Genomic DNA, 144,179 nt, shown 5'->3' on the forward strand with positions numbered 1-144,179 from the left:
ATATTCCCTAAGAAAAGAGAATATTCTCTTCTCTTTCCTCTTTTACAATGCCTTGAATCCTAAGAAAAAAGAAAAAAAAAGAAAGAAGAAGAAGAGAAGATTGTTTACATAGACCTTCTATTTCTAGAAAAATAAACTTCCAATTCTAACAAGTGCTTCCTTTTCTTTGTAGATATCTTCTCCAAGCAATAAAATCAAAGCATCTTTGATTTCTCAACCTTTCATAGATGAGAAAATATAAATCTATCCCAAGTAGAATTCCAGAAGTGCCCTTGAGAAGTTGGAGGAGAGAGAGAGTAAGGGTGATGACTAGGATTCCTTCAAGAATAAATAAAATATCCATTCTGTCCTTCAGAAAACGTGGAGTATGGGGTGTTTATATAGGCCTCACCATTGTGTTCCTTGTGAAAAATCATCCAAAATAGACCCAAATTTCGTCCAATTTGGAGTTCGGGAGCCCAAGATATCTCAAGTTGAAGTTGGACTGTCCAGAGCCCTCCAAATGGAATCTTTCGAGTACAGTAAAGTAACTTCTGATAATTGTATTAAGGCCCCTGAAATCCGAACTTCCGTGTCACTTTGTCCCCATCCAACTGTCAATAATTATAAATAAACCTCTGTACACCATTTTCACGCGTCGTTACGGACACGGTCATAACTTCTTCGTTTCAGCTCGGAATCAAGTGTCGTTTGAACCGTTGGGAAGCTGACTCGATGGGCTATGCATCCATACTATTAACACCTCTAAAAATCTTAAAAACATCTCCTTAGTATCATTTCCTCCATTTTCACAATAATTCACCTAAACCCTAAAAAGTACAAGAAAGCACCGAGTAACTCTGTCCAATGTGGTAAAATGTATGCTTTATGCCCTAAGATTTCACACATAAATGTGCTCATCAGATTCCCCCACACTTGAACGTTACTTGTCCTCAAGTAAAGCAAAAGATAAACTAACCTAGAATGCAAAAAAAAAAATCCTAACTCATTTTCGTAGGAATCACGGTTGCACTTAGCATGTGCAACAAGCCTTTCAACCCCTAGGTTACCCCTAGTGGATCAGTTGTGTCTCGTGGGTGTTTGCAGTGAATATACACCCAAAATTCAATAAATCAAAAAGAATGATGTAAATTTTTCTCATGGCATAAATAAGATATGGCACACAATCTCAAAGAAATACTCAACTAAAGATTAAGGAGCCAAAGGTTCCCCCATACTTGAATTTTATGACCCCACATCAATTCAAGTAACAAGCATGCATCAAAGTCAAGGGATCTCCTCATATTTCTAAACACTACTCACCTTCAAGTAAACCACTCATAGCACTGATGGAACCAAAGACTTAGGCATTGAGTATTTTTTACCATACTTTCTTTTCCAGGCATTAAGGCAAAAGCTTTTTTTTTTTTTTTTCTTTCTCAACAACAAACTCTTTTTCTACTCTACTATTGTTCTCTGAATGACATGGTGGAGCATACACCAGACACCCAAATACTTGGTAGCTTTGCTTTTTGCATGTATCCATAAGACATTGAGACATTGATGCAAGAGTTTTTTTTTTTTTTTTGAGTTTCCTTCCAAGGAATATCGATCAAGTCACCCTGCTTCATGAGGCACAGTGCCCTGTCTAGTCCCAAGGAATTCCACTTTTCTTTCTGTTTCTCTCTTTTTTTTCTTTTTCTTTTTTTCATTTACTTTCACTTTCATGCCTTGCCACAAACAAATTGGTCTCAACTACTAGCCAAAAGATCAAAGGGGTCCATAAACACATAGAGGAATCTAACCATCACATGAAGTAGCACTCATATTTTTAAACTCAATCTCCATCACCGGATACAAACCAACTATCATCCTTGAAAAGGGATTTTTTTATTATTTCGCATGCTAGGAGGGCACCTAATTCCCTCTCACTCTCATTTTGCAAATCGAAGAGACTTATGCACATAACCAAAAACTATCGCCACAATCAAAATTCACAAAATTCATAATTAAAGTCCAACACACACCCCCACACTTAATTCATGTAGTGTCCTCAATGCATGCAGAAAAGAAAGAATAAGGACAAGGGAGGGGATACATACCAGGATATCAGGGGTCAAGGTAAAGAGGCTCATAGAGATCCATGACCTCTTCTTCAACTGGAGTAGGCATCTCTATGTACGGCTTCAATCTTTGGCCATTGACCTTGAAAGTAGCTCCTGTACTTGGATTGAGGACTTCAACAGCCCCATGAGGATAAACTTTTTGAACAATATAGGGGCCATCCCATCTAGAACGTAGCTTACCTGGAAAGATATGCAAACGAGAATTGTACAACAAAATATTCTGGCCTACCTCAAAAGATTTTCTCAAAATGTGCCTATCATGGAAAGCCTTGGTTTTTTCCTTGTAAATCCGGGCATTCTCATATGCCTCATTCCTAAGCTCTTCCAACTCAGATAGTTGGAGTTTCCTATGAGCACCTGCAGTGCGTAGGTCAAAGTTAAGCTTCTTGATAGCCCAAAAGGCCTTGTGCTCAATCTCTACAGGTAAGTGACATGCCTTTCCATACACCAGACGGTACAGAGATTGACCAAGATCGGTCTTGAAGGCTGTCCTATGGGCCCACAACGCATCTACCAACCGGTTAGACCAATCCTTACGGTTCGGGTTGATGGTTTTCTCAAGAATTTGCTTGATTTGCCTATTTGAAACCTCAACCTGGCCACTGGTCTGGGGATGGTAGAGTGTGGCCAACTTATGGACGACACCATACTTTTTCATGAGGGCCTCAAAAGGCCGATTACAAAAATGCTTGCCCCAATCACTAATGATAGCTCGGGGAGTACCAAAACGGGAGAAGATGTTCTCCTTCAGAATTTTCACAACCACCTTGTGGTCATTGGTCTTACAAGCAACTGCCTCAATCCATTTGGACACATAGTCCACAGCAAGTAATATGTACAGGTTACCAAAAGAGTTAGGGAAAGGCCCCATGAAATCAATACCCCATACATCAAACACCTCAACCACCAGAATTGGGTTAAGGGGCATCATATTTCTCTTAGTAAGACGCCCTAAGAATTGGCATGAAGAACATGCCCTACAATAAGTAAAAGCGTCTTTAAACCGACTAGGCCAATAAAATCCACACTGTAAAACTTTGGCCGCAGTCTTATTAGGCCTAAAATGGCCTCCACAAGCCTGATCATGGCAAAAAGATAAGATAGATTGTTGCTCATGATCAGGGACACATCTCCGGATTACTTGATCCGGGCAGGTCTTAAAAAGATAAGGATCATCCCAAAAGAAATACTTAACTTGTGAAAAGAAACGATTCTTATCTTGGGTGGACCAATGTGTAAGTGTCACACCCGTAACTAGATAATTAACAATGTCAGCAAACCAAGGTCACTAGACACTGCCATCAGATACTCATCAGGAAAATTCTCGTTGAATGGAGAATCAACAGTCAAGGAATTAGGCAGCCAGGATAGATGGTCTGCAACCAAATTTTCACACATTTTCTTATCCCTAATTCAAGATCAAATTCTTGCAACAAAAGGACCCACCTAATGAGGCGAGTCTTGGCATCTTTCTTCTACACAAGATATTTGATAGCTGCATGGTCAGTATAGACAATCACATGTGATCCAACCAAGTAGGGCCTAAACTTTTCTAAAGCAAATACAACAACTAAAAATTCTTTCTCAGTGGTGGTATAATTAAGCTGTGCATCATTAAGAGTTCTACTTGCATAATAAATCACATGGGGCAATTTGTTGATTCTTTGCCCAAGAACAGCCCCTATAGCAAAATCAGAGGCATCACACATAAGCTCAAATGAAACTGTCCAAATTGGAGCTTGAATAATGGGGGCTGAAGTCAACGCTCTTTTCAATTGCTCAAAACTATCATGACACTCAGAAGAGAAATCAAATGGGTAGTCCTTTGCTAAAAGAGAGGTGAGAGGTCTAGCTATCTGGCTAAAATCCTTGATGAATCTTCTATAAAAACCTGTATGGCCAAGAAAAGATCTAATGTCCTTCACACTCTTGGGTGGTGGTAAATTGGCTATAAGGTCCACCTTAGATCTATCAACCTTTATCCCTTCTTTGGACACAATGTGATCAAGAACTATGCCTTGCTTCACCATGAAATGGCACTTCTCCCAATTCAGGACCAAGTTCTTTTCTATGCATCTTTTAAGAACCAAAGAGAGATGATGCAAGCAATGAGAAAAGGTAGAGCCGTGAATAGAGAAATCATCCATAAACACCTCTAGGAAGTACTCTACCATATCAGAAAAGATACTCATCATGCACCTTTGGAATGTAGCAGGGGCATTGCAAAGCCCAAAAGGCATACGCGGGTAAGCAAAGGTTCCATAAGGGCATGTGAAAGTGGTTTTGTGTTGGTCTTCTAGAGCAATAGGGATTTGGTTATAGCATGCATAACCATCAAGAAAACAATAATATTCATGGTCAGCTAGTCTCTCTAACATCTGATCAATAAAAGGCAAGGGGAATAGGTCCTTCCAAGTTGCCACATTCAATTTCCTATAGTCAATGCACACTCTCTATCCCATTTGGATACGGGTTGGAATCAACTCATTATTGGCATTCGCAATTACAGTGACTCCTCCTTTCTTAGACACAACCTGCATAGGACTCATCCATTAGCTATCAGAAATAGGATAAATGATGCTATGATCCAACAATTTTAGTATCTGTTTCTTGCTTCTTTCATCACAGGATTAGCCCTCCTTTGGGGTTCCCTAGAAGGTTTGGAACCCTCCATCAGATGTATATGATGTTGAATAATGGAGGGGCTAATACCTTTGATGTCAGACATAGTTCAACCTATAGTTTCCTTATGGTCCTTTAGAAGCTTAATCAACTCTTCTTCCTGAATAGAAGTCAAATTAGAAGCAATAATAATAGGAAGAGTATGATCATGTCCTAAGAAGGCATACTTGAGGTTGGAGGGCAATGCCTTCAACTCTAATGTGGGGGGCTCAATAATAGAGGATTTGGGAATGGAAATGGATAGGGGTCCAAGGGGCTCCAAAGGTGGTTGGATGCTCCAGACCTCAGATAAGGGGGTATCATCAACACCCTCCAATTCCTGCATACATTCTTGAAATCCCGAATCAAAATCAATCTCAAAGATCGTATCAATATCATCGGAAAATCCTTGAAGCATATGCACCTCGTCATCCATATCAGGCTGCTTGCCCAACCTAAACACATTAAAGTCAACAGAAGTATTGCCAAAAGATAATTTCATGAGACCATTCCTGCAATTGATTAAAGCATTACTGGTAGCTAGGAATGGTCTACCCAATATGATTGGGATTTGGTCCTTGAAGTTGACAGTGGGTTGGGTATCTAAAACAATAAAATCCACAGGAAAAATAAATCCCCCAACCTTCAACAGGACATCCTCAATCATTCCCTTAGAAACTTTAACTGATCGATCTGCAAGTTGAAGAGTAATTTTGGTCGGTTTCAGTTCTCCCAATTCCAGTTGTTGGTAGACATGAAAGGGTAAGAGGTTCTCACTTGCACCAAGGTCCAATAAAGCATGATCAATAGTGGTATGGCCTATAGTGCAAGAGATGGTGGGGCTTCCAGGATCCTTATGCTTGGCTGCTACTGGCTGTGAGATTAGAGAACTACTGTTAGCAGCCAAGAATGCCTTTTTGGGCACATTGGTGGTTCGCTTTTGGGTGCATAAGTCTTTGAGGACTTTAGCATAAGCGGGGATCTGGGCAATAGCATCCAATAAGGGGATATTCATCTGAACCTGTTTGAACACATCCAATACCTTCTCCACAGAAGGAGACTTCTTGCTAACCAACCTATTTGGGAAAGGGGCAGGTGGGGTATAAATTCTTTCAGGGTTGGTCTTTTTAACTTCCTCAACAGAATCCTCTTTGGTTTCCTCAACCAAATCATCTGGTATATATTTAGGTTCATCAGACGAACCTGGAACAGTAGGCACTTCAATGGCCTCTTCAGAAGGGGGAGAATCAACAGGAGTATGAGATGGTAAAGACTGAGGTGCACTAGCCTATTAATACTCACGGCCACTCCTTAAAGCATAAACAACATATACCTATCTGGAGGGCCCTTGGTGCTGTTGGCCTTGTGCAACATTGGTTGGAGGAGCTTGGGTACCTTGCTGAATATAAACCTGATGCCTAGGATTTGGCTCAGGCTAGCTAGGTAACTTTCCTGTTTTCCTCTCATCCAGGATTGTGACAAGTTGGGTGAGTTATTTTTCAATGTTATTGTGGCTTGTCATGAGAAGAGCTATCTTGTTGTCCATCTCATTCAGTCTTGTTGCCTCTCCTATATTGGTAAACCCTGGGGGTTGCTGATAAGGTGTAAGGAGAGGAGGCCTAACAGAATTAATAGAATGTCCTGGATGAGGACGAAGGGGAAAGGGGTTAGGAGACATTCCTTGGCTTTGTGGTGCATAGTTGGGCCTTTGGGCACCAACCTGACTTTGATGGTTAAAGTTGGATGTGTCTGCTTGGTTCCCTTGATTCCATGAGAAATTGGGGTGATTTCTCCATCCTGGATTGTTAGTATTGCTATATGGGTTATTTTGGTAGAGAGCACTTACATTCTCAATGCTGGAATTGCCCACCAAGGTATTGGGGCATTCCTCAGAAAGGTGTCCAGGGGTTTGGCATCAACTGCATACTGACACATGGTTGACCTGGTTGACCAGATTAACTGGTATAGAGTCTTTAAGAACTATGGACTCTAACCGTTTTATGAGGCTGTCAAGTTTGGCCTCCTTGGCTGGCATACCCTCAATGAGATACCCCTTAGTGGTCCTTTCAGTCTCTTGGGAAGATTCTCATTCCCTAGTCTTATCAGCCAAGTTGGTTAAGAATGTCCATGCATCACTCTCCTCAGAAAAAGAAGTAAAGCCTGTTGGACACATAGACTCTACAAGTTGCTTGGTCTGATAATCAATACCCTCATAAATAATTTGGCATAGCTACCACAAGTCAAAACCATGGTGAGGGCATTCTAAGAGGAGGTCCTTGAATCTTTCCATGAATTTAGAAAAGGACTCATGTGGTTTCTGCCTGAACTAGAGGATGTCACTTTTAAGCTTATTGGTCTTATGAAGAGGGAAGAATTTTCTCAAAAAGACAATGGTGAACTCATCCCATGAATTAATGGAGTTTGTTGGCAGTCCATAGAGCCACTTCTTGGCCTGGTCTTTCAGGGCAATGGGTATAAACCTAAGCCTAACTGCATCATCAGTCAAATTCTGGACCTTAATTAGAACACAGACCTCCTCACATTCCCTAAGGAAGAGATATGCATCCTCATTAGCCATCCCATAGAAATAGGGTAGCATGCTGATGAAGTTGGTCTTGAGTTCATAGTTATTCCCTGTAACAACAGGCAGACTAATGCATGAGGGCTGTGCAGCCCTGGTGGGGTAAAACCTATCCTTAAGAGTCTTGGGTTGTTGGTCACCCATGGTCAACGGTGGTAGAGAAGGTGGTCTTCTAATAAGACGATTACTTGAATCACGAGTCCACACCTTAGCCACCTAAACAGATATGAGGTCTCCTTTAGAAAAATTAAAGAAAAATAAAACACTTCAAAAAAAAAAAAATTAGAAACAAGAGGGAGCCCAAGGTAGATAGTGCATCTCTATCCCTCAAAAAACGAAACAATGGTTTAAAAGCTGTAAGGATGCCATATAGGTTGACAGCAAGGGAACCTGTATAGTCTTCTATAGCCACCTACGTGCGACTCCAATATGGATTCTGATGTAGAATGGAGGTCTACTATACGTTTATGTTTCCAACACTCTCACTATGTCGCTTTCCTGTTATCAAGAGTGGTCACCTCCAAAGATAAGTCACATGTCAATCCACCCAACCAAGTCAAGATGTAGCATCATAGGTAACTTAATCCTATGAGGGACACCAAAAGATGGAGGGTTGAAGCATATGAAGGACTTTAGATTTGGCGCCGTTGCCAGAGAGATTATTGTCCATTTTATTTATCTAAAACCGCAAGTGTATGGGTCAATCGTAGCTATGGGTCAAACACGAGGAGATATACGCCACTCTATTTAACTAACTTAAAAGTAATGCAAAGTGAACCAAATTAAAGTGTTAAATTAAACTAATTAAACTAGCGAAAATCAATGTGGGATTAAATCGGCGTCCTAACACATGAGCATCTAACCTATCAAACTAAAGTGAATTGAAAGGAATAAAAATGCAGCCACACATACTAACCACATAAAAAGAAATAAGGGAATAAAAATGCATCCATAAACCACAACCATATAAAATTAAAATAAAAGAAATAGAGGGGGAAGAAGAAGAAGATAGAGAGAGATAGAGGAGACGGAGAATGAAATTGAGAGCTTAGATAGTAAAACCTGGATGTGCTTGCATGAATGTAAATGAAAAGCTTGAATACTTGCATAAACTTACCATGGCCTCCTCTTCTAAATCTTCAAGTCTTGTCATCAACTTAAGAACTTAGACTAGAAGGCTTAAAACCTAAACTAGAATTAAGAAATTACAACCCAATTGAAGACTTAAATTGAAATTAAAGCATAAACTAAACCTATTATAACCATTAACTAAAAATCATAAAAGCAAACTAGAACTTAGAAAAGCCAAAAATCACAAATTAGAAGGAGAAGAAGAGAAAATTTTCACTAAGTGAATGAGCAATTTTTACAAGAGAGGTAGGGGGTATTTATAGGTGGAAGAGAGGAGAAGAGAGAAGATGGAAGTGTAGGAGAAATATTCCCTAAGAAAAGAGAATATTCTCTTCTCTTTCCTCTTTTACAATGCCTTGAATCCTAAGAAAAAAAAAAAAAAAAAAAAAAGAAAGAAGAAGAAGAGAAGATTGTTTACATAGACCTTCTATTTCTAGAAAAATAAACTTTCAATTCTAACAAGTGCTTCCTTTTCTTTGTAGATATCTTCTCCAAGCAATAAACTCAAAGCATCTTTGATTTTTCAACCTTCCATAGATGAGAAAATAAAAATCTATCCCAAGTAGAATTTCAGAAGTGCCCTTGAGAAGTTGGAGGAGAGAGAGAGTAAGGGTGATGACTAGGATTCCTTCAAGAATAAATAAAATACCCATTCTGTCTTTCAGAAAACGTGGAGCATGGGGTGCTTATATAGGCCTCACCATTGTGTTCCTTGCGAAAAATCACCCAAAATAGACCTAAATTTCGTCCAATTTGGAGTTCGGGAGCCCAAGATATCTAAAGTTGAAGTTGGACTGTCCAGAGCCCTCCAAATGGAATCTTTCGGGTACAGTAAAGTAACTTCTGATAATTGTGTTAAGGCCCCTGAAATCCAAACTTCCGCTTCACTTTGTCCCCATCCGACTATCAATAATTATAAATAAACCCCTGTACACCATTTTCGCGCGTCGTTACGGACACGGCCATAACTTCTTCGTTTCAACTCGGAATCAAGTGTCGTTTGAACCATTGCGAAGCTGACTCGATGGGCTATGCATCCATACTATTAACACCTCAAAAAAGCTTAAAAACATCTCCTTAGCATCATCTCCTCCATTTTCACTATAATTCACCTAAACCCTGAAAAGCACAAGAAAGCACCAAGTAACTCTGTCCAATGTGGTAAAATGTATGCTTTATGCCCTAAAATTTCATACATAAATGTGCTCATCAGTAGCCAAGACACCCTTTGAGTTTTGGAAAGGGCGAAAGCCCAGTATTCAACACCTTAGGGTATGGGGTTGCGTAGCACATGTGCGAAAGTAACAGACAGACAAGTTGGAATCCAGGACTTCGAGATGCTATTTCTTAGGCTACCCCAATGGCACGATAGGCTATTATTTCTATGACCCGATTGACCAAAAGGTCATTGTAAGCAAACACGTCACAGTTCTGGAGGAAGAAATGATGACCTAGAGATCCGAACCAGTAGTCATTAAGGAGCTATAAGATGGCTCAAAAACGTCACTTCCTGAAGTGAGTCCAATTGATATACCCACTGAAATACCAACACCTGAAGAACCTCGACGCAGTGGGAGGACTATAAGACCACCCACCAGGCTTACTCTTATAACCAAAGAGGAAACAGTGGAAGAGTTCCACATGGTATCCATTGAATCGGATGATGATCCGATGACATACTCTGAGGCTCTAAAGGATGTTGATGCCACTAGATGGCTGGAAGCAATGCGCTCTGAAATCGATTTGATGCATTCCAACAAGGTCTGGACTCTAGTCGATCCACCACTTGGCGTCAAGCCAATTGAATGTAAATGGATATTCAAGAGGAAGAAGGGCGCAGATGGGAAGGTTGAGAGATTCAAAGCGAGACTGGTGGCAAAGGGTTATACCCAGAAAGAGGGTATAGACTATGAGGAAACCTTTTCACCAGTAGCGATGATGAAATCCATCAGGATTTTATTGGCTATCGCCACACACTTTGATTATGAGATCTGGCAGATGGATGTGCAGACTGCATTTCTAAATGGGTTCCTTCAAAAGAAAATCTACATGGAACAGCCATAGGGGTTTTTTTCCTTAGAGGAAGAAAGAAAGGTGTGCAAATTGCAGAGGTCCATTTATGGGCTGAAGCAGGCTTCCAGGAACTGGAACATCAGGTTTGATCAATCAATCAAATCGTTTGGTTTTTATCAAAACATGGATGAACCATGCGTTTACAAGAAGATCAGTGGGAGGGCAGTATGTTTTCTTGTTTTATACATAGATGACATATTGCTGATTGGTAACAATGTAGGTTTTCATTCATTAGTAAAACAGTGGTTATCCACAACATTTTCAATAAAAGACCTTGGTGAAGCTAGCTATATCCTTGGGATCAAACTCATAAGAGATCGCTAGAAAAGAATGCTAGGCTTGTCACAGGCTACCTATATAGACAAAGTCCTGGCCAGATTTAGTATGGAGAACTCTAAGAGGGGAAGTGTTCCCTTTAGACATAGAGTCAGTCTTTCCAGATCTCAATGTCCTCAGTCTCAGACAGACATTGAAGAGATGAAGAGGATTTTCTCTGCCTCAGCAGTAGGGAGTCTTATGTATACTATGTTGTGTACGAGGCCGAACATTTGCTATGCAGTAGGTATGGTAAGTCGTTATCAATCTAACCCTGGACGCGAGCATTGGAGTGCTGTCAAGAATATCCTCAAGTACCTGAGAAGGACTAAGGAATATTTTTTGGTTTTTGGATCTGATCAGTTGTCAGTATTGGGATACACAGATTCAGATTTCCAAACTAACAAGAATGACAGAAAATCCACATCCGGGATGGTACATCTAATGGGTGGAGGTGCCATTGTGTGGCGGAGTGCGACACAAAAGTCTATAGCCGATTCTACTACCGAAGTAGAATACCTTGCAGCTTGTGATGCAGTAAAAGAAGGTGTTTGGCTGAGGAAATTCCTATCAGATTTGGAGGTAGTCCCTGATCTTGTCAAGGGCCCTATTCCCCTGTTATGTGACAACAGAGGAGCCATTGCACAAACTAAGGAGCCTAGGGCTCATCAGAGGAACAAGCACATGCAGCGGAAGTATCACCTCATCAGAGAGATTATCCAGCAGGGCGACGTGAGTATCTTCAAAGTGGACACAACTGAAAATGTGTCTGATGCCATGACAAAGGGTTTGTCACTAGGTGTGTTTGAGAAACACATGGAGGGCATGGGTTTAAAATGTATGGGGAATTGGCTTTGATGTACAAGTGGGAGATTGTTGGACAAGTGTGTGTCCATCAAACCCGGTTCGGTCCGATTCAACCCGGTTCACCTTAGTATTGAACATCTATATATTTTAGTTTGCTATTGTCACATGCGATATAAAATTTTTGAGCATTATGTGTCCCTAAGTTTTACTTAAAATGGTAGTCACGACTAGGGTTTGGGCTGGGCACCCTTATCATATGGTCGTCGCATTGGGTATGCCTAGACATGTGATGTCAGGGTACGAATGTGAGTGCTCACATGTTTGATGTGTGCATTAGTGAAGAATCTACTTTGTCGATTCCCTCATGTATTACTGTCAGATGTAGGAAGGGATAGACATGTGTCACCGATACCCTATACCGAAGGGAACCTAGTCACTGCAAAGTGTGATCGCATTCTTTGGTTCATCAATGACTGAGACTCAAGCGAGTCAAAGCCGGTGTTCTGGGAATGCGTGAACACTTTGTGAGTGAATGAGTTATCCAACACGGTCACCACTGCCCGATTGGGAAATACCAAGATAGAGACTGTTTGTGCATGGTCAGATCAGAATCTGGATCCAGTGCCGTTTTGGAAATGGTTTTGTAAAAAAAAATCTATTTTACATAAAATGATATATTATTTATAATTATTTGAACAAAGTGTTTTATCTAGTTTTACGGGATCTGATCAGATGCATAGATGCTCATATATGGACATGTACTATGGATTGGGGTTTGGCAGTACATGTGTATATGCCCTAGATTCCATAATGATGGTGTTGATTAGTGGGGGGTTGTATACGATAAATTGTTATCATATAGGGAGTTATTTAGAATTTGCTAATTTAATTGGTTCTTTATTTAATTAATGGATTTGGTGCTAATTGTAATTATCCATTAATAATTAAATAAAGAATCTAATTAATACTTTCCCTATTGGATTCTGCTTCTTCACCTGTGTAGCACTTTGAGTTTAAACAGAACTGCCAAACAAAGAGAGAGAGAGTTAGACTCTCACAGGGGTTCTATTAAATCCTACTAGGATTTAATTAAATCAAAATAATATAAATAGATGACCAAAAAACGTAAAAGGGAGAAGCTCTCCACATTTTTGAGCAGACACTCTCTCTCCTATGTTTTTGATTTCTCTCTCTCCCTCTTGTGATCTCTCTTCCTCTTCTTGCTTCTCTCATCTGTGTTTGAGAGTTAGGGTTTGAGAAACCTTAGATCCGTGCTGAAGAGTTCGAGAGCATCTGGGATTGGCTTGAAGAACCTTGGTTATACCATTGGAGGTTCAGATCTGTTTGCTTGGAGCGCTCACTGGAGGAAGAACCACTGTCTATTGGAAGAGCAACACTTGAGGCTCACCAAGTTAGCAGTTCTTTATTAATTCCTTCAGTTTATTGATTATTAATATTTATGGGATGCGAAAGAAACTCAAATCAATTAATTTCCGCTGCGCATTCGAGTATGGGATGGATCCCTCTTGCCATGTGATGGACTAGAGATGAATTTCTTCGTCCCTATTGTGATAATTAATTTTATGGGACGTAATAGGGAAGGAGAAACCCTAATAGGGATGCACTAGGGTTCCCATGGGCGACCATGGGAAACCCTAAATTTTAATGGGGCACCCGTGGGACAACATGGGATAACCCAGGGCTCAAAAAGTTTATATCACATGTGATAATATTAAACTAAAATGTATAAAAGTTCAATACAAAGTAAAACCAGATTGAACCAGATCAAACCGGGTTTGATGGACACACAAGTCCAACAATCTCCCACTTGTACATCAAAGCCCATTCCCCATACATTTTACGCCCATGCCCTCCATGTGTTTCTCAAACACTCTAGGAGACAAATCCTTTGTCATGGCATCAGACACATTTTCAGTTGTGTCCACTTTGAAGATACTCACGTTGCCCTGCTGGATAATCTCTTTAATGAAGTGATACTTCCACTGCACGTGCTTGTTCCTCTGATGAGCCCTAGGCTCTTAGCTTGTGCAAAGGCCCCTCTGTTGTCACATAACAGGGGAATAGGGCCCTTGACAAGGTCAGGGACAACCTCCAAATCTGATAGAAATTTCCTCAGCCAAACACCTTCTTTTGCTGCATCACAAGCTGCAAGGTATTTTTCTTCAGTAGTGGAATCGGCTGTAGACTTCTGTTTTGCACTCTGCCACATAATGGCACCTCCACGCATTAGGTATACCATCCCAGACATGGATTTTCTGTCATCCTTGTCAGTTTGGAAATCCAAGTGTGTATCCCAAAACTGACAACTGATCAGATCCAAAAACTAAGAAATATTCCTTAGTCCTTCTCAGGTACTTGAGGATATTCTTGACAGCACTCCAATGCTCCCGTCCAGGGTTAGATTGGTAATGACTTACCATACCTACTGCATAGCAAATGTCTGGCCTCGTACACAACATAGCGTACATAAGACTCCCTACTACTGAGGCATAGGGAATCCTCTTCATCTCTTCAATGTCTGTCTGTGACTCAGGACATTGAGATTTGGAAAGACTGACTCCATGTCGGAAAGGAACACTTCCCCGTTTGGAGTTCTCCATGCTAAATTTGGCTAAGACTTTGTCTATATAGGTAGCCTGTGACGAGCCTAGCATCCTTTTCTAGTGATCTCTCATGAGTTTGATCCCAAGGATATAGCTAGATTCATCAAGGTCTTTCATTGAAAACGTTGTGGATAACCACTATTTTACTGATGAAAGAAATCTTACATCGTTACCCATCAGTAATATGTCATCTATGTATAAAATAAGAAAACATACTGCCCTCGCACTGATCTTCTTGTAAACGCATGGTTCATCCATGTTTTGATCAAAACCAAACGATTTGATTGATTGATCAAACCTGATGTTCCAGCTCCTGGAAGCCTGCTTTAGTCCATAAATGGACCTCTGCAATATGCACACTTTTTTTTCTTCCTCCAAGGAAGAGAACCCCTCTGGCTGTTCCATGTACATTTCTTCTTGAAGAAACCTATTCAGAAATGCAATTTGCACATCCATCTGCCAGATCTCATAATCAAATTGTGTAGCGATAGCCAATAAAATCCTGATGGATTTCATCATCGCCACTGGTGAAATGGTTTTCTTATAGTCTATACCCTCTTTCTGGGTATAGCCCTTTGCCACCAGTCTCGCCTTGAATCTTTCGACCTTTCCATCCGTGCCCTTCTTCCTCTTGAAGATCCATGTGCATCCAATCAGCTTAACGCCAAGTGATGGATCGACTAAAGTCCAGACCTTATTAGAATGCATCGAATCGATTTCAGAGCACATTGCCTCCAGCTACTTAGTGGCATCAACATCCTTAAGAGCCTCAGAGTATGTCATCGGATCATCATCCAATTCAACCGATACCAAGTGGAACTCTTCTACTGTTTCCTCTTTGGTTAGAAGAATAAGCCTGGTGGGTGGTCTAATAGTCCTCCCACTGCGTCGAGGTTCTTCAGGTATTGGTATTTCAGTGGAAATGCCAATTGGTCTCACTTCTAGAAGTGAAGTTTCTGAGCTATCCAATAGCTTTTTAATGACTACAGGTTCGGATCTCTTGGTCAACATTTCTTCCTCCAAAAATGTGACGTGTTTACTTACAATGACCTTTTGGTCAACCGGGTCATAAAAATAATAGCCTATCGTGCCTTTGGGGTAGCCTAAGAAATAGCATCTTGAAGTCCTGGATTCCAACTTGTCTGTCTGTTGTTTTCGCACATGTGCTATGCAACCCCATACCCTAAGGTGTTGAATACTGGGCTTGCGCCCTTCCCACAACTCAAAGGGTGTCTTAGCTACGGACTTGGATGGAACCCTATTCAAGATATAAATCGCCATTTCTAGAGCGTACCCCCAGAAAGAGAGAGGTAGCTCAATATAAGTGAGCATCGTTCGGACCATATCCAATAGGGTCTGATTGCGTCGTTCGAATATACCATTTTGTTGTGGTGTTCTTGGATTAATTAGTTGACTAACTATCCCTTGTGATATGAGGTATTCTTTAAATTCATCCAATAGATACTCCCCTCCACGATCTGATCATAAGGACTTGATGCGTTTATCGAGCTGTCTTTCGACCTCGGCTTGGAATTCTTTGAATTTATCAAAGGCTTCCAATTTTCTACGCATCAAGTATATGTAGCCATATCTAGAGTAATGATTGATGAATGTAATAAAATACTCATACCCATACCTTGCTTGTATGTTTATGGATCCACACACGTCAGTGTGTATTAACTCTAATAGATCTTGGCTCTAGTACCTTTATTGCTAAAGGGTTTCTTAGTCATTTTACCCTGAAGGCATGACTCACAGGTGGAGAATGGTTCCACCCTCAGACACTCTAAGGGCCCATCCCTCACCAATCTACTGATTCAGTCCAAATTAATGTGACCTAATTTTAGATGCCACAGATATGTTGAGTTCACTGGAGTTGCTTTCCGTTTCAAATCAACATTTGAAACAACATTCGTTCTAATAGGGCAATCTAGGAAGTACAAACCACTTTGCATATATCTGGATGCCACAAAAGAATTATTAAAACGAATAACTAATTTAGAATTAAAGGAAAAACTATACCTGTCCAAAACAAGTTTTGAAACTGAAATAATCTTCCTCTTAAAAGAGGGTACATAATAGCAATCCTTTAAAATTAAACAAGCAGAACTAAAATTTAAAATAAAAGTTCCCACAGCCATTGCCATGGTCTCAACTCCAGTGCCCATCCAAAGACGCACCTCATTTCTTTTCAGGTTTCTTGTCTCCTTGAACCCCTGCAAATCATTGCAAATGTGAACAATGGAACCACTATCCACCAACCAAGAGTTGGTCGGTTCAAAAGATAAATTAAACTCATAAAGAACGTGAACATCACATGTACCTTCTTTAGTAGCCTCTATTTCATCCGGCTTCTTGTCTTTCAAGTTGCCAGGTATACACAATAGTTCCTTTTCCAGTGACCCTCCTTCTTACAATAGAAGCACTTGTCTTTGCCTTTATTGCCAGACTTCCCACCCTTGGGTTTCAGGATCTTACCCTTACTTCCCTTTTTCTTCTTATTCCCATTTGAAAAAGGCTTCACATCAGTTGCATTGACCTCAGCCTTATCCTTTTTCAAGGAAGCTTCCGCCTCTACCAATGTGTTAGCAAGGTCGGTGTGCTCCATCTCCTTATCTGACATCTTGTAGGACATCTTGAAGGGTGCATAGGTAGAAGTGAGTGACGCCAAGATCTCATCGATCTTGTATCGCAGGTCAAAATCAATCCCATGGATTCCAGTTTTTCAAATAGATTGATCATTGTCATTACGTGATCCATCACTGGAGTCCCTAGGGACATCTTGGAGTTATGAATTTGACTCACCACATCAGAATGGGCGTGTGTCAAGTGTCTGTTGAACAATTCAGGAAGCTTATCCATTTTACCCCCAGCGGTGCGTATATCCTTTACCGAGTCCAGAATTGACTTTTCCAACGATCCTAGGATATAAAGTGATGCCTTGGAATCCCTCATGAGGAAATCCTGCATCTCTTCATTTACCTCAAAATCATTTGGGTCGGGTTGAGGAGGAACTTGTTCATCTGGAACTGTATATAGTCCTTGAGCAGTCAGGAGCAATTTAATGCTCCAGTACCAATCGACATAGTTTGTACCATTTAGTTTGTATTCGGTAATGAGTGTTAATAGGTTGGAATTAACGGCAGCCATTGAATAATAATCTACACATGTACAAGTAAAAACACATGCATATTAACAACCATTGAAAGAAAAATTAAGCACACACACATCAATGGTCTTTCATGATTTAGGTCTCCCTCATGACCTAAAAGATGAATTGGATACCTACAACCCTTGCATGCATAACTTACCCTGTCGGAAGTCATTATACACACCGTGGTAGTGTGGACTAAGCTGTCCGTCTCATGGGCTTCCAATATTTTTGGCCACTTGGGTGTCATGCCCAGATCCTGTCAGTTGACATACACCCAAGTCATGTATTTACCTATTGCATTAGTTAGAATCATGGAATCATGAAAGATGGCCCACTGTCACAGTGCCCTCTCACTATCCATACCCTAACGTATCTAGATAGAGGTAAATATAGATAACCACGTGATAGCGGTCCTGGCAATGTCCTGTCGGCTTATATGGGGTCATATCTCACAATTTCTACATTTATCTTCAATAGGAGGTTATGGTCTACTGACTTAGACTAGTCCATATCATACATGTATTATGATCAAAGAGGGATTAATCAACTCTCACATATCATGGATGGAATTAAACATAATTAATCAACATTAATTAAAAGTGATTATGGGATGGTGGCATTTTTATCAAAAGCAATTAAAGAACCCTCCCAATAAAAATAAAAACTAATAACTTGGGTGCATCAATCATGCCATGGATGCCACGCCTCGATCATCTCCTCCCACTACAAGAAATATGATTTTTCGCGACGGTAATAAACTGTCGGCAAAAATCATTTTTCGTCGTCAAAAATAACGTCGACGGTAAAATCTAACCGTCGCCAGTCCGTCAGCTAAAGCGACGTTGTGAAAAATCGTAACGGTAAAATTGGTACCGTCTAGCAAAATCATCTTTGGTGATGTTTATTACTTCCGTCGCTAAAAATGTATTTATGGCGACGGTTTATTTTTCCGTTGCTAAAAATACCATTTCTGGCGACGTTTATGGGTTCCGTCAGTATAAATATATTTTTGGTGACGGTATTCATTTAACCGTCGGGGAAAATATATATTTGGTGACGGTAAGAGAGTTACCGTCGCCAAAAAGCCTTTTTTTTTTTTAAAAAAAAATTTCATTAATATGCATTACATTCCATTATAATATTCACTTGTAGTTTACATCCATATATAATATTCACTCCATAAAAACAAAAGCTATTAAACATTGCATTAATAATGCATTACATTCCATTAGCACACAAAATTAACTAAAACGGATGCCTTTAAAATTCACTTTCAATCAATTCTCCACCAAAATTATTAACCAAAATATCAAAAAAAAAAATTACACAGAGAAAAAGTTCTAGCACTCCTTGCAATAAAAATACTTCATCACCGTTGCTCTCGACATTGTAGATCAGGAACATCATAATCTAGTACGTCCTCCTTCCAATTTTCGTCCTTTCGAATTTCTAGCTTCTAACTTCATTGCACCTGAAGGAAACATAAATGACCAAATTACATATAAGTTAAAATCCTTTGAAGGACAAAAAAAGAATCATCATCTTAACACTAAGAAGGAAAAGAAGGAATAGCAAATAAAAACTATAATAATATGCAACTTCAACCATCAAAGGAGAAAAGGGTTTTGATACATTTATCTTCACACCCAAACAAGTGCTTCAAATAGAGGCTATCCTCAAGAGACATTTAAGGAGAGGGGGGGGAGAGAAAGGAAACCATCGAATATTAGAAGGGAAACAAACATCTAAACCTCAGTTTAATCTAAGGGTTAGATGCCTCTAGGAGAGGTCTCCTATTTGCAGCAAGAATTCACCCAAAATAGGGGTACTGCCAGGTGTATGAACAACAATCAAACTGAAACAAATTTAACCCATTTTCTTCCCAATGATCACAATTATAAACCTTTAATAATGACAGAAAACAAGAGCAGAAACTAGATTAACAAGAGCTGTACTTATAACTGTAGGTAAGAAGAAGAAGAGGGGATATGATAAAACTGATCTTGATCAGAATCCCTCCAGTCGACTTTAGAGTATCACTGATGGGCTGTTGTTTCTCACAATAGCAAAACCTATCTCTCACAGTTCATATTTCATATAGCCAAAACCAAGAAAATATTTATCTCCAAAATGCATAAAAAGAGCAAGAAAACCAAACTACCATAATAGGAAGTCCGAAAATAGGTCTTCATAAAAGGGAGAAGAATGGCTTAAAAGCATGTTAAGTTCTTCAAATGAGAGATATACCAAGCAACATGCCTTCCTAGTCCATGCGACCACATTTTGTAGCACTTGTCCTTTTTTTTTGGCCCTTCATGACTATGTAATGTCCAAGCAATTTAAACTAGGTGGTCATACCATCAGACCAGTGACCCACAAGTCCAATGCAGTCCCCTATTTTCAATACGTTTGTTTTAAGAACGACCTCCATTTAAAGTCATCACATGAACACAAGAAGGATCATTTCAGAAATAAGTGCATTTTTAGAGAACAAAATTATGAACAGCATAAATTAGAGGAAACTTAAATTACCTCTGACTCCAAAACCTTTAACATAGACGTTAGTGAACAGTACGGAATAAGGATCAAGCATTGGACTTTCCTTGTAAAATGAAATTAGAGTAAGGAACAATGAGAACTCAAAGTTCAGCCACTAAGAGAGCAACCAGAAACAATATAAACTTTAGAGCTAAGAGAGAAACTTAATTGAAAATTTAATTCAAATTATGTAAATACCTCCTCCGCAAGGGAGTGGAGGGAAAAAAATAATGAGGAGATCAATATGAAAACCCGACAGGAAAACGGAAGTTCTTGACAAACAGCCTCTATAGATAACTTTATGGCTCTTAAGTAATTTATTTCGTCTAGTACTTTAGGAAAGATTGAACTTGACAATAAGAACAAAAAAAAAAAAAAAATCCATCAACCAAAGTTCTTGTACATACCTTTCTAGGCATGAGAGTGTTAGGACTAATTTCAAAATCATGTGGAGCTCCTAGAGCCTTAAAACTTGAATCATAATGGCCATAGGATTACCAGAAGATGAAATCATCATCTTCATTAGAAAATCTGAAAAACAAATAAGCTTTCTAATAGATATGGAATGAAGGCATAAGCTACATGTTGAAGTTGACTCGTAGTTATATATTAAAGAAAGTTTTTGTCAAAGTTTTTAGCTGGTTCTTGGATTGACTGATTCACCCTGGGGGAGAAAAAGGGGAAAAAAAGTGATATCCCATTTGTGTTATTTCAGATAGCTGGATATACATGTATTGCACAATTTAGGTTTGGCATTTCGTCAGTAGTTGGAGCTTGGAAACTTGTAGCTTTTTGGATCCATTGAGTGTAAGTGGTCCCTGTTTCTGCATTTCAAGAGGTAACCATGTTCAACACCCTGCCTCGGTTGAAATATGACATTGTCCATGCATCATCGAAGTTTAGTTATTGAGTACCTATGTTTTGTATAATACTTATTAATTGGTCATAGATCAGCTCAAAACCATGATAAAGTGGTCAGTCAATTGATTGTAACTTTTACCCTAGAGGTGATTCGATGCAACTATCTAATCCATGAGAAATAATTCATTATGGGTGAAAGGTTGCATGAATGGTGTCCAAATGTCTTCTCTATACTTTTCTCAAGCTAAAGGTCTTTGGGACTGATAGCATCTCCATTTGTAGGCAAGGCAACATGCAGTCATGTCATTGTTTGGCCCTACATTAAAATCTTTCTTCCCTGCAGATGGTTGGAATTTGGGGAACAAAAACGATGTGAGCCAGTTACATATGGCTTCTATATAGATTTTTCTCAAGCATAGGTATTTGGATTGATATTATCTCCGTTGAAGGCTAGACAGCCTGCACTTGCAGTCATGTCCTTATTTGGCCAACTATCGACACCTGTTTTTCCTACAGATGGCTGGAATTTGTGGCACAAAAAACTATGAGCTAGAGTCAGGGCTGCAAATAGTAGACATCCAAGTTTGGCTCGAACAATGAGCTGGTGCAATGTCCCAGATTTTGGATGTAAACCTCTTCCTGTGTCTGACCTTGTTTTAATCCTGGTTTGCCATCTCCAATCTGGTTTGTCCTATATTAGGAGAATTAATTCTTAATAGTGTTATTATAGTTTAAATTAAGTTAAGCCAAAAAAAGACCTTCCTATGGTGTAAACCAAATAATTACAACTTTCATTTCTAAATCACTACGCTAATGATATGCTTAGTACTCATGAATTAAATCCACCCATTACCATAATCTATTTTTAATATTCTCTGATTCAGAGAAATTGAGTTTTTGTTGGTAAATAATTCAAACAAATAGAGTTGAGTAGCCTTAACGTTCAATCCCCAACCAGTTCTTTAATCCTGGAAAATTTAACCTTTAGGAGTCAGGATATTGGATATGAAGTATGGATAGGACATTCTTATCTGTACGTGGCTAATGTGTTGTTTTAAAATAGTTTGGATGGGTTGGACAGAATGGTGCCACCCCTTGCTAAAGGTGTATAATCGGCCTATTCCTTTGCCAACTTTTATTTTTGGTGAATGGAAAACATATTAAGGAAAAAGAGCAAATAACAATACAAATGCCAAAATGGCAATCCTTGGGGGGGGGTTGGGGGGAGCCTAAACAAAATACTAAAACAACTATTTAAAGGATGATACATCAAAGCCAAAGGGCAAAACAACTAATCAAATGATGACACAACAAGAAAACAAGGGGAGAGGGTTTGGAAACAAATGCAAAGGATGATACATCAAGAAGTTGGGTGTGGATGGGAGAAAGTAGTAGAAGGTCCCAACATAAGGCCATGATTGTCTCAATTATTTCTGTTATAGCTCCTTTGTACCAAAACAGTGACCAATTCTACATTCTAACTTTAACCAATATGATGCTGCTCCCTATGATCTCAGTTCTTTCTTGTTTAATGTTTGTTTTTGTTTAGAATGCATGGTAGAGCATTTCTTGCCTTTCATACCATCCAGAGGAGATTAATACCTTTTCTATCAAACTTATCTTCTGACGTTGTTAGTTTGATACCTTTGCTATCAAACTTATCTGGCTTATCGGAGCTGTTCAAGGACTGTAGTTTTTTTGTTTTTCTTTTGATTTGAATGGGTCTCTTCTACCAAAAATTCAAAAAAAAAAAAAAAAGAAGCAACAATCATCAATACATAAGAATTTTTTACAAGGGCAGAAACATTAAATAAAGAACCATAAACACACAGAATATGAAGGGTTTCCTGGGGGGGGAAAAATCTGTCAACGTCCTTTTAGAGGAAAAGCCATTAGAGGAAATATATGAACAGATCAAGCACAAGAAGAATACTGGAAAAGACATCTGTCAGCTTCCTTTTAGAGGAAAAGCCATTAGAGGAAACATATGAACAGATCGAGCACAAGAAGAATACTGGAAAAGACAGTAAAATAAAGCTAACGCATCTGAAACTTACGGAAAATAATTCGGCTTATCTTCAATAAAATCAAAGCAATAAAAAAAAAACCCTGACTTTTCTCAACAACTTATGAAAACTCATTAACCAACCAAAAAAGTAAAAGAGAAAGAACTTCTAGAAGCTAGCCAATATCAGTTTTAACTCAAGCCAAATGACTCGATACTCCTTCGAAACTTAACAGACACCATTATGCCCAACACCCAATCTGGTCCTAAGTGGGACATATTCCACCTAGGCTACACCACTCAATCAATATGAAGCTTCATTACAATGATTATATAGCTAGAAATGCTAAAAGCTCAATTCTACTTCAGAATCGAAGAGAAATTAAGAATCAGTGAGAGGTTGAAGATATTGCAGGATCTAGTACCCAATGGAGCAAAGGTTTGATTCCTATCTTGTTCTTTACCCAGCTTTTCTTTTTTTTCTTTTTAATTCTGTATTGGGTCTTTGGAGGTGATGAGAATAGTCTCCCCTTTCTTTGATTTTTTTACTTTAGGTTGATTTGGTTACCATGCTAGAGAAGGCCATTAGTTATGTCAATTTTCTTCAATTGCAAGTGAAGGTGATTACTTAACTCAATTATTCAATCAAAAAATTCTCTCTAACCTTAAAGAGTGTACATGAATGTAATAAGAATTATGTTTGGTTCAGGTTTTGGCTATGGATGAATTTTGGCTGGCTCAAGGTGGAAAAGCTCCTGAGGTTTCTCAAGTAAAGGATGCCATTGATGCAATTCTCTCATCAAATAAAGACAGAAATTCAAGCTCAAGCTCAAAATAAGAGATCCATGTTAGAAGATAAACCAAGCAGAAGAAGAAGAAGACAAAGACAAGAAATTAAAAAAAAGGAAGGTTCTAGGGCCAACATCACAGGCAAAAAAAAGCTTATTTGCTTTGGACTTTTAGTAAAAAAAGGGTTCTGAATGGTTGTAATCTTTATTTCTCAGTTATTCAACCTATTTTTCCTCTGCACTCCTATAATTGTGTAGTAGTACATTATGGATCAAGTATAAGGTGATGAAGAAAAGGGAAATGGAAAGAGGGTTACTCAGAAAAGGAAGGGGGGGGGAGATAAAAGGTGATGCAATGGAAAGAGGGTTACTGAGAAAAGGAAGGAGAAGAAAAAGGGATGGAGAAAAGGGAAAAGAATAGGAGGATTGTCTTCAGGTTAGGTGAGTGTCTGGACCCACTTCTCATTAATGGTCGACTACAGAAATTTCTATCTATTCTCAAACACCCACAAGGCCACAACTTGGAATCTTCTCACACCCACAAGGCCACAACTTGGAATCTTCTCTCTCTCCATGAACCAAATATATAAAATCCTTCCTCTTCTAGCTAAAAAAGAGTTGGGGAGGATGACAAAACCATAAAAACAAGTAGAAAGCAATAAATTTTGACAGAGAACAGTTATATACGTCCCATTAAATTTCCTGCATGCTCTTGGTGCCAAATGCTATCTAATTCTCTCAAACACATCCTTAGAAATGCCAAAAGGGATCGACAGCAGGCCCCCCACCAAGAATCGATTTTTTAGAATAGAAACATTGCCATACAGAGCCTTATTGGCTTCGTTTCTAATTCTCTCCAGCTACTTTCTATTTACTATACTAATTTGTTCCTTAATTTCTATTTTAAGGCTTGCTATTTCTTCACTTAAGTTGTTGTTTTCTGCTGATTCGAACCTTATATTTCTAATTTTAGTCATCACAACCTCTTGATTTTTCCCAATCTAACTGTCGGATTCACTTGTAATTTTAGCAACCCATTCCTCACACATAATAGGCGTTGTGATGAGAGTTGCAAACAGATCTTGCTGATATTGCTCTTTTGGAGGGTTATTGAGAGACCTGCTGTTCTAGACCATAGCAGGCTATTGGTTCCCAGCTTTGGGTAATTATTAATTAGCTAGCCATTATAAATGAGTGCATTTCTCAGAATTTATTTGACACGATTCTTATGGACTTCAGTTACAGGTCCTTTCTGGTAATGTTGACTATGCAAATTTCAGGTAACATTGGAAACAAATTATTGGCGACTGTAAGTAAATTGGAAGTCAGATTTTTCCCCCTCTTGTAAGTATTCTTATTCTTCTCTTTCTTTTCTCTTTTTTATTTGTGGCTACTCATTCCTGTACCACCATATCCTAGCTACTGAACCAAACCAACCCTGTCACCACTAAATTACAAACAAAAACTCATCACTGCCCCAATCCATCTCAATATAGGGTGTGGTGAGGCAAAGTGGGATCCAATAAAACCCCAACCATACATGAAGTACTAAATGTTTCTAATTTATATCAATTTTGAAATACTGAAAGAAATAATAGTTACTACATTCAATACGACTACAGGAGTCTAATGAGACAACATGCATAGTTGGTACAACAAGGTAGACAAATTACACTGCCATTTTTGTTAGGAAGCAATTAAGAGGTTCTTCAGAAAACATTCTAAAAGGGAGATATACATGAAATAAACATACATTTCTTATGTTAAATGAAGATCGTTTCAATTTATTTGGTACAACAGAAAAAACAGAGATAAAGTGAGCAAGATAAATGATTCTACTCTATTCACTTGGTACTCTTTAAATTGCTCTAATTCTCCTCAAGCAGGTTCCATGTTAAAGTCAACTTAACTACTTTTCCCTACAAATATTTTTTAATTTCATGGTTATATCCACCTGGGTCATAAGTATATCACCCTGCTTTACTTCAAAGCAGTCAAAGTTACATAGTGGGGCTCCTTTGCAAATTTGCTCAAAATCTGAAGAGGCCAAATCAATAGAACTAGCATTTACAGCACTAAACTAGAAAAATGCATGACGTGGTGAACTGGAACTACTACCCAATCGAGTAAAACATGAAATCTTAAGGTGTACAACCCTGGAATGGAAACATTGCAGTCAACCATAATAGAGAGAGAGAGAGAGAGAGAGAGAGAGAGAGAGAGAGAGTGAAACCTCTGTTTCCACCGTGGCAACTGCTCAAAGGGGGGAGGCAGACACTAGAGAAGGGAGTGGGAGAAGGGTTGCAGAGATGGGGGAGCTGATAGTAGAGAAGGGGGTTGGGGCAGGTTTGAGGCGATAGTAGAGAAGGGTTGCAGAGATGGGGGAGGCGATAGTAAAGAAGGGGGTTGGGGCAGGTTTGAGGCAATAGTAGAGAAGGGTTGTAGAGATGGGGGAGGAGATAGTAGAGAAGAGGGTTGGGGCAGATTTGAGGTGATAGTAGAGAAGGGTTGCAGAGAGAGACAGTAGAGGATTGAGGGTTAGAGTTACACCATGAGAGAGGATTTCAGAGATGAAATCGTTGGTGGCGAGAATGGGGTTGGGGCAGGTTTGAGATGATTCCGCTTTGATCACTGATCTTCTCCGTCGTGCAAGAATGGGGTAAAGATGCTCGGGTAGAGAGGAGAAGAGAGACGTTTCAAGATGGAATCGGAGAGAAGAGAGCGGCGGGAAGCTAGAAACTAATGGAATGCACGAATAATTAAAGGCAATATAGCGACGGTACACGCAAAACCGTCATTACGACGATATTTTCTACGACAGTAATTGCAATACTATCATTAAATATATATTTTTTGCGTCGGTAGTAGTTGTACCGTCGTTAAATATGGATTTATCGCGACGGTAATATTTAACATTGTCGTTAAAATGACATTTTCCGCGACGATAATATTACTACCGTCATTGAAAATCCATTTTTTCACGACGAAAATAGATAAACTGTCGCTGAATTATATTTTTCACGACGGGCACCTAGTAACCATTGCGAAAAATAATTTTTTGCTACGCTACTATGATATCCGTCGTTGAAAATTATATTTGGCTATGGAACATATTTCTTACCGTCGCGCAAAATCATATTTCTTGTAGTGTCCGTTCGATCACGTCTTCAAAGTAGGTGACTTGCATCTCCATAAGCTTTGAGCGCCACATGTGGATCACCATCAACATGCCCTGGGAGTCCTAGCTCCTCTAAAATTACAATAGAAACCTAGGAAAAATATTCTATACATTTCCCTTTCCATAATAAAAAAACCCCGCATGGAGAAACCAACCCACCATTTGGGCTGTCCATGGGGTAGAGTACATTTGTTTATAAAAAAGATAGGGGGAGAGAGAGAAAGAGAGAGAAGCACAACATCCACTCATAATCCCAATGCATCACATACATCAAATTACCATCTATTTTATTAGAATGTCATTCCCATAATCACATTATAACATAATTTCATGCATGAGCATCATTAAAGCAAGTAAACCAAAACATGGATTTCTTCAATTATTGAACCACCATATCACATGTGATAATATGTATCCAAGCCCTTAAAAATTAAAATCATATTTTAATTACAAGTGGGTAGAGAGAGGGATCTCTTCACCCATCTACTTCCTCCAAAAAACAAAACAAAAATAAAATTTTGTTTTGAAACAAACACCTTTTTTTTTAATTAAAACTGGAGGGTAAACAAGCACGGGTGCATGCAGCCTGCATGAGCAGGCCGCGTGCACCTATTGCGCAACCCGTAGGCTACACACCCACGGGCAGCAGCCCACAAGCTGCCACCCGCAGGCCTACAGCCTGTGCACTGGCTGCTGCCAGGGCTGCTCATGGGCAGGGCACAAAGGGCCACAGGCAGGGAGAGGGGGGCGTGCGTAGAGGCTTGGCAGCGTGCGTTCCCCCCCCCCCCCAACATTATCATTATCAAAAAACTTTAAAAAAAAAAAAAACTAATTATCATCATCCCACTTGGATATCATATTTCAACAATTGGAATAATAAATCAAATAAATCTATCATCACATGAGCAAGTTGTCTAACAACCTTGTAACTACCCATGTGCACATGGGAAGATTGTTACAACAACCATATAACCACTCATGTACAAATTCAATCAAGAATTTGAAACTTGCATCCCACTCATGATAATTACATTAAACAATTAATTATTTTATATTCATGGGTGGGAAAGGTGGCTCTGATACCACACTGTAGGTCAAACTATGGTTCATGGGATCAAGTCATGATTCCTTAGGAAAACCAATTATAAACCAATTAGGATATTGCACGCTCTGGGTTAGCCCATGGTCACCCATGGGCGCCCTATTTAAATTTTAGTGTTTCCCATGGTCGTCCATGGGAACCCTAGTGCATCCCAATTAGGGTTTGGTCGGACAAACCAATACCCTGCCCTTGTTTTGTGTCCCATGCAATTATGGAACCCAAAACAGACAGAGAAAATTCATCTCTAATCCATCACATGGAAAGAGGGATCCATCCCATACCCGAATGCGCAGCAAAAATAAAACGATTTGGGTTTATTTTGCATCCCATGAATAATCAATAATTAAAACAAGGGGAATTCATGAAGAATTACTAACCTGGTGAACCTCAAGTGTTGCTCCTCCAATAGACAATGGTTCTTCCTCCAATGAGTGCTCCAAGTAAACAGATCTGAACCTCCAATGGTGCTACGAAGGTTCTTTAAACCAGTCCCAGATGCTCTCCAGTTCTTCAAGCACAGATCTGGGTTTCTAAAACCCTAACTCTCAATTGCAGTAGAGAGAAACAAGAAGAAGAAGAAGACAGATCACAAGAGGGAGAGAGAGAGAAACCAAAACGCAGGCAAGAGGGGGCCAGGCAGAAAACGTGGAGCATACCCCCTCTGCGTTTTCTGATCCCCTTTTATAATGCCAGGGTTTAATTAAAAACCCTGAATGGATTAAGATTAATCCTGGTGAGAGTCTGACTCTCTCTCTCTTACTTTGTCTTGCAATTCTGCTTAAACTTATAGTGCTTCTAAAAGGTGAAGAAGCAGAATCTAATAGGGAATGGTTTAATTAGCTACTTTATTTAAATTTATGGATAATTACAATTAGCACTAAATCCATTAATTAAATAAAGAACCAATTAAATTAGCAATTTCCAAATAACACCCTACATGATAACAAATTATCATGTACAACCCCTCGCCCCACTAATCAACACCATTATTATGGAATCTAGGGCATGTACACTTGTACTGCTAAAACCCCAATCCATAGTACATGTCCATATAAGAGTGTCTGTGCATCTGATCGGGTCCCGCAAAACTCGATAAAATACTTTGTTCAAATAAACATTTATAATCTATTATTTTATGTAAAATAGATTTTGCAAAACCATTTCCAAAACGGCATTGAATCCAGATTCTGATCCGACCATACACAGACAGACTCAATCTTGGTGTTCCCCAATCGGACAGTGATGACCATGTTGAATGACTCCTTCACTCACAAAGTGTTCACGCATTCCTAGAACACCGGCTTTGACTTGCTTGAGTCTTAGTCATTAATGAACCAAAGAATGCGATCACACTTTGCAGTGACAGGGTTCCCTCAGATAAAGGGGGTGTCGGTGACACATGTCTATCCCTTCCTACATCTGGCAGTAATACATGAGGGAATCGACCAAAAGTAGATTCTTCGCCAATACACACATCAAACATGTGAGTACTCGCATTCGTACCCTGACATCACATGTCTAGGCATACCCAATGCGACGACCATATGATAAGGGTGCCCAACTCAAACCCTAGTCGTAACTACCATTTTAAGTAAAACTTACGGACACATAGTGCTCAAAAAGTTTATATCGCATGTGATAATATTAAACTAAAATGTATAAAAGTTCAATACAAAGTAAAACCGGATTGAATCGGACCGAACCGGGTTTGATGAACATACAAGTCTAACACTTCACCTAAGTGGCACAACAGTACAATATTACATTAAGATTTTGGGTGCGGTTGTAACAAGTCAGGATTAGGGTTTTGGCTGGGCACCCTTATCATATGATCGTCGCATTGGGTATACGTAGACATGTTGATGTCAGGGTACGAATATGAGTGCACATTATGATGTGCATTGGCAAAGAATCTACTTTGTCAATTCCCTCATTTATTACTATCAGATGTAGGATGAGATAGACATGTGTCACAGAGACCATGTACTTGAGAGGACCTCGTCACTGCGAAATGTGACCGCATTCTTTGGATCATCAATGACTAAGATTCAAGAGAGTCAAAGCTGATGTTTTGGGAATGCGCAGACATTTTGTGAGTGAGAGAGTTACTCAACATGGTCACCACTGTCCGATTGGGGAACATCAACATAGAAATTATCTGTGGATGGTCAGATCGGAATTTGGATCCAGTACCGTTTTAGAAATGGTTTTTGCAAAACCTATTTTCACATAAAATGATAGATTATATATAATTTTAATTGAAAATATTTTATCGTGTTTTGCTGGACCTGATCACATACATATGGATATGTTCTATGGAATGGGGTTTAGCAGTACATGTGTATATGCCCTAGATTCCATAATGATGATGTTGATTAGTGGTGGGTTAGTAGTTAATAATTGATTATTATGTGAGGGTATAATTGAAATTTGCTAATAATTAATTTATTAGATAAGGTATTATTTTTATTTATCCATTAAATATTATATAAATAATTAATTAAACATTCCTTATTAGATTCTGCTTCATCAATTAGAAGCCCATCAGGTTTAAACAAGTTCAAGTCAAAGAGGAGAGAGAAAAATAGATTTCCACTGGGAATTATCCAATCAAAGTTTCTAAAACCATATCTATATAATCATACCAAGGGGAGGGGGATGCCCATACCAACATTGGACGTTTTCTGCGCCCTCCTCCCTTTGGACGGTTTTTGGCTCTCTCTCTCCCATTCTTCTTGCTCTCTAACTATTGAGAGTCAGGGTTTTGGAAACCCAAGATTGCTCTTAAAGATTTGAAGAAGATCTAGGTTTGACTTGGAGAACCTTGACTGCACCATTGGAGGTTCAAGTCTGTTTACCTGGTGTGCTCATTGGAGGAAGAACCACTGTCTATTGGAGAAACAACACTAAAAGTTAGCAAGTTCTTATTGATCCCTCTGGTGTTTTTAATTATATTATAATCATTGAATGCGAAAGAAACCATAATCGATCCCTTTCCGCTGCCCATTCAGGTATGGGATGGAAAATGAGACCAAAGAGAAGTTGTTTGTTTTTATTTAATTTTTTTTTTTTTATTTTTATTCGGAGGGGTTAGAGAATGGATAACACAAAATGGATTCCCTTTTAACGGCATCTCACCGGTTATCATGGAACTCGAATAAATTTTGATGTTGGATAACACAAAAAAACCTCACAATCGCGCCTTTCTTGTTGACAGATCCACAAGACAGGTAGGAAGTACACGCAGTCAATAAGATACTCTGGATATGGTGCACCACCGGTTAGTAATCGGGATTCCTCACTGCTCATGACAAAGTATACATGAAGATGGCGTCCACACCATGCCATACAAGAGCCAAGTATCTGGCCTTCACGTAACTTAAAGAGGCCTTTTAAAGGAGAGTAAAGCATGGAATGAGTATTGCTTTCTGCATTCATTTAGGTGAGAAGATCTGAAGAGATTGATTTAACAGAGGATTGATGCATACGTGAATTTGAATGATAATTCTAGAGTAACAGCAACTCTCATTCAGACTCATTCATAGGAAAAGCTATAAGGGAATTCAAAAAAATACCCCGTTGCACAGGTGTTTGACCTGTAGACACCTCCAACAAACAAATTTTAATAAATATGGTAGCAAACAAGCTCACTTGCACATGGAAGTGGCGCATCAAAGCAAGTTAGTTACATAGCCTATACAAGAGCTTGGAAGACACTCGCTCTCATTCCTGTCTGATAAATGGTGATGAACTCATATCAGTACTGTAGAAAGAATCGTCCACTGCACCATAGTTATCATCCTTCTCCTCATCCCATTTCAGCACCTCCCTTACATACTTGAATGCCTCGTCAATAGTCATACGATCCCTAGCTTTTGCTTGCCACACAAAAAGCTTCCGATTGGTGAGTGAAAAATATAGGTCCTTGAACTTCATTGCCACATAGTAATAAGCCTGGTGTGCCAGTGATTGGTTATGGTGAGGCCGCATGGGGCAGAAATCATTGAACCACTCACATGCACTCAATGGCACCTGATTAATCTCTTCCTCTAAAAGATCATACTTGTTTAGTATCAACACAAAAGGGGTGTCCCTGAAGCATGGATGCTTGACCATGGTCTCAAAGAGCTCCTTGCTTTGTATCATCTTGTTCTTGAGAAGGATTCCACTACCACTGTTCTCAGGGGCATACCGCACCTGATCATAGTCACTCAGGGCCACACAGAAGATCACTGCACGCACATCCTCGAACATTTCCACCCATTTGCGTCCCTCACTCATCCCCTTGGCGTTTACCCTAATCAGTTGGTATCTGGATACAGAGGATAGAGTTGAAAGACAAAAAACTACAACTGTGAGAACTAGGAAAACTTGCCATAAAAGGGAGGGGGGAAAAAGAATACATAAAATAGAATGACATGCACAAGTATCCAATTAATTGGTCCAATTAATTGGTGCACAAACAGAGTCCACCTTGATCAACTGGGTGAAGACAAGAAGGGAGTGGGGTAGGTTGTTTTTCCCACAATTATACAACAGGACAATTAGAAAATGCCACGGGAAGTCTGGCCACTTCATTTTTTGCATTGTTTATGACCTCTGTCCTCCAGGCTGGAGTGTCTGTGTGTATGCTCTAACTGTTTACCTCTTCACATGTGACAAGTCCCAGGTCACCAGCAGGTTTGCAACATGGATGATTGGATGGAATTGACAGGAATTACAATTTGCAAGCGGTCCTTAGTAGCAAAATAATTCCATGAATTACAGTAACTTTGTTTTATTTTACTTTTTTCAGGGGACATTAACTTGTTAAGGAGTGCAGGAAAGAAGCATTACTTGGTCAGAGGTGGTGGTGGAGCTTCCAGATTGTCTATATAGATCTCAGACATTGGACTGCGATCATCAAGGGAAAATTCAATGAAAGCCAAACCATTGCCCTGGGTGACTCCTTCTGCATACAATATATCTTTCTCAGAAGGTTCATATTCATTGCTTGACACCTCAACAGCCTGAGAGGGCACAACAAATAAAATATCAACTACGTAAATTAAGGATGGACAACAAAAAATAATCCACAATGCAAAATGAATTTCAAAGAGGAATCCAAATTAACGTCAGTAAATTTCAAAATATTTATGGTTACTGCAATTCCAAATTCTTAGTCATTATTCCAGATTACATGGTGTGATGTTCTGACTAATAGTCACAGAAAAATCTGCAACCCAAAGTTTGGCTAGCACGATCATTTATCACAATGTTCAACAAGACTGACAAAGCGCAGCAACCTAGGAAATTGATATTCCTATGGTCCCAAGTTGTTGCACAACAAATATTTTGGGAACCACACAATTCAGTAATTTGTATACTACATGAAATTATTTCAGACAATTTAGGAAGACTCAATCCAAGAGATACCCTAGATTGAAATACTTCATTGTGACACATAACTGACTATGAGTGTCTCTACTGTTACTTCTTCTTCTTCGTTTGTTTATTTATATTTTTAATCTTCTTTTTTTTTGGGTAGGGGAGTTTGATAAAGATTCAAAATTCATCTAACAACTAGGGTGGGGGGTTTAGATTGCACATAATTTTGATTGCAGATCAGAAATCCAACTGCTAAGGGCATCATTGTGATTCGACCCGGTTCAGTTTTTGCTTTGAAAACAAAAGAAACCAATGAAACAAGGCCAAGTTCAAATACTGGCTTTTAATGAAACAGATGGTTTTCGCCAGATCCCAAACAATTCTGTTTTTTGAGAGAGCTGGACGGTCAAAGTACCAACCACCTGCACTTGATTGTTCAGTCTGTTACAGTAACCCAGAGACATGACTACATACCTCTATTTTCTTATCGTTAACTAATGCCTTTCCCCCCTCCTCTCCTATGAACCAAGGATAAAGAACTTGGTGCCGACCTAGGTTTTGACCAGCCAGAAACCAAAATTTGGTCAAAACTCGTCAAAACCTAGTAATTTTTGGGCAAAACTCGATATGTGATGGGCTGGTCTAAACTGGTTGAAACTACCGAAATTGGATTGGTTGAAATTGGTCGAAACTTGGTATTTTTTGGTTGAAACTATCGAAATTTCTGAAACATGTCGAAACCTGGTTGTCGAAACCTGGTTGAAACAGTAGTACATATAGTTAGAAAACAAGTATGGATTGATTCAAGCAAGGAACAAGAAGAGCGAGCTAAAAACAGAGTGAGGAGGAGAAGAGAAGAAGAGATGAGAAAATCATGATCAATATATGTTAAACGTCGCGTTTTTAGCCTTCTCCATATTTTTGTTTAGATTCGCTTAGCCCTTAGAGAAAGAAGAAGAAGAGATGAGAGAAACCATGGTGAGAGTCAGTCGACTTCTCCCCCACTTATATGGCTTCCAATAAACTAGTGACTAAAGTGATGCAGAAAATTTGGCTGGTTCAAGTTCATCAAAACAGTTTGGTGGAAAAATAAAATCAATATTCTCAGGCTCCACCACTGGTTCAATCTCAGCCAGGAAGGGAGTAACCATATATTCTTCAGAAACGATTTCACTATTCTTTATCTCAATAGTGGAAAAAGTATCCTTAGAAATCTTCGGATTTGCATCAGCAATCATTGCTGCAACGGAAGTGCTGAACTTATCGATCACGTTCTCATCTACTGTTTCAGCTTGGTCTTCTTCTTGAATTTCTTCAACATAGGTTGTCTCAGTAGAATCTTCAATCTGCTCAACTGTCATTGACGATGCTTCAATCACCGTTTCTTCTTCTTGTGTTGATCCAGTCGGTTCTTCCTGTGGTTGCATGGTTGGTGTGGTCATTACTAGCTTTAATCCTCTCAGAACTTGAGTCTTGCGTAGATGTGGGGGTCTTAGGATACAAATATTGTCTATTGGATCAATCATGACACGCCATTGTTCACCATCCTACTAGTCATGTACCAACCGAAGAAAGAACTGAAGAAGAGTCATTTGAAGGTTGAAAATGTCGAGACAGTGGTTGAGAATAATTCAAACCACAAGGTTGAGGTCACTGATGATCTGCCTCCCCATAAAAGCCTTGAACTTTGCAGCCAAACTCAAGCTGAAGACAGCAGGAAGATTGATCACAATCAGCCACTCAACATCAGCCCACTTTCATATGCATGATGATAAGAGGAAGTCTTCCAACCAAGCACAAGTCTTTAACATCTGTGGAAATGAAGGATGGAGAGAACACCTTGTGTTTTGTAGCCAGTGCAGCCATGGCGCTGAGCATACTTATTGCATGGAAAACACTCCTGAAGGAGCATGGATGTGTGAGGACTGCGAGCCACATGTGGACACCCAAGTTGGTTTCTTCAACTTCTTCCTAGTAAACGACAGTCCGTCACAACTGGAGCGTTTTCCTCTCACAAGCGGGCGAAACTCACGTCTCGTAGACAGATTGCGAGTGTTGTTGGTTACAATTCTCTGAAGACTCGACGTGGCTGTCACTATAAATTTCTGGTAAATTGGAAAGGTCGTCCCAAGACAAATCTCAGCTGGATCCATGTGGCTGCCTTCAAGCACCTCTACCTAGATCTCTATAACAACTACTTGTCTCATCGCTATTCGTCGGAGACGAATAATTTTAACCAGGGGAGAGTTGATGCAGAACATCCGGCTTGTTCAAGTTCAGCCAAGTTCCAGCCTATCCCAGGTTCAAGATCAGCCCAGTACACTTCAGTAACAAAAACACTTCCTGAAAGATGTGAATTCAGCCGGCAATGTCAAACTACTCTAGAAGATTGTGTCACTTCCTCTCCGGCCACCTGCCCTTTCCGGTAATCTGTCTCTCCTGTCTTGCGGACAGAATGCCTTCCCCCTCTCCTCCTCCAATCCCTGATCCACCCACTTGTCCTGACCTTCCTTCTGAACCACCTCGTTGGAGCTCTTTCGTCAATGCCCCTCACATCTCCTCCCCCTCGATTGAAGGGCTCCCCCTACATTTTGTAGCTCCTTTAGTCGTGGGATCTTCCAAATGTGCTTCTTGCTCCCCTGGTGCCTTGGACGATGAAGCCAAAATCTAGGAATCCTGTTTAGCGGGCCATTTTCTGGGCTCCAGACCCTCCTTTCACATTGTCAAATCTTCCCTTTCTCGGCAATGGAAAACCCATGGCTCTCTTTATGTCTACCTGCTGGACAATGGTTTCTTCATTTTCAAGTTCTCTGATGAATCTAACAAGAATCGTGTTCTTGAAGGTGGGCCATGGCAAGTAGGAAAGAAGCCAATCTTTCTACGACAGTGGCATCGTCACTTACAGCTTCGCCGAGTTGACCTCTCTTCCATCCCTCTATGGGTGTCTCTCCCAGGGCTCCCTCTTCACTTCTGGTGCACGGAAGGTCTCAGTGCTGTTGGTTCGGTGTTGGGGAAACCAATGTTCTCTGATATGCGAACTATGAGGAAGCTGTGCCTAGCGTACGCTCGCATTTGCGTTGAAGTTTCTGTTGATGAACCCCTGCCAACTTTTATCACTGTGAACGATGGGGAGGATCACTCGTTCGAACAGGAAGTTCACTTTGATTGGAAGCCTCCCCAATGCTTATTCTGTAAGAAATCTGGGCATGAATCATCTCTCTGTGAGCCAACTATCCATTCGCACCCCATCGGAGATCGCCCTGGAGCCAAGTTCAGAGCACCCCCAACACTCGGAACTTTTTCATTCCAGAGGTCGCACCAGGTCGAGAGCTCACCGGTGCCGGAATGTTCAGGCGGTCAATCAGGGCAGCATCCTCGGCTCCCCCCCTTTATCCATTGGACAAAATCGATTTGCAGCTTTACGAGATGACATCCCTACGGATACTGGGACTTGCTCTGGGCAGATCATCGATTCTGCTGTTCCTCGAAGTCGTTCTCGCATGTCTTCGATAGCTGGAGATGTCTGCTCTGCCATCTCTGAGGAAGAGTCTCCTCCAGGCACTCTGTCGATGGCTTTGCAGGTCCTGCAACTTGGTTTTGGTCAGCCCTCCTCTGCGAAGGATCTTGCCTCCCCTCTGGTTTGCCCCTCTGCTTCCCTTCTTTTCCCACCTCTTCCCGATATTTCCCTTTCCAATGTTAATCCCCCTTCGCCCCTTTTGACGGACCAACCCCCTCTTTTGTCCCTTTCCCCTTCTCTCAATACCAAAATACCCATTTTGCCCCCCACTAAAAAAACCAAATCCACAAAGAAAGACAAGAAAGAGAAAGAGAAGAAAAGCAAAAAGTTGTCTGTCTCCTTCTCTGGGCCCCACCCCTGTCTCTCGCCCAACTCTTCTCTTATCATTTCTAGGTTGGGCACCCATTTACCTGACCCAACTCCCATTTCTAATTCTTTCTCTCCTCCTTCGTCCCAACCCGTTTCCCCTCTTGCCAATATTCCCTGCAACTCCCCTATTCCTTTGGTCTCTGCAAACTTGAAACCCCCTGCCTCCTCTTATAACAGAAGGCACCGCAGCTCCTCTGCTTCTCGCAACCCCAGTGTTTTGTCCCGGCTCACTGGAACTGAGTTGCAATCCTCAAATCTTCCTCAATGAATCTTGGCATTCTGTGGAATACTCGGCGTCTCAATTCTCCTTGTAAACACGCTACTGTTCGTTCCCATATTCGTCAACTTCATGCTAATTTTTGCTGCTTGCTTGAGACTCATGTCAAAGAGCCAAATGCTGCTAGAATCTCCAATTCCATTGCCCCTGGCTGGTTCTTCTTATCCAACTACTCTCATCACCCTGATGGTCGTTTATGGATACTCTGGGATCCCTCTAAAATCAAAATTTCCTTGGTCTCCTCTTCATCCCAATTCATCCATCTAAGCTTCTCGGACTGCTTAAACCAATTTTCCTTCTTCTTCACTGTTACCTATGCTTTCAATTGTCCTGAGCAGAGACAGACTCGTTGGTCTGACCTTCGTAACCTTGCTGGCCCCATAGACTCTCTCCCCTGGGGTATTGGTGGTGATTTTAATGTCATCAGATTTGGGTTTGAAAAACATGGAGGTGACCACTTGGACCGTGATTCAATGGCTGATTTCAATGAATGCATCGATGACTTGGGTTTGGATGATCTCCGATGGACAGGTCCCCCTTTCTCCTGGAGCAATAAAAGGGTTGGTCTTTCTAGAATAGCTTGCAAGTTGGATCGGGTTTTAGTTAATGAAACTTGGCTGTCCTCCTTTCCATCCTCCTTTGCCAATTTTGACTCCCCTGGTATATCTGATCACAGCCCCATAGCTTTATCCATTCAGCCTTATAACTCCTTTGGTCCAAAACCTTTTAAATACTTTGACATGTGGTCTACCCATCCCTCTTTTCTAACTACTGTCAAGGATGCTTGGGACAAGATTGTCCAAGTTTTCTCCCCTCCCCTTCTAGCTTTGGCAAGAAAGCTTAGGAATGTGAAATTTGCCCTCAAAACCTAGAATTTCAGCACCTTTGGCAATGTCTCTCAAAATGTAAAGGACTACAAGGAAAAGCTTGCAAATATTCAGCTGCAAATTCAACTAGACAACCTCAATACCCAATTAGCTGCCAATGAAAAAGCTGCTGCTCTTGAATTAACTCTCCTCCTCAATCAAGAAGAAAGTTTCCTGAAGCAAAAGTCCAGGATCAAGTGGCTAGAACTAGGGGATTCTAATTCAGCCTACTTCCAACGATCTTTGAAATCCAGAACCAATCACAACTCCATTCTTCAGCTAGATGCAGCTGATGGTTCTCTAGTTACTAATGTGAATGACATCAAAGATATGGTTGTGAACTACTTCAAGAATCTCTTCTCAGGTCCTTTGGATGAGGCTGATCAAATCCCTGATAATGTGCTCAACAAGTTCATCCCAAATGAACTCATTCAGTCTTTTAGTGCCATTCCCAATGAGGAGGAAATTATTGCTGCAATTTACTCTATCAAGCTTAATCAAGCACCTGGGCCAGATGGATTCAGCATGGGGTTCTTCTTAGCAGCTTGGGATATCATCAAGGATGACCTCATCAAAGCAATCAAAAGCTTTTTCTTCAACCCCAGCCAGATCTCCGAGGTAAACCATACTTTTCTTTACCTCATTCCAAACCTCATTCCAAAGGAGGGAGCCTCTGTGATCACTGATTTCAGGCCCATTGCCCTTTGCAACCTGATCTACAAGTTCATAGCTAAGATCCTTGCTTCTAGGCTCAAGAATGTGGTGGATCTTCTTGTCAGTGAGAATCAGTTTGCCTTTGTCCCGGGTAGAAGTATTTGTGACAATATACTCCTGTGCAATGAGATTGTCAGAGGCTTTGATAGGAAAAACCATTCCCCGGCTGCTCTTATGAAGATTGATATACACAAAGCCTTCGATTCTCTGAGATGGGATTTTATAGCCAAAGTCTTGAACAAAATGAGGTTTTCTGCAGTCTTCATCCATTGGATTCATTGCTGCATCTCCACTCCCAGGTTCTCTGTTCTTGTTAATGGCAGCCCAGCAGGTTACTTTGGCTCCACTGTAGGGGTGCGTCAAGGCTGCCCTCTTTCCCCCTACCTTTTCACTTTAGCTTTGGAATTCCTAGCCAGGGAAATTCAGTTATGTACAGATCAGCATCTCATCTCCCCCATTCCCAAATGCAAAGCCCTCAAGCTTTCTCATCTGGCGTTCGCTGATGAGCTCATGATCTTCTCCAAGGCCTCCATCACCTCTTTTGAGTCTATCATGAACTGTTTGCAGCATTTTCAAGCTTTATCGGGGCTTCACATCAACCCCCTCAAGTCCCTTCTCTTCCTAGACGGGGTCTCTGATGATGTCAAGGCTGCTTTGAAGGGTATATGTGGCTTCAGTATTGGTCAGTTTCCTGTGAAATATTTGGGTCTTCCCTTGATCCCGGCGAGATTATTGGCCCATCACTGCACTCCTATGCTGGATCCTATTAGGAAACGTCTTCAGCTTTCGAAGGGCAAGCTTCTCTCTTATGCAGGTCACTTGGTGCTTGTCAAGTCTGTTCTCCAAGCCTCCTACATCTACTGGTCTGGTATCTATAGGCTGCCTCAGTCCATCATTCAGTCTATGGAGTCCCTCATGTCTTCTTTCCTTTGGAAAGGCTCTGATGCTACTAGATTCCTCCGGCCTATCAGTTGGAACTCGGTTTGTCATCCATTAGAGGAAGGGGGATTAGGAATTAGAAGGATAAAAGATGTGAATTCAGCCGGCATTATCAAACTACTTTGGAAGATTGTGTCAAAGGCTAAAAGCATTTGGGTAGACTGGATATATTCGGGCCTTCTCCGTTCAGACTCTATTAGGACTGTCCATATAGCTTCGGATGCTTCTTGGACCTGGCGCAAGATTTTTGATAATAGATCATTGGTTCTTGGATCTATCCAATCTCACAATGGTAATGGGAACTCCACCCTGCTCTGGTTAGATCACTGGCACCCCTTGGGTATTTTGCTTCACCATGTCAGCCCTAGAATAATCTATGACTCAGGGCTGCCTAGAAATGCCTTAGTGGCTGATATTCTTAATGCTGATGGTTGGGATCCCCCTGACCCCACTACCCCTGCTCTTACTTCTATCTGGGCTTTACTGCCATCTATTTCCAAAAGACCTTTCACTAGGGACGACTGTGTCTCTTGGTTGCCTAGCTCTTTGGGAAAGTTCAGTACTAAATCAGCTTGGGATCTTGTTAGAACTAGCCTCCCGCTTGTTCCTTGGAGGAAACTTGTCTGGTACAAGCACCACATCCCTCGGCACAGCTTCACGGTCTGGAGAGTCTTCTCCAACTGCCTTCCAACGCAAGCTTTCCTCAGACACCGGCACATCATGGTCTCTCCCAATTGTGGCCTTTGTTGGAATGGGATTGAAGATGCAAATCATCTTTTCTTTGGCTGCCCCTTCACCCGCTCTATCTGGAAGGATATCCTTTCCAAATGCTGGCCGAGAAATAGGAGGATCCTACCTTTTGACCGAGAATGGATTTGGGTTGATATGACTTTTGGTGGCTCTACTCTTTGTATGTGATTGGGAGAATGGCTTTCTCTGCGGCTATCAACCACATTTGGATGGAGCGCAATCTTCGGAAATGGACCTCCAAATCTAGATCTTCCAACCAGATTTCGATTGGAAATGGACCTCCAAATCTAGATCTTCCAACCAGATTTGGGATTCCATCTCCTTCGAAATCAAATCTAAACTTAGTTTAGTTACTCCCTCTACTTGTATTGACACCCCAAGGAACAAGCTCATTGTTGTATCCTGGGGCCTTTCTTCTATCTCCCTTATTCCAGCGGACTCCGCTGTTTGAACCTTTTCTGCTGGTTCTTGTTTTCCTCCCTCCTATTTGAGGGTTGTTCTTCTTTAGTAATGAAATTATTATTCACCCAAAAAAAAAGATCAGCCCAGTAATTCCATGGACTCCTTGGGTGGCCAAATCTGGTCCAAAAGTGAACAGCTGATTTGTGACTTTTCATTTCTCAAGGTTTAGTAACTTTTCATTGCTCTAGATAGATTTATTATTTATAGTTCCTATGTATGGGAATTAGTTTCTAGATTTTTGGGGGATTGTTTCTATGTATGGGAGTTTGTTCCTAGGTGTTGGAATTCCATCTAGCTTAGGAATTCCAACAGTCCATTTATTAAGATGCATGTAACCAAAGGTTCAACTGAACCTTTTCCTCCCCTATATAAAGAAATCGTGGGAGCCTCTTTAGGCAGCCAGAATTTAAAAAAACAAATAACTTTTCTTCTCTTTGAAGAGTGCTTGTGAGTTTATCAAGCTTGCTTGGGTGGAACTCCTAAAGCGTGGCCTAGGTGGGACTTCTATGGCTGAGACACTAGTGAGACTCAAGTTGTCTGAACTATCTATTCTTTCTCTACATCTTCAACCTAAACTATCAATCACAGCAGCCTAAACCAACAAGTAAGTCCATTCATCTATCATTACAATCTATTCCTGCAACCTCCTTCATTTACAACCTTATTCCTCCATAATTCCTCCCATCAGTGCCCTCTTCTCTTTACCCTCGACAAACCAGAATCGATATTAGCAGTATAAAGTACCACTATTATATAAACTATAACACCCCCCTCAAACTGGAGAATAGATGTCATACATTCCCAGCTTGCACAGAAGGGTATCAAACTGGTTAGGAATGAGACTTTGGTGAAGATATCTTCCACTTGATCACCTGTCTTCACAAAGGGAGTACAAATGCAACCAGAATTCAACTTCTCTTTGATGACGTGTCTCTTAACCTCAATGTGTTTTATTCGGTCATGTTGTACGAGATTATGAACAATACTTATAGTAGCCTTGTTATCAACTGCCTCAGCCATATGAGTTCACATACTCCATGAGCCATTGCTCTAAATTCTGTCTCTGCACCGGACCTAGCTACAATTGGTTGTTTTTTGCTCCTCCAAGTAACCAAATTACCACCTATAAAAGTAAAACAAACTGTCAGAAACTGAACCAGCCCAATCGGCATCAATGTAGCCCTCTATCCTCAAATGGTTGTCTGGCATATAGAAGTCCTTTCCCTGGAGAAGACTTCAAGTACCTGATAATGCGATAAACGACATCCAAGTGCCCACTCTTGGAGGCATGCATAAATTGGCTCACCACTCTGACAGCATAAGTGATGTATGGCGAAGTCAAAAAGAGGTAGATCAATTTCCCAACCAGTATCTGGTACTTCCCTGCATCTATAAGAGGAGAGCCATAATCTTCACTAAGCTTGTGATTTTGATCTGCTTGTGATTTTGATCTGTTGTAATATAATGGTTACAAGGGTAATTCTGCTATAAAGGTATTATGGTCATTGTATCTATTCTAGAATGTTCTCCCTCCAATTATAAATAAAGGGACTGTGGACACATTGGTCACAAGCCAGTATTCATGCAATTCCACATGGTATCAGAGCGAGAATCCATCTGAGAATCCTGGAGCTAATTTTTTTTTCGGTTTTCTCCTCCCATCTCTTGCGATTGCGACCTAGCCCCACCAACCACCAACCACCACTGCCAGCCAGTCTTCCGCCTCCCTTCCACCTTCCACCTTCCACCATCCCCCACCTCTTCTGCCTTCTTTTTTTCTGCCTCCCCACCACCTTCGGCCACCACCAGTCTTTCCGCCTCCCTTTCCCTACGCCTTTTCCGCCTCCCTAGGCCCTTCCGCCCCTTGTTCTTTTTTCGCGGAAGGGTTTCTTCCCCTCTTCCTGTTACCGCCACCCCCCTTTTCACCGTTGGTGGTGAGTTGACTCCCACCAAGGGGTGTTTCTGCTCAATATGACTTAAATCCCTTTGTCAAATTTTTTTCCCCTTCTTGTTAATATTTTTTCCCCTTTCCTGTTGAGTTTCAGACAGAAAAAAACAAGAAGAAGAAGAAGAAAAAGAAAAGGAGATGAAGGAATTGAGCTAAAGGCTGCTGGTGTTCTGTTCTTGCTGAATAGAGAATTCAAACCATGGTATGAGATGAACTGTGTACTGGAACAATGAGAGATTCATGGATTTAGGTGGCTGAATTAAGAGTTGTTATGGATCAAGGTTTTGAGAATCTGAGTTCTCTCAGCAAGACACGAAAGGGAAGAAGCACTAGTGTGTCAAGAAGGAAAATCAAAGGGATTGAAGTTGTGTGTTGCTCAATTAAGGAGGGAATGATATGCATGTTCATGGAATTAGAAGCTGTATTGCTAGATGACTAAAGGAATTGAAAAGTATCTTAAGGAATTCAAGATTTAATCATTAAAATAGAGGATAAGATGAAGTGCTGTGCTAATTGAAGACAGAATTGAAGTATTTACCACTGAGTTCAAGCATTTCAATGAAGGAAATTGTAAGAAGATTCGGAGCTGGAATCAGTAGAGTTGCAGAGAAACTGAAATAAAAGGGGCTGTGATGCTGGATTGTACAATTGAAAGAAAAATGGAAGAATTTAAAGGCGCTGGAAACAGAATCTGAAATGTGTTCTTAAGGGCTATACAAATTGAAGCTGGAATTTGAGAATCTTGGAACTGGAGCTGCTGATGGACTTTTGAGGAAGTGGTACTTCAATTAAGCTTGGAATTGGAAGATGGTTGTTGCTGCAAATAGATTTGGCAAAGGAAGTTGGCAAGGTGAGGGACCATGATTATGTAATATATAATGATATATGCATTGATTGAATGATGTGAGGGTTCATGGCTATATTATGTGATTGCAATGTATCTAAGATATAAGTATTTATGATGTGTGATAAAGTGAATGATGCTCATGGAACTACTGATTTAAGAGATCGTTATGCTGATGTGTGGATGCATGGCAATAATATATGAAATGCTGAAATGTACAAATATGTTGCAATGTGAAATAATACCTTGTAGCTATTATAAAATACTTCTAAGTATTTTATGGGAATAACATTAATGGTATGATGAATGACAATGGAAAGGAAAGATGGAATGAAATAAATGAAATGAGAAGGAAAAGAATGCAACAACAATGTTTATGATGTGTAATTTTATTATGATATGTGGTGAAATGATTGAATGTTGTATGTTAATGAATATTATTCAGTTCCATCTAAACTGAGTGTTTAACATGACAGTACATGTATATTGATTAATGTACACTATGAAATGTTCATATGAAATGATAAGATGCATGTGGCAAATGAATGTGGAATGAAGTTCTGATTTGTACTATGTATTGATTTATGTATGAGGATGATTTAATATTATGCCATGTGAAAGTAATGAACTGGAATGAAAGAGAAAGAAAGAGGAAGAAAGAAAAGAAGAATGTGAATGAAAAATAAGTATGTATGCAAGGTTATGGTAATATGCACAATATCCCTGTGCCTACCACCCCTTTCTAGACTTCCAGTAAGGGGTTATGTACTGGATGAGGGTTTTGAAAAGGAAAGAGAATAGCTACGGTGCCTAGATATATGGGAGTAGAGTGCGTCTATTATGATGTTTGATTAAACAAGGGGTCCTTCCCCAGGGCTACGGTGCCTGGACACATGGGAGTAGACCACGTCTAATATGATGTTTATATAGATGAGGGGTCCTCCCCTAGGGCTACGGTGCCTGGACACATGATAGTAGAGTGCATCTATAATGTTAGGTTACAGTGCCTAAGAATGTTTGTAGTCGACTACCACCCTCAATTGTTTGTGCACTATGATAGTTCACTAAGTGGCCAAGACCTGACCTAATTAAATAAAGAGTGAAGTTTATGAGGTGCCTAAATGACCGACCAGGGGGGAGCACGAACTTATAAGAGATGGAATCTTCCCTGGTGCTTTAGTGACCGGCTAGGGTGGGAACTCGGTTCTCCCCGGCACTTCAGCAACCGGCTAGGGTGAGGATCAAAGTATATATGATGATGAAGGCTGAACTAGATCTAAAAGAAAAGAAAAGAAACCTTATATTTATTAATTATGCCTATGTTTTGTTTATTATTCACATGTACACTTGCATGTATAGTAGCATGTTCACCTCATTGGGCTTTTCAGCTCATCCCTTTATATGTTGATATTTTTCAGATGAGAAAACAGGAGAGGAGGCTTATACAGCTCCAGAGTATGATTAGAGTTAGAGCATGAAGGCCTAAAGGACATCTAGTGATGTTGCAAAGTAATATTTTTCTATTAGAAACAGATTTTTGAGTGTACATTAATGTAAATACTTGCCACCAGTGTACAAATAACTCTTGTATTGTAACTTAACTTGTATGCTTCTGCTGTGTTATATGCGATACCGGGATTTTTGCTACTACTTTAACATGTTTAATCGTTTTAATCGTGACCTTTTGGGTAGGCACTCATAAGAGTAGTGCCTAAGACCCTATTCAGATTTGGGACGTTACACCACCACTCCTGACGCAGCCCAAACAAGGGGACGAACTAATGCTATACCTCTCAGTAGCCTCCCAGGCAATCAGTGCGGTTTTGATAAGAGAAGTGGACAACATTCAACAGCTTGTGTACTATGTTAGTAAGGTCCTCCTGGATGCCGAAACAAGGTATCAGAGAGCGGAGGTCACGTATGCCCTAGTAACCGCTGCAAGGAAATTGAGACCTTACTTCCAATCTCACACTGTCTTGATGATGACCGACTAGCCACTAAAAAGAATACTGCAAAGGCCGGAGATGTCGGGAAGGCTGGTGAGCTGGTCAATCAAACTAAGGGAATTCAATATATGGTACCTACCTCGGCAGGGAATCAAAGCCTAGGCACTAGTAGACTTCATAGCGGAATGCACGGTCCCCGAGGCACCATCGACAGAAAATGAAGGGGGCGAAGGCAGTACCTCTATATGTGAAGATTTAGCCTAATTGTGGACCCTGTTTGTTGATGGGTCCTCGAATCCCACAGGGAGTGGTGCGGGGCTCATCCTTATCAGCCCCAAAGGATTTAAGATCGAGTACCCACTCAAGTTCAATTTCAGGGCCTCTAACAATGAGGTCGAATGCGAAGCATTGATAGCGGGACTGAAGCTAGCCAAGTTCCTCCTAGTGAGAAGGTTGCGAGTAATTAGCGACTCTCAACTCGTCGTTATACAAGTTCTTGAGCAATATGAGGCAAAAGAAGAGAGAATGATGTCTTACCTCAGGCTGGTCAAAACACTTGTCGGACAGCTTGAACACTTCAAAATCCAGCACGTTCCTTAGACCGAGAATGTCGAGGCTTATGCACTCTCAAAGATAACCTCCCAAAACCAAACCGAGGTCAGATGAGCCGTTTACATAAAGACCCTCCTGCGCTCCAGTGTAGACGAAAGGAGGGAAGTGATGCAGCTCCAAGGTGCAACCAATTGGATGGACCCCTTGGTTAAATACTTGCAAGACGACGCTCTCCCGACCCAAAAAGATGAGGTGAGGAAGATCAAACTAAAGGAGGCATATTACGTGCTCGTAGATGGGGTCTTGTACAGGCACTCCCACACCCATCCGTTGCTGCGATGCCTCCCACCGAGCGAGGCCAAGTACACACTAAGAGAAGTACAAGAGGGGATATGTGGGCAACACCTCGGGGCCAGAGTGCTGGCGTGAAAAATTCTAAGGCAAGGGTACCATTGGCCAACCATGGAGAAGGAATCCTGGCAGTTTGTAAAGAAGTGCGAGAAATGTCAGTTCTTCACACCTATTCCGCACCAACCCCACACGCAGTTGGCATCCCTCTCCAGTCCCCTACCTTTCGCAATGTGGGGGATGGACATCCTGGGAGCGTTTCTCCGCGCCACAAGGGAAAAGAAGTTCATCGTCGTGGCCATTGACTACCTCACTAAATGGGTAGAGGTAGAAGCTCTCGTGACGATAACAGAGAAAAACATCTCAGAGTTCTTTAGGAAATCCGTTATCTTCAGGTTTGGAATTCCTAGGGAGATAGAACGACAACGAGGCTTCCCACTGGGGAAATACCATTCCTGCTCACATATGGAACGGAGGCCGTCATCCCTGTGGAAATCGATATACCATCCTACCGTTTATCGCATTACGACGAGCAAACAAATGATGATGCACATCGAGAGAACTTTGACTTGTTGGAGGAAGTGAGGGAGCAGTCCCATATCCGCGTCCTCGGCCACCTACGCCGAGCTGCGAAATACTACAACTCCAAGGTCAAGGAGCGCTTGTTTCGGGTCGGAGACCTAGTACTTCATAGATTTGAAGTCTCTCACCGCAAGGAAGTGGGGAAGCTATTGCCAAATTGGGAAGGCCCCTATAGAGTCTTAAAGGTAGTTCGCCCGGGGCATACCACCTCGAAACACTTAAAGGGAACAGAATTGACAAAGAATGGAACGTAGAGCATCTAAGGGAGTTTCACCAATAGGTCCGCCACCCCGCCTATGTATTTTCTCCTTTATAATAATACTGTATTACGAAGTTTTTTTATTCGCAGGTTATATCTAAGCCATGAATGATAGTTGCGTTACGCCCATCGATCGCTCCACCTAGCCAAGTGCTCTAAGCCTGTGTTAAGGCCCACCTCGCCAAGCACTCTAGGCCTGTGTTAAGGCCCACCTCGCCAAGTGTTCTAGGCCTGTGTTAAGGCCCACCTCGCTAAGTGTTCTAGGCTTGTGTTAAGGCCCACCTAGTTAAGTACTCTCGGCCTATATTAAGGTCCACCTCGACAAGTGCTCTAGACCTGTGTTAAGGTCCACCTCGCCAGGTGCTCTAGGCATGTGTTAAGGCCCACCAAGCCAAGCGTTCTTGACCTGTATTAAGGTCCACCTCGCAAAGTGTTCTAGGCCTGTGTTAAGGCCCACCTCGCCAAGTGCTCTAGGCCTGTGTTAACGTCCACCTCGACAAGCGCTTTAGACCTGTGTTAAGGTCCACCTCACCAAGTGCTCTAGGCCTGTGTTAAGGCCCACCTCGCCAAGCGTTCTAGACCTGTGTTAAGGTCCACCTTGCCAAGTGTTCTAGGCCTGTGTTAAGGCCCATCTCGCCAAGTGCTCTAGTCTTGTGTTAAGGCCCACCTCACCAAGCGTTCTAGACCTATGTTAAGGTCCACCTCGCCATGTATTCTAAGCCTGTGTTAAGGCCCACCTTGCCAAGTGCTCTAGGCCTGTGTTAAGGTCCACCTTGAGAAGCGCTCTAGACCTGTGTTAAGGTCCACCACGCCAAGTGCTCTAGGCCTGTGTTGAGGCCCACCTCGCCAAGCGTTCTAGACCTGTGTTAAGGTCCACCTCGCCAAGTGCTCTAGGCCTATGTTAAGGCCCACCTTGCCAAGCATTCTAGACCTGTGTTAAGGTCTACCTCACTAAGTGTTCTAGGCCTGTGTTAAGGCCTACCTGGCCAAGTGCTCTAGGCTGGTGTTAAGGTCCACCTCGACAAACGGTCTAGACCTGTGTTAAGGTCTACCTCGCCAAGTGCTCTAGGCCTTTGTTAAGGCCCACCTCGCCAAGCGTTCTAGACTTGTGTTGAGCCCACTTGACCAAGCGTTCAAGGCCTGTATTAAGGTCCCTCACAATAAGCGCTCAAGGGACTGCGTTGAGTCTCCAGCGAGTTAAAAAAGTGCAAAATCTCGGTCGACTTGTCATATGAGTTAAAAAAGTGCAAAAATTCAGGTTGGGGATCGAGCTAATAGCAGAGATCATAGACTATAGGTGATCGAGCTAAACAATAGAGATCAGAGACTATGGGTATTCGAGCTAAACAGCAGAGACTAGAGACTATGGGTGATTAGGCTAAACAACAAAGATCAGAGACTATGGGTGATCGAGCTAGACAGCAGAGCTCAGAGACTATGAGTGATCGAGCTAAACAACAGAGATCAAAGACTATGGGTGATCAAGCTCAGAGACTATGGGTGATTGAGCTAAACAGTAGAGATCAGAGACTATGGGCGATCACATCACTAGACCGAACTTTTTGAAAAGGTGAGGATGAGACGGCATTACTCGACCGGGCTTTGAACTTTCGAGGATGAGACAGCACTGCTCGACCGAACTTTTGAAAACATGAGGGTGAGACGACATCACTCGACCGAACTTTTGAAATCTACGGGTGAGACGGCACCGCTCGATCGAACTTTTAAAATCTGAGGGTAAGACAGCACCACTCGACCGAATTTTTGAAAACATGAGGGTGAGACCCTACTCTTAGAGAAATGCAAGAAGTAATATTGCAACAGCGTCGGGAGAAGAGATCTTTGGGATCCGTGTGCACTACTCCTTTGGTGACTTTATGAATTGCTTATTTTGGAATATAAGGGGTGTAGGGAATAAACCTTCTTTAAGGCGGTTGAAGGCTATTGTTGATTCTTCCAAAATAGTTATGGTGGCGGTTGCAGAACCTAAAATACCTTTCTCAAATGCTCCATGTATTATGAGGAAGCTGGGCATGGACGCTGTTTGCTCTAACGGTGCAGAACATGGGGACAGAATTTGGGTCTTCTGGAAGGGAGACATTCAGGTTTCAATACTCAAGGGTCACATGCAATATGTTTCTTTGGAATGCACATTGACTGCATCTTCGAAGTGTTTAGTCACTTTTGTTCATGCTTTGTGTACGGCGGCGGAACGTCGGTTGCTTTGGTCAAGCTTGAGTGAAGACGCGATAGCCATTACCTTGCCTTGGGCGATTGGAGGGGAGTTTAATGCCGTTTTTGACCCAGTGGAAAAGCTTGGGGGAAGGGCGGTCTGTCCTATTTCTATAGGTGATTTTGGGGAATTCATTAATGATGCGGCCTTAGTGGATGGAGGGTTTGAGAGAAGTATGTTTACTTGGTCTAATAATCAAGAGGGGAGGGGGAAGATTCTGGCTCGCCTGGACAGATTTTTGTTTAACGGTCACTGGGCGAACCATTTTGCCATGAGTCCGGTCATCCATCATAACAGAACCTTCTCTGATCACTCATCCGTTCAGCTGGAGTGCTCTATCGAGAGGGTTTCTAGAGTCTCCTCCTTTAAATTTCAGCAGATGTGGATTACTCACCCCGAGTTCTTGAGTTGTGTGCGGCAGTCTTGGTCAGTGCCTGTGTTGGGTTCTCCACTCTACATTCTGTTTGCTAAGTTAAAGGCCCTTCGTTCTCATCTGCGCAGCTGAAATAAATCTACTTTTGGCAACATCACCAAAATGTCCGTGAAGCAGAAGATGCAGTGTCTTAAAAGGAGATTGAGTGTGACCAAGCTCCTAGTGACGTTTCTAAGGAGGAATTGGCATCCGTGAAAAAGGCTTTACATGAGGTTTTGTTGCAGGAAGAGATTTTTTGGAGACAAAAGTCTCGGGTGAAGTGGTTGAAAGAGGGCGACAGGAACACCAAATTTTTTCATACGATGGTCAATGTCTGTAGGCAACACAAAGGAGTGGACAAAATAAAAAACAGTCAAGAAAGGGTGGAAGAAGAAGCCATCAATTTTTTTACTGCAGCCTTTACTTCCCAGGGTCCCCAAAGAGACGATAATCTACTGCAATACATTCCCCAGCTGATCACTGATGAGGATAACGCTAGCTTGCTGGCCATGCCTTTGTTTGAGGAGGTTAAGAAGGCGGTCTTTGAGCTGTCTGCGGATAGTGCTCCAGGTCCGGATGGCTTCTCGGGCTATTTTTTTACTGCTTGTTAGGAGATAGTTGGTCAAGAGGTGTGGGAAGCGGTCAAGGACTTTTTTGCCGGTGGTTTCGTCCCCAGGAGCTTTACTTCGGCTCATTTGGTGCTTATCCCCAAGAAGGACAACCCTGAGGTAATGTCCGATTTTCGCCCTATTAGCCTTTGCAATTTTTCTTATAAAATTATTGCTAAGGTCATTGCTTCTAGATTAGCGCCCATCCTCCCTTCGATTATTTCGGAGGAATAAGCGGGTTTTGTCCAAGGCAAATGCATCCATGATAATATTGCTTTGGTTCAAGAGGTTATTAATGATATTGATAGGAAAGCCATAGGGGGGAATGTGGTTCTCAAATTGGACATGGCCAAGGCCTACGACCGCCTGGAATGGGACTTCCTGTATAAAGTCCTAGAGAAATTTGGCAAAATAGAGAAATTTGGTTTTGCCACCCCTTGGATTAATCTAATTAGGAAAACTGTGGAGAACTGTTGGTTTTCGGTAATTTTGAATAGAGGCCCTAAGGGGTTTATCAAGTCGACCAGGGGGGTGAGACAAGGTGACCCTCTTTCGCCTTCCCTTTTCATCCTGGCAGAGGAAGTTTTAAGCAAGGGTCTAAGATCTTTATTCCTTGAAGGGAGGGCGCAATATTTTCACCTTCCTAGGGGCTGCCCAGGAATTTCTCAGTCTTTTTGCAGATGACACCATTATTTTTGCAAGGGGTCTCAAAAATTCTCTAAATCAAATCATGGGACTTATTGCCAGTTATGAGGTCTCTTCAGGGCAGCTAATAAATAAGCAAAAGAGCTGCTTTATTGTTGGCAAAAGGATGGAGGACAATAGAAGTCGTCTGATTGAGAGGATTACAGGTTTCTCCAAGAAAAGACTTCCCTTAACTTACCTTGGAGCACCAATGTATACGGGGCGTCTCCAAATCCATCTTTTCGATGAGTTTTTGGCCAAGATGCGCAAAAAGGTGGCAGGTTGGACGGGTAAATTATTATCTTCAGGTGGGAGAGTGACTCTTGTGAAGCACGTCTTGAACTCTATGCCAGTTCACATTGTCTCTACTCTGAATCCTCCAAAGGCTGTGATTAGGAAATTTAATGGTATCTGTGCTGACTTCTTGTGGGGCTATTCTGACTGGGGTAAGCGACACCACTGGGTGGGGTGGCACAAGATCACTCAACCTCTTGAAGAAGGGGGTCTTGGCATTCGCAGGCTGGAAGATATTAGTATGGGTTTGAGATTAAAGGGCCTTTGGAGAATCATGCATGAAAGCTCCCTTTGGTGCTCTTTCTTCAAAGCTAAATTTCTTCAGAATCAGCATCTTGCTTTGGCTAACCAAAGGAACATAGGAACCATCTCCTGGAGAAGAGCTTTACAACACAAGGAATTATTACTTGCTAACTCCAGCTGGCTCATTGGTTCGAGGAACATTAAATTTTGGCTGGATAACTGGTCAGGATGGGGCCCACTTTTGGACCAGGTGGATGGGGCAATCAACCTGGATTTGGATACTCGAGTTGGAGATGTGCTACATATTGATGGCTCTTGGGATGTCAATATCTTGATGCAAATTGATTCCCAGACTGTCAGAGACAGTATCTTGAGCAGTTTCTATTCCATCTCACATAAGGAAGATAAATTAGTGTGGTCTCCTTCTAGTGACAGTACCTTCTCCACCAAATCCGCTTGGGATATAATCAGAACTTCCTCGACTCTGAAACCGTTTACAAAATGGCTATGGAACCGTGCTCTCCCCCTGAAAATCGGTTTCTTTTCCTGGCAGATCACGTGTGGCGACATCCCTACTGATGAATCGTTGAAAGCTTTGGGCATTCCCTTGGTTTCCAAATGTCTTTGTTGTGCTCCGCCTGCTTCTGAGTCGACTTCTCACTGTTTGGTGGAAGAGAGGACAGCTTATAAGGTTTGGAACTACTTTTTCTTAGTTTTCAATGTGGAGATATTAATGTCCCAAGATGCCAGAGGGCATATGTTATTTTGGCAAGAACATGCTAAGGGGAAAGGCATAAGTGGAAATATCATGGGGTTGATCCCATCTCTCATTTTTTGGGAATTGTTGAAGGAAAGGAACAACAGAAGGCAAGGAGGGAGACCTAGACCGGCTAGTGTCATTGTGGAAGTGGTGAAAAATTGGGTGAAAGAAATCCCTTGTGTTGCCTCCAAAAGATCAATCTCTTTTAGGGATAGGAATGTCCTCCAAGTGTTCAATATTGCTCCTGCTCCTTTTCGTTGCAAGCCACCTTTAGCAGTTTTTTGGTGTCCCCCCTTCACGGCTATACGGCTCAATGTGGATGGGGCTTGTAGAGGTAACCCTGGTGTGGGGGGAGGGGGGTGGGATTATTAGGGATGGAAGAGGAAAAGTTCTAACGGCTTTTGCTCACTTTTATGGGGAGTATACCAACTCCATTGCGGAACTTAGAGCCTTAAGGGATGGCCTTAAGCTCTGTGCTGAATTGGGTCTTGAAGATTTCCATGTAAATTCAGATTCCTCATTAGTGGTTCACTGTGTCTCTTTAAAGAGATGCAATATTTGGAAGGGATGGTACTGGTTCCATGACATTCTGGCTTTGGTGCAAGCCCTTCGGCCGATGGTATCTTTCACTTTCAGAGAAGGTAACAGAGCGGCTGACTGGCTAGCTAATTATGCCTGCGACTCGGCATCGAACACGACTTTTCTTTCGTGGCTCGACTTCCCCTCGGAGCAGAGGAAAATAGTTTAGGAGGATGCAATAGGCTTACCTGTTATTCGTAAGTAGTCTTTGTCTATGGGAGGGTTGGATGCAGGTTTTATCTGCACTTGTGTGTTGGTTGAGAGAGTGCAAAGTTTGTCTTTTCCGTGGGTTGGGGTAAGGCGGGTTAAGTCCCCCCCCATTGTACTTGATTTTTATGAGTTAACTATTCAATAAAATGCCAGGGGCCAGCCCAAGTCCTAGATAATATTCGGGTTAAAAATAAAAATAAAAAAAAAAAATGATTTTGTATTTCATTTACTAAAGATATTATTCATAAATAAGCAAATAACCCCCCTATTTGAATCCAATAAAAATAATTAAAAAATCAAATTCTAAAAGGGAAAAAAAACCGACCCTTCAGTTCAAGAACAAAAATTGGATTTTTGGCGGTAGGTGCAATTTTCAACTTTCTAATGCTGGGGTTTTTCTCAAATCTAAAAATTTCATAAATCTTAATATGGTCAACATCTCTAAAAACCAAAAGTGCGGCAAAATTTCATTTGTTTTGATGTCCAGAAAAATATTTTCATTCAAAGCGATTTTGACAGCATTCGGACATACCAAATTAAGTTTGACCGGTACGTAACTCCTTCAATATAAATCAGATTTAAGCAATCTTGGACTTATTGGAAAGCTTTGTTTTAGCTTTGTTTTAGCTTTGTTTTCAAAGCTTTCCAACAAATCCAAAATTGCTTAAATCTGATTAATGTTGAAGGAGTTATGTACCGGTCAAACTTAATTTAGTGTGCGCGAATGCTGTCAAAATCGCCCTGAATGAAAATATTTTTTTGGACATCAAAACAAATGAAATTTTACCGCACTTTTGATTTTTAGCAATGTTTTACCATATTAAGATTTATGGAATTTTTAGATTTGAGAAAAACCCCAGCATTAGAAAGTTGAAAATTGCATCTACCGTCAAAAATCTAGTTTTTGTTCTTGAACTGGGGGGGTGACTTTTTTTTCTTTTAAAATTTGATTTTTTAATTATTTTTATTGGATTCAAATAGCGGGGTATTTGCTTATTTATGAAAAATATCTTAAGTAAATGAAATACAAATAAAAATGTAAATGAAATACAAATACAAAAGCATTTACTTTTGGCATAAATAAGTGTCTGTCCTGGTCAAGATTCGAAAACTCAGGTCTAGGAGGCATCTCGGCCCAGCCAAAAACCGAGACGAGTCGAGATCTCGGCGAGTTATTGCATTTTTTTTTTTTTTTTACTCGGACCCCCAACTCGATGGGTTTTACACATATTTTGGGTCTGAAACTTGGTATTCAGCCTATTTCATGCCATTTAAACACAATGGCATGCCCAAATTTCCCAAAAAACAAATCCAAATATGAGTTTCACTTTGGACCATAGGTTGGTAGGCGACGAGTCGTACTAAAACAACCTACTCTACACATAATTTAGTAATACATAGCAAATTAGCAATTAAAACATTCAATTTAGTACATATCAATCAAAACATTCAAATAAAAAGTACATTACATCAATCTTCTCTGAATTTGTTATTTAAAATGTGATCGAGTAATGAATTCTTCCCCATATTGATCCATAAAGAATTCCTATGTCATAGAATTGCTGAAGTGTTGCGCATAGTGTAACACAGCCTCCATATAAGTATTATCATCAACATATACCAAACTCCCTATCCTAGGGTACATGGGAGGCTATTGGTATGAGGTGTGAGATCCACTGCTCATATTGAGTTTAAGGCGTGTATGGCTGGTTTGGGACTGGGAATATGTACCCAAAACTTGACCCAGTGCTTTGATTGTCAAACTCAACTGCTAACTGCTTAAACTGACCATAGCCACTATATTCAGAACCGGTGCTCTCCTGGCCATAGTCATAGCCATGATGATGCTGAGATGAATGCCATGACTGATGCTCACTAGTAGTATCACTCATGCTTCCGAAACTTGCAAGCATGGTGTTCACCAGTCAAGCATTTCTTACTTAACAGAATATACAATAATTGAAATAAATGAACAGAGTAAATAGCATCATTGTAATTGTCATGACTCGCTAGCCATGTTACATTTACATACACGGTGTAATTTCACTCATCTTGCTCTAGTCCTACTGGCTCAGCTGTTGGCTCGGTCCCGGTTGGTAACTGGTACTGCACCTCGAGCTCGGGATCAAAACCTAGTTTATCGAATCATAAAAGTGTGTCAAACAATGTTTAAGATTTTATCAGTGTCCTAGAGTTGATCTAGGCTTAATTACATTGACTTTGTATTTATACAGATATTACCTAGAATTCTTTGGGTCTTGCACTGAGCTTTCGGGTCTATCTCCCAATGCATCATCCAAAGATGAAGGATTCACTTGTCTCGGTATTTCACATCATAGCCTGTCTATGCATGGCCCTATCAACCTCACAAACCAATGCAAAGGTTTACAGCCCAGCTGAAACTAGTTATGGGCATAGTTACCTGGCCCTGTGGGGCCCACTTGAGCATCTGAGGTATGGATGACAGCAAGGACCAATGGGGAGGGTATTTTGGTCATTTACATCCTCCCCATGCTATCCTAGGTCCATAGGTGAAGGTCCAAAAGGCAGAAATCAAACCTGAGCCCAAATGCCATCTATGATGTGAAATACCGAGACAAGTGAATCTTTCATCTCTAGATGATGCACCGGGAGATAGACCTGAAAGCCCAGTGCAAGACCTAGAGAATTCTAAGTAATACCTATATAAATACAAAGTCAGTGTAATTAAGCTTAGACCAACTCTAGGACACCGATAAAATCTTAAACATTGTTTGACACACTTTTATGGTCCGATAAACTAGGTTTTGGTCCCAAGCTCGAGGTGCAGTGCCAGTTACCAACCGGGACCGAGCCAACAACTGAGCCAGTAGGACTAGAGCAAGATGAGTGAAATTACAGCGCGTGTGTAAATGTAACATCCCTAGCGAGTCATGACAATTACAATGATGCTATTTACTCTATTCATTTATTTCAATTACTGTATATTCTGTTAAGTAAGAAATGCTTGACTGGTGAATACTGAGGATGAACAATGAATGCTTGCATGTGAACTGCTAGACTAGATACCGTAGTCGGCTTGGAAATAAGGCTTGTGGCAGCCCGTAGAATGGGATACGGTTGACATCACTCGACTCATACTATGCCATATAGAATGCATTGGGCTAGAGTATCATCACCTGTGCTACGCACCCTTGCCAACAGGGGTTAAGGTGTTGGATGCCTGTGGGAGTAACCATATGAAAGTGAAAAAGAAAAAGAAAGAAAGAGAAAAGAAATGGAAATGTTTTGCACCGAAAGGGTGGTTATGAGGCTATATGCCTACAAAAGAAATATGTATGTTGAAATGAGGATAGATGCCTCACAAGTTAATCCCAGAGGGCTGGTCGGGCTGACCTTGGTGACTAATGCGAGAGTTGATCGGTCCTCTCTGACAACTCAATGGGTGTATGGCGGGAAGGGGTTAAAAGTCCGCACCAGGGATACATATATTGGGGATTGTAGTAGCACTTACCTGCCTTAGTTGTGATGTTAGGTGGCTAATAAATAAAATGAACAGCACCTCATGTAGGACTCATATGGTTGTGATTGCATATGCATGTATGGTTGTATTTCATGCACGGGCTCGGTGGAGCTCACACTCTTTTGTATATGCTTTTGTTAGATAATCCTGCAGGTGGATGTCTCTGTGGCAGGGAGACTCATCTCATGGAGACGGGCTTTGGTTACTATGACAATATTGGTGTGGACCCGGATGGAGGTCATACCTCTGGTGCGAGTCTTTTCGGTGATAGTTGAGGAAGACCCGTGATGCGTGTGCAACTGACTCTAGTCCTGACGGTGGGATTCTTTTTGGTTATACTAGGGATCCCTCTTTTGTATAGCTTTGTTTGGGGCTCGGGTTGCCTTGTCCTGTTTATATTCTTTTGTAAAGCTAGGTCGGATAGAGTTGGGACTGCTATTGTTCAGAGAGAGAAGAGAACTAAACAATGATGGTTATATATATGCTTTCCCTTTTGTTTTTCTTAAAAGCTTAATGTAAATATTAGTCTTCCACAGCACTTTGTGTTTTACATCTTGCATTATTGTGGATGTGTGTGTGTTCGTGAATGTATTAACAGCTTCTAGATCCTTGGGGTTTGGTGGATTGCTACGGAGCAATTCGGGTCACCTACCTAATCCTCCCGGGGGGTGGTTTGGGATGTGACAACCAAAGCAGGCCCCATATTGAAATCGATTTTTGTGGTTCTTTGGTTCAACAAACCAGCCATCGATTAGGTCAGTTTGGGAGTCATCGATCAACATCTTGCGTGGCAAGGGAACCTCAAGTTGTGTGATTTTTTACAGCTATTGCATGGGCTCCACATAGACAGCTTGCGATTCAGATTAGTCACTAGGATATTTTACTTTTATTTGTTACCTATTTACTTGGAAGGATTTTATTTTCAGCTTTATGAAGGATTTGATTGGGAATTTGGGATTTGATTGTTATTTCTTTCCATGTTTATCGATTAGGATAGGATTTTATTTTCTCAGATTTTTATGAGCATGTAAGGCTGCGGCCAAATCTAATGTTGATGATAATAAAAATAATAAAATGAATTGTTGAACTCTTTTCCATCGTCTCCCTCTCCCATCGTGGCTTTTCATCTCACGTGGAGCATCTTCTTTTTCTCTTTCTCTATCTATCACTTCTTGGTGCTAAGGTAAGTTCAATCCTCTCCTTCTCTCTCATTATTTTCTTCTACTTCTTCTTCTCCACTTATTGTTGTCTATAAACACTACTTCCCATCCCCATCGATTTCAGATTTTTACCCCTTTTTGCCTGTTTTATGGTTCTCTTTGCTATTACCCTGTTTTGAGGATTCTTTTGTATTGAATTTCCTGCTGTTTTTTTTCTTGGCTGCATAATTAAGACCTAGCTTAGCACCTATTATTTTCGGAATGGTGAAAGAACATGCATTCAACTTGGTATTACGCTTCCCATCTTCCCCATCCCTATACTCCCTATTGATGTCTTGTTAAATTGCTGCATTTAGCTAGGATTTTTTATTGTTCATTGCTACATTAATATTCTATTTTAGTCTCAATGTTTATCATATATGTTGCTGCCAGTCCCTGTTTACAGCCCCCTCCCTAAGGTTTATACATTTTAGCATAGCCTACCCAACAAGCCCTTGTAGGAACCCTAGTCTCTAGGTAATCCCCTACATCAGGTGGCCCTTGGCCTCTCCCCCCACCTCGCCAATCCCTGTGAGAGCTAGAGGAAAGAGCAGATTTCTCCAGGGATGGTGCTGTGTCCATGGATACTCTTCTGCTTTCCTCACTCTTTAAGTAGCTACATACTTCATCTCATAGTTGTCACAGCGGTTAGGCGATCCAAAGCGTTGGAGAGGGTAAAAAAATCAAGGTGACACCAAGTAGGCGACCAAGGCGTCCAAGGCACCTGCCTAGGCGACCAAGGCGCCCAAGTCGACCAAAGCGCCTGGACGCCTAGGCGACGCGCCCATCTAAAGATGGAATAGGTGACCGCCTCAAGATTAATTATCAGATTGGCTCAAATTCGGGATTAAGCCCCACCAAGTAAAATAAGAACACGTTTCTTCTCAAGTGTCCTATACACCTTTGCCTAATCCTCGGGGTTGGACAGCTGGAGGTCCCTACAGTGATCATACTCCTCCCAGAGACCACTGATAGTGTTGTAATATCCAAAAATGCTTTGGTCACCTTGCTTTATAGTGATGACCCTTTGAAGAATTTGATAGACCTTTGCCAAGTCATCCACTCGGTCAAATGTCTTAGTGACACTATCCTGAATCTCCTTTGCAATCTCCTTTCTCATAAATCTTCTACCTATGGTTTCATGGAGAAAATCAACCAAGTCATAATAGTTGAGTTCTCAGTCTCCCATTTCAGATATGTGGGATCAATCACTGCAGGGGCTTTAATAGAACCAATAACGTACCCCAGTTTCCCCCTACTTCGCAGAGACAACTTCACAGAGTGAGCCCAATCCAAATAGTTGGTATTGTCCAACTTCACAAGGGATATTTGGGTATTGGAGTTATCAAAGAGAGTCATAGGGGTTGGTACTACCCAAACTACTAGCCGAAGCTTCCACAGGTCCACTGATCTCAGACCCAGACATGGTAAGTACACAATTAGTGAATCAACGTAATACCACAATCAAATGGGGAGTCAACTCTACCCAATAAAAAAAAAATCCAGCAAGCAAGCAAATCACAATTTCTTGAAGAAAATCAAATCACTTGCATTCCCAACAGTGTAGTCTCAATCCATAACATCAAATAAGTCCCACATAATGTAACTCTTCAATCAATAGTAACCATTCAACATTCCTTAAAGCATATCAGGCAAAAGAGAGAAGAACAAGTGAATCTGGCAGTACCTGTCCAGCTGGGAGAGATGGAGTTGTTCTCCCAAAGACTATCAAACCAGCAAATGGGGCTCTAGGGGGTTGAAAGATACCCCTTAGGCGATTCTAGTAAGCCTAGCCACATCTCAAATGGTGTCTGGATGAGAGAGACATGAAGAGATGAAGGAGAGCCTAGAGGTAATTTGTCTTGAGCCCCTAGGTCTTTGAATCGACTTTCACAGCCCCCATATCTCCACCATTAGGTCTTGGTTTGGATAATGGAACTACATTAGATCTTCTAAATGTATTATCTTACATAGTACAGCCTCTATTGGAACCCTCTATCTTTCTAGGGTTCCAAAGAGAGGTATAGAAGAAATGTAAGCTTGGTTGACTCACAAACCAAGCTCTGATACCAAGTTAGAAAACAAGTATGGATCGATTCAAGCAAGGAACAAGAAGTAAGAACTAAGAAGAGGAGGAGGAGGAGAAGAGGAGGAAGAAGAGAGGAAGAAGAAGAAGAGATGAGAGAAACCGTGGTCAGAGTCATTCGATTTCTCTCTCCTATATTGTTCATTAATCATTTCCTTGGAATTACATAAGCCTCCCTAGGGAGGTGAGAGGTAAAAACTAAAAAAGATAAAAATTACAACTTAATATGGCTTCCAATAACCCAATGACTAAAGTATCGCTATTACATAAACTCTAGCACATATAGGTTTCCACTCGGAAACTTGGGAAACCGAGATATTCTTCTTCCATGCTCTGAACACAGAAAACAAATGAATAATGAGAGAAAAAAAAAAATACACGTAACAAGGGATGGAAATATTTTTCCAGTCACCTACTAACATTCCCTTGCCACGTGGCACACAATACAGGGCTCACCAGTTTTACAGAACAAATTTCAGCCCAAAGAAGCAGGGGAAGTGGTAAAGTTTAAAGTATCATATACAATAATGCCATCTCATTATAATAGAATCCACGGGCATTTCTGTAATCTTTTCCCTTGAAACTTACTTTTGATGCACTTTCACTGTTTGTTTTAAGCTGAAACTTAACCGGTAAACAAGGTTTAAAGTATCGGTATTGGGTATCGTATCGGTCGGGTGATTTTAAGAGACATATCGTATCGTTTCGGAGATACGTATCGAACAATACAAATACGCATAGAAATGGTCAAGATACACATGGAAATAGACTTTTGGAACAAAAAACAATATAAATAAGCAATATATAATAAGTATCATGCATAAAACAAAAAATGGTGAATAATGTATAACCAAACAAGTGCATTAAATTGAAATTGTTATAAAAGATGAAGTTTCTCACATGTTGTAATCGTCTATAGTCCTGAAGAGTATTGGATGATGCAAAGGATGATGTTGTAGCACTCCTTGATTCGTTTTTTAGTTTAAAAGTGTGAAAAACCAAGATTAAATGCAAGATTTTAGACTATTGGTTAAGAGTTTTCCTTCATTTTTTGTTAGATTAGGAATTGTATCGAGTCTGTGAGTGAAAATGGTTTTTTTATGGAATGTATCGATGGTATCGATACGTATCGGTACGTATCGGTATGTATCGAGCCATATCGGCCGATACGTATCGATACATATCTATACTTATTAAACCATCCACTGAACCATTTACTAGACGTATCGATGGTATTGATACGTATCGGTCGTATCATATCGTATCGGCCCGTATCGGTCGATACATTTCAATACCATTCGAGACAGTTCATTAAAAAAAAAAAAAAAGAGACGTATCGGTAGCGACCGATACCGATACGTATCGGTCCGTATCGGTCCGTATCGTATCGTATCGGTCGATACTTTAAACCATGCCGGTAAAGTGGATGGGGGTCGTCCATCACATGGATACACCCTTCTCGCCATTTGCTAAGTTGGTGATGACAAAGAAAACAGCATTAGCCCTTATAACCCTTAACACCACCCAATATAGAGAGAAAACCAGCAAGTTGCACCATTCAGCTACATATGCTATATATAAGAGGCATTGAATGAATATAAATCAACAAATAACAGGATGATGGAAAGTCTACTACAAAGGAGTAAACATGATACCTGGCTTAAGAAGTATTCAGCGACATCTGGGAGAAAGTGAAGCTCGTTCTTTCTTTTATATGTCTCCTGTACTGCAGGATCCTTCCACACTTCTTCAACCAGTGGAGCATATTCACGTGTTGCTGCAGGAAAGAATGCATCCAAGTCTCCCATGGCTATGATGTCCAGAAGCCAATCAGAAAAATGCTTTAATCTTGGATTAATGGAATAGACACACTGGTTTGTTTCATGGGATTGATCTTCTCTTTCACCTGAGATGAACATGGAATTAATTTTTTGAGCATATTCAAAGGATCAGCACACCTAAAGACATGGAATTAATTTATATAAAAAGTTATTTTTTTATAGTTGCAACCCAAAATATTTATAATGGTAGATGTAACACATGATGTACACCACAAGTTAATAATAGCCTGGAAATAAGGGAAAAAACCTATAACTCGGAAAGTATCGCACTCCTAGAATCTTATAAGTAGCTCTTACAGGTACTCCATCCAAATACACCGGTGCACTTGTGCACATGTATGAGAGAGAGAGAGAGTCGTCTCTCTCTACTGCGAGTATTTCGGTTTGTTTGAAAGAATCTGATGGATAATTTTTTTTTTTCAATTCTTCTTTAGACAGAACTCACTCGTGAACTACTCTGTTATGAACTTATGATCAAGGCAACACTTAGTTTCCCCAAACTTATGACTCAGACTATTTAAAATGAGGGAACTAAATATGAAGAATAGATAGCTGGAAGAAAAACCAAAATCCTGAGTTGCTAGGTGACGCAGATGGAAGGTTCAGATCTGTAATAGAAAGATTAGATCTAATTTATAGGGAGATTAGGGATAGGATAAAGGGAGAAGATGACGTTTCAAGATCAGATTCTGATCCTGATGAAGAGAGAAGAGAAGACTGGGGGATGCGAGGGAATATCATGAGAGAGAGGAGAAGAGATGGGATTGAGGGGGAGAGAAAAAAAGAGAAGATGTTGAGGAGAGGGGAAGGGATAGAAGGTGATCAAACACACCTGCTGATTTCCAATGAAATCCAATATTCAATTCATTCTTCAAATCTTCTTTTTTTCATTGTTGGATTACATGAGTATATAAAGAAAATAAAAATGACTCTTGGACTCAAGCATTAATCATCTAGAAACTAACTCCAATAAAGCATTATATTACCTAGAAATTAATACCAAGTAAAATTAATTACTTACACAAACTTTTGAAATTCTACATAGAAAACTTAAAAGACCCAACTTGAAAACTGAAAAGTCGAATTAAAACACCTAGAAAAAAGAAATCAACTCATTAACTAACATCAATTTTCCCTTTCTTAAAAAAATAACTCGACCACGAGTTTTGATCAAGCGAGAAATCAGCTTGATATGATGGATATCTAACTTTAGCCCATAACAATGCTTTGGCAACTCTCTAAAGTCGGGTATATAGTCGTGCAAGCTCGGTTAACGGTCTTCGAAAGATTTGAGTGGAAAGATAAAATCAATATGTTCCACCTCTTGTCACACCCCCCAGTACGACCAGACCTAGCGGGGCCCATGACACCGGGATCTAGTTGGGGACTGTGCGAGATACACAAAAACATTAGCCCTTAAAGACATTCTGTGTATGAATTATATACATTTCATGAAGTATAAAACTCCATTACTAACAATGATATCCGTTCAAAATTATCCATAACACAATCATTCAGAGTTCAAGCGGAAAAACATATAGTTTAGGGCATCGGAGTCAATATCATTAACCATAAATAAAACTCCTAAACTAACCTTCAAGTAGCAACTGTGTTGACATCTAAATACCTTAAAATACAATCATCCTTAAACAAGTACAATCTTTAAAACATCATTCTTATAAAAATCTAGACAATCATAATAATGACCTTAACTACACTTTGAGAATAGAGAGGTCAACTTCAGTCTGAGTGATCCTGCTCGATCACAATTCCTTTTCCTTTATCTTTGGCTCCTTTCTCTATAAAAACATTTATAATAATGGAATGAGCTTGACAGCTCAGTAAGCACGATAAACAATCCTTCATAACAAACTCATACATAATTCATAACCATTACTAGGGCAACAAGCATCTTTCATTATTTCCATTATTCTTCATATCAATCAATATGATACCCATCTTTTCTTCTTAGCATTAGTCTCAACTCCTCATTGGAAATGGTATTCCCTCATGCCGGGCCGTGTCATGGCCTAAGCTTCAACGCCTCTCAAAGCCTTTGTGTCGGGTCATATCTTGGCCTTAGCCTCAATGCCTCTCAAAACACTTATATTTACCACCCCGAGTCGTCTATCGATTTAGGCTTAAATTTATGTTTTCACTTACAACTTGATCTTTCATCATACATAAATGTACTTTCATAACCAATCTTAGGCCTATCATGAATACGAATATAATACATAGGCAGCATCATATAGTTACAAACACTATATAAGCCCATACTTTCTTTCCATTTCTAAACTCATTCAAATCTTTAATCATGCACATATAAAATCCTCATTTCCATTCTAGCATACACATCTTTCATGTATATGCATACAAGGCTTACAAGTAGTATAAAACATATATTCATTTATCCAATTGATCATTAACACATATATACATACATTAAGTAATTACACATTTCATTATAATCATGTATCGTTACTTACAGTTTAATGCTTCCAAAACTTCCAACTTTAAAACCGATCTTCATGTGGCCCTTCTCTTTCAAGGAAAACCCCTAATTCAAGTGTTCTTCCCTCAAATCCCTTATCAATTCATGGGACCTTTCAATTCAACATGGATTTAACCTCTTTGCAACCTTCAACTTCCAAATAGGAGATTAACCCTTCAATTCAAGGTTTTAATCCATGAGTTATCCCTTTAATCATGCTCTAATAACCCTCAATTTCACTAAATTTGTGAAACCTGCAAAAAAATTGAACTTTTGGAACCTATGTGATTTCAGGTTCTGATTCAATATTTGGCCATGCTAGCCTCTAAGTTGTGGGCCGACTCGATTAAGAAATTCAGGCTAATCTCATGACTCGTCTGTAAGGGCATTTCGAACAGCCAACTACCTCGCCCTTCTAGAGTCAGAGAACCCCAACGGAACCCGACACTTAAGCTATCTGTGTCGGATCTACTGGTTGCATAGCATGTAGAACTCCTCCATCAATTAAACCCCTTGTAAGTGCAATTTATTTGTATTTTATGGTGTATCGTACTGACCGATTAAGGTTATTGGGGTATTTCAGTAAGTTTACCTCTGTGGGACCCACGTCCCCAGTGTGAAATCCTATCCTTAACAGTTACCCGTGTTCAGATGATCTCTGATATCGTCCGGCATTACTTTATGGTTAGTATAATCATCAGAAACAGATTTGTAACTATAAATAACTTTAAAATCAATTTTAGAAATGATTTATAACCAAAGGACAGAATTGCCCCTTAGTGCTTAAATGCCATTACCCATATATATAGGGATGTAAATGGATAACCGAAATCCGAATCCGAATTCGCATCCGTATTCGTTTAGGGGCATCCGTATTCGTTTAGAGATATCCGGAAAATAATCCGAATACTCCGATTAAAATCCGTCCGAAAAAAAATCCGAATACTTAATAATAAAAAATTAAGTAAATAATGATTTTTAGGGTTTTTGAAGATTAAACAAGTTCTAGAATATGATGAAAAGAGAATCATGATCTAAGAGATATGGATTGAGAGAGAATTGTATCCGCTAGGGGGAGGAAGGTCCGGGTTACACAAGGCAGATATGTAAACGGATGGTCGAAAATCCGAATCCGATCCGCATCCGAATCCGTTTAGAGGTATCCGTATTCGGCCAGGGAATATCCGGCTCGATCACATCCGATCCGTATCCGATCCGAATCCGATCCGTTTACATCCCTACATATATATAACCCTCTCTTATACTATTCACATATCACAACATGATCAGAGAAGCTGAGAATTTCGTTCCAGCTTAGAGAAGAGAAGAAGGGAGAGGAGAGGCTTATACCTGAAGGCTTGTCTTCTACATCTGAAATTGGAACTTGGGAACCTCTAAGAGAGACCTTCTTGCACAAATTCTGGGCTGCTTCATCCTTGCTCACTGCTGTATCAAGGTAGGCCATGAATTTCTGCATTTTCCCCTTCTATTTTCTCCATTCTTCATCTCTAAGACCTCCTAAGCCTTATTCAGCCATTGGAATTGAAAGATTGTAAAGTTATTTGACCATTTTCAGCATGTAATTGCTGTTTTGGACTGAAAAGCTAGTTCAGACTTACCTATGACCTAAATTCTCCACTTGAGGAACCTAGATTCTAGCTGAATTAACTAGATAGTTATCCCTATTTGGGTAATTTTAATTAAACATCTAATCAGTTCAAATTGATTTAATAAATATGAAATTAGGCTGACCCACCTTGAAATGGTATTAAAACACCAAATTTGACCCATGCATGCAAGGATCTGGCCAATTTGAGCCAAAACCCCAAATTCGGCCAAACTCCCGGATGCTGTTGCAGGCCTAGGGACTGTCGACCGGCTCACTGGAAGTCTGCATCCGGCTTCCCCTTTTTGTGTGATTGTGTGACTGATTCCTTAGGGTTTGACCTAGACTATTACCCTCACTGATATATGATGTTTTGATGTTTATTTAGGACTGTTTTATTCCATTTTTGGTGAGGATTACTTGGCCTTTTGGGTTTCTATCTGACTAGGTCATCAACTATCTCAGGTAAGGGGACCTTGACCTTAATTTAATCGTGTTTATCATTTTAATTTCACTGTTATGCTGAATGCCATGTCATGCATCATTACAAATATACTGATGCATATAGTTTTCTATGATTTAATGCATTAGAATGCATGTGAATTAGGCTGCACATTGGCATACTGCATTGCACTGCATTGATATTTTTATTATGTAGAAATTGTTGAAGGTGGAAATTAGTACTCGATAACTCAATCCATGCTTGTATCATCATAATTAGACTACACTGGGTTAGGTTGATATTCATTACCCAGTACTACGCCCCTTACCAACAGGGGGAGAGGTGTTGGCCAACCCGTGGTACGGCCGAAGGGACATGCCGGGGTGCCATCTTTTGTCCCATATTAGCGTGTCCGCTCCACTGTGGGAATAAACAGACAGGGTTGGTCTTTGGGGGTCTGTCGGGTCCGCTGCTTTGTGTCATGCTGATCTGGCAGGTCATCATCGTGGTAGAATGGTTTCACTCGGGTGACCGATGTGTTAATTCTGGGACCGAGGTTAGCATCTACTACCAGTAGTACTTAGACCTCATGAGACTTAGTATCTGTGCTAGGAGCATGTTAGTTTAGCACATGCATCATGAATATAATTGTGTTTGTATGCGTGTACCCTGTTACTAGGCTCAGTGGAGAGCTCACCCCTGTGGATATCTTTATTTTTCAGGTGATTTAGTTACTTTTAATAATGGATTTGCGGCGCTGGAGTTTGAAGTGCACGATACTTCGTGCGCACGTGATGATTGCACAATCTCCTGATCTTGGCCTGACAGTCCAGGCTACCTCCCCACTCTTTTATGCTTTATAAACATTTTGTATAGTTATAGTATAGTTTCTTGTGTAATTTTACCTTCTGGTACTTTTATGAACTGTATAGTTGTATCACAAGCTTTATTCTTTATATATATGAAATATCACTTAGACTTCTCTTACTAATGATGTTATCTCTATTATTTAAATTGTTTACGTTGCCTCTGATTACTGTATTTGTGAGATAATGATTGTTGATAGGGTACTGCACTTGCGATCCTTGGGGGATTGGTTGGATGTCAGAAACATCCAGTCTCTCCTGGCCCTTAAGCACTAGGCCGGGGTGTGACAAAATTCATCTTCAAATCTTCAATCCCAAGCCAATTTCCCTTCTTTCTCTTCTTTTGGAAATGCTAAGGGAATCTTCAATCGTATGAGTTTGCTTCTTCATGAGGATTGTTTATATCCCATAGCATAATTGTAAATATTTAGGACTTCTCATTGAATTGCCAAAAAAATCAAGCCCATATTTTTAACCCTAAACCTTACTACCAATAGTGTTCAAAGATAAAAATATTTAGCTAAGGTCTTTTACTAGAATACCCTTAGTTCTATTACTAGGTTAAGATTCACTTAAATCTCCCTTATGCCCTTCCATTATCTTCTTCTTTCCTATTATATCTCCTTATTAATTTACATCTTACTTGAAATCTCACTTATACCCTCACTTAACTCTTCTTTTCTCCTTTGTAACTTTCCCATTAAACCCTCACTTAAACTCTTCTTTTCCTTTTGTTCACAACCTATAGTGAATTAGTATTTGGAATCTTTCTAGTGAGTTTCCTATAATGCCCTTGTTTTCCCCATTTCATTTAACCAAAAAGTAACTCATAAAGAACCAACTTGAACCAAATAGTAAACCATGAATCAAATAGTGAACCAAACATATATTTCATACACTTTAAACCATAGTCTATAATTATAAACCATAGTATGTAAAAATGTACTACAGTGTATAAAATCAATACATAGTCTATATACATAGATCAAGGGTCATAAAATTACATAAATACCCTTACATGGCCATACATGACTAACAATCATACTCATGCTTATAATTCATTATAAAACATGCAAAAAATTCATAATTACATAAAATCTTACCATAAATTAACAATATCAAACATGAAAATCGATTCCCTACCATCCAGTCTAGTCATACAAAAAGAAAGTAAGATAGTAAACCAATATTAAAATAAAATTCTTGGGTCGGAATATTACATCCTCCCCTCCTTATAAAAATTTCGTCCTCGAAATTGACGTATCTTGATCATCAAATAACTGGGGATATTCATCCCACATGTCGGATTCAAGCTCCCATGATACTTCTTGGCTTGTATGATTTCTCCAAAGGACTTTCACCAATGGGACAGCTCGGTTCCGCAAAATTCTATCTTTTCGGTCTAGAATCTTCACAGGTTCTTCCACATATGATAGATCTTCATTCAATTATAACGGTGGGTAGTTCAAAACATGAGATGAATCACCAACATACCTCTTCAGCATTGATACGTGAAAAACATTGTGGACATTGGACAACTCTGGCGATAAGGCAAGCCTGTAAGCTACTAGTCCAACTTTTTCAAGAATCTCGAAGGATCCTACATACCTCGGACTCAACTTTCCTTTCTTCCCAAATCTCATAACCCCTTTCATTAGAGCTACTTTCAAGAATACTTTGATGCCTTCTTCAAACTCTAAGGGCTTCCTTCTCAAATCTACATAACTCTTCTGCCTACTCTGGGTAGTCTTTCTTTTCTGTATCAATTCCACCTTTTCACATGTCTGTAGTACAATTTTTTGCCCCAAAATCTGCCTCTCTCCTACTTCAGTCTAGCAAATAGGGGATCGACATTTCCTTCTATAAAGTGCTTCATGAGGTGCCATTTCAATTGTAGATTGATGGCTATTGTTGTATGCAAATTCGATCAATGCTAAATGATCACTCTAATTTCCCTTGAAATCAATCATGCATGCACTCAACACATCTTCTAAAATCTGAATGGTCCTTTCAGACTGACCATCTGTTTGAGGATGGAATGCCGTCCTGAAATGTAACTGAGTACCCAAAGCCTTTTATAAACTCTTCCAAAAGCGAGAGGTAAATCTTAGATCTCTATCAGAAACAATAGAAATTGGCACTCCATGCAACCTCATAATCTCTTTCACATAAAGCTCTGCATGTTTATCCATTGAGCAATTAATCCTAATAGGGAGAAAATGGGCTGACTTTGACAATCTGTCTACAATCACCCAAACTGCATCAAAACCTTGCGGAGTCCTTGGTAAAGCTGTAACAAAATCCATAGTAATCCGATCCCACTTCCATTTGGGTAATGAGAGTGGTTGCAAAAGACCTGAAGGTCGTTGGTGCTCAACTTTCACTTGCTAACATGTCAAACACTTTTGTATAAACTCTGTTATCTCCCTCTTCATATTGTTCCACCAATAGACTTTCTTAAGCTCGTGATACATCTTAATACCACCTAGGTGAACGGTGTACGGGCTGTAGTGTGCTTCTTTCATCAGAATCTGTTTTAGTTCACTATGGGCACACACAGTCGGTTTCTAAATCTCAAAGATCCATCATTATCAATATGGAAATCTGCCCGCTTACCTTCACCAATCTCATTCCTTACCTTTTCAAGGAATGGGTCCTTGAACTGTTCTTTCTTAATTCTTTCATTGATGGAGAGTTGCACCTGTAAGTTTGCCAGTATTCCTGTAGCATTGGGTAGTACAACTTCCAAATTCAGCTTCCTAGCATCTTCTATAATGTGAGGCTAGTTAGTCAACAGTGTTGCTATATAACCTTGAGATTTCTCGCTTAGGGCATCTGCAACTACGTTTGCCTTACCAGGATGATAGTTGATACTACAGTCATAATCCAAGTTCTTACCACCTCCTCTCTCTCAAGTTAAGTTCCTTTTGGGTGAAGATGTACTTCAAACTCTTGTGATCTGTAAAGATTTTATATCTTTCACCATACAAATAATGCCTCCATATCTTTAACGCAAAAATTACTGCCGCCAACTCCAAATCATGAGTGGGGTAGTTCTGTTCATGTAACTTCAGCTGTCTAGAAGCATAAGCCGCTATCTTGCCATGTTGCATAAGCACACAACCCAAACCTTTCTTCAAGGCATCACTGTAAACAACAAAAACCCCTGACTGAAGGAATAGTCAAAACCGAGGCTGTTACAAGCTTGTGCTTCAATTCCTCGAAGCTCTTTCCACATTCCTCTGGCCATATGAATCGAACTCCCTTTCTTGTTAACTTTGTCAATGGAACAGCAATACTGGAGAACCCTTCAATGAATCGCCCGTAGTAACCGGCTAGACCCAAAAAGCTCCTTATTTTTGTAACATTTGTTGGTCTTGCTCATTCCATCACTGCTTTTACCTTTCCTGGATCCACCATTAGGCCTTCCTTTGATATAACATGGCCTAAGAAAATAACTCTGTCACGCCAAAACTCACATTTCTTGAATTTTGCAAACAACTTTTCGTTCCTCAATGTTTGGAACACAGCTTTCAAATATTCCTCTTGGTTTTCTTCACTCTTAGAATAAACTAAGATATCATCAATAAATACAATCACATACTGATCGAGCACATCATGGAACACTCTGTTCATTAGGTCCATAAATACTGCCGGTGCATTTGTCAGCCCAAAAGGCATGACAAGGAACTCATAATGACCGTACCATGTTCAGAACGCTGTCTTTGAAACATCTTCATCTCTAACCTTCACTTGATGGTACCCTGATCTAAGGTCAATCTTGGAAAATACCTTAGCTCCTTGCTATTGGTCGAACAAGTCATCGATACGGGGTAATGGGTATTTGTTCTTTACCATCACCTTGTTCAATTCCCGATAGTCAATGAACATTCTCATTGTACCATCCTTCTTCTTTACAAAAAGCACTGGAGCTCCCCACGGAGAAACACTTGGTCTAATAAAACCTTTGTCTAGTAATTCTTGTAACTGCTCTTTCAATTCCTTTAGTTCAATAGGAGCCATCCTATACGGTGCCTTTGAAATCGGAGCCGTGCTAGGTAGAAGTTCAATACCGAACTCCAACTCTCTCTCTGGAGGTATTCCAAGTAAATCCTCCGGAAAGACATCTATAAAATCACACACTACAGGTACTTCAATTATCAACAATTCTTTAGCTGTAGTGTCATGAACTGCTGCCAAGAATCCTTAGCAACCTTGCCTTAGCAACTTCCTAGCGTGTAAAGCAGAAATCATCATTGATAGTGGTGCTCCTATCTTAACTCAAGAAATTTTAAATTCTGGTTCTCCAATTGGTCTTAGAACCACTAGTTTTTCAAAACATAACACACTAGCATGGTAAGTTGTCAGCCAATCCATCCCTAGTATTACATCAAAGTCTTTCATATCTAGTAACACTAGGTTGGCCTCCAGTCTCTTCCCATTAATATCTATTGCACATAACTCATAGATCACATCAATCTTTAAAACATGTTCAGTAGGTGTAGACACATACAACTAAACATCCATATCTTTGGGTTCCACATCCATCGTACTAGCGAACTCATAAGAAAATAAGGAGTGCATAGACCCCGAATCAATAAAACATAGGCAGGCATACCAGAAATACTCAATATACCTGTCAACCATAAACATTGACATGGAACATAACATCATTCATACATCACGTTCTAAACATAACATAGTATAAAACATGATATATATATATATATATATATATATATATATATCAATAATATAACAATCATAAGAAGAAAGTTATACCTGCCACCACTGAAGGTGAAAGCTTAGCGTCCTTGGTAGTTAAAGTATAAACTCTTCCAAGAGTCTTTTGCTTTTGGTTTTCCACCGCTTTCTTGCCAGTCTTCTCAAGCCTTTGGTAACCACCACCAGACCTACAATCTCTTGCATAGTGCCCGCTCTTACCACACTTGAAACAAGTTGTGGTACCCATCAAGCATTCTCCCTTGTGGCTCTTGCCACACTTAGGACATTCCATTCTGGATCCCTTGTCTTGGGGTTTCTTCTTTTGGTTCGTCGTCCACTTTCCTTTAAAGTTATTTGACTTGAACTTTTTCTTCGGAGTCTCACCCTCAAGTTGGGTGTTCCCTTTGTCAGCTGCTTTATAAATCTGGGCCTTCTGAACAACCTCAGTGTAAGTCTTCAACTGAAAGGTAGCCACTGCTTTTCTAACATCAAGCCTCAATCCTTGCTCAAACTGCTTGGCCCTTAACTCCTCAGTAGTCACCATATGCGGATACTTTGACAGTTCTTCAAATTTTCTTTCATAAGCCATCACAGATTGGCTTCCTTGTGTGAGTTGTACAAACTCCATCATTTTCTATTTTCTGACACTGGGAGGAAAATATTTATTGTCAAATGCCACTTTAAAATCTTCCTAGGTTATCACCTTCCTTTCAGCACTCAGAATGGTCTTTGTCATCTGCCACCACTGATCAGCTTCACCTTGTAGCTTGTAGGTGGCACATAAAACTTTCTGGGCATCCGAGTACTTCAGAAACTCTAATAACTTCTCCATTTCACGGGTCCATGTCGTAGCAATAGATGGGTCCGTACCTACACCCTTGAATGAGATAGGATGTAGCTTCTGGAAGTCCTTCAGTACACTCATATTTGTGGCTACCGGCTGTACTAGCATACTGCTACCACTTCCAGTGCCTAAATCAAAAGCCTCAATCTCAGGGGATGCTTTTTGAGTAAGTACTTGTTCAGGTACCTCCTCTTGAACAGGCCCTGCTGCCGCCTGTCTTCTAGTTCTCTTTCCTTTAGGCATTTCCTGATCAATAAAATCATTTCATTTTAGAATCTAATCAAAGATCCTAAACATCAAAACTTAGAGAATTTAACTCTAAAGTCCTATGCCAACAGGTTACAAGTCTACAGAATCCTTAAACTCCGTTCTGATACCAAGTTGTCACACCCCCAATACGACCAGACCTAGCGGGGCCTATAACACCGGATCTAGCTGGGGACTGTGCGAGATACACAAAAACACTAGCCCTTAAAGACATTCTATGTATGAATCATATACATTTCATGAAGTATAAAACTCCATCACTAACAATGATATCCGTTCAAAATGATCCATAACACATAATCATTCAGAGTTCAAGCGGAAAAACATCTAGTTTAGGGCATTAGAGTCAATATCATTAACCATAAATAAAACTCCTAAACTAACCTTCAAGTAGCAACTCTGTTGACATCTAAATACCTTAAATTACAGTCATCCTTAAACAAGTACAATCTTTAAAACATCATTCTTATAAAAATCTAGACAATCATAATAATGACCTTAACTACACTTGGAGAATAGCGAGGGCAACTTCAGTCTGAGTGATCCTGTTTGATCACAATTCCTTTTCCTTATCTTTGGCTCCTTTCTCTGTAAAAACATTTTTAATAATGGAATGAGCTTGACAGCCCAGCAGGCACGATAAACAATCCTTCATAACAAACTCATACATAATTCATAACCATTACTAGGGTAACAAGCATCTTTCATTATTTCCAATATTCTTCATATCAATCACATGATACCCAACTCTTATTCTTAGCCTTAGTCTCAACTCCTCATTAGAAATGGTATTCCCTCATGCCGGGCCGTGTCTTGGCCTAAGCTTCAACGCCTCTCAAAGCTTTTGTGTCGGGTCATATTTTGGCCTTAGCCTCAATGCCTCCCAAAATACCTATATATTTACCACCCCGAGTCGTCTATCGATTTAGGCTTAAATTTATGTTTTCACTTACAACTTGATCTTTCATCATACATAAATGTACTTTCATAACCAATCTTAGGCCTATCATGAATACGAATATAATACATAGGCAACATCATATAGTTGCAAACACTATATAAGCACATACTTTCTTTCCATGTCTAAACTCATTCAAATCTTTAATCATGCACATATAAAATCCTCATTTCCATTCTAGCATACACATCTTTCATGCACTATGCATACAAGGCTTACAAGCAGTATAAAACATATATTCATTTATCCAATTAATCATTAATACATATATACATACATTAAGTAATTACACATTCCATTATAATCATGATCGCTACTTACAGTTTAACGCTTCCAAAACTTTCAGCTTTAAAACCGATCTTCGTGTGGCCCTTCTCTTTCAAGGAAAACCCCCAATTCAAGTGTTCTTCCCTCAAATCCCTTATCAATTCATGGGACCTTTCAATTCAACATGGATTAACCTCTTTGAATCCTTCAACTTCCAAATAGGAGATTAACCCTTCAATTCAAGGTTTTAATCCATGAGTTATCCCTTTAATCATGCTCTAATAACCCTCAATTTCACTAAATTCATCTTCAAATCTTCAATCCCAAGCCAATTTCCCTTCTTTCTCTTCTTTTGGAAATGCTAAGGGAATCTTCAATCGTTTGAGTTTACTTCTTCATAAGGATTGTTTATATCCCATGGCATAATTGTAAATATTTAAGACTTCTCATTGAATTGCCCAAAAAACCAAGCCCATATTTTTAACCCTAAACCTTACTACCAATAGTGTTCAAAGATAAAAATATTTTGCTAAGGTCTTTTACTAAAATACCCTTAGTTCTATTACTAGGTTAAGATTCACTTAAATCTCCCCTATGCCCCTCCATTATCTTCTTTTTTCCTATTATATCTCCTGATTACTTTACATGTTACTTGAAATTTCCCTTATGCCCTCCATTATCTTCTTCTTTCCTATTATATCTCCTCATTAATTTACATCTTACTTGAAATCTCCCTTATGCCCTCACTTAACTCTTCTTTTCTCCTTTGTAACTTTTCCATTAAACCCTCACTTAAACTCTTCTTTTCCTTTTGTAACTTTCTGATTAAACCCTCACTTAAACTCTTCTTTTCCTTTTGTAACTTTCCCATTAAACCCTCACTTAAACTCTTCTTTTCCTTTTGTAACTTTCCCATTAAACCCTCACTTAAACTCTTCTTTTCCTTTTGTTCACAACCTATAGTGAATCAGTATTTGGAATCTTTCTAGTGAGTTTCCTACAATGCCCTTGTTTTTCCTATTTCATTGAACCAAAAAGTAATTCGCAAAGAACCAACATGAACCAAATAGTAAACCATGAATCAAATAGTGAACCAAACATATATTTCATACACTTTAAACCATAGTATATAAAAATGTACCATAGTGTATAAAATCAATACATAGTCTATATACATAGATCAAGGGTTAAAAAATTACATAAATACCCTTACATGGCCATACATGACTAACAATCATACTTATGCTTATAATTCATTATAAAACATGCAAAAAAATCATAATTACATGAAATCTGACATAAATTAACAATATCAAACATGAAAATCGATTCCCTACCATCCAGTCCAGTCATACAAAAAGAAAGTAAGACAGTAAATCAATATTAAAATAAAATTCTTGGATCGGGGTATTACACCTTTGGTTCACTTTCAGCAATGAAGGAAATAACTGGAGGAGTCTCTATAGTGACCTCATCAACAATTACAGGCTCCGGGTTGGTTTCAATGGTGGTTTCCACAGTAGAATCTAACAACACTACTTCAGTAGGAGCTTCTTTCACTGGATCTGCCTCAGGTGTTGACTCGGTTGGCTCTTCATGTGTTTGCACAAGTGGTGTAGTCACCTCTGGCTGTAGTCCTTTTAGAATTAGAGTCTTGGACAGATGCAAAGGCCTTAGGATACATATGCTGTTAAGAATATAAACTTCACCTCTGCGCTCTTCCAACCAATCACGACTCACTTGGATAATTCTCTTTGAACTAGAAAAAATTCGACACCAAGCACTGTCATAATATGTAGAAAGTCCAAATTCAACAAGGACTCGATCGTCAGGTGTTATGACTATCTCGACTATTTGAGATAACATATCCACCACGGGTTGTGAAATAAAGTTGTCATGTTGCCTTTCATCAACAAGTAATATAACTGTTCTCCCATTGGGCAGACCAACTCTGATTTTGAAAGTGTAGGGAGGAGAATCAAGACCATGCTCATATGCAACCATAGCTCTATTAGGTTAGGCTCTGCTACCAATTTGACACAGACGGAAGGTTCAGATCTGTAATAGAGAGATCAGATCTAATTTATAGGGAGATTAGGGATAGGATAGAGAGAGAAGAAGAGGTTTCAAGATCAGATTCTAATCTTGATGAAGAGAGAAGAAGAGACTGGGGGATGAGAAGGAATATCGTGAGAGAGAGGAGAAGAGATGAGATTGAGAGAGGGAGAGAAAAAAAAAGAGAAGATGTTGAGGAGAGGGGAAGGGATAGAAGGTGATCAAACACCCTTGTAGGTGATCAAACACACCTGCTGATTTCCAATGAAATCCAATATTCAATTCATTCTTCAAATCTTCTTTTTTTTTCATTGTTGGATTACATGAGTATATAAAGAAAATAAAAATGACTCTTGGACTCAAGCATTAATCACCTAGAAACTAACTCCAATAGAGCATTAAATTACCTAGAAACTAATACTAAGTAAAATTAATTAATTACACAAACTTTTGGACTCCTATATAGAAAACTTAAAAGACCCACCTTGAAAACTGAAAAGTCTAATTAAAGCACCTAGAAAAATGAAATCAACTCATTAACTAAGCCTAGGAAAAGGAAAAGACATGTTGGAATATGAAAAGACACTTTAAGAAAATTAAACTTTGGTCTGGTGGCTCTTTGGAGTCAACTTAATGGGACCCACCAGCAATAATATCACAGGCACTAACCCTGGCCAGCTTAACCGACAGCTGTGCTTGGTCTTGGGCCAAAAATGCCCTGCATCACTAGATATTACCTGCTGAAGAGTGTTGATCATGTGAACCTAGTACTTTATTTCTATACAAAGCCTCCTCCACAAAACGCTCCCTCCCTTCAAGCAAAATGCTAAGATATTTGTACAAGTTGCTCTGAATCATTAGTTTGATATCCTGCAGTTCTTCAGGAGTGAACTTGTTCCCATACAACAACTTGGCCTGTTTAGTCAAACATGATGATTGTAAAAATGAAAATAGAAGGAATAAAAGGAAGACAGATAATCTCCTAAGGGACAAGCTTTATTGCTTGAAACGTATGAATTCAAGGGGCAAGAAGACAAAGAAATGAACAGAAAATAGTGATTATAATATGGATCTACAAGAGGCAATCCTGAACCAGGAAGAGAAGATGTACAATAAACTATAGATAACAGTGGTAAGAAATTTGTTAATAACTAAGCATCAAGGTACAGGAAATGACTAAAGCATCCGACAGAAAAAGAATCACTTGGAGGATTAAGAGTTTGCAATTATGCCCTAATTCTCCATAAAACCATGACAGTTCTATAGTTAGAGACTATACAGAAATCAATAAGCAATTTAATTTTGTAAATGAAGTCCAGGTGAAATTTGAGAAAACCAGTTGGTAAGAATCAACAGCCATCTTTGAGAACCATATGCATTTAAGGCATGCTCAACCATGGCCATACCTGCTTGAAAATGGTGCTTGTTCCAGAGCCTTCAAGTCCAAGCAAGAGGAGCCTCTGAATCTTTTTCGGCTCTAGATACTCTGGGACCATGGTGTAGTTGCTATCTTCATCCCTTGATACATGTGGTTGACTGTGGGGCACAGGCAATGAGAACAAAGAACAGACAAGCCGTGTTGATGCCTGTCTAGCAAAAAGCAAATTTAAAGCATTTTAAACAGAGAATCCAAACACATTGACACATGTGAAAAAATTAAATGTTTTAAATGTTTTCTCATATACACCTTTTCCCAAATGTTCCCCCTGATATTATTCTGACCTTCCTCCTCATAGCGACCATTTTCATAGACCCAGAAATGTGTATCACGAGGACATTGCACCTTTGCCAACTGTAAATATTACAAATTACAATCTTCATCAGTCTTCCTTCAAAATGGACCACAACTTAACACATGCGAAAAAACATACATAAAAAAGAAACATAAGGGTTAAGCATGCAAAAGCTACTATAGCTGGTCATATTTATACTAGTGCTGCCCAGATTAGGACAGAAAAATCACAAATCCCAAGGCATCATTGCTCTATACAGACTGCTGAACCTGCCAAAAGGAGTTGGAAAGACAAAAAAAAAACCCCCACCCCCAAAAAAAAAAAATCTCAATTTGGAAAAGCAAGCATATGATTTTTTATCATTCAGCCCTGGTGTTGATATTTTCTCTCTGTCTATAATTTTTTATAAATTTCTTTTGGATGTTCCCTTTTATAAAACAAGAACAGTAACTGAATCAAAGAGAAGCTAAATGCAAATCTGTACATGAATTAACAAGAAGCTGGATTGACTCTTTGAGACTTAAATACTGATTCTACCAAGAGCTTATCTTTAGTTCCTATAATAGATTTTTCTTTAATCGTTTTCTCCCTTTTCAAACTAGAAATAGAAATTGTTAGTATTATAGGAACTAGAAATGGTTAGTTCCTATAATAGATATTTTTTAATCATTGAGAAAGATGCAATATTATTCTACTCTAGGACTCATAATGGTAAAAAAAATATGGTATAAAATATAATTTTAGCAACTTAGCCTCAGACTAAAATAAAGAAAATAAGTGTTCGAAAAAACAATCCCTATTAGGCATTTTTTTGCTTTTTCACTAACAAGCGTGGAAAAGAAGAATAACTCACAGAAAATGTCTACCTTTAATATTCTCAATTCAATTTTTGTAATTTCCCTGCCATTGATGAAAACTTCTGTGTTCCCATTGCTTGCATTGGGTTTAAGCTTCCCGGAGAAATTTAAGTTTGAACTAATGATTCTATCTGGCTTTTCGCCCTCCTGTCAGAACGATGAGTAGTATTTTAGATTTTAGAGTTCCACCTCACTGCAGGAAAGGGCAAACATATATCCAGGAGACAAAACAGAAGAGAACTCAACTAAATATACTGGATTGCAGAAGCAAATTACCTTTCCCCACAGACCTGATTCCTTGTCATACCAATATCTCCCGGGCTTCAACTTTCGTGGAGGCAATGGGCACGAAAGTAGTTCTGCCATTTCTTCTGATCTCAAGGGGACTCCATTCACTATCAGCTGTTCTGGTCTAAGCTGATTTGCAGGACATTCTTTCTCTGCTTTAGTTATTTGCTTCACTTCCAAAGGACTGAGCAACCGTGATAAAACCCTTGAAGACTTCCCCAATTTCAACCGCTTAGATTCATCAATCAGATGACCTATACAAGTAACACATTTACGCCCTTCAGGCATTGATCCCATAGCTCTGAGCACACAATTACTGCAATACCTAGCATCACAAACCAAGCAAACCTCCTTACTTTCCCATTTCCCTTTCTGACACCTAAAACAAACCCTCTTCGTCTTCTTCTTCTTCATAGAAACTACAACATATTCAGGACAGACTGGTATATCCACATCAACCACTTCCCTTTCAGATTTATCGACACTGTTGAAGGTGACCATTGGGATTCTTTTCACTTCATTTACCACTTGCTTAGGAAATTTACTTGGAGGGTTGTGAACAGAACCCGGAGAAGCCGAAGGGGATGCTGATGAGAACTCGTGATTCTGCAAAACAGATACTACAGGTCCTGAGCTACCTGATACCCTAGGGCTTTGAACAGAAGAGTTTGTAACACCAGCAATTCTAGAGACAGGCAAAGGGATCGGTTCAATTACAGGGGGAGCTGTACAGGTTGCTACTCTTCGCGAATCAGAGAATGATTCTGCCATCGATGCTGTAGAAACTGTGGAATAATTTACATCTAAGGGTTCAACTCTAGGAACCTCATAGGAGACAGGTGGGCCTTCATATTCCATAGCAATTGAATAATCTAGATTCTCTGCTCCATCAGGCAGAGAAGCTCCAACTGGGAGCATCTTTTTCACCAACTCTTTCCAGTTCTCTGCAGCCTTTTCCTCCATGTCTCCGAAAACAACAAAGCAAACTTATCTAAAACTAGTCTAGTGTACAATTTTTCAAATTTCAGACACCAATAAATACAGAACAGATTTAATTCAATCTGGATAAACCAGTGAAGCAAGCGTATAACTTTGTACAGTGATAAAGAACCAGGAGGAAGTTGAAATATGGAAGCTGTGGAATTAAGATTTCGCTGTTAAAACCAGAAAGTCACCATCCAAAACCGGCATCTTTACGCTCAAGTCGGACCTTCCATGAAATACCTTCAAATTCAAACCAAATTTGTAACAAATTTATCCAAAACAACAAATGAAACATACTTCTCTACTATCCAAGATAAGTGATCAAGATCAGAGATTTACCATCAAAACCGAAACGAAGACGGATTCAAAAATGGCATATTGTCCACTCTAATCCAAATCCATCCAAATATTGAAAACTTCATAGTCAAAGACGAAACTTTACAAAATAATTTATTTTAAAAAAAAAACTTAGAAAACAGAAGGGATTTAGAAAGGAAGGCAACGAGAAGATCTTTAAAAAAGTAACGGAAGAAAGTCAAATACCTTAAATAAAGAATAATTCAAAGAGACTCAGAGCTCGAATCTAAGAAGAGAGAGAGTGCAGAGAGAAGCTCGAAGACAGAGAGCTCAAAGAGCTAGCCTTCACTATGGGGAGGGGAAAAAATGTTAATACAGTGGGACCCACTGATGGATAGTTGGCACCGAACCCTAATATTTCTTTGGTTCCCATATGAGTGGACCCACATGATGTTAAACGTAATCAGCTGTGAGGGGGCCAGGGCACCCACGGCTTGAGAGATCTCTTATTAATAATGATTAGAATGGGGAATTAAGACTATGGAAGTGGAAGAGGAATTGTCCGAAGGTTTTCTAAGGGTGTAAATATCAAACCGAAATTGAATCCAACCGTTTAAATTGAAATCGGTAAATCGTTTAGCTAAATGGTCTAGTTATGATTTTAGAAATGATAATTTTTTTAATCGGTTCATTTTGGTTCAATTTGGTTCAATTTAGATCGATTAATCCAACAGTTTTAAACCGTTTAATCTAATTAAAATCGATTATAACCAAACCGTCTAATCATTTAAAAACCTTAGTTTTAGGGGATCTATTGATTCGTACTGTTACATGCTTCTAGGTTTCTATATTTTGAAGCTCTAACCATGGCTTCCGTTGTTCCTATTTCATTCTTAATTTTTATTTGTGTCTTCCTTAATGTATAAATATTACAGGTTCTAGGAAAGTTGTGGATTTTAAAGAAGCTATAAGGAAATATGGAGATTATCAGAGATGCACTAGGTGGAATTTCTTATTGGAAAGATTAATAGAAAGTCCATTTTCTATTAAAAAATGCAGCAAGTAACCAGTGTAAATTAGAATTAGTAAATGATTTATGAAACCATTTAGTAAGCGTCTAACCGAAACCGTGTAAAACCGTTTAAAAAACATTTAACCGAAACCGTTTAAAAATCGTTTAACCGAAACCGTTTACCAAACGGTCCAGGTTTTGATTATGAGACCATTTAGTTAAACGATTTGGTTACGGTTTCTACCCTCAAGCAACCAAAACCGAACCGAACCAAACCATTTAACTGAAACCGGACTATTTAACACCCTTAATTGTTTCTACCAAAAAAAAAGATAAAAAAAATAGAAAAGGTTTTCTTTTAGAAAGTTTGGATTTACCAAAATTTTAACTTTTTGTTTAGTTTTAACTTTTAACTCTAATAAGTTCCTAGGGTTAAGGCCTAGGACCCGATTGGTGTAGCCATGTGAAGGGTTACATGATTCCGTTTGGTCTGATCAGAGATTCGGGGTAAGTAGTCGAAAGTGGGAAAGTGTTAAACACCCGCCTCGCTCGGGTAAACCGGTCTTTCTATTAGATTGTTATTTTCGAATATTCTCCTTTAATGAATGCCCTGTACCAACATGCACAGCTAATAATGATACACAAATTGTTTAAATAAACTAAACTACATTGTGTTAAATACTATGTACACTACACATGAATATTTGAAACTCTATATTGTGCTTAAATGAAGGGTTAACGATAGAAATGTATACATATATGCTAAACCAACGTAATTATGAGAAATGCAAGACGACGGCGTCCCCCAGCTCAGGTGGGGACAAATGACTGACTTTGCCCTCTGTCAGACAGAATAATAGCTTTTGGAAACCAAATCAGAACAACTTCAGCAAAGTATGGGCGTCATGAGAATTTGGGAGTCGAATACCCAATTTTCAGACAAAATGGCTATACCATGAGAAATTTCTAAGGATCGGACAAAAAAGGGTCAAAAAAATTGGGTTCGCATAACCTGGACTTCGGACAAAGGAACAAGGCTCGAAAGCTCAGACTGGGTTGGGGAAGACCCTGAAACAAGGGAAACAGTACTCTGGGAAGGCGGAAAGTCGGAAGAAGGGATTTGGGAGTACCCCTCTCCAAGAAAATTGGAATGTCTAAAATGAGGGGGGGGGGGGGGAGACCCTCTATTTATAGGGGAAAATTGCCCCTACAGCGTTGCAGTTTCGTGTTAGAGCTTGGGCAGCGCAGCATGGCAGCACTGCATAGGCCTGCGGCACTGCACCATGCTGCAGGTTTGCGGGGGGTTGCCATGAGGTATCGCATTGATTTGCAGTGCTGCGCACAGTACCGCATGGACACCAAATTACGTTTGACTGGTACATAACTCCTTCAATACAAAATCAGATTTAAGCAATATTGGACTTGTTGGAAAGCTATGTTTTAGCTTTATTTTGAAAGCTTTCCAACAAATCCAAGATTGCTTAAAACCTATTTATATTGAAGGAGTTATGTACCGGTCAAACTTAATTTGGTGTGCTCAAATGCTATCAAAATCGCTCTAAATGAAAATATTTTTTTGGACATCACTACCGCATTTTTGGTTTTTAGAAATGTTTTACCATATTAAGATTTATGGAGTTTTTAGATTTGAGAAAAACCCCAACATTAGACAGTTGAAAATTGCACCTACCGCCAAAAATCCAGATTTTTGTTCTTGAACTAGGGGGTTGAATTTTTTTCCTTTTGGAATTTGATTTTTTAACTATTTTTATTGGATTAAAATAGGGGGTATTTGCTTAATTATGAATAATATCTTAAGTGAATGAAACACAAATTCATTTACTTAAATGATATTAGACATAAATAAGTGTTAATAAGTGTCTGCATACCAAGGTTTGCATAGATAGGTGTCTATATACCAAGATTTTCCGCTGAGATCTCGAGATCTGGCACTCATATAAAGGGTTTGGGTCGAGATCTCGACGAGATCTCACTCAAGTTGCACTTTTTCAACTCGTATGCCATCTCGTCTCAATCCTGGGGAAAAACGAGATCTCAGGAGTTCTAGTTCTAAGGTGGACACTTCCTTTGCCTGCTTATTTATAGACTTTGCTGATGCAAGAACTTTTGACTAGGGTGGATCGACTTATGCCCATTTTGTAGAGATGCTGGATCGGTTACCTCTAGGGACACCCAGTCTCACTGGCTGTGCCTATGTGCTCTAGGTATGTCTTGACTCCCTTATCTTTCTCTCTTCTTTTTTTTCTTTTTCTTTGATGTCACTTCCTCATGCTCCCTTTCCTGATAGGTATGGTGTTATGAGGTACTGGGAATTCATGTCTCCTTTTTGTCGGATGAGGAGGTTCTTGGTATCATGAGAGCGACACGCTAGGGGATGGCAAAGTATACTACCATCGATTACAATCAAGTGCGCCTTCAGCTTAATGACTTGACCACCCATCAAGTAATGCCAAACCTGTCTTGCTTTTATTGCTCATGTATTATGGTGACTGATCTTTCTTGGAATTACCATCAGATCAAGTGGAGGCCTTACGATGAGGATGAAGTGGTCGAGGATGGTAACGAGGATGAGTATACATATGCTCTTGCACTTACTCAAAGGCGGATAGTGTTTGACATTCCGAACGACGTCGAGCTCTACATAGGAGAGAGGGTCACTCTTCAGCGGTCCACCATTTAGCTAGTGCCCCGGCCTCCTCCTCCTTTTATGCATACTGCCATCTTATCACCTAATCTTGATGAGCTGAGGGCTTGGATTCCTTCCATGGAGTTGACTTTGCCTGATCAAAACTACCAGGAATTCCTCTATCTGGAGAGAGTCTACGTCCCTCTGACTTAGGAGGGTCATGTGGTATTCTTTCATACTTTTCTTCCCTTAATATTTCTCTTGTCCACTTCTATTTTTGAAATCTTCATTTTCTTTTTGTAGTATCCATGTCACCGCCTAATCCCAAGTGTGTATGGATTAACCCTCCCTTCTGGTAGTAGAGCTAGCTCTCGTCCGCCTCAGGGTGGGGGTCCTAGTTTGAGCATTGTTGGCATGAGTGACCATGTCCTAGGGTATCGCGGATGGACCATGCCTTCTCTGACAGATGCTAATCTCCACACTGCTACCTGTTTGCAATGTCCCTGATCATGACTTAGGGCTCTTGCTCCCTTTTGACGGGGTATGTCACTTTCTCCTCACTTTTCTTGGATCCTTGGCTATGATATTGATTTTGACCCTTATTTTGACCGATCAACGCTGAGCGCTAGGCTAACATGCGCCGGATGCAGGTGAGCACAGACGTGATTCTTTCTAAGCGGATGGGTCTTCTTTGGCAATTAGTGAGTACTTCCTTCTTGTCATTCTTGAGAACTCCTTTCCTTGAAATTAACTTATGCCCTTCTATGCTAGGGCATCAAGCTTGGTGATATGAGAGAAACTCGAGATGCTTTGGAGGATTGCTGTCGGACTTACACAAAGGAGATAGGACGACTCCAAAGATAGGCGGTGTCTGTGGGACTTGACCTTGGTCCGTCTGTGCTGTGTGCTGATGACAGGTATGATGATGATGATGATGTTTTATCCTCTGAGGATGATAGTTAGGTCTCCCCCTCTCTTTTTTGTTTTTCAGTTAATTTAATTTTTGCTTTTTTTTTTTTTTTTTTTTTTTCGGTTAGTCAAAAGAAAGAGATGTTGGATGATGGTTAGATTATCACAAACAATGTTATCCACTAAACAATTGAGACAGTTAATCCTTTCTTTTGCAATGCACAATTCCAGACAATTTGATTTAATTCCTGCTCATTAAATGCATGGGAATGGTAATGAAACAAAAGAAAAGGGATGGAACCGGCATATAGTCCAATAACGTCACCCTGCAATTACATATTTCATCCATAGTTCGTCCAATAAGCTTACGACTTTCAGTGTCAACTCTTTTAGCGGTCGAATCTTCGCTTTTGATGCTTTTGGAAGTGATTGGTATTGTGCAGGCATGTGATTGGGCAAATAGAAGGTATCGTGGGTCAGACCCATCAATCTCACGCAATTGTAACCCTAAGTCTCGAGGATCGGGGTGTCTATATTCCACCAATGACAATCCCATTGAATCTTCTCATCCGTTCTTTCGTCCAAATACTTATATTTTTTGCTAAGGATCAACAACAAATATATGAGAAAAAAGAAAAGAAACAAAATTTAATGACCAGGCATGCCTAGACGGATTCACAACAGGAAATAAGGCAACAGCCTTAACAAAAACTAACACACGGATCAGCCCGCAAGCTAATCAAATCTGAATCTCTGGCGACCCAATGCATCATCTAGAAGAAAACCATTAACTGGGGAAGAGAGAACTGAATCCCAAACACAAGAGGATCCACTTCTGGCAACTAATTTAGCTAAGAAATCAGCCACTAGGTTAGCTTCCCTGAAGCAATGAGAAATCTTCCAAGAAACAACATTCAATAAAGGTTGGAGATGTAACCAGGTCTGCCTAGCAAACCAAGGGATAAAACTAGATTGAAAGACTACCACCACCGCCACAGAGTCGCATTCAATCCAAAAGCGCTGAATCCCCAACTCCTTAACCACTGAGATACCATACAACACTGCCAAAGTTTCAGCCACAACATTAGAGGCAACACCCAAGAACAAACTCACAGCCTTTACAAGAACAGCTTGGGAGTTGCGAATCACCACACCAACACCTGCCCGACCTAGATTCCCCAGAGAACAACCATCCAAATTAATTTTAACCCATCCATCCGGAGGTCTACACCACCACACTTCACGAACCATCTTAGCCGGTTTGTCAATAACTGGAATCTTCAACCTTCTCGCGTAAACCAGATCTTAGAGACTGCCCACAGGGTGCTTAAAGGAACTTGACAACTCCCTAAGAGAGTTGAGAATCACGTTTAGCACTACCTCCCCCGATCTGGCCTTCCCCTCAAAAAATCTGCAATTACGCTCCACCCAAATAAAATATGGGACTAATACCACCCCAATCATCCACGCATCTGGCATCGAAACCACCTTACTTTTCCTTTTCCACCAAGACATCAAGTCAGCATAAGGAAGGCACCCTGGCCAAGAAAGGCCAAACAAATCCATGAAAGAAGGCCAGATAGAGCACGGATATTCACATTCAAAAAATAAATGGTCAATAGATTCTGACGCACCCTGATAGAGGACACATCGAGACTTTCCCAAGTCTCCACGCAAAGTACTAGTAATGAGGCAGCAACATATTATTCCAAATCACCGTAGCCCAGGTGACCTTAGAATTCTTCAAACGGATGGCATCTCAAGCAGACCAAACTGAGAAAACCCCAGAAACAGTAAGGCCCCAAAGACACAAATCTGCCGAATGGGAGAAAGGCAGGGGCACCCGAGAAATACCCACAAAAATATCCTTAAGAATGGTGGGGGAGACATTAGGAATTCTTCCAGTCCTTGATCGTACGAAATTCTTCCTTCTCTCTTCGGATTTGGAAGTGCTTTGGTTGAAGTTTGACACAGGATATGGGCTTGGCCAACTATAATCTTTCCATCAACCACGTCTACAAAATTGCAGGTGACCCCATGCAATAATCTGTTCCATAATTTTGGGAAACATTCATTACATCTAGGCCTTTGAAAGTTTCTGCCAATATAGTAGGGACAATATCACACCCTTCCATGAGTTTTCGAATAAGGTCTGCAATTACAGGGGGACACTCTTCTTTGGCGTTTGCAATAAATATCTCCCGATCGTGCAAAAGAGGTATGCCTTCCTCCTATTCTATTGTCGGGCTCCTTCGACGCCTTTTGGTTTTGAGAAGACCGTTTCTACCTTCAAGACATCTACCTTGCCATAGTTCATGGCTCCTTTGACCTCTTTATTGGTCCCATCCAAAGAATTCTTGTAATGCTTCTTTGCAGCCATTGCTCAAAGGTGGACGGAAGAGTCTTCCTAGGGGTGGTGAGAGCATGCAAGCTCGAAATTCTTCAACTGTGGGTGTTGTCTTTACTTCTCCGAATCTAAAATCATGTAGCTCCGGATCCCAACATTGGTGTGTTTGTCGAAGCGGGTCATGATGAATCTTCATACACATGATCCTTCCCAGGACCGATATTTGGACATCTTCCAAAATACTCGAATCATCAGAATTCATGCTAAGGGTCCATTTGTACAGCATCTCATCAAGGGTTGCCTCTCTTGGGGGTTGTATATTGCCTGTACTCAATCAAAAAACTTTTTATTAATAAACTGGAAAAGGTCTAGTCTCTCTTGATTCTATATTTTTCTTTCTCTCTCTCTCTTTTATTTTGTTTTAAGGAATAGTTAGCTCCTAGTAGTAGCACACAGGAAAATGCCAAACGATGGATTTTTGTTTTGGAATGACAGAGGTGCTAGGTGGCAAAATTAAATGATCTTCGGGGGACTCCTATCGATAACTTACAGGGAAAAGCCAAATGGTGGATTTTTCTTTTTTTAGAATGACGGAGGTGTCGGGTGGTAGAATTGGAAACATGCCCCTAATGGAGATTGGTTATTGAGACCGCACTTGAGCATGCCAAGTTGCCTACATATCCTTTGAAAAGGAATTAGGTCAAACGTAGTTCGTGTAGGCCATGTGTCTACACATAATATTTTTTGAGTTGGTCCATAGTGACAAAGCTCTTTAGATCCTCTCCATCAAGATCCATGAGACAAACTGCTTGTACAGTCAAGATTTCCTTCACCAAGTAAGGTCCCCTCCAATTAGGCTTGAACTTGCCCCTTGGGTCATGAATAGGGGCTCTTTGCTATCGGAGAACCAAATCCCCCACTTCAATGTTGTGAGGACGAACTCCTTTGTTGAATGCTCTCACCATCCTGAGTTGGTATTTCTTGAGATGGTCCATGGTTTTCATTCTCTTTTCATTTAACAAGTTGAGTTTGTCAAGCCTCACCTGCATCCATTCTCCTTCAGGTAATATGCTATCCATGAGTACTCTGAGAGGCGATACTTGAATCTCTACAGGTAATACAACTTCCATTCCGTAAACCAAAGAAAAGGGGGTTGCCCTGGTAGAAGTTTGAATCGATGTTCGATAGGCCCATAATGCATATGGGAGCTTATCCATCCAATCCTTGTGAGTATTAGCCATTTTCTGCAATATGACTTTGACATTCTTGTTGGCCACTTCTATTGCTTTGTTGGTCTGCGGTCTGTAAGTCGTGGACCGATGCCTTTGGATACCAAACTTGGTGTAGACTTCGTCCGCCTTTTGCTGGAAATGTGCTCCTTGATCAGATATGAGAGTATGTGGCATTCAATATCTACATATAATATTCTCCTTGATTGAATTTTTCTACCTTTGTGTCCGTTAGACGGCATAAGACTATGCCTCCACCCACTTGGTGAAATAGTCTATGGTGACAAGGATGAATTCATGTCTGTTGGATGCCTTCAGCGTCACTTTCCGTATTATGCCAATGCCCCATGTTGACAATGGCCAAGTTGCATTTAATGTATGGAGCTATGTTGGAGGATGTGGATGATATTTTGAAAAATATCTGATATTTGTGGCATCTCCTAACAAATGACACATAGTCTGCTTCCATGGTTGTCCAATAATATCCTAGTTTTAGGATTTTCTTAGCGAGCAGTTTGGCATTCATGTGCGGTCAGCAAATTCCTTGATGGATTTCCTCCATAATCACTTGAGCCTGTTCTTTGCTTACACACAACAGTTGTATGCCATAGTAAGACCTTTTGTATAGTAGGGCACATTGGAGCACAAATTGTGTGGCATATTTCTGCAACTGCTTCTTTTCGCCCATTGTGGAATCCAAAGGATATTTTATTTCTTTGATGAAATCAATGATGGGCGTAAACCACGTCCTGCCATCAGTTGTCAAAACATTCACTAATTCTTCATATGCTGGCTCACATCTTTTGTCCATAAAAAATGGACAGATCTGAGTATCCGAACTACATTCGACCATTGAAGCCAGAGTAGCTAAAGCGTCTGCAAACCGATTGTTGACTCTTGGTATGTATTCGAAGGTGATTTATTAAAAATTCTTGATCAACCCTTTCAAGTGTTCCTGATAGGGTACTCATCTTTCGTCTTCCACCTCCCTTGGGTTTGGTAGATCACAATCAATGAATCCCCATAAACCTTTAACTTCTTGATTTCTACTGCCATAGCGGCTTAGAGGCCGATCACACATGCTTCGTATTCTGTAATGTTATTCGTGCATGGGAATTCAAGCAGAAATACGGATGGTAGATAGAGATCATCTAGGGTTATCAGCAATATTCCTGCCCCATACCCTCACTGGTTAGCTGCGCCGTCAAAGTACAATTGCCACCAGTCTTTGCGATCTTCTTCTTCAACACATGCCAAATCTTCATTTGGGAATGAATGTTCCAATGGTCGTTAATCTACCCCAGCAGGTTGTGCAGCTAGATAGTCTGAGACTACTCACCCTTTAATGGATTTCTGGTTGACATAGGTTATGTCAAATTCTGATAATAGCAATAACCATCTAGCCATTCTTCCTGTTAGTGCGGCTTTTCAAAGAGATATTTGATTGGATCCATCTTTAAGATGAGCAGGATTGGATGTGAAATCATATAATGGTTTAGTGTCTTGGTTGCCCAAACCAGAATGGTGCAAATCTTCTCTAACAGGGTGTAGCGAGTTTCATACTCCAGCAGCTTTTTGCTCAAGTAGTAAACCGCATGTTCTTCCCCACTCTTCTGATCTTGTTGCACCATCATTGATCCCATCGACGTTTCTCTAACAGACAGGTATAACAACAAGGGTTCACCTAATACCAGTGGAACCAAAATAGGCAGGTTCAACAGGTATTCCTTTATTTTCTCGAATGCCTCTTACCACTTGTCATTCTACTCCTTTGGTTCTTCTTTCTTCAGGAGCTTAAAGATAGGTTTACATACTGTGGTTAATCAAGCCATGAACCGGCTTATGTATTGAATGTGGGCCAAGAAGCCTCGGATCTCTTTTTCTATTTTTGGTGCTACCATTTCCCTTATGGCTTTTATTTTGTCAGGATCCACTTCTATCCGTCTTTCACTGATGGGGAATCCTAGGAGTTTTCCTACTGTTTCTCCAAACACACGCTTCTGAGGATTCAATCTTAACTTATACTCTTTGATTCGTTCGAAGAACTTTCTTATTGCTGCAAAGTGCCCTTGTCGAGTGACCGACTTAACAATCATGTCATCCTTGTACACCTCCACTTCTTTGTGTATCATGTCATGGAGAATGACCGTTTCAGCCCTTTGATATGTTGCCGCAACATTCTTCAAACCAAAGGGCATTACTTTGTAACAGTAAGTTCCCCATGGCATTGTAAATGTCATCTTCTCTCTGTCCTTCGGACACATGCTGATCTGATTGTAACCGGAGAAATTGTCCATAAATGATAATAGGGCATGTTTTTCTGTGTTGTCGACCAATATGTCAATGCATGGCAAGGGAAAATCGTCCTTGCGGCTGACTTTATTGAGGTACCAGAAATCCATACACATTCTCACTTTCCCATCTTTTTTGGGTACAGGGACAATATTGGACAACTATTGAGGATATTGTGTTACTTGGAGGAATCCTGCATTCCACTATTTTATGACTTCTTCCCTGATCTTCACACTCCATTCAAGTCGCATCCTTCTAGGCTTCTACTTGATAAGTCGTGCATCTGGATAAGTGGGCAATTGGTGTTGCACTATCTGTGGATCTATACCGGGCATGTCCTCATAAGACCAAGCAAAAACTTCTTGGAATTCTTTTAACAGGGTCATCATTTGACCAAATTCCTCTTCATTGGGCGAGGAACCAATTTTAACCATTCGAGGGCATTGTTCAGTTCCCAAATTTATGGGGCATACGTCCTCCCGGACAGGTTGGGCCTTTCTTTGCTTTAATTGTTTTATTAAATGATTATGTTCCAGGATATCATCATTATTAGAGGAAGAATCAGAAGAAGAAGTGACATACTCAGAATCATTGATTTCATTCATGATAAAAGCAAGAGTACAAGCAGACTCGACAGAGTGGAAGGTACTACCTTCCTTGATTGCAACAAACTCATTAATAGACAAGACTAATTCAGAGTTGACCACTCTCTGAGACTCTATCTCACTAAACCTTTCTGAGACACTAATCAAGTTTACAATTGGTTCTTGGAGGGGTTGAATTAACAGATGAGGTTTTGGCCCCTTTTCATCCTCTGCAGAAATCATGGCTACCTCGAATAATCCTCTGATGCCCAGTTCTTCTCTAATCGCCTCCACCTCTAGCTCTTTAACTTCAAGGGTGACCCAGTCGATGTTATCCTGAAAGAAGATTTCAAATCCCAGCTGGAAGCTCCCAATGTCATGGTCGAACCAAGGCTCAATGTTTCCACAACAGGGGAAGTTTCCCCCTTCCTTGACGAAGTATCCATTCAGAGTCTTGAAGTATGGCTTCTTTCTCTAGGAAATGGTTGCTTGCTGGTGCTTTTGGCCCATTTTCCCATGCTTGTTGTGTCACACCCCAAACCACCCCCTAGAAGGATTAGGTAGGTGACTCGAATTGCATGCCAGCAATCCGCCAAATCCCATGGATCTAGAAGCAGTTAATCCATTCACAGACACACATCCACCGTAATACAATATGTAAAACTCAGAGTGCAGCAAAAAACTAAATTTACATTAAAGTAGAAAAAAAGCGTAGCAGTACAGGAAATGAAATATATACAATGATGTGTCTAAACATTCCCTCTCTCACTCCCACAGACAGAACAATAGTAACTACCATATACATCTTCTAAAACAAAAGAAAATATACACAGGGCGAGGTAACTCAAGCCCTAAAAAGAAAGAAGAAAAACTAAAAGCAGGAACGGGGAGAAACTCCTGTCAAAAGCAAAAAGGAGTCCCCAAGACAAAAAGCATCAATAGTAACACCCTTCATGGGTCATCTTCAGTAACCACTGAGAATACTTGCATCAATAGTATGACCTCCGTTGGGGTCTACACCAATATGGTCATAACCACCATGGCTCTCCTACAGGTAATAAGCCTCCCCGCCACAGTGACATCTACCTGCAGAATCATCTAACAGAAAACATGTATAACAGAGTGTGAACTCCACTAAGCCCGTGAATGAAACATATCATCATGCATGCATATGCAATCACAACCATATGGATCCTACATGAGGTGCAGTTCAATTATTTATTAGCCACCTAACATCACAACTAAGGCAGGTTAGTGCTACTACAATCGGCAATATATGTATCCCTGGTGTGGGCTTTTAACCCCTTCCCGCGATACACCTATTGAGTTGTCGGAGAGGACCAGTCAGCTCCTGCATTCGTTCACCATGGTCAACCCGATCAGCCCTCTGTGATTAACCTATGAGGCATCCATCCCTTTTTCTTTTCTTTTCTTTTCTCTGGCTTATAGCCCATAATTCACCTTTTCGGTGTCATAATATTCTTTTCTTTTCTTTTTCTTTTCTTTTCTCATATATATGGTCACTCCCACAGGCATCCAACACCTTAGTCCCTGTTGGCAAGGGTGCATAGCACTGGTGATGAAACTCTAACCCCATGTCTATATGGTATCATATGAGTTGGGCGGTGTCAACCGTATCCCATTCCACGGGCTACCACAGGCCTCATTTTCAAGTTAACTACGACATCTAATCTAGCATTCACATTCAGCATACAGTGTTCAGCCATAATTTCCAGCAGTCAACACAATGTTATTTTGAGTTTTCAAGATTCATGAATTTAAATATGTAACACAATATTATTATGATAAGATTCAATCCAACATATTAATTATGTTACATATACACACGCGATGACATTCCACTCACCTTGGTCTGGTTCTATAAGTTCAGTTGTTGTTTCAGCTTCGGCCAGTGTCTGGCAGTGCACCTCGAGCACGGGATCAAATCCTAAAGTAATAAATCAGAAATGTATTATTTAGTTGGTCAAAACTGTTTTGGGTATCCTAGTGCTGATCTAGGTTCACTGGTCTGACTCGGTGTTCAGTCTGGTATTACTTGGAATTCTCCGGGTCTTGCACTGGGCCTTTGGGTCCATGTCCTGGTGCATCATCCAGAGATGTGGATCAGGGTCAAACCTGGTATTTACCAGTGTAACAAGTTGTACATGGTCTCAACAGTCTTACAATTCAGTCCTCAGGTCAGCAGTTTAGCTGGACCATCACTGACAGGGTTGCCAGGCCCTGTGGGGCACACTTGGGTACCCAAAGTATAAATATTAATGGACAGATGTGAGGAGGGGTATTTTGGTCATTTACCACCTCCCTACGTACATGGCCTACTGGTGTAGGCAGAGTCAAGACATCAAATCAACCCATTTCCATGCTCTGGGCGATAGGGCAATTGCCCAGAGCCTGTTAGAAGCGTGAACAAGCTCCAAAACTTGGATTTTTCAGGATGGGCAGTGCCTAGGTCGATCCTCAATGCATGGAGGGTTGTTGTGTACCCCCAAGAGAGTGGATTCTAATGGTCCACATGGATCATGGCGTGGGCCCACCATTTGACAGCCAGGAGCTGTCCAGCCAGCTCAGAGAACAGCTTCCCAGCTGTCACACCCCAAACCAACCCCTAGGAGGATTGGGTAGGTGACCCGAATTGCGTAACGGTAATCCGCCAAATCCCACGGATCTAGAAGCAGTGCTTATATTCATGAAACCACATCCACATCTTAACCATAAGTAAGATCAGAGCAATGTAGGACGTCTACAATTCAAAAGTAAAAGGAAGCATAGCAATACTGGAAATGGTGATAATATATACATATAAAGTCTTGTTTGATACATCTCCCGAGCACACACAACCCACAACAAAGAAACAAAAGCTAATAAGTACATACAAAAATATATACAGGGCGACCATTCTTACCCCAAAAGAAAAAGAAAAGAAAACTACAATAACCAAGTCAAAATGGGGATAACTCCAGAAAATCCAAAAGGAGACCCCAGTCAAAACAGCACATGCACGCTTCAATGGTCTTCATCAACAACCACCGAAAACGTATGCAGAATCGGTATGACCTCCGTGGGGGTCCACACCAACATCGTCAAAACAACCAAAACTCTCCTCCTCGAGATGGCCCGCCATGCCATAGCAGCATCCACCTGCAAGATCATCTAAGAAGAAAGCAACATATAATAGAGTGTGAGCCCCACCGAGCTCGTGAGCAAATAACATCAATCATGCATGCACATGCAATCACAATCCACAATTCACATGATCTACATGATATGCAAGTCCAGATTTTATTATTATCCACCTAACATTACAACTAAGTCTGGTCTTGCCACTACAATCCCCAATACATGTATCCCTGGTGCGGGCTTCTAACCCCTTCCCGCAATACACCCATTGAGTTGTCGGAGAAGACTGGTCAGCCCCCGCATTCGTTCACCAAGGTCGGCCAGACCAGCCCTTTGTGATTATCTAGGGGGACAACCGTTTCTTCCCTCATGCACCATTCCGGTGTTCTGTTATTTGTGCACCATTCTGGTGTTCTTTTATTCTTTTTTTTTTTCACTCCTTGATAATTGTCCCCACAGGCATCCAGCACCTTAACCCCTGTTGGCAAGGGTTCGTGGTACGGGTGATGAAACTCTAACCCCATGTCTATATGGCATCGTATGAGTCCAGTGGTGTCAACCGTACCCCATAATACGGGCTACCATAGGCCCCATTTCCAAGCCGAGTACGGCATCTAGTCTAGCAATCACAACCATCATATAGAATTCACAGTGTTGATCAATAACAGTCACTTGAATTATAAATAAATAACACAACATTCATGATTCATTTATTAATAGTCGGCATCAGATCATAATTACATTTGCACATACAATAGTATTATTCACTCACCAGTACTTGGCTCTAGGTACTCAGTCACAAATTCAGTTCCAGCAGTTGTCTGGTTGTTGTCCTCGAGCACGGGATCAGGTTCTAGATATAAATCAAACATTGTCTTATTCAGTTATCAGCTCTACACTGGTGGACCTAGGGTTACCCTAATTTACTGGGTTGACCCAGAGTTCAATTAGTTCACTCTTGGAATCACTGAGCCTTACACCAGGCCTTAGGTCATGTTTCGGTGCATGGGCCAGTGCTAGGGTACATGGGTAAATTGGTCATTTATAATACCAGTACCTGCCACTAGGTCAGAACATGGTCCCACAATAGTCTATGACATAATTACACTGCTGTCCACTTTAGGTCAGTGATGTAGAATCAAACACAGCAGTGCACAGTCACATGCGGGGCCCACTTAAGGTTTCAAAATATTTTTCATTTATGAATAGATGTGGGGGAAGGCCATTTTTGTCATTTCCCACATCCCACAGTGTCCAGGGATCAAGGCCATCAGGAAATTATAGACCTGCCCCTTCATTTCTGAAAGATTCCATCACTGGGCCTTGCACTGGGCCTTGCTGCATCGCCCAGTGCCTCGCCTAGTGCCTGCAGAATCGACCTTGGGCTGAGTTTCCAAGGTGGGGCTTGCAGGGCTGGGCCCACACTTGATCCTCTTCATGTTTGGGGATCTAGGTAGTTTTTGTAATGGTCTACATCATGGTCCAATCGATTTCATCATTAGGGCTCCAGTAAGCCTGACTGTGGCTGCCCAAATAACCCTGATGAATAGTATTCAGGGTTTTATCAAACCTGAAATCTTGGATTCAGCCACATGCAAGGCTGGATATGCATGTTTAATAGGGTTTCAGGGCTGCAACCACCTAGGGTTTGGTCTCTGCAGCCCTGGTTTGCAGTCTGGGCTTCAATCCATCAACCAGAAGGGGATCTGGGCAGTGCAACCATGCACGGCCAGATTTTGGCCAAGGCAGCAATATATCAGAATTTTCTTTTTCAATAAAAATCTCAGATTCACCATGCACTAGGTCTGCATGGCTGGTCTGGACCAAGACTGGGCAAACCCTAGCTTGTCTGGGCCGCCCAGGGACCAAAACATCATACAAACAGAGAAGCGATGGAGGCAACAGAGAAGGAATGGCTGCAGCTGGTCTCCTTCCTTCCCTTCCTCTCTTTTCTCTCTCTTCTTTCCTTTCTTCTCTCTTTCAGATTCTGATTTGCCAAGGGCTCTAAATTGAGCCCAAGGCCTCCTATTTATAGCCTATGGCCAACTAAGGCCTGTTTGCCTTCAGTCCCTCCTTTAAAAATTGATTTTTGAAACTGATTCTGTTTTGTTCTAGGCTCTCTGGTGGGGTCCGCAGTGAACCAGGGATATGAGGTGGTCCCTCAGAGTCCCCTCTATCACTAGAGAGTGTCCATGGCCAAGTGGGGTGGTCCCCACATTTTTAATAATTAAAAATGTGCAAAAATAGCCACTGGGCGATGTCTCTGGGCATTGCCACATCGCCCAGTGCCATGACCCAGTGAATTCCAGCAATATGAATTCAAAGGGGAAATGCATAGGGGTTTGACCCTAGGTCAGGGTATTGTCCCTTCATGCCCACCATGGGTTTTTACATGATTTTTCAGAGGTGGGTCCCACCATTTTAGGGAGGAGAGAGATTACCTGGGATCCAAGTCATACATCAGTCTGTGAGCTGTGCAAGTGCAGGGGTCTGCTATCCATCTTCTAACAGGTATATAGGGAAACCTGTTGAAAGCATTCTCATTGATCTCATTGAGTGGAGTGATGCTCCACAGTGATCCTAGTGGCCTGGCCAGGGGTTCCTGCACTTCAGTTAGATTCCAGCCAGTTAGGGGGCAGGGTTTGACATTTCTCCCCACCTTACAAAAATTTTGTCCTCAAAATTTGCTTACCTAGTAATCCAAAGAGTTGAGGATACTTCTCCTTCATTTCTTCCTCACGTTCCCATGAAGCTTCTTCCGCTAGGTTATTTCCCCATCAAACCTTTACGAAAGCGATGGTGTGGTTTCGGAGGTTATGCTCCTTTCTGTCCAATATCTCCGTGGGGGTGCTCTTCATAAGTCATATCCATGTCTAACTGATCAGGTTCAACTGATAATACATGCATCGGATTATTTATGTATTTTTGTAGCATTGACACATGAAAACATCATGGACACCTGATAAAGATGGTGGTAGAGCCAGCCTGTATGCTACGGGTCCCACTCTATTTAGAATTTCATATGGACCAATAAATCTTGGGCTCAACTTGCCTTTCTTAGTAAAATGCAGCAGTCCTTTGGTTGGAGACACTCGAAGGAATACTTTTTCTCCGACTTCAAATTTAATATCTTTCCTTTGGTTGTCCGCATAACTCTTCTGTCTCGACTGGGCTGCCTTGATCTTTTCTCTTATGACATCCACCTTGTCGCAGGTCTCTTGAATCATTTCGGGTCCAAGATATTTCTGCTCACCAACTTCATCCCAATAGAGCAGAGTTTGACACTTTCTGCCATAGAGCGCTTCAAACGGTGCCATGCCAATGGTGGAGTGGTAACTGTTATTGTATGCAAATTCCACCAGTGGTATATGAGCATCCCAACTATCATTCATTTCCAAAACATAGGCTCGGAGCATGTCCACCAAGGTCTGAATGATTCTTTTTGATTGTCCGTCCGTCTGCGGATGGTAAGCTGTACTAAGATTCAATTGAGATCCCAATGCCTTTTGTAAACTTCTCCAAAACCTTGAAGTAAATCTAGGATCTCTGTCAGACACAACACTGACAGGCATGCCATGTAAGCAGACTATGTTGTCAACATAGATCTGAGCAAGTTTCTCCATCGGATAACTTATTTTAATCGATATGAAGTGAGCTGCCTTTGTCAGTCCATCTACGATCACCCAAATTGCATTCATACCCTTCCTAGTGTTGGGTAGATTTGTTTCGAAATCCATAGTGATTCTTTCCCACTTCTACTCAGGTATGGGAAGTGGTTGCAAGAGTCCATACGGTCGGTATCTTTCTGCCTTTATTTGTTGACAGGTGAGGCACTTAGACACCTAAATTGCTATGGTTTGCTTCATTCCAATCCACCAGTAATATTTCTTCAAGTCCTTGTACATCTTTGTACTTCCCGGGTGGATAGTATAGGGTGAGCTGTGCGCCTCTTTAAGAATTTGGTCTTGGACATCAAAATCCTTAGGCATGCACAATCTATCCCAAAACTTCAATGCTCCATCTTGGGCCAATGAAAAATCTGGGTCCTTATGGACACCTTGTTGAATTTCCCAAATTATTTTGGCCTGCTCGGAATCCAATGGTTGCTTCGTAATTATTTCTTCTCGTATCGACGGCTGCAGATCCATTGCTGTTAATTGCATAGCCGCTTCTTCGATCATGAGCTCCAGATCAAAATTTTGAGCTTCCTCTATTAACTGCTCACTCACGACTAAGGATGCGAGGGATGCAGTCTGAGATTTTCTACTTAGTGCATCCGCCACAACATTGGCCTTACCAGGGTGGTACTGGATTTCACATTCATAATCCTTTACCAATTCCAGCCACCGCCTCTATCTCATGTTCAGTTCCTTTTTGGTGAAGAAATACTTCTGGGTTTTGTGATCACTGAAGATTTCACTCTTTTCACCGTATAGGTAATGTCGCCAAATTTTCAACGTGAAGACTACCGTTGCTAACTCCAAATCATGAGTGGGGTAATTCTTCTCGTGTTCCTTCAGCAACCTGGAGGCGTATGCGACTACTTTAACTCTCTGCATTAGGACGCCACCTAAGCCTGTTCTAGATGCGTCCATATATACCACCATTCCTCCAGTTTCATTTGGAATGGTCAAAACCGGGGCTGTTACCAATCAGTTCTTCAGTTCTTGAAAACTCTTCTCGCATGTCTCATTCCATTCAAACTTAGTACCCTTCCTTATGAGTTTTGTCCTGGGCACCGAGATACGCGAGAAATTCTCAATGAATCGGCGGTAATAACTAGCCAATCCCAAGAAACTTCGGATCTTCGTGGCATTCTTCAGAGTTTCCCATTCGAGTACCGCTTTCACGTTGTTGGGGTCTACCTTGATGCCGTCCTTGGTGACGATATGACCCAGGAATCCAATTTGGTTGAGCCAAAATTCACACTTATTGAATTTGGCATAAAGTTGGTGTTCCTGCAGCCACTGCAACACAAATGTAAGGTGTTGTGCGTGCTCTTCCTCACTCTTAGAGTATACCAGAATGTCGTCAATAAATACTATGATGAACTTATCTAGCACATCATGGAATACTCTATTCATCATATCCATGAATGCTACCAGGGCATTGGTTAGTCCGAACGACAATACTAAAAATTCATAATGTCCGTATCGAGTTTGGAATGCCGTTTTATGAATGTCACCACTTTTGATCTTCAGTTGATGGTATCTTGACCTAAGATCAATCTTAGAGAAAACTCTTGCTCCTTGTAGCTGATTGAAAAGGTCGTTGATACACGGAAACGGGTATCGATTCTTGATTGTCAGCTTATTCAACTCGCGGTAGTCGATACACAATCATATGCTTCCATCTTTTTTCTTTACGAATAGCACAGGTGCTCCCCAGGGTGACACACTGGGTCGAATAAATCCCTTCTTCAGTAGATCTTGAAGTTGTGTCTGCAACTCTTTCAATTCGACTAGCGCCATCCTGTATGGTGCCTTGGATACCAGTGCTGCACCAGGAATCTGGTCAATCGCGAACTCTATATCGCGGTCCGGCGGCAACTGTGTCAGATATTCTGAAAATACATCAAGAAATTCTCTGACAACGCGAAGTTCCTACAAGGGTTTTATCTTCGCCTCCGTGTCTATCACAGTGGCCAAAAAGCTTTGGCATCCTCCTTCTAATAACCTCTGCGCCTGGAGTGCGGATAATGTTATCCTTCTAGATTTCCTCCTTGATTCACTTTGATAGGTGAAGTTCGACCCATCTTCTAGTTTAAACTTTATCTTTTTCTCCGCACACATGACGTTTGCACCATAGGCAGACAGCCAATCCATGCCTAATATCATGTCAAAATCATTTATATCCATTTTTATCAGTCGTGCGGTTAGATTCTTCCCACAGATTTTGATTTGACAGGGGTCATAAACCTCTTTCAAACTCAAGACACTTCCTGTCGGCGTACTGACTATTAACTCATGCCCGATGTCCCTTAGTTGATCTTCCATCTTACTCGCAAAGGTTGAGGAGACGAAAGAGTGGGTTGTGCCCGAGTCGAATAATACTCGTGCGGGTATGGTTGAGACATTCAGGGTACCTAAGGTTTGTAGGTAATTTAGGTTTCATGAATTAAACCAGTTATTCTCTATAATTTACAGTGTTCAACCACTTACCTGTCATTACGTCGGGGTTCGCCTCAGCTTCTTCGTTGGTCAGAGCGTACACCTTTCCTTGCATCCGATTGTCACGTGGTTGAAATGGCCTGGCGTAGGGTTGATTAAATGAATTGTTGCCATATCCACACGATTTGCAATCCCTGACCATATGTCCTTCCTTGTTGCACAGATAGCATTTGAAAGGTGGAGCTCCAGGTGTTGAGGCTTTGCTCACTTGACTTGTTGCTAGTTGGGTTGGCGAAGCTGCTGTCGTCGCTTGACTCGTAGTAGGTTGAGCGGGTCGAGTAAATGTAGGGCAAAAAGAATTTTGACCTACGCTCGGCCTACGATACAAAGTTGGAGTAGGGCTTGAATTTGTTCCTCGATAAACTTTGTTTGGCCAACCATAGGTTTGGAAATTATTTGACCTTTTATTCAAACCAGGCGACACCACAATCTTTTCTTTCTCTTTTTCCTTGAATCTATCCTTCATTGTCTTCGCCTTATCAACCATTTGAGTATAATCTCGAATATCCATGATTGACAAAATGGATCCAATCTCAATTTTGAGTCCCTTCTCAAATTTCTTGGCCTTACTAACTTCCCCTTTCAAGTGCTCTGGAGCAAAGTGGAACAGATCTTCGAACCGTTGTTGGTAATCTAGTACCGACTTGTTCCCTTGCAGCAGTGCAATGAATTCTACTTCCTTTCTATCCTTGAAACTTTTGGGAAAATAGTTCTTGAAGAAAACTTCTTTAAACTGCTCCCATATGGGGTTCAGGTGAGCAGCCTCCAAATTAGGCCTAGTTGCCTTCCACCAAGCTTCGACTTCGTTCTACAACTGATAACCCGCACAAATAATCTTTTGTGCGTCCGTGCACTTAAGTACTTCAAAAGCCTTTTCTAGGGCACTGATCCACCATTCCGGCTGCATTGCCTCAGAGGTTATTTTGGAAAATGCAGGCGGCTGGAGTTTCTTGAACCTTTCCATGACCTTGGCGGTAGAATTTTCCGCTAAGTGCTGAGGTACAGGTGGTGGAAATAGCACTGGTTGATTGGGTGGTGGTGGTGGTGTAGCGCATTCGTGCATCATAGTTGCAAACTGTGTAGACATCTGACCAAGCAACTCCTGTTGTTGTTGCATGGTTCGCATCATCGTGGTCATGAATGCAGTCACGTAGCCGGCTGCCACACTTGGCTGAGGTGCTGCTGCAGTAGCTTGTGCAGCTGCTGGTGCTCCTGATGAAGCAGCCGATGCCTCAGAGTTTTGAGCCTCAGTTCCGTTGGGCAGTTCCACCTCCGGTACAATTCTAGGTTGTTTACCCTTACGACCTCTACGAGAACTTCTAGTGTTGACCATTGTTGTTTCTCTGAAAAGAGTAGTGAGTTCAATATTCCAATTCATCTATACGGATCAACAATTGTTCCCTAGCTAATAGATACTAACCCAGTCCATAGTTCCAACGAGTATCATGAGTCATACCAGTAAGTTGGATTATTAGATTCGTTATCTTGGTTTGTTAGGTGTTGTGTCTTATTGAATATCTTATGTTTCTCTTTCTTATGTATTTTATGAGTCAGTATGTTATGCATGGCAGTAATGGGGGGAAATTTTTTTTCAAATTTTTAAATAAAGACTTTTAATTAATTACCTGATCTAGCAGGCAAACATCTCCAGCTTCTTCCTAGTCTCGAACTCTAGTGATAGTAGAAATTCTATGTTAGCTATTACCTCTCCAGCTAGACTCATAAAATGCTCTCGGTCCTCGAGTCCACTAATGGCTGCAATAGCCAAGTAAAAGTCCAGTCAACTCTCAGCCCGGGGTAACACTAACCGTATCCGTCTCAGAGTCTCTCGTAAATGTCTAATATAAAGCATGATGCTGGGGTTACCAGCCTTAGTCAACTCACTGGTCCTGTCACATAACATGGTTCTAAGCATTAGGACATACTTAATTGAAAGAATTAAGTACATGACTATTGGAAACTTAAATAACCATAACACCATTATAACAAATCCTTGGGTTGGCTCGAGGTACCTTAGCGTCTACGTCTTTGATTGGCTAAGAGCCCTATTAGGTCCTATTCTTAGTTATCCTAGGCCTAGGTTTGGATGAGGTCTACGCTTTCTATATGTACTACGCACGTAACACAACATACCTATGTAGCTATGTTCAGTTTGCATCACAACAACTCAATCGATTCATACATTACAGCAGACAAGCATAATGTATACTTATAATACATACCATATATTATATATATATATATATATATATATATAGTATATAAGTATGCACATTAATATATAACACACACTTGTCTAAAACCTAGCCATACAGGTTCTTTTCCCTTAGTCCTTAGGTGTTGCATTTGTAAAATTTTCACTCTCTAGAACTCATGAAATCTAAGTTCTCAAGTTGTCAATTTCTTATTATGTAATATATTTTAATATTTTTGTTATTTAATAATAATAATAAATTAAATGTTTTTTTTTTTTGTAAAAGTCCTTACTTTAAGGTCTTATGAGGTTATTATGCCCGAAAATACTGTTTCCATGTGAAAATACTGATTTTCCTGTAATACTCCATCACTGGGCGATGTCTCTGGGCATTGCCACATCGCCTAGTGCCATCGCCCAGAGAATCGGGCTCAGGCTTTTTAAGTCCGAGAGGGCCCCATTTGTTCCCTATTCTATTCCAAACTTCTCCAGACCTTAGGGAAAAGTTCTTGAAGAGTAAGGGGACCACTTCCACACTATTTCTCATCGATTCCTTGGGCTATTTGCGATCACATATGCTCTCTGGTAAGCTTTCTAGGTCAAACTTGTCTTTTACATATCTCTATTCACCTCCCTCTTGTTTTGGTTTTGATTTTCACCAAATTGCTAGTCCTAACTATGGGGTTCCTTTCTCTTTTGTAGAGAATGCCCACTAGTCGTCGTACTACACGGAAATCGATAGCCCAAAAGAGGCTACGAGCTGAGTCTGAGGATTCTTCCTACTCAGAGATTCCTCCATCTCCTAGGGAGGATTCATCTTCAGAGGAACCTGATTTCGACCACCATCTTTTCTCCAGGTATGAGTACGCTAAGGAGTGGAAGAATTTCATTTTCGTAAAGATAGTGAATGGCCGGGTGGTACGAGTAGAGGACTTCCACCAATATGGCCTCTTTGCCAAATTTAATGCCCTAGGCTGGGCATCAATGTTATCTCCTACCGAGCTTTGTTATCCTAACTTGGTTTGGTACTTTTATTGTAACCTGGGGCCTTCTAGTGCCCAGGAGTTCGGGGTGGAGAGTAAGGTGAAGGGAGTGGATATCAGGCTGACCACTACCCTATTGGCGGAGATCCTGGGTTTACCTGACACAGGCGATAGGGTTTATTACCAACCCCACATGGACATATCTGAGATGTTCTCCCTCGAGACTAGGAGGACAGTTTTCACTGCATTGACCGGTTCAGGGAACACTCCCAAGTCATAGACTGCCTACAAGCCTAGTGCTAGGGTGATCAGTAGATGTGTGACCTACAATATTTACCCTAAGGGTGGAAACAAGGGCAGCATTTCTATGATGCGGGCGTATATCACTTACTTCCTATTGGGTGCTGGTCAGGGGGTCCAGTCATCAACCTCCCATATTTTTTACTCCAGGTGATGCTTTACCACGCGCGGAATCCAGCTGATGGTAACCTTCCTAATGGGAAGTTCCTTACATTGGTCTTTCGATACTTTGGGGTTCCGTTAGTGGGGGAGTACATTGACAGGGTCCGGTCCAGGCCTATAGACAAAACTTCTATCTTGAAGATGAAAGTGCCTGGTGAAGATCCAGTAGTGGATGAGGAGCAGGTGATGGCTGAGGATATGCAGCAGGACGAGGGGCAGGGCGACATTGGAGTAGACACTCAGGGCATGTACACAGAGGAGCAAGGGTTAGGTCTAGATGATCTCAAGGGTTTTGACATAGTTTACGGACTTACCTACTTACGGGACCACCGGTGCCACCAGTTCACAGGTTCCAGGGCCTCCAGATTGGGCTCAGGTGATGGCACAGCTTCAGAGCCTCGGCACACAAATGTCAGACCTGGGATCTAGGGTGGACCAGGGCTTCACTTCCTTAGGCAGTAGAGTGGGTGCTGTCGAGCAGAGATTAGATTTCTGGGATAGATTCTACAGAGTTGACTCTCGCCAGACTCAGCCTCCCTCGAGCGACTTGCCTCCTATAGAGTAGTTCCTACTGTACTAGACTTTCGTGCTACATGGCTTTGACTACTGTTATTTTCTTATGCTTATGTACTTTTTCTTTCTTTGTCTTCTATTTATGTACTTGTTGAATTGCAGTTATGCAATCAAACTTTTTTAACTATTGTTAAATTAATGAAAATCTTATGTCTTTGTTTATTTACATTTACCTCCCCTGTGGTTTTTAAGTGTTACATATTTTATTACTTATATCTTATTAACCCTAGTCTGGATGTCATGAATGTAAGAAGAGCCTCACGCTCTGATACCAAGCGCTGTCACACCCCAAACCACCCCCTAAAAGGATTGGGTAGGTGACCCGAATTGCGTAACCACAATCTGCCAAATCCCACAGATCTAGAAGTAGTGCTTACATTCATGAAACCACATCCACATCTTAACCATAAGAAAGATCAGAGTAATGCAGGACGTCTACAATTCAAAAGTGAAAGGTAGCATAGTGATACGGAAAATGGTGATAATATATACATATAAAGTCTTGTTTGATACATCTCCTGGGCACACACAACCCACAACAAAGAAACAAAAGCTAATAAGTACATACGAAAATATATACAGGGCTAGCATTCTCAGCCCCAAAAGAAAAAGAAAAGAAAACTACTATAACCAAGTCAAAATGGGGATAACTCCAGAAAATCCAAATGGAGTCCCCAGTCAAAACATCACATGCACGCTTCAATAGTCTTCATCAACAACCACCAAAAACGTATGCAGAATCGGTATGACCTCCATCGGGGTCCACACCAACATCGTCAAAACAATCAAAACTCTCCTCCTCGAGATGGGCCGCCATGCCATAGCGGCATCCACCTGCAAGATCATCTAAGAAGAAAGCAACATATAATAGAGTGTGAGCCCCACCGAGCTCGTGAGCAAATAACATCAATCATGTATGCACATGCAATCACAATCCACAATTCACATGATCTACATGATATGTAAGTCCAGATTTTATTATTATCCACCTAACATTACAACTAAGTCTGGTCTTGCCACTACAATCCCCAATACATGTATCCCTGGTGCGGGCTTCTAACCCCTTCGCACGATACACCCATTGAGTTGTCGGAGAAGACTGGTCAGCCCCCGCATTCGTTCACCAAGGTCGGACCGACCAGCCCTCTGTGATTATCCAGGGGGACAACCATTTCTTCCCTCATGCACCATTCCGGTGTTCTGTTATTTGTGCACCATTTTGGTGTTCTTTTATTCTTTTTTTTTTCACTCCCTGATAATTGTCCCCACAGGCATCCAACACCTTAACCCCTGTTGGCAAGGGTTCGTGGCACGGGTGATGAAACTCTAACCCCATGTCTATATGGCATCATATGAGTCCAGCAGTGTCAACCGTACCCCATAATATAGGCTACCACAGGCCCCATTTCCAAGCCGAGTATGGCATCTAGTCTAGCATTCACAACCATCATATAGAATTCACAGTGTTGATCAACAACAGTCATTATGCAGTGATTTGAGTAACTTGAATTATAAATAAATAACACAACATTCATGATTCATTTATTAATAGCTGGCATCAGATCATAATTACATTTGTACATACGATAGTATTATTCACTCACCAGTACTTGGCTCTAGGTACTCAGTCACAAATTCAGTTCCAGCAGTTGTCTAGTTGTTGTCCTCGAGCACGGGATCAGGTCCTAGACATAAATCAAACATTGTCTTATTCAGTTATCAGCTCTACACTGGTGGTCCTAGGGTTACCCTAATTTACTGGGTTGACCCGGAGTTCAATTGGTTCACTCTTGGAATCACTGAGCCTTACACCAGGCCTTAGGCCATGTTTCGGTGCATGGGCCAGTGCTAGGGCACAGGGGCAAATTGGTCATTTATAATACCAGTACCTGCCACTAGGTCAGAACATGATCCCACAACAGTTTATGACATAATTACACTGTTTTCCACTTGAGGCCAGTGATGTAGAATCAAACACAGCAGTGCACAGTCACATGTGGGGCCCACTTAGGGTTTCAAAATATTTTTCATTTGTGGAGAGATGTGGGGGAAGGGAATTTTTGTCATTTCCCACATCCCACAGTGTCCAGGGATCAAGGCCATCAAGAAATTACAGACCTGCCCCTTCATTTATGAAAGATTCCATCACTGGGCCTTGCTTTGGGCCTTGCTGCATTGCCCAGTGCCTGCAAAATCGACCTTGGGCTGAGTTTCCAAGGTGGGGCCTGCAGGGCTGGGCCCACACTTGATCGTCTGCATGTTTGGGGAGCTAGGTAGCCCTTGCAATGGTCTACATCATGGTCCAATTGATTTCATCATCAGGGTTCCAGTAAGCCTGACTGTGGCTGCCCAAATAACCCTGATGAATAGTATTCAAGGTTTTATCAAACCTGAAATCTTGGATTCAACCACATGCAAGGCTGGATATGCATGTTCAATAGGGTTTCAGGGCTGCAATCACCTTGGGTTTGGTCTCTGCAGACCTGGTTTGCAGCCTGGGCTTCAATCCATCAACCAGAAGGGGATCTGGGCAGTGCAACCATGCACAACCAGATTTCGGCCAAGGCAACAGCATATCAGAATTTTCTTTTTCAATAAAAATCTCAGATTCACCATGCACTAGGTCTACATGGCTGGTCTGGACCAAGACTGGGGAAAACCCTAGCTTGTCTAGGCTGCCTAGGGACCAAAACATCACAAAAGTAGAGAGAGATGGAGGCAGGAGGCATGAGGGCATAGTTTTATACCTAAATAGGCCTGAGGGAGGTTCAGTTGCAGGCTGAAATGGCTGCAGCTGGTCTCCTTCCTTCTTCCTTCCCTTCCTCTCTTTTCTCTCTCTTCTTTCCTTTCTTCTCTCTTTCGGATTCAGATTTGCCAAGGGCTCTAAAATGAGCCCAAGGCCTCCTATTTATAGCCTAAGGCCAACTAAGGCCTGTTTGCCTTCAGTCCCTCTTTTAAAAAATGATTTTTGAAACTGATTCTGTTCAGTTCTGGGCTCTCTGGTGGGGTCCACAGTGAATCAGGGATATGAGGTGGTCCCTCAGAGTCCCCTCTATCACTGGAGAGTGTCCATGGCCAAGTGGGGTGGTCCCCACATTTTTAATAATTAAAAATGTGCAAAAATAGCCACTGGGCGATGTCTCTGGGCATTGCCACATCACCCAGTGCCATGACCCAGTGAATTCCAGCAATATGACTTCAAAGGGGAAATGCACAGTGGTTTGACCCTAGGTTAGGGTATTGTCCCCACATGCCCACCATGGGTTTTTACATGATTTTTCAAAGGTGGGTCCCACCATTTTAGGGAGGAAAGAGATTACCTGGGATCCAAGTCATACATCAGTCCGTGAGCTGTGCAAGTGCAGGGGTCTACTATCCATCTTCTAATAGGTATATAGGGAAACCTGTTGAAAGCATTCTCATTGATCTCATTGAGTGGAGTGATGCTCCACAGTGATCCTGGTGGCCTGGCCAGGGGTTCCTACACTTCAGTCAGATTCCAGCCAGTCAGGGGGTAGGGTTTGAAACTAGCTGTGTCTCAGCTCAAGGCCACATTTTGGTCAACATGCAAGGACTATTTCATGTATGAAATCATGGTAGTAGGCTGTCCCTACCAAGATCCAGGTAAGGGCTAGCCTATATGCACAGATCTAAGACTAGACTGTCGGTTTTGGGTGCAACAAGGCAGTGCAGTGTGGCACAGAGATTGGTCTCAGTCTTAGGTATGAGACAGCAGATTAAATCATGTTAATATGCTCAGATCTTACATGCAACCAGTTTGCATGTCTGATCTGAGGCAGCACAGGGCAGCCCCCAGGTGTTCTGGGCTATCCTTGGCCAGAATCACCTCCAAAAGGCAGAGATCCATAGAAGAAAATAATAAACAACATTAGCAGCATATTGTGGTATGAATTTATACCTGAGATGGGTTGGGTATGCCGCAGGGATCAAAGGTTTGATGCAAGGATGGTCTCCCTGCTTCCTTCCTCTTCTTCTTCCTTTCTCTCTCCTTCTTCTTCTCTTTTCTCTCTACTCTCCCCCTCCATGGTTTGAATAGTGTGAGGGTCTTATGTTGGGCTGGGTCTGCCTATTTATAGACCAGCCCAACTTAGGGCCTATTTGGCAGCCAACCCCCTCCTCAGAATGCATTCTCCAAACTAATTCTGGGCCATTCTGGCCACTCAGGTGGGGTCCACAGTGGTCCAAGGGTAGATAATGGTTCCCAAGACTCCCATCTACCCCTAGAGGGTGTCCATGGTCTATATGAGTGGTCCCCACTTGTGGAGTTTAAAATGATCATTTTAACCACTCTGGGCGATTCACTGGGTAATAGGTGAATCGCCCAGTGCATCACCCAGAGAATATAGCAAGGCTGTAATCTCTCTGTGCTTGTACAGGGGCTTGGCCCAGGGCTTGGACCTTGCACCTACATCTTACCCAGGGTCCAATACACTTGTTTCTAGGTGTAGGCCCCACATTTATGGAGAGGAAAGAGAATACCTAGGATCCAAGCTGTACATTATACAGTGTGCAGTACAATAGCATGGAGCTGCAATCCACTTTCTGGCAGGTATGTAGGAAGTCATCCTCGGTGTTTCAGCTACTGGAGTGATGCTCCACAGGGTGTTTGGATGATTGGCCAGAGGTTCTTGTCCTTCATTCAAAATTTCAACCAGTTAGGGGCAGGTTTGACATTTCACCCCACTTTACAAAAATTTCATCCTCGAAATTTGGCTTACCTTGTAGCTCAAAGAATTGGGGATACTTTTCCTGCATTTCCTCTTTGCATTCCCATGATGCTTCCTGTATGGGACTATTTCCCCATCAAACCTGGACGAATGCAACCGTGCGGTTATGGCGGTTATGTTCTTTTCTGTCCAATATCTCCGTAGGCTATTCTTCATAGGTCATATCGACATCTAATTATTCTGGTTCAGCAGAGAGCACATGTGCCGGGTTGTTGATGTACTTCCTTAGCATCGACATATGGAAAACATCATGGACACCATGAAAGGATGTTGGGAATGCTAGCCGATATGCTACGGGTCCCACTCTATTGAGGATTTCATAGGGACCAATAAATCGTGGGCTCAGTTTGCCCTTCTTGTTGAAGTGTAGCAATCCCTTCGTTGGAGACACTCGGAGAAATACCTTCTCTCCGACCCTAAATTCAATATTCTTCCTCCGATGGTCAGCATAACTCTTTTGTCTTGATTGGGCCGCTTTAATCTTCTCTCTATTGATTTCCACCTTTTCATAGGTTGCTTGTATCATCTCGAGCCCAAGATACTTCCGTTTTCCGACTTTGTCCCAATACAACGGAGTCTGGCACTTCCAACCATAAAGAGCTTCATATGGTGCCATGCCAATGGTTGAGTGGTAGCTATTGTTGTATGCAAATTCCACCAAGGGTATGTGGGCATCCCAACTATCTTTCATTTCCAATATACAGGCTCTGAGCCTATCCTCCAAAGTCTGGATTGTTCTTTCGAACTGCCTGTCTGTCTGAGGATGGAAAGCTGTACTGAGATTTAGTTGAGATCCCAGTGCCTTATGCAGACTTCTCCAAAACCTTGAGGTGAATCGGGGATCCCTATCAGATACAATGTCAACAGGCATGCCATATAAGCGGACTATATTCTCAATGTATAGTCGGGCGAGCTTTTCCATTGAATAGTTCATTCTGATGGGAATGAAGTGAGATGCCTTTGTCAGTCCATCCACAATCACCCAAATAGCATTCATCCCTTTCCTGGTGTTGGGTAGATTGGTCACAAAATCCATGGTAATTCTTTCCCATTTCTACTCGGGAATAGGGAGTGACTGCAACAATCCATACGGTCGGTGTCTCTTTGCCTTTATTTGTTGGCAGGTGAGGCATTCGGACACGTATATGGCTATGGTTTCCTTCATCCCATTCCATCAATAGTACTTCTTCAGATCCTTGTACATCTTTGTGCTTCCAAGGTGAATCGAATAGTGTGAGTTATGTGCCTCTTTAAGGATTCGATCTTGTACCTCGTAATTGTCAGGCATGCACAATCTATCTCTGAACTTCAATGCCCTGTCATGGTCCAGTGAAAAGTTTGGGTCCTTGTGAACACCATGCTACACTTCCCAGATTATCTTGGCCAATTCGAGGTCAAAAGGCTGCTTTTCAATTATCTCCTCCTGAATTGACGGCTGTATATCCATAACTGCTAGCTGCGTAACCGTCCCTTCGATCATAAGCTCTAGATCAAACTTTCGAGCTTCTTCTATCAGTTGCTCACTTACAACCAAGGAAGCGAGAGATACTGTTTGTGATTTCTTGCTTAACGCATCCGCCACTACGTTGGCTTTGCCAGGGTAGTACTGGATCTCACAATTATAGTCCTTCACCAATTCTAACCACCGTCTCTGTCTCATATTCAGCTCCTTCTGGGTGAAGAAATATTTTAGACTCTTGTGATCGCTGAAGATCTCACTCTTTTCACCATAAAGATAATACTACCGCAATCAACTCTAAGTCATGAGTGGGGTAGTTCTTTTTGTGTTCCTTCAGCTACCTTGAGGCATAGGTGACCACTTTCCCTCTCTGCATTAACACACCACCCAATCCCATTCTGGATGCGTCGGTGTATACCACCATTCCTTCGGTGCCATCTGGAATGGTCAAAACTGGCGCTGCCACCTATCGGTTTCTCAACTCTTGGAAGCTTTTCTCGCATGCATTGTTCCACTCGAACTTTGCACCTTTCTTTGTCAGCTTCGTCATGGGTGCCGAGATGCGTGAGAAATTCTCAACAAATCAGTGATAATATTCGGCTAAACCCAAGAAACTTCGGATCTTAGTGGCATTCTTTGGAGTCTCCCACTCGAGAACCACCTTCACCTTGTTTGGGTCTACCTTGATGCCGTCCTTGGTGATGATGTGTCCCAATAATCCAATTTTGTGAAGCCAAAATCCACACTTACTGAACTTGGTGTATAGCTGGTGTTCCCGCAAACGCTGCAACACAAAGGTAAGGTGTCGAGTGTGTTCCTCTTCACTCTTGGAGTACACTAGGATGTTGTCGATAAACACGATGATGAACTTGTCCAACACGTCATGGAACACTCTATTCATCATATCCATGAACGCTGCCAGGGCGTTGGTTAACCTGAACGATAATACTAAAAATTCATAATGTCTGTATCGAGATCTAAATGCCATTTTATGAATATTGCCACTCTTGATCTTTAACTGGTGGTACCCGGACCTAAGATCGATCTTGGAGAAAACTCTTGCTCCCTGTAGCTGATCAAATAGGTCAACAATGTGCGACAATGGGTATCGATTCTTGATCATCAGTTTATTTAGTTCATGATAGTCGATACACAATCGCATACTACCATTTTTCTTCTTCACGAATAGCATGGGTGCTCCCCAGGGAGACATGCTAGGTTGTATGAAAACCTTCTTCAACAAGTCTTGTATCTAGACCTGCAATTCTTTCAGCTCAATAGGTGCCATTCGATATGGTGCCTTGGATACCGATGCTGCACCAGGAGTTAGATCAATTACGAACTCTGTCTCACGATCAGGCGGTAGCTGGGTTAGATCTTCTGGAAAAACATTAGGAAATTCTCTGACAATGTCAAGTTCCTCCAAAGGCTTTATCTTTGCCTCGGTGTGCATCACAGTGGCCGAAAAGCCTTGACATCCATCATCCAGCAACTTCCACACCTAGAGGGTGGATAAGGTTATCCTTTTGGGCTTCCTCATCGGTTCACTTTGGTAGGTGAAAACCGAGCCATCATCTAACTTGAATGTAATCTTCTTCTCCGCACACATGATGTTTGCTCCACAGGCGGATAGCCAATCCATGCCTAATACTATATCAAAGTCCTTCATATCAAACTTTCTCAGACGTGCGGTCAGGTTCTTCCCACAAATTTCCACCTGACAGGGGTCGTAGACTTCCTTCAAGCTCACGACACTACCTGTCGGCATGCTGACTACTAAATCATGCCCGATGTCCCTCGGTTGATCAGTCATCCTACTCGCAAAGGTAGTAGAAACAAAAGAGTGGGATGCGCCCGAGTTGAATAGTACTTGTGCGGGAATGGTTGAGACATTCAGGGTACCTAGGGTTTGTATAAAATTTAGGTTTCACGTATCCATAGGTTATTCCCTACAATTTAGTAGTGTTCAGTGGACTTACCTGTCATTACATCGGGGTTCACCTCCGCTTCTTCATTAGTCAACACGAATACCTTTCCTCATGTTCGGTTGTCCTGTGGCTGAAAAGGTCTAGCATAGGACTGGTTTGGCGAGTAAGTGTTGTATCTGTGGTGCATGCATTCCCTGGCCATATATCCTGCTTTGTGGCACACGTAGCATTTGTTGGACAACACGACTGGTGATGAGGCTTGGCTCACTTGGCTTATAGCTGGTAGGGCTGGCGAAGCTGCCATTGTTGCTTGACTCGCAGTTGGTTGGGTAGGCTGATTATAAGTGGGGCAAAAAGGGTTCTGACCCACATCTGGCCTACAATACAGAATCAGATTGGGGCTCGAACTAGCTCCTCAGAAAACCTTGTTTGGCCAACCAAAATTCTGGTAGTTGCCTGGCCTCTTGCTCAATCTGGACGATGTTGTGGCTTTCTCTTTTTCTTTCTCCTTCAATCTATCTTCCATAGTCTTCGCCTTGTCGACCAGCTGAGCGAATCCTAAATATCCATAATTTACAGGATGGACCCGATCTCAGGTTTGAGTCCCTTCTCAAATTTCTTCATCTTACTGTCTTCCCCCTTCAGGTGTTCCGGAGCGACATGGAACAGATCTTCGAACCGTTGGTTCCTTGCACAAGTGCAAAGAACTCATCTTCCTCCTTGTCCCTACAGCTCTTTGGGAAGTAGTTCTTGAAGAAAACATCTTTGAATTGTTCCCAGGTAGGATTTGGATGAGCAGCTTCAAGATTTGGCTTGGTGGCCTTCCACCAGGCTTCAACCTCGTTTTGTAGCTGATAACCTGTACATATCAGTTTCTGTGCATCTATACATTCAAGCACATCAAATGCCTTCTCTAAGGGACTAATCCACCATTCTGGTTGCATTGCCTCCAAATTCAACTTGGAAAACACGGCTGGCTGGAGTTTCTTGAACCTCTCCATCATCTTAGCTATAGAGTTTTCCTCTAGGTGTTGAGGCACAGGTGGTGGAAAAAGTATTGGCCGGTTGGGTAGTGGAGGTGGCACTGCAAGCTCTTGCATCATGGCCACAAACTATATAGAGATTTGGCCCAGCAGTTCCTGTTGTTGTTGCATGGTCCGCATCATGGTGGTCATGAAAGCATTCACCTCTCCAGCTGCTATACCTAGCTAAGGTGCTGCGGCAGTGACTTGAGCAGCTATTAGTACCCTCGGCAAGGTAGCCAACACTTTAAACTTTTGAGCTTCAGTTCTGTCTGGCAGCTCAACTTTCTGGACATTTTGAGGGTGTCTTCCTCGACGACCACCTCAATTGGTTCTAGTGTTGACCATGATCGCTTTTCTGGAAGAAGCTACTTGTTCAATAATCCAACACTCTCATTGAGGTCAACATATAATTCATATCTAACACATGTACATTACCTATTCCACAGTTCCAGTGAAATCATGTTGTCATCTCAGTAAGGTGTGTTATTTATTTAATGTCTTGTCCTTGTTATTTGTTTTATGTTCGAGGACTGTTTTATGCTATGATATGTTATGCATGATGTTATTTTGAATTTTAATTTAAACAACAATTTCTTAGTTATATACCTGTGTCTAGAATGCCAGTCTTTGCAACTTCCACCCAGTGATAAGAGCCTACACGTAAAGGTATCCTATGTCACTTCTAACTCCGTCAGCTAAGGTTAGGTAGATGGCTCAACCCACGGGTCCACTAGTATTTGCAAGTGCTAGGAAAACAACCAATTAGTTCTTTGCACAGTACTGTATCTATTGTATCCAAGCTAGTCTCTTTTTTAGTTGTCTAATGTAAAGCATGTTGCTGGGGTCTCCAAGCCCGAACAACACAATAAGGTCCTGTCATGGAGAAGTTCTAAGTATCAGGCCACTATGGTTACTTAATCTAAAAAATGAAGTACAGCACTATAGGAAAATTAAGTAGCACAAACAGAAAATAAATAGGTCATCCCGAAGTTGCATGTGGTGTCTTAGAACCTACGGGGTTCAAATCTCACTCGGCAGCCTATTAGGTCTAATCCTTATTGGACTAGGCTATGGGCATGGTAGGGCCTACATTCCCTAAAATTTGACCACAACACAATTCAACATACCTATATACCTATGTTCAAGTTTGCACAACATCACACATACCATGGTACGTACACACATGTTTGTAAACACATAATATTTAAATATTTAAAAGTATAAATTATTTTTAGTTTAAGCCATAATTTTTTTTATTCCCTTAAATCTCTCGTTCCTTTCTTTATTAGTTTATACCTATGTAATAAGCCCATTATTGCTTTATTTGCTCATTAATATTTATTATTATTTATTTATTTATATTATTATATTATATATTTTTTTATTCAAATAATTATTTAAATGATGTATTTATGTTTATTATGCTATTTTTAGGTGGAAATAATGAGTCCATAAACAATTATTTCAAAACCAGTTGAAATCTCATTCTCTGGGTGATTCTCTGAGCATTAGGCCCTATCGCCCAGTGGGTCACCCAGAGAATCGGGGCCCAGTCTATTTCAGTCCGTGAAGTGTCATTTTCACTTCATTTTCAAATCTCAGTCTTCTAAACTCCTAGGGCAGAGCTCCAAGGGCTACTTTGACTACTTCCACACCAAATCCACGTGTTTGCACGAGTCCCCCGCGCACCCACGCAAGTCTAGGGTAAGTTCTTTGCAATTTTCTTCTATTGTGGATTGCTGTCCACTGTCTTCTTGCCTTTTTGCTTTGAAATTTGAGATTTGGTGCCCTAATTTCATTTTTACATTCTCATCATGCTTGCAGCACCATGTCTACAAGTGGTAGGCATAGCACGGCGAGGAAAGCAGTGACACGCAAGCGGCTGCGGTCAGATCTTGCACCTTCTTCACCATCTACAGTACCTGCCGCCTCACCAGGAGAGGATTCTTCATCTGAAGAACCAGAATTTGATCGGTTTTGGTTCTCTACGTTTGAGCATTCAAGGGACTGGGCCAAATTTAAGTCTAAGAGTATAGTGAACGGGAGGATGGCGTAGGTGGATGACTTCCACCAATATGGTCTGTATGCTAGGTTCAATGCCCTAGGCTGGGCATCTATGTTGTCACCCACACAACCATGCTAGCCGAATCTAGTTCGGTATTTTTGCTACAACCTTGTGCCATCTGGGGCGCAAGAATTTGGCTTGGAGAGTAGGGTGAAGGGGGTTGATATCAGACTTACCACTGCCATCCTAGCAGAGATCTTGGGACTGCCTAACATAGGTGAGAGATGCTACTACAAGCCTAGGATAGATATTTATGACATGTTTTCACTGGAGACTAGGAGGACGATCTTCAAGGCATTGACCGGATCAGAAGGGGTTCCGAAGTCTGAGGTCGACTACAAGCTTACTGCTAGGATCATTAGCAGATGCATCTCCTACAACATATACCCGAAGGGCGGTAACCGGGGTAGTATTTCTATGCTCCGGGCCTATATTACCTACTGTTTGTTGGGGGCTGGTAAGGGGGTCCAGTGATCAACCTCCCATATTTGCTGATGCAGGCAATGCTCTATCATTCGCAGAACCTGTCTGATGGGAACCTACCTTATGGGAAGTTCCTAACTCTAGTATTTCACTACTTTGGAGTTCCTCTGGCTGGAGAGTACATGGATAGGGATAGGTCAAGACCCATTAGTAAGACCTCGATCTAGAAGATGAAGATGCAGGGGGAGCCTGAGAGCGATCCTGAGGGTGGTGATGAGATGGAGATGGAGCAGGAGCAGGAGTAGGAGCAGGAGGTTGGCTTGGAGGAGCAGGGTGATCTAGAGGGGATTGGGTTTGCCCTCCTATGAGCCGATCGGTGCTACTAGTTCATAGGTGCCGGAGTCCTACGGATGATGGCACAGTTTCAAGGGCTCCGTACCCAGCTTACTGAGATGTCGACGCGGATGGATCAGGGCTTCACTTCCTTGGAGGGGAGAGTAGGTTCTATGGAGCGGCGTTTGGACTTTTGAGATTCCTATTATCACGTCAACTCCCGACAGACTCAGCCTTCGCTGAGCGATATACCCCCTTAGGAGCAGTCTTCTAGCACCAGTTCTTATGTTTGAGATTTAGTCCTCTTATCTTCCAGTCTTACTTGATGTAATCCTTTTTTTTTTCTTATCATGATTTATGTAGTACTTTTTTTTTGTTCCAGCAGAGGTATTTGGAAGTAGTACTTCCAATTGAAACTTTATGTAGTGGTTTCAGCCATAGTTAACTTTTATTAACATATGTGTTCTTTCTTTTATTTACATTTACCCTCCTATAGTTTTTATTTATTGCATGTTTTATTTTCTTGCAATTTATTATACCTATTCCGCCATCTGTGAATGTAGAAAGAGCTTCACGCTTTGATACCAAGCTCTGTTACACCCCAAACCACCCCCTGGGAGGATTAGGTAGGTGACCCGAATTGCATGCTAGCAATCCGCCAAATCCCATGGATCTAGAAGCAGTGAATCCATTCACAGACACACATCCATCGTAATACAACATGTAAAACTCAGAGTGCTGCAGAAAACTATATTTACATTAAAGTAGAAAAGAAGCATAGCAGTATGGGAAATGATAATATATACAATGATGTGTCTAAACATTCCCTCTCGCCCTCCCATAGACAGAACAGTAGTAACTACCATATACATCTTCTAAAATAAAAGAAAATATACACAGGGCGAGGTAACTCAAGCCCCAAAAAGAAAGAAGAAAAACTAAAAGCAGGAACGGGGAGAAACTCCTATCAAAAGCAAAAAGGAGTCCTCAAGACAAAAAGCATCAACAGTAACACCCTTCAGAAGTCATCTTCAGTAACCACTGAGAATACTCACATTAACGGTTTAACCTCCATCGGGGTCCACACCAATATGGTCATAACCACCATGGCTCTCCTCCAGGTAATAAGCCTCCCCACCACAGTGACATCTACCTGCAGAATCATCTAACAGAAAACATGTATAACAGAGTGTGAGCTCCACTGAGCCCGTGAATGAAACATATCATCATGCATGCATATGCAATCACAACCATATAGATTCTACATGAGGTGCAGTTCAATTATTTATTAGCCACCTAACATCACAACTAAGGCAGGTTAGTGCTACTACAATCGGCAATATATGTATCCCTGGTGTGGGCTTTTAATCCCTTCCCACGATACACCCATTGAGTTGTCAGAGAGGACTAGTCAGCTCCTGCATTCGTTCACTAAGGTCAGCCCGACCAGCCCTCTGTGATTAACCTATGAGGCATCCATCCCTTTTTCTTTTCTTTTCTTTTCTCTAGCTTGTAGCCCATAATTCACCTTTTTGGTGTCATAATATTCCTTTTCTTTTCTCATTTATATGGTCACTCCCACAGGCATCCAACACCTTAACCCCTGTTGGCAAGGGTGCGTAGCACGGGTGATGAAACTCTAACCCCATGTCTATATGGCATTGTATGAGTCGGGCAGTGTCAACCGTATCCCATTCTACGGGCTACAATAGGCCTCATTTCCAAGACGACTACTGCATCTAATCTACCATTCACATTCAGCATACAGTGTTCAACCATAATTTTCCAGCAATCAACATAATGTTGTTTTGAGTTTTCAAGATTCATGAATTTAGATATGTAACATAGTATTATTATGATAAGATTCAATCCAGCATATTAATTATGTTATATATACACACACGATGACATTCCACTCACCTTGGTCTGGTTCTACAGGTTCAGTTGCTGTTTTAGTTTCGACCAGTGTCTAGCAGTGCACCTCGAGCACGGGATCAAATCCTAAAGTAATAAATCAGAAATGTATTATTTAGTTGGTCAAAACTATTTTGGGTGTCCTAGTGTTGATCTAGGTTCACTAGTCTGACTTGATGTTTAGTCTGGTATTACTTGGAATTCTTCGGGTCTTGCACTGGGCCTTTGGGTCCATGTCCTGGTGCATCATCTAGAGAAGTGGATCAGGGTCAAACCTGGTATTTACCAGTGTAACAAGTTGTACATGGTCCCGACAGTCTTACAATTCAGTCCTTAGGTCAGCAGTTTAGCTGGACCATCACTAACAGGGTTGCCAGGCCCCATGGGGCCCACTTGGGTACCCAAGGTATAAATATTAATGGACAGATGTGAGGAGGGGTATTTTGGTTATTTACCACCTACCTACACCGTACATGGCCCACTGGTGAAGGCCCACAGAGTCAGGACATCAAATCAGCCATAGAGCAATCGCCCAGAGCCTATTTGAAGCTTGAACAGGCTCCAAAACTTGGATTTTTTAGGATGGGTAGTGCCTAGGTTGATCCTCAATGCATGTAGGGTTGTTGTGGACCCCCTGGTGAGTGGATTCCAATGGTCCACATGGATCATGGCCTGGGCCCACCATTTGGTAGCCAGGAGCTGTCCAGCCAGCTCAGAGAACAGCTGCCTAGTTCTGTCTCAGCTCAAGGCCACATTTTGGTCAACATGCAAGGATTGTTTCACGTATGAAATCATGGTAGTAGGCTGTCCCTACCAAGGTCCAGGAAAGGGCTAGCCTGTATGCACAGATCCAAGCCCAGACGACCTATTTAGGGTGCAACAAGGCAGTGCAGTTTGGCACAGAGACTGATCTCAGTCTCAGGTATGAAACAACAGATTAAATCATGTTCATATGCTCAGATCTTATATGCAACCAGTTTGCATGTCTGATCTGAGGCAGCACAGGGCAGCCCCCAGGTGTTCTGGGCTATCCTTGGCCAGAATCACCTTCAAAAGGTAGAGATCTATAGAAGAAAATAGTAAATAGCAGTAGCAGCATATTGAGGTATGAATTTATACCTGAGATGGACTAGGTATGCTGCAGGGATCAAAGGCTGGATGCAAGGATGGTCTCCCTCCTTCCTTCCTCTTCTTCTCCTTCCCTTCTTCTTCCTTTCTTGCTCCTTCTTCTCTTTTCTCTCTTCTCTCCCCCTCCACGATTTAAATAGTGTAAGTGTCTTATGTTGTGCTAGGTCTACCTATTTATAGACCAGCCCAACTTAGGGCCTGTTTGGCAGCCATCCCCCTCTTCAAAATGCATTCTCTAAACTGATTATGGGCCATTTTGGCCACTCAAGTGGGGTCCACAGGGGTCCAAGGGTAGGTAATGGTTCCCAAGACTCCCATCTACCCCTAGAGGGTGTCCATGGTCATTATGGGTGGTCCCCACTTGTCTAAAGTTCAAAATAATCATTTTAACCACTCTGGGCGATTCACTGGGTGATAGGTGAATCGCCCAATGCATCAACCAGAGAATACAATAAGGCTGTAATCTCTCTGTGCTTGTACAGGGGCTTGGCCCAAGGCTTGAGCCTTGCACCTACATCTTACCCAGGGTCCAATACACATCTTTCCAGGTGTGGGCCCCACATTTATGGAGAGGAGAGAGAGTACGTGGGATCCAAGCTGTACATTATGCAGTGTGTAGTACAACAACATGGAGTTGCAATCCACCTTCTGGCAGGTATGTAGGAGGTCATCCTCAGTGGTTCAGCTACTGGAATGATGCTCCACAGGGTGTTTGGATGATTGGCCAAAGGTTCCTGCCCTTCATTCAAAATTCCAGCCAGTTAGGGGCAGGTTTGACATGTTGCCTTTCTCTCGCGGATCATACCCCAATCCGCGATGGTTGCTGTAGGTTGGAAAGTCAGGGAATTTAGGAATCCTTTGTTGATTCTTGCCCAATCCAAGCCCTGGGAAGTATTCCATGTTGTTCATCATTTTCAGGACTATCTTGTTCCATATATATATTTTTTGGTGAATATCTTGTTCTATATATATTTTTTTGGGTGAATATCTTGTTCCATATTGACTGGTATCTAGAAGGGATTATTTCCTCTCCTTCTGAGACACAAGATTAATGGCCCCGATCTCAAACCCCCCTAACTAGATGTCAGCCAGTGCTTCTCCATCTACTTCAATGTTTGCCAAGGTGTGAACTATTTCTGGATCTCCAAAAAAAAGTGATGAACATATTTTGCTAATCAAATTTTCCTACAACAACAGCTACCAAGCATCCATTGGCATGGCACCATTCGAGGCCCAATATGGTAGGAAATGTCGTATGCCACTATATTGGGATGAGGTTGGCAAGCGGAGTATATTGGGGCAAAAAATGATTGAAGCCATTTGTGAGAAGGTAGATTTGATACGAGAGCGTATTAAGGTGGCTCAGTCAATGTAGAAGAGCTATGCCGATGTCCAGCGAAAGGATTTAGAGTTTACAATTGGAGATAAGGTCTTCCTTCATCTGTCAACCACCAAAGGGGTGATGAGGTTCAGGAAGAAAGGGAAACTGAGTCCATGATTCATTGGACTGTATGAGATCTTGGCACGTATTGGACAAGTGGCTTATAGGTTGGCACTATCTCCAACCTTAGCAGGGGTACACAATGTGTTTCACGTGTCCATGTTAAGGAAGTATGTTTTCGATCCAACCCATGTGCTATCCCAAGAATTGTTAGAGCTCACAGAAGATCTAACCTATGAGGAGCAGTCAGTTGCAGGTTTAGATCGGAAGGTACTTCACCTTCGTAACCATCCTATCACTTACATGAAGGTAAAATCGAGCAACCATTCCAATAAAGAAGCATCTTAGGAGACAGAATCTGAAATGCATGCGAAGTTTCCAGGATTCTTCGGCCTATCAGGTATGTCAATTTCGAGGACAAAATTCTTATAAGGTGGGGGGAATGTAACACCCATACACCAACCATTGCTAATCTAACAACACATTAATAGATTATACATATAATTATACGCTAATGATACCTAATTATACCCCTCATGTGTGTATGAACCCCCTTGAGAAGACCCCACTCCAATTGGAGTGGAATTGCCCATGAAATGCCCTCTACGGATCATGCAGTAGAAATCTGTGGACGATGCATATCATTCGCTTTGTGTAAAATGCCTAGAATTCGTATGGCTTTGTCTTGGATCTTTATGGCTCGAGCCTAGGGCTCCACAGTGGGTTAACTCAACCCACTAATGACCTGATGTGACCATCTAAACCCTAAGATAAGTACCCTATACCGTATTTGGGATCCCATCTGTTTAAAACATATTTTGAACATTAAAACATCCCCAAACCAAACACACCCTAACTTCCTTAGCTAAGCTAAGCCAAACCCTACCCCTCCTCTCATTTCTCTCATTTCTAAACCCTAAGGAAGAGAGGAAAATGTGGAGAGCTTAGCTTGGAGGAAAGAAGGAGAAGAGAAGGAGTAGAAGAGAAGGCTTCCAATCCCATCTTGAGCTACCCTTGAGCTCATTTCACTCCCTCCACTTAGCCTAACATCTATCTTGGACTTGGAGCTCGTGGGAGAGGAGGATTGAAGCCCAAATCCAACTTTGAAGCTTGCTTCCTTGCTATACCAAGCTCACCTCATTGTAAGTAAGCTAAACTATGTAATTCCTAGCCTAATCTCCTTAGCATTTGATTGGATTATCACTTAATCTCTAGCCCAAGCTTAGGGCTTCTTATTCTACTATAACTAGGACTTTAATGGAGTTGTTTTATTACCAATTGATGACCTCTAATGGCTGGGTCCTTAATCCATGGCCAAACCACCATGAAACCCCAAGTTAGAACCTCCAAATTGGGGATTCTTATGGATTAGAACCCAAACCCTCATAAGGGATCCTAATTGGATCAAATCCCTAGGTATAATAGCTTATTGGAGGCTAAGAGCATCCTCTCATAGACCCTTGCAGGCCCCATGGTCAATGGCCAAGAATTAGAATGAGCTCAGCCAAATTGCTACCAATTTGGCCTGAGCGAATGATGTATCGTCTGCTTAGCAAACATAGCACCATCCGTTGTTTCCCAATGAACCCACTGACTATACAGTCCATTGGCCTACAGATGATGTACACAGTTCGCTCTATCCTATCGTCCGCTCAGGCAATTTGATACTGACTTGGAGTTTTGATTCCAAACTTAGTACCTAGGCCCTCTCTCACCTATTGTATGCTTGTGTAATGACATGTTAGGGTGGCGTACACCTATGGTGGAGGGCGTGCACTACATGAAACTTATGATTGCTTACGCTTTGATGATTATGAGTGGATTAAACATTCAAACTATTTTATGGTATGTTTCTCATTAGGCATGTGTTTAGGATATGCATAATGATGTGGTATGATTACTATGCATGCTATGCCTTAAGTAATAATGCAAATATGATGGGATACAATTATGCTGGATGATATTAGGCTAAAACTTTAGTTTGGAAATTATGTGAATGATGATATGAATAGTAAGGAATTTGGATATGTGTTGGAACCCAAGTACTATGAGTGGGCGCCAGACTTGTGATTACCATGCGAGTGTTGGGAGGAGAGTGTTGTGAATATATAATGATTGTGATTCGGGTATGATGGATTGGGTTTGGGTTGTGACTAGCCGACCGGTATTTCAGTATCATACCCGCCATATTATTATTATCTAGTGTGTGTGTGTAAGCTAGAGGGGACGGGAGGATAGCCAAGCCACTGTGTTTGACATTATGGACTCGACCTCTAGGCTACACATGCGCATACCTTTGCATTTCAATAGTTGTTTGCTGGCTAGGATAAAACTTACCCATACTACGACACTTATCGATAGGAGTTTAGGTATCGGGCAAGCCCATGGGTCCCGACCGTGTTTTCGGGGTAGCCTACCGTGAAGTTCAGACGCCGACTGTAGTTTGGGCTGGACATCAGGACGAGGTTTGTATCAGGGGTTTGCGAACAACCTAGTAACGGGGTCCGATCTTGCAGGTTTCCATTATAGCATGGGTTTGACATTGTTAGAATGTCATCTGGTATATGACACTGTTTGCCGACGATGCTACCTGTGTTATAGTAGTACTTGACCCGACTTAGAATCTCGTTGTTAGGGGGAAAATCAATAAATGCATTCATGCATCATATGTGATGAGCTTTCTTTAGCATGTATTGATAATGTACTTATTATTGTATGATTATGTATGGTTTAATTGCTCACTGGGCTTGTGGAAGCTAATCCCTTAAGAATCTTTGTTTTTAGATGATGGTACAAGTACTGCCATGGATACTGACGAGGAGTCCCCATGGCCATACTTGGCTGGACTTGATATTGGGGAGATCCTGGTTGGACACTTGTACCCGGTGATGGCATTTGTGGGAGACCCTCCGAGGAAGGGTGTGGAGGAGATTAGACTTGCAAGATGGATGTTAAGGGAGCATAGTAGTTCAGGCTAGAAGCCTAGTGGTTATGAACAATATTTCATTTTATCATGAGGGGACTCTTGTGGATGACTAAAATCAATGATTGATGATATTTTGCAACTCCTCTTTATATCTTATACTTGTTTATTTTTATTATGGGATATGATGACATTATGGATGTTTGGATAAATGATCACTTATACTTATATGCTACCATTTTAGAAATCTTATACTATATTTTATTATATTCCTTATTTCTTCTGTTGCAACTTTGGTTTAATCCCTGTTTTTTAATTGTATGATTGATGGTGAACATGTCACAACAAAGTGTCGATCCTGTGGTTAGGTGTGGAATATAGGGGTATTCCTGTCACCTTGACCTTGTTTTGGGATAGGGGTGTGACACTATCGGTACCTGGATTTTGTCAAGGGCCTTTAAAACTGCTTTCCAATGTGTCAGAGAAGCCATCAATAGCCCCTAGATGGAGATATTGGCTTGTACTTTCTTCAGTTAGTTCAACACTTGATTTTCCGGTTCATACTTGACATGATCCAGGGGCAAAACAAATGTGGTGCATTTTTTTTTATAATCAAACCTTTGTCCTTGAAAAATTTCCCACTCCGGATCTTCGAGATTTCGGGTTCCTTTCCCTTGATAATGAGCTCTACTAGACAGAGCTCTTCATCTTCCAGATCACTTTCAGTTATCACTAGAGCTCCTACCACGGGGTTTCTTCCTCTAAGATTAGCAGCCTCGTCTTCTGCTCTTAAGGCAACAATTGTTTCCTTAGCTTTCTGCAAGGTCTTGGATAAGGCTTTTTGCTTTGCTTTAAGTTGCTTGATAAGTTGGAACTATTTCTCCTTCTGTGGACCTATTGGAATCCCCTGTTGGATCATCTCAAGGGTCTCACCAACCAATTTCTAAAATCTTATTGCTTCTAATAAAGATCCAAAATGCTTGCCTCTTGAATATCTTTTAATGATTCTTCATCACTGGAGATTACTGGATGAATATTCTCTGTGGGATCCCTCACTTGTTCTCCACATTGATGTTGTTGAGGTGAAATCGGTCATGTGCTTGCATCCACTCATGGTACTCCCCACTTCCTCGGTCCAGGGATGCCGGAAGACTCCCGAACAAATCTTTTGCTAAGGAAAACATCAGTGTGACTGAGTCTTCCAATTCTAGCATGATTCGAGGTAGTGGCCACTCATCAACTGCTAGATATTATTGTTGCAATGCTTTTTTTATACCTTACATCTGTAGGGGCTGCTTCAAAAAGCATTTTATGAATCTTGTCCACCATTCAGAGGATTCTCCTTGCTTTGAATGGAAGGGACCAAGCTCCCGGTCCACATATTAATTTATACATGTTGTTAGGAGGCTCTATCTCCATTTCAGATACTTCACTAGATATTCCACCACCAGTATCTTCAATCATTGCTTCATTGTTCAGACTTTCACCAGATGCTTCCTCGTTCGATAATTCCTTTGATGTTTCATCACTTGAGTCATTCCCTTCTTCTTCGTTGATGTCAACAGGGTGGATTCCCTCTGTTGGGTCGAAGTATGGATCTCTGGTATTGATATTGCTGATCCAAGTCTCCTATTCTTCCACCATCCTCAGAGGACCAGAATAAGTCCAATTATCTGAATACAACATGGGATCTTGAAGAGGTTTTCCAAAGAAGTCCTTTGCTAGGGTATGAGTCAACCAGGCCATGTTCCTTAGCTCATGCAATGTCCTCTGGAGCAAGTCTTCTTTTGCTGGGAGTTCTATCTTCTCACATTGTTCTGCCAAGTGATTGCACACCATGTTTGGGGAATTAGAGGTGGCTTTGTATAAGATGTCATGAGTCATGGATGTTAGCTCAAGGATGTCTTGCACTTGATAGAAGATGCTCATGTTCCACTTGTCAATGTTTTCCCCTTTGACAAACCATACTCTCCTTGGATTTTCCAGGGATCCTACTTCCTTGTCGCCGCTTCTCCTCATCTTCTTGAGGGATAGGTTGGATGAGACTAGTTGGGTCTGCTTTATCGTCATCCACTCTGATGTTGTTTATCCATTCTAAAGTTCTTGTTGCAGATTCAATGAAGAACTCATCTTCAGAATGTGCCTCAACATCTTCTTCTTCACTATCATCGGTATTTCCACCTATTTGGATTAAGAAAGTATCTCTAGATAGGGTTTCACCAATGGCTAATGTAGATAATGCTTGGATTAGACTCGGTGTTACCTCTTCAATGATTCTGACACTACAGAGGGCTCTTCCTCGATCGGTCTGAAGTGAATGGTTGAGTCAACAAAGTCTCCTTCTCCTTCCGAGTTCTCAACATAAGCCATGTTATACCTGCACCCGAGATCCTTGTATTTTATTTTTATTCTTGTAATGTGTAGATGGTGCTACCATGTATGCCGATGAGCTGTTCGTGATGGTCATCAAGCCCAGCCACAAGATCATTGACAATGACATGGGTTTACCGGTCGAGGAAAGATTCCTTAATTAGGAGTGGGGGAAGTTCGTTGATGATAACTTCACCAACTATTATCCAAGCACAAGTCCTAAGAGCAAGGAGTACCGGAGAGCGCATCCTGTGTCGTGCCATATTGACACTTCATCTCACGACGAGGTTAGCATCAAAGTGAGGAAACTCTTCAGGATCATCAAGGACACACCATGGCGATTGAGGCGTAGGTTACACACCTTGTTTATACTTATGTATCCTCCCCTCCATGACCTAGAAGTGCAGGCCAAAGCCCGGAGACCTTTCCTTTATGTTTCAACACTTTTAGCTCCAACGAACTTATGAATGGACCCACTACTAGAGAGTCCGTCCGATAATCCGTTCGTACTGTTATGGTTGTTTGTGTGTTTCCTTGTGTGGGACCCACATACCCATGTCCTGGACATGATGGCCATGTCCCCAGACTTGGTGGACCCCACTCCTAACCTCCCTTGCTATTGTTGGACCTTGATTATGGGCCCGTAAGGCCCAAAACCAGACTTGATGGACCCCACTCCTAACCTCCCTTGCTGTTGTTGGACCTTGATTATGGGCCCGTAAGGCCCAAAACCTGTTTTAACTAGGAACATGGTTATAACGGGCCAGCTAAACAGGCCCTAGTGGACCACTTACTATAAATAAGACTTGGGGGCCATTTATTGGCCATTCACTAATCCCAGCAGCCCAAGACCGAGCATTTAAGGAGGAGAAGAAAAGAAGTGAAGGGAAGAAAGAGAGTGGAGGAAGAAGGGGGCTTGCCACTTGGAGGATCCTTGCGAGTGTGAGGATCCGTCCCCGATGCTTGATGCGCATGGAGGGTTTTATGCTCCTTGATGGAATAAGAGAAGGAATGTGTTTTCTCAGGGGTGTCAGGGGATGGGGGTCATACAATAAAATGAAATGGAGTTGCCACCTAGGATTAGGGCCTAGGACCCATTAGTGTAGCCTTTCACACTGTGAAGGGTTACATGACTTTGTTTGGTTTGGTTAAAGATTTGGGGTAAGTGGTCAGGTTATGAGAGTGGGAAGGTGTTGGGGACCCACCTCGCTCGGGTAAACCAGTCTTTCTACTAGATGCTTGTTTTCGGATATTCTCCCTATATGAATGTCTTATACCAACATGCAAGGCTAAGATGATTCACAAACTGCTTAAATAAAATTAAACTAATTTACATTGACTATTATACACTATATAGGAATGCTTAAAGGACTATATTGTGCTGAAATAAAAAATTAATGATAGAAATGTATACTTGTACCCTTTAAACCATTGCAATTATGAAAAATACAAGGCGAATGATTTCCCCCAGCTCAGGTAGAGATAAATGATTGACTTTGTCCTCTGTTGGACAGAGTGATGGCTTAGTAGTGTTGGATCTTGGAATCTTGGGCAGAGTAACGTCTTACAAGTATTGAATCTTGGAAACTCGGGCAGAGTAACTGCGTTACGGGGTTTTGGGAGCCGGATGCTCGATCCTCGGATGGAGTAACTACACCGGATTTTTGGGGATTGGATGAAAAAAGGGTCGAAGAAGCTGGGTTCGGATAATCCGGACTTTAGACTGGGGGACAAGGCTCAAGGCTTAGAAATAGATTGGGGAAGGGCCCCAAAGCAAGAAAATTGGAAAAATGGGCAAAAAATGGGCTCTGGGAGCTCCCCCTCTCTCAGAAACTTGGAGTATGGAAATGAGTGGGTGAGGGGGGCTATCTATAGGCAAAATGGCATTCAACAGCACCGCGGTGAAGTGTACGACACTGCATGGTAGGGCCGTGGGGATGAAAAAAAGGAATCTGGGCACCCACCACGGCACCGCATGGTAGGACTGCACAGAATGCACGATGCCACATGGCAGGGCCATACAACATGTGGTGCCGCATGTCGGTGCTGCATGGTGGGGCCACACGACAGGGGCATATAGCACCCAATGCCTCATGGCGGGGCCGCACAATGCGCGGTGCCGCACCACAGAGCTGCATAATGCATGGCACCGTATGGCTGGGCCATGCCTTATCTACGGGGCTGCTTAGCGGGGCTACGTCCGTTGCAGTGCCGCATGGTGGGGCCGCATGGCGGGGCCACACCAATTTGCAATGCTGCCAGCATGCGATATGCACTTTTTAGGGTGAAAGAAGATAGTTTTTAGCCTTTTGTATTTCTGGGGTGTTGGAGGATGGGTTCCGGGAGACATTGTCAGTCATTCGTGTCCGATTGTCATCATTGCCAGGGGTGGTGACAAAACTCAGTGTCTACAGTTTGCCCCTCTTTGGCCAAGGCCTGTGCCAACAGCCAAAGGGAAAAGATAAAAGACCACTTGATTTTATCACCAAGAGCATGCATCAATGCCACTTTGCTCATAGGTGATAGAGTTAAACGATAAAACCATGTTTTGATAAACCATTCAATGAGTAAATAGTATCGTCACTTTGCTCATGGGTGACGGTTTTTTGAACGATAAAAACGCGTTCGATAAACCATCTAGTGAGAAAATATCTTAGAATTTTGAACGATAAAACCTATTTTGACAAATCGTTCGACGAGTTTTGAAGTTTAGATGACCTTACTTGGGGTGCTCTTACCTGATGTTATGGCATTACTTGGCCGGATTTCTTCCTGGCATTTGAAAATTGCTTGGCGGGATTCTGATCTTAGGGCATTGCTCGACTGGATTTCTCTTGGCATTCAAACATTGCATGGCGGGGTTCTAATTGAGTATTGCTTGGTCGGATCTCTGTTGGACCCTGGCTTTCGAACATTGCTTGACGGGGTTCTGATTGAGTATTGCTCGGCCGGATCTCCACTGGACCCTAGCTTTCAAACATTGTCGGATGGGGTTCTGATTGAGTATTGCTCAGCTAGATCTCCGCTGGACCCTGGCTTTCGAACATTGCTTGATGCGGTTATGATTTAGTATTGCTCGGCCCGATCTCCACTTGACCTTGGCTTTTGAACATTGCTTGATGGGGTTTTGATAGAGTATTGCTCGGCCGGATTTCCGTTGAACCCTGGCTTTCGAACATTACTTGGCTTGATTCTAACTTTGTGAGCACCGCTCTGCTAGATTTTGATTTGTGAGCACTAGTCTGCTTGATTCTGATTTTTGTGAGCACCACTTTGCTTGATTTTGACTTTGTGAGCATCGCTCTGCTGGATTTTGATTTTTGTAAACACCGCTCTACTTGAATCTGATTTTTGAGCACCGCTCTGCTGGATTTTGATTTTTATGAGCACCACTCTGCTTAAATCTGATTTTTGTGAGCACTGCTCTGCGTGATCTTGACTTTGTGAGCACCACTCTGCTAGATTCTGACTTGTGAGCACCTTTTTGCTTGATTCTGATTTTTGAGCACCGCTCGACTGAGTTCTGCCTTTTGAGCACCGCTCTGCTGAATTTTGATTTTTGTGAGCACCGCTCTGCTTGATTCTGATTTTTGTGAGCACCGCTGTGCTTGAATCCGATTTTTGTGAGCATTGGTCTGCTTGATTCTAAGTTTGTGAGCATTGCTCGGTTGAGTTCTGACTTTTAAGCACCGCTCTGCTCGATTCTGACTTGTGAGCACCGCTCTGCTTGATTCCCATTTTTTAGCATCGCTCTGCTTGATTCTGACCTGTGACCACCGCTTTGCTCGATTCTGATTTTTGAGCACCATTCGGCTGAGTTTTGACTTTTGAGCACCGCTCGTCTAGATTCTGATTTTTTTTAGCAACGCTTGGCTAGATTTTGGTTTTGAGCAACGCTCGGCAGGGTTTTGGTTGACCCATCATGGCTATCTCAATCTTTTGACGTTTAGTTCCTCTTTAGTAGCCCTCAGCTTTATCTGTTCTGCTTTGAGGGTGACCTGGTCGACATTATCCTTTTCGAAGTGCTCGCCTTTTGGCATTCTTGATTCATCCTTTCAGGATTGGCTTGTTCTATACTAACTGATATCCAAATTGGATAATCTCCTTTGTTTCTGAGGTCACCACACTGATTGCCCCACTCTCGAATCCTCCTAGTTGGATGTCTGTCGGGGTTTCCCACCTACTTCAATGCTTGCTGAAGTGTGGACCTTTTCTTGGTTGCCAAAGACAATGGTCATTCTTCCCTCATAGATGAATTTTAATTTCAAACGCCGTCTTAGGGTATTACTCCTTCAGAACGCAGCTAAAGTCGTCCCCATGATACTTGAATGTCGATCACTTGACAACCCACTTGTAAAATGAGTAGGTCAAAATTCCCAGATCATTCTTTCTTGTGCAATATGCTTGAAAAGTCAGGAAAGAGGACCTTCTTTGGTTTAATCTTTATCAGTCGTGTGAGGATGAAAGGGCATTATTCGACCAGAAAGATGGGGTCAATGAGTGATCAAGCCATATGCGAGTATAACAAAGATCAGAAGACCATGGGAGGTTAGACTATACTTGAGTATAGCAGAGATTATGAAACCACGGGAGGTCAGACTATACAAGAGTATAGAGAAAATTAGGAAACCACGGAGGTCGGGCTATATGCGAGTATAGCAAAGATTAGGAGACCACGGGAGGTCGGGCTATATGCCAATATAACAGAGATTAGGAGACCACGGGAGGTCGGGCTATACGCGAGTATAGCGTGTGAAATCACCTAGAGGGGGGTGAATAGGTGAAGCTAGTAGAAAATAAAATCTTTTATGAAATAATAGGTTATTAACATAAATTAAAACAATTGCTCCAATAACACAAAGATTTTATAGTGGTTCGGCCAAAACTTGCCTACATCCCCTCCTCTCAACTTAGAGAGAATTCCACTAAAAATAATTTTGAGAAAGAGCAAGAGGACTCTTACACAACTCTTGATTCTGAGCAAGACGACTCAAGACAACTCTTGATTATGAGCAAGAGGACTTAACTAATCTTGATTCCGAGCAAGAGGACTCAATTAATCTTGATTCTGAGAAAGAGGACTCAATCAAACATAAAGTAAAACTACTAAGTAAAGTGTTACTTCAACCTTAGTAAGAGTGTGTGCTACCTTTCAACTTTGAAGCTTGAAGCTTGATGTGGTGGAGGAGCTTGAGTGTGTGAGCTTGTGATCAATGGATACTTGTAATCAATGAATGCCCACTTGAGACTATGGCACTTAGAGCTTGTGGTATTGTCTCTTAATGATGGTGATTGGTGATGATTTGAGCTTAAGCAAGTGTCTATTTATAGACTAAGGAGCTCAAACCAAGTAATGATATGTTTTAAGTTTGGATTGAAAAGACAGACTTAATTCAGTATGCCGTTTCCTAATCTGGTATACTGAATCACCAAAAATAATTAAAATATAGTCGTTGATCCTATGGTCAAATCCCAATGGTCATGATCTGATTCAGTATGCTGGATCATGATCTGAATTGATTTCTGATCCGGTGTGCCGGATCTGGATCCAGGGCATGCCGTTTGCTCTCGGTAAAATCGTATTTGTGAGATTATATGGATTCGATATGCCATTTCCAGATTTGGTATACTGAATCAACAATTTTGCTGAATCATTGCAAGTCCTTGGATGGACTATTTCGGGTTGATTTCATTTGGCTTGGGCATATGGAATGGGGTCATTTTTAACCTCCTAAGGTCATTTTATATGTATGCATGCGTTTGTGTGTGCAATACATCAATTGAGATCTTAATACAAATTTACAACTTAATACAATTTCAATTCTTCAAAAATAGTTCAAGTCTTGAGCTCCATAGCTTTGCTTGAGTATATCCTCCATGAATCATTGAAGTTCTTGAAAGTTCTTGAAAGCAAGGATCATATAAACTCCTGAATTTAGGTGCTCCCCCTCACTTGATGCCATGCTCTTGTAAAGGGCTTCTTATGCATCTAGAACAGGAGTTAGTACAATTTTGGTTTATTTGTTATCATCAAAACTATGATATAATGGAGTGTGAGGTCTTTTCCTCAACAATCTCCCCCTTTTTGATGATGCCAAATACTTTACCAAAACAATGATAATAAAGTAATATTGCATAAAAATATTAAATTCATAATTGCATATCAAATTCATAGTTGAAATTGCATGATCTTAATTGCGTAAAGGAGTACAATAACATAACTTTCTTTCCAAGATCACAACCATTTTCAATCATTATCCATTTTCTCTCCCCCTTTGGCATTGTCAAAAAGAGTTAGAACAAATAATTATTTATGGATGTGGAGCTTCGGGATTGAATTGATCTTGAGGAGGCATCCCAGGAAAAGGTGGAATAGAAGGAATAGAACTAGAATCTCCGGAAAGGGTGCCCAAAAAGGTGGTTGAAACCCTTGAGGAGTGAAGCCTTGAGGTGGAACGGCTTGTGGAGTAGCTCCCGGAGTGTCAAGCGTGATAAAGCCAAGATTGAGAGACAAAGTTTGGATCGCAGTGAGGATCCTATCTTGTCTAGAGTTCATAGAATCAAAGCTTATCTTGACTTCTTGATGCAATGAAGTGACATCTTGTTGGAGTTGTTGTTGCCCAAGTTCAAGGTCAATCACCCTTGTATTGGTTTCTTCCATATACTCATCCAAGTTTGAAAACCTTCGGGTGCCCAACATTGTTAACGTGGTTGCCTTCTTGGTTGCCTTTCTTCTTCATTGCTTGAGTCACCTTCCTCATATTCTTCATGCAAGTCTGGAATATTGATTGTGTGAAAAGAATTCCGAGTGATAGGAAGAGAAGAAGGGGTAGATTCCATTTCATGATCAAGGTCGATGTCGAAAGCGTTAAAACTATGGGTGAAATGACATCCATAAGGAAGATTTGTAGTCCGTCTTGGATGAGCAATCTTCTCCATGTACCGCATGATGAAATAGGGAGGGCACATAGGAGTGTTTGTATTAACACAATATGTAAGATAGGCTTGAGGGGTCAAGCACTTACTTTTATCTCCTCCTCTTGGAATAAAATTATGTTGAATAATGTAGGAGATGACATAAGGGAGCTTGAGTCGAGCAATAGGGATGGATGCTTCATCGCCATGATATTCTTTAACGATGTTTGTGTAGACCTCTTCATGGTTGATTAGATCCCGAAAGTTTGGTTCTTGGGAGTCCAAAATAGGGATAGTTCTTCACTTGAAATTTGAAAGAAGCTAGCATGGTCATCAATGGAGATGTCCATTTGAATGCCCTTTACAAAAGTATGGATCTTCAATTCTCGCTCCGACCTGCTAAAATGGAGGTTGTTGTAGAAGTATTTGACGAGATTTAGATAGCAAGGTTCCGAGAGATGAAGAAAGGAATCCCATCCAATGTTTTAGAATTTTTCTTCAAGACGAAGACTGTGGAATGAGAAGACATCAATATCTCTTCCTTCTTCAATCTTTCTAGAAAGGAAGAGGGGCCAAGATTCACGGCAATCGAGAGTAGGGAAGAGTCGACTTGGTTGATTTCCAGTAGCTCCTGTTGATTGTCTTGAAGAGCCACCACGTATGGGAGTGAATCTTCCTCCATGTCGACCTCTCTTTGAAGGTGGAGCTTCTTGAACCATTGGTTGCTTCTCTTTTCTACTCATGTTGAGGAATTCTGAGTGAAAGAGATGAGAAAATAGAGAGACTGAATTATTTGGTGTGTTTTTTACTAAGGGAGAGATGAGAGGGTGAAATAGTGTGAAAAAAATGAGTAAAAACGAGCTTTATATAAGCCCAAACCAGTCTCCAATGGCTAGAAAATGGCTATAAAATGGTCAGATTTAGCGATTCGGTATGCCGAATCCAATCCAACGTGCACCTTTTCCTCTCGGGATTTTTAAATTTGTTGGAAATATATGAAACAGTATACCGTTTCCAAATTTGGTATGCCGAATTGAGTTTTTCTGTAGATTTTACAGTTTTCAAGAATAAAAGAGATAAAAATGATTATTCAAAGGGGTTGCACATGCCCAATTCTCTTCTTAACATACAAAATCTTTCTTCACTTAGGGGTTTAGTGAAAATATCGACAAGTTGCTTTTTGGTCTCTATAAAATCAAGTCGAATTTCACCTCTTTGAGCTGTATCACGTAAAAAGTGATGACGTATGTCAATGTGTTTTTCTCGAGAGTGTAAACTAGGTTCTTGCTAATATTAATAGCACTTGTGTTATCACATTGGATTGAGGAAGTGCCAAACTTTATTCCATAGTCCTGGAGAGTTTGCCTCATCCATAACACTTGTGCACAACACCAACCGATTGCTATGTATTCGACCTTGGTGGTTGACAAAGCAATAGAATTTTGTTTCTTGCTAAACCAAGAGACCAAACATGATCTAAGGAAGTGACAAGTCCCACTTGTACTCTTTTGATCAACATGACATCCGGCAAAGTCAGCGTCGAAGAAGCTAACTAGGTCAAAGGCTTGGTTCAATGGGTACCAAAGGCCAATGCTTGGAGTCCCTTTCAAGTATTTGAATATTCTTTTTACAATACTTAAATGGGATTGCATAGGTTTGGCTTGAAACCTAGCACAAGCACAGACATTAAACATTATGTTCGGTCTACTAGCTGATAAGTAAAGTAAACTACCAATCATTCCTCTATATTTTGTAGGATCAATAGGTGTGCCATCTTCATCTATGGACATTCTAACCGATGTACTCATAGGAGTACTAGAAGATTTTTGTCCAATAATATCAAACTTTTTCAAAAGTTCTTTAAGATACTTAGTTTGACTAATGAAGATCCCATTAGGGTTTTGTTTAATTTGAAGTCCTAAAAAGAAATTCAATTCACCCATAAGACTCATTTCAAATTCATTTCTCATAGTTTGACTAAATTCATGACAAAGTACATCATTATTAGAGCAAAAAATTATATCATCTACATAAATTTGAACAATAATAAGATCATTTCTTTTATGCTTAACAAATAAAATTGTGTCAATCTTCCCCATTGAAAAATCATTGTCAAGAATAAACTTACTCAATCTTTCATACCAAGCTCTTGGAGCTTGTTTCAAGCCATACAATGCTTTCTTGAGTTTATAGACATGGTTTGGATATTTGGTATCCTCAAACCTGGGGGGTTGAATGACATGTACTTCTTCATTTATAAAACCGTTCAAGAATGCACTTTTAACATCCATTTGATGCAATTTAAAGTTCTTATAACAAGTAAATACAAGTAACACACAAATGGATTCAAGTCTAGCTACCGGAGCATAAGTTTTATCAAAATCAATGCCTTCTTATTAGTTAAAGCCTTGCGCAACCAACCTAGCCTTGTTTCTTGTTATATTTTCATCTTCATCAAATTTGTTTCTAAACACCTATTTTGTTCCAATTATCTTAGTGTTCATAGGTTTTGACACTAGTTCTCATACTTGATTTCTTTCAAATTGATTGAGCTTTTCTTGCATAGCTATTATCCAATTACTATCCAATAAAGCTTCTTTTATATTTTTAGGCTAATGGTAGAGATAAAGGTTACATTTGAACAAACATTTTGAATTTTACTTCTAGTTTGTATGCGTTTCTCCAAGTCTCCAATAACAAGGTTAAAAGGGTGATCTTTGATGGATCTAATTTCCTTTGGAAGTTGATGTTCATTAGATTCTTCTACAGAGATGTTTTCAACTCTATTCCTTATTTCTTGTACTTCGTCTTCATCTTCCTCTTTTAGGTCTTTATATTTTCCTTTGGCCATTGATTCATCAAATTTAACATTCATAGACTCTTTCACAACTAGAGTTCTCTTATTGAATACTCTATAAGCTCAACTATTTATGGAGTAGCCTAGGACTATACCATCATCGGCCTTTTCTTCAAATTTTCCCAAGTTATCTTTTGTGTTTAAGATAAAACAAGCACAACAAAAAATAAGTAGTTAATTTTGGGAAGTTTATCATGAAATAATTCATAGGGAGTTTTCAAAAGAATAAGCCTTATTAAAACTCGGTTCAAAACATAACATGCCGTGTTGAGCATTGTCCTTGCGGTTTCTTGAATTGTTCTATTTTTCTTTTCAACTACACCATTTGATTGTCGTGTTCCAGGAGCCGAAAAGTTATGAGTTATATCTTATTTTCTACAATAGTCTCCAAATTCATTTATATTATCAAATTCACCACCATGGTCACTTTTGATTGTGGTGATCAAGTATCCCTTTTAATTTTGTATTTTCTTACAAAGAGACACAAATTCTTCAAAAGCATCATTTTTATGTTTGAGAAATAAAGTCCAAGTAAATCTTGAGCAGTCATCTACTACAATAAAAGTATATTTCTTTCCTCCTAAACTTGTAATTGGGATAGGTCCAAATAAGTCAAAGTAGAGTAATTCCAATGGCCTAGAAGTAACAACTAAGTTTATGACCTTGTGAGAAACTTTTGTTAATTTACTCCTTTGACATGCACCACACACATGATGTTTGTTAAAGCTTATCTTAGGAAGATTTCTCACCAAATTCTTTGTAGAGAGGGATTTAATTAACTTAGAGTTTATATGCCTTAATTTTCTATGCCATAAGATAGCACTATCAAATTTAGATATAAGGCATGCATCATGAGAGTATAAGTTAAATATGCAAGTATAAACATTTTTTTTTCCTACATCCTTCAAGAATCATATGATTATCATGATCTTTAACCACACATTTTGTGGCATCAAAATTAACAAGATATCTAATGTTGCATTATTGACTTACACTAAGTAGGTTGTACTTTAAGTTGTCAATCAAGCTAACATTAGAAATGATTGTACCTTCAAATTTGATTAAGCCATTTCCTATGATTCTTCCTTTGCTATTGTCTCCAAAGGACACCCATCCTCCTTTTTGCTTCTTGAGCTCAAAGAAAAGCTTTGGGTTGGATGTCATGTGCTTGGAGCAACCACTATCAATGTACCATTCCATGTTGCTCTTATGCACCTACAAAATAACAATGCTTAATAAAATTTTGATCCCCATTGCATTTTAGGTCCGTCAAGGTTAGTATCATACATTTCTCTTGGTCTCCAAACCATTTGGGTTCCATTCACCTTTTGGTTACCATACCAATTGTTGTATGATTGGGGGTTCCAAGGTCTTTGGTTTTGGGGTACCTTATGTGGTCTTTGCATCTTGGGAGGGTTCCTAGGTCTTTGCACCTTTGGAGGATTTTTCTTATATTGACCATTTCCATAATAAGGTCTTCTAGATGCTTGATTTGTATTCTTTGAACTCATGTAATGATTTCTCCATCGAGTATCATGACAATCCCAAATTGAATGCCCCCTTTTGTTGCAATTATTACATACAACACTTTGGGAGATTTTTTATTTTTGAATCTTACCTTTGGGATTGAGTTTCTTCACTTGAGGACTTTTCTTCTTGGAATAACATTCCTCAAGAGAGTGTCCTTTCTTTCTATAAAAGTTACAATATTTGTTTTTCTTTGCTCCCTTGCTTGCTATCTTACTTGGACTTGGCTTTTTGGTTTGTTTTGAATTGTTCTTCAAACCATAGCCTAACCCTTCTTTATTGAAAGGTACTTTTGATGAAGTTCCAAATAAGATTTTAAGATTCTTTTTGCCATTTGTAAATGATTCTAAGGCTTTAGACAAATTCTTTTTCTTCTTCTAAGTTATCTAACTGAAAGGATAGGGTCATGATTTGGTCTTTAAGGGAATCAATCTCTTTTAAGAGATGTCTCTTGGTGGTTGCCAATTCTATGCTATTTTGATAAAGTTCCTCAAAGGCTTCTTCTAATTCTAAATTATCTTTAGCAGTAGGAGATGGAGGTGTAGGAGTTACCTCAACTTGGTCTTTCTCATCTTTAAGAGCCATGAGAGCTAAATTGGTTTGCTCTATTTCTTGAGATTTCTCATCTTCTTCTTCATCACTTGAATCGAATGTATGTTCGGCTTTGTATGTCTTTTTATATTCCTTTAATTTTGGACAATCACCTTTGAAGTGTCCCGGTTTCCTACACTCAAAATAAATAATATCATTTGAAGAAGAGTCAATGCTTTCTTTAATGAAATTCTTACCCTTTTGGTCCTTAGAGAATCTTTTCTTGTTGAATGAGGCTTTGCCTTTGTTCTTCAGAAACCTTGAGAACTTCTTTGAGAGATATGCAATCTCATCATCGGAGAGTTCTTCTTCATCGTCACTTACTTCATAGAACGATTTGAAAGCCACGATCTTCTTCTTTGGATCTTTTGGTTCATCTTCTTTGGCATCTTGCTTGAGTTCCATTTCATGAGTTTAAAGAGATCCCAATAACTCATCAAGACTTAATTTGTCAAACCCTGCCCCCTGACTGTCTGGAATTTGACTGAAGTGCAGGAACCCCTGGCCAGGCCACCAGGATCATTGTGGAGCATCACTCCACTCAATGAGATCAATGAAAATGCTCTGAACAGGTTTCCCTATATACCTGTTACAAGATGGATAGCAGACCCCTGCACTTGCACAGCTCACAGACTGATGTATGATTTGGATCCCAGGTAATCTCTCTCCTCCCTAAAATGGTGGGACCCACCTCTGAAAAATCATGTAAAAACCCATAGTGGGCATGTGGGGACAATACCCTGACCTAGGGTCAAACCCCTGTGTAATCCCCCTTTGATTTCAGTTGCTGGAATTCACTGGGTCATGCACTGGGTGATGCAGCAAGGCCCAGTGACATCACCCAGTGGCTGTTTTTGCATATATTTAAGTATTATAGTTATGGGGACCACCCAACTTGACCATGGACACTCTCCAGTGATAGAGGGGACTCTGAGGGACCACCTCATACCCTTGGTTCAGTGTGGACCCCACCTGTGCACCCAGAACTGAATAGAATCAGTTTAAAAATGAGTTTTTAAAAGAGACCTAACCAAACAAACAGACCTCAGTGGGCCTTAAGTCTATAAATAGGAGGCCATTTGGTTCATTTAGAACCCTTGGCTATACCTGAATCCGAAAGAGTGAAGAGAGGGAAGAAGAGAGAGAAAGAAGAGGAAGGAGAAGGAGGAAGAAGGAAGGAAGAAGAAAGGCTGCTGCCAGCTCCTCCCCTAGCTCATCTGAGCTTCTTCTTAGCTCTGTTTCAGGTATAAAATTTCCTGCATACCTACTGTTCACCATTCTTTCCCTTTGCATACTGTGTTTTTCAACCCTTGGCAGCCCAGAACAACTTAGGTTTGCCCAGTCTTGGTCCAGATCAGCCATGCAGACCTTGTGCATGGTGAATCTGTGATCTATGTTGAAAAATAAAAATCTGATATGTTGTTCCCTTGGCCGAATTCTGTTCATGCATGCATGCACAACCTTGACCCCCTTCTGGCTGCTGGATTGAAGCGCAGACTGCAGGCCAGGGCTGCTGAGACCTAACCCTAGGTGGGTACATCCCTAAAACCCTGTCTGGCATATTGTTTCAGCCTCACACAAGATTTCAGATCTGCAAAACCCTGTGTACTATTCATTAGGGTATTCTGGACAGCCAGATACAGCCTGCCTGGAACCCTGATGGTGAAATGGATTGGACCATAAGGTAGACCACCACTAGGGCTACTGGACCATCCCAACATGCAAAGGATCCATTAGACCCTTGGCCTTGCAAAGCCCAACCTTGGAAACTCAGCCCTTCTATCAATTGCAGGCACTGGGCGATGCAACAAGGCCCAGAGACATCGCCCAGTGAAGGAATCTTTTGATACAAAAGGGAAAAATTGTAATTTCCTGTGGGATTTGATCCCTGGACACTATGGGATATGGGAAATGACAAAAATGACCTTCCCCCACATCTGTCCATATGTAAAAATTGGTTAGAACCCTAAGTGGGCCCCGTAGATGACTGTGCATTGCTGTGTTTGGTTTTACTGCATTGTCCTGAGTTGGACGGCAGTATGTTGTAATGTAAAATGTATTATGGACTAAATCTGACTTAGAGGCAGGTGTGGGCACTGTAAATGACCAAATTACCCCTATGCCCTAGGCTTTGGCCCATGCATCGGGACATGACCAAAGACCCAGTGTAAGGCTCGATGTTCCGAATGAGACCAACTAAACCCTGGGTCAACCCAGTAAGTTAGGGAAACCCTAGGGCACCAGTGTAGGGCAAATAACTGAATAAAACACTGTTTGATTCTTATGTTTAGGACTTGATCCTGTGCTCAAGGACAACAATCAGACAACAACTGGAATTGAATCTGTGACTGAGTACCTAGAGCCAAGTACTGGTGAGTGAATAATACTATCGTATGTGCAAATGTAATTGTGATCTGATGCCGACTATTAATAATTGAATCTTGTCTATTATGCCATTTACATGCTCACAATAAAAGTTACTCAAATCACTGCATAATGACTGTTGTTGATCAACACTGTGAAATGATTATGATGATTGTGATTGTTAGAATAGATGCCGTACTCGGCTTGGAAATGAGGCTTGCGGTAGCCCGTACTATGAATGCGGTTGACACTACTTGAGTCATACTATACCATATAGACATGGGGTTAGAGTTTCATCACCCGTGCTACAAACCCTTGCCAGTAGGGGTTAAGGTGCTGGATGCCTGGGAGGCAATTATCAGGGAGTGACTAGGATCGGAACACCAAAAGGTGCAATTATCAGAACATCGGAAGGTGCATTGATTCAGAACACCGGAAGGTGCATTGATTCAGAACACCTATATGGTGCATGAGGGAAGAAATGGTTGCTTGTCAGGATAATCATCAGAGGGCTGGTCGGGCTGACCTAGGAAGGGATGCTGGAGCCGACTGGTTTTCTTCGACAACCCCATGAGTGTATCGCGGGAAGAGGTAACCAAGCCTACATCCGGGATACATGCATTGGGATTGTAGTAGCACAGACCTGACTTAGTTGTAATGATAGGTGGCTAATAATAAAACTGGACTTGCATATCATGTAGATCATGTGAATCTGTGGATTGTGGTTGCATATGCATGCATGATGGATGTTATTTGCTCACGAGCTCGGTGGGGCTCACACTCTGTTATATGTTGCTCTTTTCTTAGATGATCCTGCAGGTGGATGCCGCTGTGGCATGGCGGGCTATTTCGAGGAGGAGAGTTTTGGTGGTTATGACGATGTTGGTATGGACCCCGACGGAGGCCATACCAATTCTGCGTACTTTCTCGGTGGTCGTGGATGAAGACCTTTGAGGAGTACTTCTAATGTTTTGTGCTGGGAACTCCTTTCTGTTGTGTTAGGAGGTTTTCCATTTTGACCGTGGACCGGTTTTAGTTGTTTTTCTTTCTTTCTTCCTTTGGGGTTGGGTGCCCTAACCCTGTATATAATCATGTATGTATTGTTGTGCCTATCAGCTTATGTTTTCTTTTGTTGTGGGTTGTGTCCTGGGGAATGTAACAAACAAGTTTCTATATGTATGTATTATCACCATTTCCCGTATTTCTATGCTTCCGTTTATTTCTGATAAATTGTAGATGTCCTGCATTACTCTGATCTTACTTGTGGTTAAGGTGTGGATTTTGGTTCATGAATGTAAGCATTGCTTCTAGATCCGTGGGATTTGGTGGATTGCGGTCGTGCAATTCGGGTCACCTACCTAATCCTCCTAGGGGGTGGTTTGGGGTGTGACATAATTTCTCTATATCCTTTGACTCCTTAATGGCCGTTGATTTGGGTCTCCATTCCTTGGAAAGAGATCTCAAGATCTTTTTTACATTTTCTCCATTTGTGTAGACTTTACCTAAGCCTTTCAACTTATTGACAATGTTAGTAAATCTAGTAAACATAGCTTAAATATCTTTATCATTTTTCATTGAGTAAACATCTAGTAGACCCCCTGAGGTTTGTTGACCTATCTTGTAGCCCCCCCAGGAACAAAAACCTTACTTACGGAGCCAGAGAATAGACGGAAAACTCATTCCGTTATAGAAAATGGGTGAATTGATGATGTCAGCAAGCCATAAAAAGGTAAAAGTCCAAATTACCCTTCTCCTTATCCCTAATCCATCATCTTTCCTCTTTTCTCTTCTTCTTCCTCTGCTAGGTTTGAAAGAGAAGAACAACGCCATTTTCACCATTGCCATCATCTTCTTCATCTCTTCCTCTGCTGGCACCGCCGTTGTCACCACTGCCGTGCGGAAGGACTATGAAGGACCACCGCCATCCTCTTCTTCACCTCTTGTTTCATTCACACAAGGACTGTGAAGGACCATCTCACATTTAAAGACTACTGTTCCTGCGACTTCCTCGAGCCTCAACTCTTTCTATTTCTCTCTCCCTCTTTGTCCCCTCTTCCCCATCCACTAAGGTACTCTCTCTCTCTCTCTCTCTCTCACTTTCTCATTCTATTTTAGTATGATGCTCTATTACATTTCTCTGTGAGCTTTTACTTGAATCTGTTCCTGGAAGTTAAATTTAATCTGAATTAAATGATCTGGTTTTTCGTGTTGATGAAATTCATTTCTAATCACTATAACCTCATTGGTCTGAAGCCTAATCTACATGTTTGGGATTCAATTTTAGGTTTTGGAGTCAAAAAGAGTAATCTGGTGGCCATGGATTAAGGTTCAAGAATACCCACCTCACAATTTCCAAACCCTTCCCTCACCCACAAAATAAAAAATGTAGTTGGAGAAGTTGTCAATATGCCATGTTGCTCACTGATAAATTGGTACTTAGAATTTGAAATATTAATCCATACCTTTGACCGACAGCAGCCAAATGATCACATTGATCCCAAAATTCTATCCTTCTGATTAAAGGCTCCAGATGATTGCCTTCATTAGATTGAAAATTTTTATAATTGGCCTTTTTGTACTGATTGGATTGTCCAAAAGTATGCTTAGAATAAATGTTGTAAACTTAGATTA

General features: G+C 41.1%; 1 protein-coding gene and 1 non-coding gene across 2 annotated transcripts; one reads left to right on the forward strand and one right to left on the reverse strand.

Moving 5' to 3' along the window:
* Nucleotides 1–7,009: 7,009 nt before the first annotated feature.
* LOC122666391 lies at nucleotides 7,010–7,116 on the forward strand. The gene has a single exon (XR_006333583.1). It is a non-coding gene; the product is annotated as a small nucleolar RNA R71 (small nucleolar RNA).
* A 24,413-nt stretch (nucleotides 7,117–31,529) lies between these two features.
* Nucleotides 31,530–80,863, reverse strand: LOC122666245 (extra-large guanine nucleotide-binding protein 3-like). The gene is made up of 8 exons (XM_043862404.1): nucleotides 79,705–80,863; nucleotides 79,438–79,575; nucleotides 78,526–78,630; nucleotides 78,245–78,424; nucleotides 77,576–77,753; nucleotides 62,129–62,379; nucleotides 32,760–32,932; nucleotides 31,530–32,235 (listed from the first exon to the last, which is right to left on the reverse strand). Exons 1-8 carry the CDS (start codon nucleotides 80,677–80,679, stop codon nucleotides 31,647–31,649), a joined length of 2,589 nt encoding a protein of 862 aa, XP_043718339.1. The 5' UTR covers nucleotides 80,680–80,863; the 3' UTR covers nucleotides 31,530–31,646.
* Between the last annotated feature and the right edge of the window lie 63,316 nt (nucleotides 80,864–144,179).

This window comes from Telopea speciosissima, chromosome 6 (assembly GCF_018873765.1).
Source record: "Telopea speciosissima isolate NSW1024214 ecotype Mountain lineage chromosome 6, Tspe_v1, whole genome shotgun sequence".
Classification (NCBI taxonomy): Eukaryota; Viridiplantae; Streptophyta; class Magnoliopsida; order Proteales; family Proteaceae; genus Telopea; species Telopea speciosissima.

Bases quoted from the DNA above. Each gene is read 5' to 3' on its own strand.
- LOC122666245 (XM_043862404.1), bottom strand. From the start codon at position 80,679: ATGGAGGAAAAGGCTGCAGAGAACTGGAAAGAGTTGGTGAAAAAGATG. The intron at 32,933-62,128 runs GTATCATGTTTA...GTGCCCTCTCAG, and splicing joins CTGAATACTTCTTAAGCCAG to GCTGTTGAGGTGTCAAGCAA. The intron at 32,236-32,759 runs GTAATGCTTCTT...CTCTGTATCCAG, and splicing joins CCACCACCACCTCTGACCAA to ATACCAACTGATTAGGGTAA.